This window comes from Haliotis rubra, unplaced genomic scaffold, assembly GCF_003918875.1.
Source record: "Haliotis rubra isolate DU_JTF1 unplaced genomic scaffold, ASM391887v1 Scf113, whole genome shotgun sequence".
In the NCBI taxonomy this organism is placed as follows: Eukaryota; Metazoa; Mollusca; class Gastropoda; order Lepetellida; family Haliotidae; genus Haliotis; species Haliotis rubra.
The window spans coordinates 1,480,051-1,624,229 of NW_025765037.1; the positions used below are offsets into that span (position 1 = coordinate 1,480,051).

Genomic DNA, 144,179 nt, shown 5'->3' on the forward strand with positions numbered 1-144,179 from the left:
ATATGGTCCAATGCCTGTATTCCTGACCAAGGCAAATGAACAGACCTATCTAGGGACTGACAAAGTACACCACCTTAAGTAAAGAGGGACCTGGGATGTTTTCCCAAACCAATTATTCAGTTTCAATTATTACCACATTCTGGATTCGTAATGAATATTTAGCGGAACAAAAAGCCCAAATCAGTCATGAAATGTATTATCACAATGTGGCTGAATATACATCTTGAATAACAAAATTCATTAAGAATCCTTGATTATATTTGACAATCTATAACTGCTAGGATATATACTACTCAAAAATAGTTAAAGAACAACTGATTATTTCATATGACAATAATTAATTTGTCACACCATAACAGATATAATATTGATATGTAAAAATCAGGTGTTCTTTGAGAAGTATATGTTGTGGAATATCCCAGGTTTTCCACCTCCAGGAGGTACAGTGTTCAGTCCGTTCGACTTAGGTTTGTTGTGACAACATTAGTTATCACTGTATAAAAATGTTGCACATTGCCACATCCTAAACTATCCTGAATCAAGGAATACCTTCATGATGGAAATAAATACATTACTACACAGTTGGTTTATCACTTCATAGGTAAAAGCTTTAACATTTAAAATCAGCTCCATGGCACAGAAATTCTTATCATGCCTGAGCATGCTCAAACATATCATTGTATCATTATCATGAGTATTCTATTAACTTAAATTAGTTTTCATTTATTCTCAAAGTAAATTTCAATATGGTTGGATTTCTGGTGCAAACAAATCAAAAGACAAATTATTTTTTTCTTGTTTTGAATTTTCATGGCAAAATTGTTAAAAAAACACACTTAGAAAACACCTTAACTATCACATTGTGACATGATATGATGCATTGCAGACTGATTTGTTAAAAGAACCCTGTGTCCAGTCATCTACATATCTAATCCAAATCTATGTCTAGGTGCTGAGCATGTCTCTCTGTGCCTGAACACATTCACTTTCTACTGGTGACACAGCGGCAAAAACATTCCCAACACTTCTACACACACCCTTCAAGAGTTGTCATGAAATGGGCATACTCCAAGACTATTGATAAAACTACACTAAAACTCTTTGAAGTGTATAAAGAAACATAGCACTGTTCAAACATGTCTGAAGCACTCTGAGTCCTCATAATTGCTGTACCTCGACTTTAGGTGCCTCTGACTCACTTTGCTCCGGAATCTGAGCTTCACTGGACACACTAGCTTTCTTGACATACCCTTCGAGGTAGCTCAGCCTTGGGGGGAGGCTCATACGGTTCCACGACTGCCTGCGGAAGGTGGGAGGGTTGTCATCCTTAACAGTCTGGTTGGAGAAGTTCAGGTTGAGGAACTCTATCTGTTCATCATCAATCATTGGACCAGCACTTGCAATGCTTTCTGTGTCTGAGCTATCTTCATGGTATGACGACATATCACTTGAAGAAGGAACTCTTAGAGCACGTTCACTACCAGGAGTTCCTAATTCTTTGGAACTTGGCACAACCCTAACTGGAGTTCCTTCAGATTGATGCCTGGAAGAGACTGATTTGGTCACCGGTTCTGCAGCAGGTTCAGAGACGTTGTCGGCAGGTGTATCTTGAGTGGTAGGGGGGTAATACTGAGGTGGTGTGCTACTTAGGGAGTTAGGCCGGGAGGAATAAACCCTCTGAAGGGGGTCCATAGAAGGGTCAATACGTAAAATGAGTCCTTGCAGCTTTGGTGATTTCCTAGATGTGGAAGGAGAACCACTTATTGGACTGTTGCCTCCTTCAGGCGTGCCAAGGTCAGAGTTGTAGTTTTTACTGAGTGGGTGGTGTGTCACCCCCTCAACTCGGGATCTTATCCCTGCAATAGCAATTGGTTGAGACCGCTGTCTCTCGGCCTGACCATCAGCATCATCACTCGGGGCCTCTTGAGATTCTTCTCCAGGTGACTGTTCACCAAGGGCAGTAGATGATTGTGCGTCCGGGAATACTTCTTCGTTCTTCTCCTGTTTTACATGAGCTCTCTGGATGACAATCCTCCCTCTTGGAGAATGCGTGTTAGGGAGATTCATATACTCCTCATCAAGACTAGGTGTGTCAAAATTTTCATCATAGTCTGCAGAACACATGCTGTCAGTTGAAGGACTCATCACGTGACTAGAGTCAATGGCTTGACGATAACTGTCTGTCCTGGCCTTGTCAGCAGTGGGGTGTATCACTGATGGAAAGAGAAAGTCTTTTGAAGAATCCTCCATCTGCAGCTCAACTTTTGATTGGCTAAAAGTGTTCATGCTCTGTGTGGCATCACTTGAGCTGACGGTTACCGTGGTGAGAGAGACATTGGAGCAACTGCTGGTGTGGGGGGTCACACTGCCGTCGATGTGAGGGGAGCCGCTGTCCCATGATGGCGGTGGGGATGGGTCTTCAGCTCCCACACCCGCACTACGCACACCCAGCTGCTGTTGTTTTCGCCGTTCAAGACGCTGGCGGTGGATTTCATCACTGATCGCCTCCAGACTATGAAGAGCCTGGGAGTACAAGGCCTTAGCTGATGCAACATCTTCCTCCAGACTACTCAACGTTAATCTTCTGTTCCTGAAACATGACGGTCAACACATTGTTAAATAAGTAAAAAAACAGAGCTCCAGACAGGCAATGTATTTGCCATTTCCCAGTAAATCTTGAGTTGGTTGAGTACCAATAGATACACAGAGACAATTCACAAAAGCCTAAGAGCAAAAGATCATGTTACACAACAACCATTTGTATCCATATTAGACATTAGACAATTTTCAAGGTATTCTTGTCAAATGGTAACCTTTCCATGAGAGTACTTGTAAAGTAATCACACGAAAACATTATTGATACATTGAAACTGTTATCTACTAAGAAATCCCCAAAATATTGTGTATTACACAGACTGTTATTAAAAGAGATGTCTACTCACTTCCATGACTTGATTAAACTTGATTTTCATCTCAAAATAAGGTCTGAAACAGATAAGAATGACAAATAATGATCATTAGAAAATATGAAACAGTGTGTGTCTGTGTGTGGTTGTTGCTGAATGTCATACTCAGCAATATTCCAGCTATATGACAGCCCAGAGGTTGATATTGTAAGCACCGATTCATACAGTCGGGCAGGGGTGGAAATAACTTTAAAACTGATAGTGTACTCCGGTACAGTGGCACATGTAAAATCACTTGCCCTGATAATTTTTCCACTATACTGGACGATTTTCTTGTTGATTTTTTAAATAAACAACATAATTAACATTGGAAAGTCAACTGAACACCGGTACAGTGTGATATACAAATTTGCTTGCCCGACAGAAAAAAAACACTGGCCTGGGGCGTGGGGCAATGGGATATTTCCACCCCTGGTCGGGGTATGTTGACACGCCTCGTCAATGAGCCTGACCATTTCATCCTATCTCTAGACTAATACACGTCACTAGGGAGAAATTCCTTCCCTGGTATCCTCACAGGTGAAATAACGTAACTACAATTCGCAGTAGCTGCATTGGAGATTCCTTCATACAGATTATACAGGACACACAAGCTTACATTGATCCATCCACACCTCATTTTAAAATTAATCTACATTTTCTCATGTTTACTCATCTTCACCATTTGCCTTAATTCAGTCATGGCATCAAAGGGAGGTAACTCTCGTGTGCATTATCCCACTTCCCAGGCAAACCCTCAAACAAAGCAATAGAGTTGAAAACTAAGGATCACACCCTGCAAACTGTGATAACATGTAGACCACAGACAGCATCACAAGGCACAGTGTATATTTGTCCTTAACAAATAAAAATGAGGCATGGAGTTTCCCAAGTGCTAATAAAACAAAGTACCTTCACCATAAGATAGTTAAAAAAAATGATTAAATCTTTCTTCCCATGTACATAAAACATATACAAGAAATATATATATATTTAAATTCGTTTTCAAATTAAACGTGGTTACCATGGTTACATGTAACAACACAGGTACGAGGGTGTTACCAAGATTATATACACAGGGCTCCTGTATCTCAGAGTGACAGAGGGAAACCGGAATATCGGTGAGCAATACAAAGGAAGTGCATCCAGGTCAGTGGAAAAAATAAAAGACAACCAGCATTTCAAGACTTGACTCAACAAAAGATGACAGTACGACTATTTGTACTGTTGTGAAACTGCCAACAGAGACTACAAATGTTCTCTGAACTTAAAAGCATTTACAGAACAATAAAAGTACTGGAGGGGAGGCGAAATGGGGTTTTGTGTTATTTCACTCATATAGCAACATGTATGCATGTGTAGCTGCTTGCATCGGTCCAGCTTTAAGCCATTTTTACTGTTCCATGGATGCCTGTGCAGTTCAAAACGGTTATCTCTCTCAAGATGCATAATACTCTGAGCCGACCAATCCTTGTTTCATCCACAATGCCAAGCATCAGACAGGATAACAACTACCATCTTATAATGCCTTTTGGCAGTGTTTAAAACTCCCAAAATTCCAAGCCAGACAGCCGGAGTGATAACCAGTGGTACCAGTCTGGATACAAACTTGCCTGTCCACTTTTCAACAATAGAATACAAAATGAAAATCAGGTTTCTGAATACTTTACTGCATATATTGTAACGCAAGGCTAAGCTACATGGCCTGGTTTAGAAAATAGAAATATGCTGTATTTTCTGCCTCACAATGAAGATCAGAGAAATATCTACCAGACCACCGGACAGGCTACTTTGAAATTTGACTGTCCGAGATGAAAATAGACCGTTCCGGACAGTCGGGCAGGCGGGAATTTTAAACGCTGCTTTTGGTAAAAACAGTTGCGCTCTTCAGGCACACATCCTATCAACTATACTTCCCTGGACAATGTCAAAGATATCATTCTCTAAGGAACGTTTGTTAAACATGTGTATGATTTTTAATTATGTGATACAAAGTAATTACTGAACTTGCATACAATCATGAAATGACCAGCCAACATTATCTGCTTGGATTAAGACATAACACATATACAGACCAACCCTAAACCACAGCTCACCTTTCACCCACAAAGCAATGCAATCAACTTCATTTCTAGGTGCAAAATAGAGGGGTGGAAATATGGGTCTGGAAGGTTGAAGACAAACAAGCTATAGGGATGATGCAGGGATGTGTTCAGGTATTCAGGAATGATCCTGGTTGTATAGTGTGGAGTCTGTGTGAACAGGCATGAATCTCTGTGTAACCCCATACCTTCATCAGCAGAATATTTACAATGTTTCACTGTTAAACACCTCACTCAGCAATATTCCAGCTACATGATGGCATGTTAATAAAAGTCTGGACCAGACAATCCAGTGGAAGACCACAGGCTACACAGTTTGGGATATGATGATAGCATCAACGAAGTCAGAGAGCCTGACCAGTTGACGACACCAAGCATTGCTTGCTGAAGATAAATTTTGTCAATGAATGTCCACGAATGTCAATGAATGCCAATGAATTACCCAACTGTCTCAGCAGCAGCAGCACAGTTCTCAGAAGTTCATGCAGCATCATATTTCTGCTCAGTAATTGAAGCAATTGCATGCATGGAATATTGATAACACAATTTTGATGCAAAGATTTAAAGTAAAGCATTGCGAGTTGCAACTAGAATGTCTCTATTTTTCTAACAACATTTAAAAGCCCTCAAAGAAATTTGGTGTATTTGTGAAAAATACCTTGACACATTGATGTCAGCACGGAATATGTTTTGATATACACTAATGCAAAGATGTGAATATATAGATAATTTACAATTGATGTTTGCACACATGAAATATGTTTGTAGGTCAGTAGACTGGTGTAGAATCTAGATCTGCATAATGAGAGAAACGGTGCAGGTAGCTGCTGAGAGAGGGGGAATGTATGTCCTGTCCTAAGTTCCATACCCCTGTCACACACTCGCCTCAACACTGACATTAGAATATTGTCAGTCAGGTTCAATTTTCCTTATAAATACAATTACTTCATATTTTTTCCCAAAAAGAAAACAACCAATCTAACTTATTTTTATAAGCAAGGCAGTGGATTAGTTGATGTTGCTCTTCTCAAAGCAGAATGTAAACAAATCAAGTTTAGAACAATGTACAGCATACCTTTAGTTTCTTCAAACAAGAAAAACATTAGACCAAAATCTTTTGATTCTACATGACTAAACCTGCCGTCTAGCATACTTTTCAGTAAACTTTAGTGTTCAATATTTCATATTAGTATCTTTGGTTAATGTAGATGGGTTTGAAATACAATGGGAACAAAATTTCCTAAAGCTCTGATTTTGGAGTACATTATAAGTTGTTCACTGGTCTTGATGGGGACATGGGCTGATGTACCCTTGATGTTAAGATCGAGGGTACATCACCCTATAGGCCCCAAGGGACCAGTGAACAACGTATTTATCTTACTGAACACCTCAATTTTGGACTGTTTGAAGCACGGGTATTGGATCATAGTATGGAGGACAAAACGATAAGACGACAAGAAAAACAAAGTTAGAGTTATCTCCCTTCCATTGATTTGCATTCGCAAAACATCGGTAATTTCCGTACATCATACATGATTCAATGTTATTTGAGATGAGGATTTTCTACTGCGAAGTACCAAATGAGTTCGGCATTCCCAGCGGGGTACATAGAAAATGTTACTCGTTTGTAAGCGGGGTATATTGAAAATAATAGAAGAGCGCTCAGCCAATCAGAAAATGACATTCATGTGTGAGGAAAGATAAATTCTTTTGTAGAATTGTATCCAAGGTGAAAGTAAGGGTATATGCCCCGAAAGAGATTAGGTCTGAAAAGTTGAACCCCATTGTCTCAAACTTCAGGGGTGAAAGAACTTTAGAGCAAAGGTTTATACAAAATGTCAATGGTAATCACTGGATTATCATATGGCTTATGTTGTAATGATTGAGTAAGTCATTTTACCAAAAGTTAAAGTCACTGGACTATATACTGAGTCCAAGATAACCAGGAATTTAAAACATCCGGGTTATAACACATCATAGTTATCAATATTGTAAAAGTTTCTCAGGACCGGACTGCAAGTTGTAAATGGGGATTTGACACATATCATAACACATTTCAACTAATGTTGAAGTGTTAATGTACCTATATGCTATTCTTCAAAAGGAGCAATGAACAATGTGAAGATCTAATGGTGAGGATCACCAATTATGAACTTGGTATTTGTCTGTTTCCCGTTGCATCAAAAGTTCATACTTAAACCTGCCTATTCCGTGAAAGCTATTACCAAGAACACTTGCAACTATCTATTTATGAAACTTAAAGTATTTCTCATGGTTGTTTTGTGCCCCCTATCCTGCAAGTCTCAACATGTTTGATCTTCCTTCTGAAGAACCTACTTCTCCGTACAACCAAAAAGGGGGCGGTGGGGTGGCCTAGTGGTTAAACCATTCATTTGTCATGCCAAAGGCCATGGTTCAATTCTTCACAGAGGTACAATTTGTGAAGCCCATTTCAGATGTTCCTCGCAATTATATTACTGGAATGTTCTTAAAAGCAGTATATAACCCAACTCACTCACTACATCCAAAAGGCATGAGCTGTCAGTGTTATTACATTGCATATATATATAGTTGCTTCCAAATCCAGCAGACACTTTACTTCATGCACCAAGCAACAAACTTACATATTTTCACATTATGCAATACCAAACAAGTTTATTCATAACATTCTCACAATGCAAGTATGATAATACTGCTCTATGCAATCTAACCTACATACATGCAACAGGTGCTTGAATTGTGAAGAGAAACAGGTCAAAGGACACTGACTTATCTCAACTCTCTATTTTAAGTATCAGAGCTACAGATAACGTTTTGGGTCATTGAGTTATGTACTCCCTTGTGTTCATCTCAATTGGGTATCCTAATTTTCCTTTGAGTAACGAAATAAATTGTACTCACCTCAATCAAACTCATTTGGGTATTGTGCCAATTTCCATTAATTTTAAAAATATAATATAGTTTAAATGTTAGTGTTTGTGATTTACCTTTGATCTGTAATATGAGAAACGATAAGAAAGACTGCAGGTTGTCAAGTTCATGTCCTAAAATAGAACCTCTCAATATACGTCAGTTATTTTATCTATCCACCGGTACGCAAGCTACGATTGGACATTTTGTGTGTACGCATGTAAGATCACATTTATTGAGTATTTACAAAACTTCAAGCGTACTTGTACGCAATAGACTTAATAGGAATTGGGTTTTCACATAAATGTTTGTGTAATTTACGCAGATACGCAGCTTATCTGTACCTCTGAAGTATGTAACAAAAAGTCTTTTTTTCAGGACATTGAGACCAATTCCACGACATATTTTTAACACATGTCTGCAAACAAGTGTTCACCTGGCATTTATTAGACTTTTTAGAGAATTTTATTCAATTTCACCTGGATATTTCAAAACAATTTCAGGTATCAAATGTAAAGAGTGAGTGAGTGAGTTTAGTTTTACGCCGCTTTTAGCAATATTCCAGCAATATCACGACGGGGTACACCAGAAATGGGCTTCACATCAAATGTAAAGAGTGTCTTTAGATAAAAGGTGATTGTTTTAATATATTTCTAATACTTTCAACTGTAGCATCTAACATGAGAGGCTATTTGGGAGTCTGCACTGTTTGATTCTAAAACCCAAAGCCGAAAGATTTTTCACACTTTTAGCCTGAACAGAAAGATTTTTTACAGGATTCCCATGACTTTCACCCTGGCAGACAAGGGTATTTACCAATCTGTTATATTGTTTGTTTGGTGTTTAACGTTGAAGTTTCCAGCCATATGGCAGAGGTCTGTAAATAATTGAGTCTCTACCAGATGATCAATGTACATGTCTAATACAATATATCTAGCTTTCCTTGTAATACCATTAACCTTTATATTCTCTGTACATGTGATGTCATTTAACAAGACTGAATACATGTGACCTCATTAAACAAGACAGAATAATTTGTTTTCTACTCCTAAAGGTTTTGATTTTTCCAAACTGAGAGAAATCAAGAAACGTGTTAGAAACACACTGCAGGCAGAAAACATAAAACACAGCTTGTTTTCACTCATAAACATGAACTGACTAGTTTTCCAGCAAAGCATTCCTATTGTAATCCTTAGTATTCACATGTTGCTAGTGTGTGAAAAGGGTATAGATATGTACCGACAACAAGCAAGAGAAACTACTTTCACGGGTGGTATGTACTCACAACAGTGATAGCCAGTGCTGATTGGCTATGCTACTAAGTTGGAGGAAATGCCGGCGTGTAGCGAAACTATACAAGTAAAATAGTTGGAAAAAAATTAAAGTACAATCTTGCATTTACAAACAAACAACAATCCATGACCAAAAAAAGGTTTTTGACCACAGACAATTACACAAAACCATCTACCATCTCAAACAAATGTCCAGTCCATAAATAATTATTAAAATCTGCTCATAAACTTAACATGACCATGCAAAACACAATTAAAACAAGGCATAGTTAATCATATAGAAAACGGTGAACAAGAAAATAATTCAATAAGCAGTCTTATCAGAGTTATCTCCCTTACAACTACATGATATGTGACAAAAGTTGATCTATTACAATAAACAAGCACCATGCATATAGCCTCAGGTATCATCAGTGATAACAAAATATTTTGAACAGTCAGAACCAAAACCAGGTTATGACTGCATACAATGTTCCATCACCAGTAGCCATGTCAACATGTTTAGAACATATTCGGAACAAAATTTGGTTGCTGTGGTAGCGTTTAAAAACATATCAACAAAATTGGTTGCTGTGGAGGCAGCTGTTAAAAAGCGGTAGGGTCAATGAAATATCTAACAATTTTTCTGAAGGTGTTACTAACAATTTTAAACAACAATTATAAGCACAATATGTGACATGACCTGGGCTACATTCAACAACGTGACCTTTGGTCTAACCTGATCATAAGTTCAATATCTAACTGTGATTTCCCACAGTCTGAACGCAAGAGTCAAATTGTGAAACTGGGCCTTGTTTCACAAAGTGATCGTAACACTATGACTGTCGTAACTCCTATAGTTTAACACAGACTAATGACAATCATAGCCCTACAAACGCTTTGTAATAAAATGTAATTTTTGGAGTAAAATTGATATTTTATACTTATCCTGACTCATGCTCTTTTGCTTGTCTTCTTCTTCTTGCGAACATAGTGGAACACTTGTATCTCCTTATTTGAAGCTCCCTTCAAAATAAAATCACTAATTAATTGGTACTCACCACGAGTTGCTTCCCTTTGTCTCCCCTGGCGGGAAAAGGTGTCGCCACCTTCTGCCCATGTGCTTCACTCTCTCCTGATTTTCTTGAGCCCAACACTTGGACTTACAGGGGAAATCCAAAGTGTTATGTGGGGAGGATGGGAGGAGGAACTAAACCTCATGAGTCAGGATAAGTATAAAATATCAATTTTACTCCAAAAATTACATATTTTTCCCTTATCCTGACTCATGCTCTTTACTTGTAGCATCCTACGGAAGGAGGTGGGAGTAACAGAATACTTTGGATTTATAATTAGTGATTTTGTATAGATATACTGTAATATCCCCTACGGAACTTCATGAAGGCTTAGATTTAGGATGTTTCCTGTATAAAAAACCATAGGTTATATAAAGCCATTAAAATGCATAGCCTCAGGTATCATCAGTGATAACAAAATATTTTGAACAGTCAGAACCAAAACCAGGTTATGACTGCATACAATGTTCCATCACCAGTAGCCATGTCAACATGTTTAGAACATATTCGGAACAAAATTTGGTTGCTGTGGAACGCTATCAATGTATTTGTTAAAACGGTAGGGTCACTGAAATATCTAACAATTTTTCTGAAGGTGTTACTAACAATTTTAAACAACAATTATAAGCACAATATGTGACATGACCTGGGCTACATTCAACAACGTGACCTTTGGTCTAACCTGATCATAAGTTCAATATCTAACTGTGATTTCCCACAGTCTGAACGCAAGAGTCAAATTGTGAAACTGGGCCTTGTGAAAGTGATCGTAACACTATGACTGTCGTAACTCCTATAGTTTAACACAGACTAATGACAATCATAGCCCTACAAACGCTTTGTAATAAAATGTAATTTTTGGAGTAAAATTGATATTTTATACTTATCCTGACTCATGCTCTTTTGCTTGTCTTCTTCTTCTTGCGAACATAGTGGAACACTTGTATCTCCTTAATTGAAGCTCCCTTCAAAATAAAATCACTAATTGGTACTCACCACGAGTTGCTTCCCTTTGTCTCCCCTGGCGGGAAAAGGTGTCGCCACCTTCTGCCCATGTGCTTCACTCTCTCCTGATTTTGCGAGCCCAACACTTGGACTTACAGGGAAATCCAAAGTGTTATGTGGGGAGGATGGGAGGGCTAACCTCATGAGTCAGGATAAGTATAAAATATCAATTTTACTCCAAAAATTACATATTTTTCCTTATCCTGACTCATGCTCTTTTGCTTGTAGCATCCTACGGAACGGAGGTGGGAGTAACAGAATACTTTGGATTTATAATTAGTGATTTTGTATAGATATACTGTAATATCCCCTACGGGAACTTCATGAAGGCTTAGATTTAGGATGTTTCCTGTATAAAAACCATAGGTTATATAAAGCCATTAAAGGGGAATTACATTATGAATATATTGAACAATACATATAATATATATATATATATAGGTGACTCTGATAGAGGCACTGAAATTGAATATATCAAAAAGCATATGCTTAAGGTTGAATAACTTAAGCTGAACATATATACATAGCCCTAAAACTCCAGAGTTATAAGCTAGATCAGTATGTATAAAATACATATTAATCTTGTGAGGATAATATTTAACCTACTAGGGACTGTCAGTTGCTGAGCGGGGACCAGTGGTCCCAATGAATGCCAGAGACATCTTCTGTAGTGATGTCTCTCAGGTAGTGATTAGCAAATACCATGTTAGATTTCCAATAGCATCCTTCCATAATCGTGTTCAAGGAACAGTTACCGTGTGCTAGGGGTGGAGGCCAGTGCCCTGATCTCATGTGGATTTGATGCTGTTGGTGGGTCCAAGCCTGCTGCCTTGTAGGCACGGAGAATGACAGTCCTTATCCAAATAGATATTGTGGTCCGTGACACTTCTGTTTGATTAAGAGGCGATAAGGGGATGAATAAACGCTTGAGAAATCTTCTCCTTGTTTTGGATGAAGTCGTAAATACACTTTGAGCTCTTACTGGACACAGTGATAGGTCTTGTGTATCTTGTGATCCGAGAATAGAGGATAGCGCCGGGATGTGGAATAATCTGTCTGGTTGACCTGGCAGTTGATTTTTAGCGATGAAATCCCATCTTAATCCGAGGTGCGCTGTGTTATGATTGTCATCAAACTGTATCCTCTCGTAATCCAGAGCGTGAATTTCAGACATTCTTGCTGCCGTGGCTAGAGATAGCAGAAACAGTGTTTTCTGTGAGAGAAATTCAAAAGTTGTTGATTCAAAAGGTTCATAGACCTCACTCGTGAGGTGTTGTAACACTACATTCAGATCCCAAGCTGGGGCGTGGAACTTCCGCTTTTGGTCCTCCAATCGGAATGCTCCGTAGTAAGGCCAGTAACTCTGGAGATCTTGTCAATTTGACACCCGCTCTCATGGTGATTACAGAACTAAGCTGGCAAGATATGTTGATATCGTTGAACCTTTTAAATGTTTGTTTTGGCGCAGGTAACACAAATAGTCTGCCACTTGAGGTTGTAAGCCTCTCTTGCTGTAAAACCTTTCTTTGCTGCATAATTTTCAAACTGTGCCACTTGTCGCCGTACAAGCCACGAGTTGAGTAACGTAAAGCGTGACTGCTTTTGCCGCCCTGGCAGAATATCCTCTCTTGTTTAAACACATTTGTATACAGTCCATACGTGTAGTTGGAACATTGCTGGGTTTCCGTGCACTTGTTTGGTGTGAGGATGAATTAACAGGTTTGCGCCGCTTGGGTAGCTCCAGTGCTGGTTGACCGATTTCTTGAATTAGTGTGGAAACCACGTTCTGGCCGACCAGTAGGGCGACCAAAGTGAGTTGTAGGCTCTGTGTTTGTCTGATTTTCTGTAATACTTGAGGTATTATTGCTGGCGGCGAAAACGCTGCAGCGCATTGAGGCCTTCCCATGATAGACTTAGAGTCCGTTGCCCAAGCTTGGGGGTCTGGGACTGGTGACACGAATGTCGGTAGTTGATTGTTGAATCGCTGTGGCTTAATAGGTCTATTAGCGGCTCCTAATTGCTTGATTATCTGTGCAAATATTTCCCTGTTGATCATCCACTCTGTCGGTGATGGTAGATGAGGCCAAGAAAGAGCGCCTGCTAGTATATTTCTGGCTCCGAATGTGCACTGCTCTGACATGTAGATTTAGATCTTGTATTAAATCGAACAGTTGAAAGCTTAGGTTCAAAAGGTTCATCGATCTCGTTGAGCCTTGCTTGTTTATGTAGAACGCCACTGTCGAATTGTCTGTATGGATCATTAGATGCGCATTTTGTAGAAATGTGCTCCAATGTAGAATGGCGTTGATTACAGCTTTCATTTCTAGAATGTTTATATGGAGTTTGCATTCTTGCTGATTCCATAATCCTGATATCGCATTGTGGTTGGTGAGATGAGCTCCCCAACTTGGAGTGACGCTACCTACATACAGATGGGTTTTGTATTCCTGCTCTGCTAAACAAATCCCTTCGCAGACATTCGATTTCTTGGTCCACCATAGTAGATGAGGTCTGAGATGTTTCGGTAGACTGAATGGTTGTACATCGTTGAGATGTGCGTTGATGAGGACCTGTAGGGGACGTAACTGTAATCTGCCTGTGACAGTCATGTCTTGGGCTGATGTGAGAAGACCTAGTAGGCTCTGCCATTGTCGGCGTGGTAACGGAGAGAGTAGAGCTGGTGGAATGGTCTGTTGTATCTTGAGCCAACGGTCTTCTGGTACCATAATACGGTTGCGATTTGTGATGAATCGAATACCTAGGAACTGCAGGTCTTGGCGATGGTACTAGGTCCGACTTGCGTAAGTTTACTAACCAACCTAGTTGTGTTAGTAGCTTTATGATGTAATTTTAACTGTAGTTTGAGACGCTGTGGATCTTGATCTACTTGTATCCCGTCGTCGAGGTAAAACGCGACTCGTGTAGCCCTTGACGATGTAGAAATATGATAATCGGTTTCGTTATCCTCGTGAATAGCCAGGGGCTGATGATATTCGAATGGGAATTACTTTCCACTGGTAATGTAGCCCTTCTAGAGTAAATCGTAGGTATTTCCTGGAATCGGGATGAATGAGGATGTGCAGGTAGGCATCCTGTAGATCTATGCTGCCCATGTAGTCCATAGGACGAATCATCTGGCGTAACTGAGGTAAATGTATCATGCGAAACTTCGGTGGTTTGCGTAGATAATTCTTGTTGAAAAAGCTCATGTTGTAGATGAGTCTGTATTTCTCCGTGGAGTTTTTTTTTTTTTTTTTTTTGGGAACTAGGAAAACTGGGGAGTAGAAACCTGGTTCGACGTTTGCTTGATCTATTACTTCTATGGCCTGTTTGGATAGGAGTGATGAAACAGCCTCTCTTATCTTTGGTAGTTGTTGCGCTTGTAAATCGAACTTGGGGGGTTTGATTGTCAGCGGAGGCTTGGCCTGTAGTGGGATTCGAAATCCGTGTTGAAGAATGTTGGAGACGTAGGGTCTTGCAATATTCCCCAGTTTTCCCAGTGTAGTTGGAGCGTCCACCCACTTGTGCTGGCTGTACTGGAACGGCTGGGGTGGAAGACTCCAGTCGTTCGAACCTGTGTTTCAGCCGCCTATAGTTGCGGGAACCTCTGGGTGTCCTGCCTCTTCCTGATCCTCCTCTATAGTTGCCATATGGGCTTACTGAAAAGAATCTTTACCTCTAGAGCTGGCTATCTTCCTGTCTCTTGCTCTTTGTAGGCCCGTGAACTTAGATCTGCCTGAGTATCTTTGTGAAGTCTGACGAATGACGCTGGCTAGTGTGTCCATCGATTTAATCATAAGCACTTCCCTGGAATCCTTAGAGACTTCCTTGGCGACTTTGTCGATTTCTCCGTCAAAGATGGATGTTGTCGACCACGGGGCTGTATAAAGTGGGGCTGTAAAGTTCTCCCCCCAATTACAGGAAGCGAGGAGGCCTTGACGACGAGCTAAGGTCAGTGCTGCTGAAACAGATGTAAGATGATCCGTTAAAAACTGCTGATCTTTCTTTTGCATAAGTAAGGCAGAATAAATCATTCTATCATCTTCCGTCGTGGAATCCCGGAATCTAGTAATAAGAGTCTCATTGATCGTCCTAGATCTATTTAACCCAAAGAACATACGCCTCGTCATGGTTTCTATATGAGCCAACTTGATCATCCATCTTGTAAATCTTGTTCTTTACATCGCTGATGATCTTATAGTTCTCATCGATGTCCTGGGCTTTGTAGAAGGAGTCCATGTTATGCGTGGAGAACTTCTTGGCATGAAAGTTGGGCAGATGTGGTGTCTGAACTTTCGTAGCTTTCTGGAAAGCTGCATCTAGATTCTGTGGCACTGCCGCGAATCGGTCGATCGGGTAGAGTGATTGCATCTGGATCGTCTTCCTTCATCAAATACGTCTGCGCTGTATTGCCACTTTTAGATGGTGATGTGAGATCTAGGTTATTGACCATCCAATACCGTATCTCTGCATCAGAAAATATGATTCCTCCATCATCCTCAATACCATCATCATTAACAAATTGTTGATGCTCTTCGGGACTGCGTGTAGCTGTCTGTATATCTGATGAGGTTTGTGGCGATCTAGTTGACTTGTGCGCCGCTCTATGTGGAGATCTGACGGGTGATCGACCTGGTGATGAACGAAGTGGAGATCGTCTATGGGATGATCTTCTCGGAGACTTGTGAGGTGAACGTTGATAGCTTCGCGAAGCTCTTCTATAGTCCCTCGATGTTCTTCTAGATGATGAGGATCTGAATCATATGTCCTTTGTGCGGAATGCCTTCGCGAAGCTTCATTTGCGTCCGTCCGGGATCGATGATATGACCTTCGCGAAGGCCTCCGTGGATGTCTGATGGTCCGAGTCCATATCTAGAGATGAAATCGAAGATGGTGATGATCTATCCGCCTTCCAAGGCCTTCGCCGAAGGCTGTACATCTAGGTCCTTCGTCAAGGTGGTCCGGACTTCCTTCGCCGAAGGTGACATCGTCTTGGCTGCTACGCTGACGGGGGTGCCTCTGGGGTGTTGTGTCACGTTGGAGCCTTCGCTGGCTGGCTCGGACCCTGCTTCTGCAGTTTGTAGTGGTCCTCCATGATGTTCATAATCTGCGCATCATGTCTTCTGGGATGATCTGTGACGAAGTCGTCGGGCGCCTTCTCTGCGATGGGGTTCACATCAATAACGCCTGACGCCGGTGTAGAGGCATCAGGCTGCATGGTGATCTCTGCAGAAGTCACAGTCGCTGACACCGGGTCGCTTCTTCTGTCGTAAGTCGGGATGATTATCGGCTGATCATCGTAGAGACCCAATTCTGCTGCTGGAACGATCTCGGCTGAGAAAGTTCTCGCTGTCTTCGTAGATTTTCCTTTGAAGTCTGCGCTGCCCTGGGTGTCCTCAATCTGCGTTGAGACGACGATGAGGCCCTCTTAGACTTGGTCTGCAATGACGGGGATGTCTGGGGAGCCCGGTCGCTTCTTCGAGGTAACGGATCTGCCCCACGCCTCCTCTACCGCAGGGTCTCTAGCAGAACACCAGACGGGAGAGGGTCGATCGCTAGCAGCTGACTGGATGGAATATCTGGACTCTTCTCGCCATGTTTTGCCCTTGTTTGCGTGATCTATCTGCAGCACGCCTTAAGACGAAAGATGATATTTATTAAATGCAGAATGAGATAAATTAATGCAGTAACTGCAACGTGAATTAAACGCATTAACGGCGCGAGAACAACTAGGGCATATTACATGTGGATCGGAGGCAGAAAACGTAATCTACAAATCGCATACAGATTTTCATCAACGTAAAGCTAGCTGAACAATCACGAAACACACGGAATAAACAGTAGAAATAATGATAATTAATCAATACAAATAGTAAAGGATACTAGCTATACCTCTATAGTAACCTATGAGAGGTAAAAACTAAGAGATTATCAAAGGATATGGTGTGTAAGGAGACACGAGGCGCTCTCACATCCTGCTCACTGGGCGAAGAAGGAGAGAGTGAAGCACATGGGCAGAAGGTGGCGACACCTTTTCCCGCCAGGGGAGACAAAGGGAAGCAACTCGTGGTGAGTACCAATTAGTGATTTTATTTTGAAGGGAGCTTCAAATAAGGAGATACAAGTGTTCCACTATGTTCGCAAGAAGAAGAAGACAAGCAAAAGAGCATGAGTCAGGATAAGGAAAAATTTGTAGAACTGGGTGCCGTTGTACAAAGCGATCTTAGCGCTAAGGTGACCGTAACTCCGATACCTCCGATAGGCTTAAGGTAGCCTTAGCGCTTAGGTTGTTTTGTACAACGGCACCCTGGACCCACAAAGCATTGGCAATGTCAAGAACAATCTTAACTGTACAGTTTAATATCAGAGGCTTACGAATGATCTAGTGCTACGAACAATTTGTGGTTTACCCTGATCACATTCTTTAGGTAAATTCACTCATTAATAAAAAGGATTAAAAACTCATTTCGAAAGATGACATCCATCGTTTGTTATTCATGTACATATCTCCATCCTGTTCAGATAAATAACCCTGATCCATCCAACAACACAGTTCCATTCTGCATCCAAATCGAAATAAGCCCAGGTAAAGTATCTATCCACTCAGATTACACAATGGATGAGACAAATTCTGATAAGGAAGATAATACTGATAAGCATAAGAGATGGTGATGTTGCTTCAGGAACAAATATTTTGTCACGAAGGATCTGTGGTATTCATCGTGTCAGAATAGAGAACGAATATTTTGGATAATCCAGGATGGCTGATGTCAGAAAGCATGTTTTCAGCTACACAAAATCTAGTGGCTAGAAGATGCAGATATCTCACTTTGATTTGGTAATCGCACGCTTCAGTTCCTTCTGCAGAAGCTGGACCCTTTCCTCAGAGTTCTTGAAGTTGATGGTCGTCCTTTCATGTTCACGCTCACTCTCGTTACGCTCCTTCTCTGCCTCATTCACCTGACAACATCCGAGATAAAAACTAAGAATGGGCAGAAATCGTTCCCTATTAGCCAGTGCTATAGTCTTGCCACACATGGATAGAACTGTAGAACATAAAGGGAAGTAACTCATTTTTCTCCCCACTGGCTCAATAAGTTAATGAGACTGTACAATACTATAGGTGAGCCAAAAATCATAGCAGGCAAGAAAATTGTAACAGGCAACATTCCTTTGTTTGCTTGTTTATGATGTTTTCTGTGGGTTTTCTTTGGTATTTTTAAAGACACTGTAGCTTGGAAAATGTATGCAAATCTTTTAGAAAAGATGCGAACCAAACACACACACACACCCCAAGAATAGTAATATATTAACATGGGACAATGTGCCACATCATATAGACTAATAAGCCTACATAAGTTTAGGTGAGCTAATTTTTACATATATTTAATCAGTTTGATTATAACAGAGTAACTCAGCATCTCATCATTTCAGTTGATATTTCAGCATTATCACCTTCATGGTAGCATGGTTGAGCATCTCCTGCCAGGCGGGGTCCGATGGCTGTTCCCGTCTCATGTAGCCCTGTTCTGCTAGTTGCACCATCTCCTTGGCTGCTTCGTGCATACTGCAAGCTCTCTCATACCTCAACGCTGCCTTTTGGGTCTCCAGGTGGTCCTAGAGGCCATTAGGGACATTGTTGTCATCACTCATTTAACAATGACCTCACATAGGATTAGGTTATTAACATGATTAAGGGTCTTGCTTCAGTAAGCTCCCCTGATCAACTTCTAGGCCAGTCTGTAAGTAATCTTTATAAGTTCCCCTATGACAACAATATAAATGACAGACCAGCTTCAGCTTTTTCACAGAAACAGGCGAGGTAGAAGGAGTAAAGTACTACCTTGGTCAAAATAAAAAATAATATATTATCAACACTGCAGGGGTGGAAATAACTTTAAAATTGCTAGTGTACTCTGGTACAGTGGCACATGTCAAATCACTTGCCCTAATAAATTTTCCACTATACCGGCCGATTTTCTTGTTCATTTTTTAAATAAACAACATAATTAACATTGGAAAGTCAACTGGACACCGGTACAGCGTGATATACAAATTTGCTTGCCCGACAGAAAAAAACACTGGACTGGGGCGTCGGGCAATGGGTTATTTCCATCCCTGCACTGAATATCGTTTGCTTGATATCTGCAAGCATATTAAACTCATGCACTATGAAAACCAAATGCCTTTTAGTAAAATGTTGAATGCAACATGTTATACTTGGAATTACACTTTCTCAGGAAAGTCTGGATTCTAGTACTTTGGGGGGTTTGCGTTCCATCTGGGATTTCAACTAATACCCTCAAAATCTAACAGCAATCTAACTCACTCTGCCAGCAGCCACCATGGTTTCCACAAAACTGAAATCCTGATAACTGGTAGTCTTGATCATACACAGTTAGAGTGGCACATGTAAAATCACTTGCCCTGATAATTTTTCCACTATACTGGACGATTTTCTTGTTGATTTTTTAAATAAACAACATAATTAACATTGGAAAGTCAACTGGACACCGGTACAGCGTGATATACAAATTTGCTTGCCCGACAGAAAAAAACACTGGACTGGGGCGTCGGGCAATGGGTTATTTCCATCCCTGCACTGAATATCGTTTGCTTGATATCTGCAAGCATATTAAACTCATGCACTATGAAAACCAAATGCCTTTTAGTAAAATGTTGAATGCAACATGTTATACTTGGAATTACACTTTCTCAGGAAAGTCTGGATTCTAGTACTTTGGGGGGTTTGCGTTCCATCTGGGATTTCAACTAATACCCTCAAAATCTAACAGCAATCTAACTCACTCTGCCAGCAGCCACCATGGTTTCCACAAAACTGAAATCCTGATAACTGGTAGTCTTGATCATACACAGTTAGAGGGGAACATAAAGAATGTGACTAAAGTGCATGGTCATCAGAATGTGTGAGTGATGTTAGTTATAAAGCCACTTTAAGCAGTACTCAACTTATATCACAGCATTATCAGCTGGAAATTTAGCCTGAGAGAGAAAATATCACTGTATTATGTGTATACATGACAGCACACCCAAACATCAATAACATCAATAATTTTTCCCTTACATCTTTGGCTTTAATCCGAGCATCATAGTAAGGTCGAGCTTTTTCCACACATGCTCCAAGTTTTTTGGCCAGAGCGTTAAGTTTTTGTGTTGAGTCAGATAAAGCTTGACGGAAGGAAGCTCTGGCATCCTGAAATATCAATAACAGAAGCATGGGAGCATATCATGGTTGAAAACAAAACTTCTTACCTTTGAAATTACAAATATAATTGTCAAAGATTCAGATGATCACAAAATATATACCATAATGAAACATCCTACATGGACAGCTCAAGTACCTTACAATGACAACCATTTCACGCTACACGAATCATTGGATGCAATCACTCTCAAAACTCTCTTAACAAAATTTTGCTGGTGATCAACATTCAAATAAATTATACCTCACTTTTTGCGATTTACAGTCATGATTATTATATTATTTTCAAAATGTATATTGTTTGTATCATATTTAGTATGTTTTCACTAAGGGTTTCTCTTTAATGCATACAGCACAGATATAAGGTTGGTTGGCTGGTTTGTTGCTTAGTGATGCTCTCAGAAATATTCCAGCTACATAGCGGCAGTCTGTAAATAATCGAGTCTGGATCAGACAATCCAGTGATCAACAGCATGAGCATCAACCACAGCAATTGGGACACGATGACATGTGTCAACTAGGGCTGTAACGAATACACTATGTTGCGAATATGATACATATCACGAATATTGGGTAACGAATACGAATAATTATTCACGAATACAATACTGTAGTTAAGTGATTGATGTACAATATTGATTGCCTATGGTGATAGTGGTAATTTGTCACAGCAATAACCAGTCATCTCATGACACTCAAATTTGGTATGTAATAGTTATAGTTGACAGTACCATGTGTGGCCTTGGCAAACTAACATGACTTGCGCTACAAGGCTAGTACATAATGCATTCTTGCATATCTCATATTGAAAAAGGACATAAGGGTTCAAGTAAAACATACTCCATAAAGTCTTTTGTAAATATTCATGAATATTCGATTCTGGTGACCACGAATAACGAATTGAATTCATGAAGGGCTACGGTTCGATTCACCGAATATGCGAGTGAATCGTAACAGCCTTAGTGTCAACCAAGTCAGCAAGCCAGACTACCTGATCCCGTTAGTCGCCTCTTACAACAAGTATGGGTTGCTGAAGACCAATTCTAACCCGGATCTTCACAGGTTTAAAGATATAACTAAGGAATACTAAGCCACAGGGTATTTTCAACAACTTCATGTCAAACACAGGCACTGTACTACTTAAATCACAACACAAATATGGAAATAAAGATGAATTCATTAACAGTCAAACATATACATGTACTGTAAATAATCAGCTCACTGCAAAATGTGGCTTTCATTTGAAAAATTTCATATGGGATTTATCAAAATTTCAAAATGTACTCAGAGGCTAACATTAAGCCAAGGTAAAAGTCAGTAGAAATTCTGACATTGCAACAAAGCTTCAGATTAGAAACTTATTTGCATAAAATATCCTCAGGAATTCAAGGTGGGTCGGTTTTATCTTCTTTTTTAAAAACTTTTTTTTTATTTCTTAGTGGCACCAGGTGGGCACCTGAGGTCTTCAAGAGTACCATATCATGTAGTGACAATGCCTTATGATGAAACATTGAAAGATTTCTACATCAAATCATTATTCATCTTATTTATTTGCAGATTTGGTCAGTGAGGACCCATTATTTCAATTTAATGCAATCCATTTTAGCCCTACGTACACTGAAAAACATGAAAATATCTTACTTGATTTGGATGAAAATGATGAGTTGAAAAGCACTCCAGTCATGATATTAACTTGGTTAAAAAAAGATTTAGGGTCGGGGGTTAAGGATAGGGTCGGTCGGGTTACTGGTAACGGACATATTTTTAGGGGGGCCTAATCATATTTGAGATGCTGGAGTACAAATAGTTGCGACATAGATAGAAGAACTGTAAAAAAAAAAACAACTACGGTCTTACAACTGTTAAATGGCATCACTTAACTGGTTTTACCTTCTGTAAAGCCAAAGTTAAATGTACTTATAGACAGTCATGCCCTAATAGATATAGGTATGATTAGATACATATGGAAAGTACATGTAACTCTGATGTATATATCTTTATTTTGTTTTTGTGTTTTGGTTGACTAGTAACAAAATACTAACATTTTCCCTTAAAACATGACAGGTTGGCCAAGTTGCTATGGTTACCAGGAAGACAGGCCAGAGGTAGCTATTAAATTTGCCTCAGATGACACATTTATTTGGCGTAAGGAGTACTTCAGAAAACATCACTTTAAAGACCACTCCCACTTGATACTTGACTGGCCAGTTTCTCCAACAGCTCAAAATCTGAGGGTCACAATGACGCCCAAGCTAACACATCACAAGTCATAAACATGATAAATTAAATATTTCCACATGATAAGCAACTGATTAATATTTCCTATTTAATTCATGTGTTTACTGTTATATGCTGTGTCATAATGAATCATCTTACAGAGACTCATGCACTTCTGTATATTCTGTGTACCAATTCTAATCATCTTTGTTTCAGATTTCAGAGGTATTTTCAACAATTAATTAATATAAAAATGCAGTCAATGCATACGCAATAATTAAAATATGTGCACTAAAGCCTATTCCTCTTTATTGGTCCTCTTATCAATAAAGTCATCTTCACCAAGCCATCACATCCGTTCGCATGAATTCATTTGCAATGCCATGTATATTAACCAATAAACATGAACTGGAAATTTTTAACTTTCATATGGGATATTTAACAGACACCTGTCGCAGAAATGGGTTGAATATTGGCCTCTGGAAAGGCCCAGATAAATCCCTGAATTTATTTCTGACACCCATTTTATTCTTTTCTTTCTATAATTTTACACTGAAACACCGACAAACCTATCTGTAAAATCATTTGTTACTATGGAAACAGGAAATAATTAGATTCTCTATCCAACAGGAAGTGGAGAAATAGGATGCCTTACTGATTAAAGGAAACAGCATCCTTTGAAGAGCGTGTAGAGGCAGCTTAGAATATGACTGTTACAGTTCAAGAAGTAGAATACTCACGTCTAACTCTAGTTCCAACTTGTTGATCTCTTCAGTTGCCTTGTTCAGCTTCTCAAGCTCTATCTGAAAGTGTGACAGAAATGCGTCCAAGTTCACACAATTCCTATTGGCCTTCTTATTCATGGTAATAACAATAAATACCATGTACACAATGATTTCACAAATATTAGACTATAACTTTGATTTGATCATTCTAAAAGTTAGACAAATTCTTACCAGTTCTGAGCACCATTTTTACATATCTAACAGCCTTGTTAAACTTGCACATGAATAATACTAAACTACAGTACTTCTTGGAATTTCAGCACAAAATCTATATTTTATTGTTTTCATGATCTAATAAATCCAAGGATACTCAAATTAGGATGGTGTCAAATTTCACAGAGGGCACAAGCATCTTAAGCAGTATGTTAGCTCTAGAATGGAATGTAAGCACAAAGCCATAGAAAAGTGTATGTTGCATTTATCCAATGACTAATGATAGTTTACCCATCAATGCACCATTGATTATGCATTGTCAGGTGTAGTTTGCTTATCCTCACCAGTGTTACCAACAGCCTACTATTGATGACTAAGCTTGAGATTGCTATTTCTCTGTGGGTCATTCAGCTGTGAAGTTTAATGTTCACTCAGTCTGTGACAGAAATGAGTTCACTACAACTGAACTAGCCTGAACGTGGGTCTATGCATTATTTATGTTAGAGCATTGTGTATTTTGTGGACTTTTAAGTAATATTAGTAGGGCTTATTAGACCAAACAGATTTGTCCATGTCTCCAGATGGGAGGCCTAAGCTGCAGTGTGAACACCTACATCATACAATCCAGAATTCCACATAAGCAAAACAAATCCAAATGACAAAATTAATTTTGGCTTGATAACGTAAAACATGCATGAATAATTTGAAAACCTGAATGTATACCAACACTTTGTCTTTCCCCAAAGCATCAATTTCAACTAGCGTGCCTATCTTTCTCCACAGATGTTTTAGGAACCACACATACCCGAACTCTGCTGCAGTTAATAATACATACACAGGTTACATATCTTGAATATTGTTAATGTACGTCAATATTGAGAGTTTACTTTTATTACACATCTGGGGCAGAATTTTAAGCAGAATTTTCTTTAGATATGTAAACTCACCCTAGAGACATGTAAGACTAAACCAGGAGAGTAAAACATATCATATGTATAATGAACACACAAGATAACTATCAGTTCCAAATGTGAATGAGAAGCTGTACAAAAACATCAAAAAGGTTCAATTCTTCAGTGCATTAATGAATGGGAAAGAGTTCCTTCCGTTCCCCCCAACTCTAAACCAAACTCTAAACCTAACCCTAAACCCAAACCTAACCCTAAACCTAGCCCCAACTTAAAGTTTGGACTTTTAATCATTTTGTGAGTTCTCTTGTAATTGTTGTGTTAAGTTTTGTTTATAATTCTAGAGTATTTATACATATTATTTGGGTTTGGGGAACGGGAGGAACTCTTACCTATCAATGCCTGGAGGGTAGAACTCTACTGATGATGTGAATAACTGGATTTCATACACATATAAATCAGGTAATACAAGTGATCATTTTTAGAAACTTTCCTGAGGAAGAAGCTTGTAGATGAATACAAAATGGCACATGCCGTACCAAAATGTAACATGCAAAGTACCAAACTTGTAAAAAATGTCTTGTCTGTATAATCTGATGTAAGATCTAAAGATGAGTAGTCAACATGGTAAAGGTAATTTATTTACTTGAGCTATTGATCATTTTGTGAATGACGAGTAACATATTATGTTCTATAAAGATTAACCATGATTATACCGGTAGTTAAACCGAATACCCAACATCTTGGAGACTTCAACAGGTTTAGTCTTATAATATGAAATAAATCTACTTGTCACTTCTAGCGAAGAGGGGGTCCAAATACTACATATGATCCTGCTTAATGCTACAATCATACCTGGGCTCTACAAACCAGTGATTGATAACAAGAGCAACAATCCATACCGACACATGAAGTCACAGCATGGCCACCCTATCCATTGAGTCACCTCTATCAAGCATAGGTTAGTCATGTAACTGGCAGCCCTAGAATTAGTACAGGGTGAATGCGATATCTAAAATGGAAGGTGACATAATATCATACTAACTCACTAGGAACTAACTATTCGTGAACGGTGCTGTTATTTGTTTTGGAGATATACAAATAAAACTACACATGACTATGAAATCACATCTATATTCATGGCCCATCATTGCCAGAGTAAGTAAGCCTAGCCCACAATATTTCTGGGGTTTATATAGCAAAAAGTGTTAAGCATTTCAATAATAACAGCCACCTGAATCCGTGGATCCAGTTTTTCATCATGGAACTCTTCGCTGTCAGTTGACAGTTGTCTTCGTATCTGATGCAGAGCCTCTTTTTGATCCGCCATTTTGAATCAAAGACTGAGGAAAGATGTCAGAAATTTCTTTGGCTCAATAATGTCCAGTTCTTCACAACGTTATCCATTTTAACCACTGTCGTCTCTACGTAGCTGAAAATACAACAGACGACAAATCATGACGGGGTTCCATGGTAGTCACAGCCCCGATAATGATTACAGAGCTGCCAAACAGTTCTTGTTGCTACCGGAAGTGGTTAAACGTCACCGGGGTTAACGCGGAAGAAACCGATATACCGGTGTAATCTTTGATATAGACCCTGTGAAATATGTACACCATTGCCGTGATGTGAGAACAGTTTTACCTTTGAGTCTGTTTTATTTATGTTTACTTTCGCCATTCTCCCAGGAAAACTCCCGTAGTAGAAGACAATATTCGTCGTTTATGGAGTTTCCTCGGATCCTCTATATGGATTGCCAAATTTTGTAAGATACACCTTCTGTGATATTGATTGAAAATCATTGATGGCCGGAGAGAAATATGTTCTGAACGAGCACAAAACATTCAAATAAACTAATTTACCAAATTTAACCAACAGAAAAAACATATCTCGCGTGAACAAAATATAACATCCGATAAGAGACATCAATAAATATGACATAAATTTAATATGATAATTATGCAATACATTCAGAAAACGTCTTGCACAACCTGAAAATCAACCTAAATATATACCAAACATTTTACGAGCGCTTCTGATAGCGCCGATTTTCCACGCAAGATTAAAACAAATTCCAAGTGACATAAACAAATGCACCATACATATAAATATTTACATACCCCAGTGAAAAGATCATACCTCCTTGTGTCGATCACAGGTGGGAACTGCCATGTATATATTTGCCTTTATGGCCTGTTAATGAGCACCTGTTACGACACTCCTTGATAGCGTATATTGCCGACAGTTGACAGACAATTAACTGTCCTCGTTAGTGGCCGCAGTTATCTCCATTTGATTACGAACCGTGATTACATGCACCGGTAACATGGATACGGTGTAATGGGCTTATACACATTACAGTGTGGGGCTGATTAGAGGGTGAAGTGTTAGCCCGTGCACTGAAACGTTGAGATTGCAGGAGACATTGCAACGAAGTAAGGTTGCATAACCATTTGCTGCTGTGGGACAGCATTTGTAAGTCATGCTGTCTCCAGGTGCCTTGTTTAACCTCGGTGTTGGTTGTCTTTGGCTCCAGTCATAGGCAAAACTGTAGCGCAAATAGGGTTGCGCAAAACAGAGAAAAATGATCCAGTCTTCCACATAGCGTCGCTCGCATATAGGAAGACTGGTAATTTTTGTCAGTGTTGCGCAACCCTATTTGCGCTACAGTTTGCCTGTGCTCCAGCTGAGCGTAGCATGGGTGTTGCAGTACAATAGGACTGTCTGTATGTGTTGTGTCTTTGTACTGGTAGGAAGTCTCACTCGCTTGCTGCTACCGTGCTGGTTTTGTTCACAGAGATCCTGCAGGTCGTTAACTCGGTGACACTTCCGTGTATGTCAAGAGAAAAGTAACTGTTTCCTAGTGTCGATACTAAAGGAACATATGCACAACACTGAGAGAGTGAGTGAGTGAGGGAGTGAGGGAGGGAGGAGTGAGCGAGTGAGTGAGGTTTAACGTCAAGTTCAAGAATTATTTCCCTTATTCGGTGAATTGCATGCACGTATGCATTGGCGGATCCAGAGGGTTCAGGGGTTCGAACCCCCCTTTTGAAAATGACTTAAAACCACATTGAAGATTTTGTTTTGCGTTGGCGGAGCCAATGGGGGTTCAGGGGGTCGAACCCCTTGAACACACACAACACACACACTTTTCAAAATTCCTGGATCCGCCCTAGCGTATGTGTGCCCTGTGTTATGCTGGTTTATGTAGACGGCCCATTGAGGTACATTGTCTCAGGTTTAACATAAATACGCTACGCACACATATTATACTGAAGCCAAATACATATTTTATCTCCTTAACGCGTAGCACTAGGCAGGGAAACAACAAGTACCATCTCTTAATGGTATGACACAGCAAGGGATCGAACCCTCGACCTTTCGCTCTACAAAAACTCCACCAACAACACCACCGAGACGTCAATAAACTGAGGATCACACTTACGGTCTAGTCTCTGATTCGATGAGTGAGTGAATATGGGTTTACGCCGCTTTCTTTTAGCAAATACTCAAGCAGTATCACGGCAGGGGACACCCGAAATGGGCTTCACACATTGTACAGAGGAATCGAATTCTAGTCTTGTAACGTGACGAGAGAACGTAAAACTAGAATTCGATTCCTCTGTACAATGTGTGAAGCCCATTTCGGATGTCCCCTGCCGTGATACTGCTGGAGTATTTGCTAAAAGCGGCGTAAACCCATATTCACTCACTCTACCTCGCCGCCCTCTAGGATTCAACTCCACGACTAGGATAGGATCTGTCTTAGCTGGGACACTTTCGAGAATAGGCATCCTGGTCAAGCCAAAGGAAACAATTCTACACAGCTAACTGTGGCGCCTGAAAAGTTGCGACTGGGCGCGTGTCTGCTAAAGGAAAAATGTCGATAGTGAAGATCCCCAGCTCCAATTTTAATTGCCGATGAACGTAGTGATGTTCTGTCTGTTCAGCTTGATTGTTCGAGTAAAGAAGACACAGTTATTTATAACATCATGCTATAATGTCGATAAAATAGATACTGCCCAATACACTTGTGAACATCATTTCCAGAGCGTCCTTACCCCTTCCCCCACCTTTATTCACAAAGCACGCATTAATGCACTTCTGCCGGGGGCACCTGTTACAGGACACGAAAAACACGGGGAACAAAATAATTAGACACCGGTAAAAGTGTCTCGAGCTGTCATTCTCCGCGAACAGAGGAGGCGGTGTTTTGATTGTCGCAGCGACACGAAGATAACGGGTAAGATTTCACAGTTACTTTCCGCTGACGGTGAACTTATCTATGTTTATATACTCGGAGAAGCAAATTTATCCACTGTCACTTCACCTTCGTCGCTTTGTTTTCAAATAAACGTGAAATTGCACGAGAATGCACATGTTATTTCACGACTTTGTTTGAAGACAAAAATAGCTTGTATTGCTGTATTTCTTAAGAGTACTAGTTTTGATATTCGGAGTAATATAATAATATGCGCTCGTAAATGCAGAAATCTTTTAAGTGAACAAAGTAAAATACACTTATATCAGTGTTATTTAACAAATTCGACTTTCGTATACTTTGTACACTGCTTTCATGCAAAATATAATTTTGTTCAAATTAATGTATGCTTATATAAAATTCTCATATTATGTTTGTTTGTATATATCAGTGCAATATATAGTGCAACTGAAATATAGTGCAATGGTTCTTATCAGTCACATGAAAGAGGTGATAAAACTCATTATTGTATACAGTAACTACAAACTTCATTGATGGTAAAACCAGCATTTTATGTATATTTCCTTTAAAATCTTGTTTGAAAACAGTCAGTAAAAATGATAATTTTATTCCATGTGATAAGAACAAGGCATTATTTGTTATGCATGTTATGTTTACCATGTTTATATTGTCAGCATTCCATCTTGAAATATTCTTCCCAGGATTTTGGCTGTAAATCATCTTGGTCACATATGGTTTGGTTATAGTGATCATGTTAATCCATGTTTGAAAGACAATGAAACAAGTTTTCTTTAGAAACTTATAGTTGTTGGGGTCATGGTTGGTACAGATATTACAAGAATGTACCCAGTTTTTGTTTTGTATGCATAAATGCTTCCTGGTTTGACTGCAAAAAATTGAAGGGATGATAAGTCTATTTTCACAATCCACAAAACAGGTTTTAGGTTTACCCTGTCACATGTCATAACCTTGGTTGAATATGTGCAATAAGTTCTTCTCTTTTGGGGAGGGTACATGTGTGTATGACAGGATTTCTGATCTACCTGTGTTGCAAAAGACAGGGGCCATATTTGATTTACAAAAGGAGGGAGCGGAGATGCTGGGATCGTACTTTCTTCCCTCCCCCCTCCCCCTCACTCATTTTGATGGGGGGGCGGTGGGGTAGCCTAGTGGTTAAAGCGTTGGCTCGTCACGCCGAAGGCCCGGGTTCGATTCCCCACATGGGCACATTGTGTTAAGCCCATTTCTGGTGTCCCCCGCCGTGATATTGCTGGAATATTGCTAAAAGCGGCGTAAAACTAAACTCAGTCAGTCAGTCAGTCATTTTGATGGGACACCTTATCAGTCATGTGCCTAATTTTGTTAACTCTGCTGTGTATATTCATGTCAGTCATGTGTTAACGAGTTTTGCAAAATTTCTCTCAATGTTATATTACTGGATGCCAAGATGGAGGTATCTTAAACATGTACCTATAAGATGTCAAAGGAGTGTCTAATGATGCATTGCAGTGGGGTAGTAAAGTGGATAAAGTGTTTGCTCATCACACCTAAGGCCCCGGGTTCAATTCCACACATGGGCACTATGTGTAAAGCCCATTTCTGATGTCCCCTGCTGTAATATTGCTGGACTATTGCTAAAGGCGGCGTGAAACTAAACTCACTCACTCTGATGATGCAGGACACAAAACTGACTCGTCATTATGTAATTTTGTAGTGTTTTAATAATGAAATGTAAATTTATTTAAAGATTGAAAAATGCAAAAGTGACTCTTTGCTGTCCTCCAGAAACTGTAATGATTATCTGTAGTTTAGCCTTGCTCTAAGGTTGTACTAATTGTTAAGCCCATGGTTGTATCCTTTAAAGAGGCAAGCCTAGATAAGCAGACAGTACCCCAGTCTGTTATTTATATTTTGTTTAGAAATCATAATTTATACTATTCCTTATTACCTTAGACTAGGGACTTTTGCAAGTCTATCTGTAAGCTAGCTATAGGTGTTACTTATGAGAAATCTTACTAAAACATATCTTGCTGGGTTTATACCTGAGATACCAAGGTACTGAGTTTAGTAGACATGCAGGATACACCCGAGTACAAGGTCCTCCTCGTATGTCGGATGTGAAACGCGTCTCTTAACACATATGTTTATGTACAGCATGTGTGTCAACTTGTGAGTCAACATTCTGGTAGTGTGATGTGTCAAAATTGGCCAGGCCCACTGTTATCCCAGACAGGGGGTACAATTAGATGCCGGACCCCCTTGATCCCAAATCTCATCTTGTTCTCTGTGTTTATTTACCTAGCATATTGAGATGAGAAATGCCGTCCCTCTGTCCACAAAGTTTCCATGGTGTCTTTTCAGGGCAAGTTGAAGAAATGAGAATGAGATTATTTTTTCTTAAACGTTGGAGAGGATGGAAACCTGTTATTATCCTTCGTCAGTTGTAGATGCTGCGTGCATGTGGAAATTCAGAGGTTTATCTAAACCAACTCAGAGGTTTATCTAAACCAACTCAGAGGCCTAAATCAGCAGCAAATGCCTTTAAGAATTCTATATTGGAATTAATGCAAATGTAAGAGGGAGCTTCTTTAATGGCTTTGAAAAAAATAACCTGTAATTTCATTAATAAGCAATGTTAAAATGGACATTCCTGTGAATTTCAGAAAACGGATCTTTCCCGAAAACCAATTTGGACAAAATAATGAATTTTCCTAGTTTGCCTACAGGCTGCGTAGTGGTCAGTACATAGAAACCTGTGGGAAATAGCCTTTTATGATCGAGATGCATTTTAAAATATGCCTTAAAATATAGAACAGAAAGTCCACTGCCCAAAAATGTGGCAAACAAATAAAAATATATGTCAGAGGAATATCTTGGATAGCAAATTCTGCAAATACATGTACAACTTTTGTATTATTTAGTTCAAGAAATAATTGTGATGAATCTAAATTTTAATCATTATGTAAATTCACCACTGTGATGAATGCATCAGGCATGCAAATTTTTTGTTTGGTTTTATGATTTGTTTGTTCTCAATTTCATATAGTACCTGTGATATTCTTTAAAAATTAAAAATTAAATATAAATACATAAGGTTTATTCGGTTCCATGGCTGTCTAAATGGACAGCTGTAGATTGGCATGTAACCCCTACAATACCAATATTTACATTAAAGGGCATCCAGTTCACAATTCGCCAAAAAATATTCAAATGTGTTAGTTCATGGTGGGAATTTTAAAAAAAGAACTCTTAAAACTAATTAAAAAGTTTAAGAGCTAAATGAGAAATATTATCCTTTCACAAGTGACTTCCAGAAAAATGAGAAATAATGGATTTGAAATTGTGAACTTGCACCTCAAATCGTATGACACAAATATTAACATAGCGAGAGTCTGTTTTCACAAGCTGGCTCTGCCATGAGCTTGTTATAACAGCAAAGACCTGTGAGCAAGTTCTGTGATGATGGGAGGCTGGTACCAAATGATGAAGGACAAGGACAGGATCTCGTTCCTAATTAATTGCGTCCTAAGTTTGTCTCAAAGGTTAGCTAGAGTTTAGGTCATGTAGTACTTGAAGTACTTCATTTGAACAATAGATGATGATGATGTCACGTTAATTTTGTTTGTGAAAAAATGTGAGTTGATTTTGTAATATTGTTTCAGTTAGAAAGATGCGTCAAAGAAATTGCTCTAAAACTTAATACAATATCACTGTATAAAATAGTTTTGAAATATGGCTTGTCCAAGAACTGATTGTCCCAAAAAGTGACCAGTCCTAAAGAAAAACAGGGAGTCCCAAAAACTAAAACTCTTCATTGAAACTAAGTTAAGTTTTGTTTTGTTTTTCAAATATTTCTTCCGACCAAAAGACGGCCTTACATATTTAATAGACCATCAAGGATGGTGGGATGGGCTATATTTTATGCACTGACTACATCCATCTTGGAATTTTATTTGTTATTTAGTATTGAGTTATCTCCCCTGTACGTGTCAGGATCATGTAAATTATCCCAGCTGGGGATTATGATGTTGTTACATAGACTGCTTAGAGGTGAAGGTTGTCACCTGGGTGGTAAATGTTGTGTTTGTTTGATGTTAAATGCAACAAAACAAGCAGTATTTCTAACAATATTCCGTAATATTCAAGTCTGGTTCAAAGTGATTCTGACCAGTGAAATCATGAGCATCGATCTATGTAACTGGAAAACAATGACCTGCTTTAACCAAGTCAGTGAACCTGACCACCTGATCTTGTTAATTCCCTCTTACGATAAGCATGGGTTGCTGAAGACTAAATCTAACTCAGCAGTATGGTAGAGATATTGTGTTATTGACCCCCAACAAACTATGAATGGGGCAGTGGAGTAGCCTCGTGGTTAAAGCGTTTGCTCATCACGCCGAGGACCTGGGTTCGATTGCCCACATGGGTACAGTGGTTAAAGCGTTTGCTCATCACGCCGAGGACCCGGGTTCGATTTCCAACATGGGTACAATGCATGAAACCCATTTCTGGTTTTCCCCGCTGTGATGTTGTTGGAATATTGCATAAAACCATACTCACTCACTAGCCTACCGCAAGTGCCCTGAACGCAGTGATTTGTGATACGTAGGCCCTCTAGGGGTGGTAAGGTAGGCTGGGGGTTAAAGTAATAGAAAGTCATTCATAAACCTTGGTTTGTTTCTCCACATTGATGCATTGTGTGAAGCTCATTGGTATTGCAGGAATATTGCTTCTAATGGAATAAAAAGAAGAACTCACTCACAAGACTGAATGACTGACTGAGTTTGGTTTTACGCCGTTTTTAGCAATATTCCAGCAACATCATCGGCGGGGGACACCAGAAATGGGCTTCACACATTGTGCCCATGTGGGGATTCGAACCCGGGTCTTCGGCGTGACGAGCCAACGCTTTAACCATTAGGCTACCCCACCGCCCCTCGCTCACAAGATCACGTGTTAACGGGGATGTGATCTGGTGCTGAAATGGTTGTAGTATGGTTGTAGTATCGCTATGATTTGGTGCTGATATAGTTTGCACATTGATTAGAAGGTGATGTGATTATGGTTGTTGCAATTTGTTGTGATTTGGTGATGATAATTGGTTGCATCTCAATGATTTGATGGAGATATGGTAACATCTCTATGAATTGATATAAATATAGTAGCATTGCTGTTGGTTGGGGATTTGGGTGTTACCATGCTGTATCATACAGTTTTAACATCACTGTATAACATGGTTGTAATATGATTGTGACTGCCTCTACATGGCTGGTCTGGGCTGTGTATGGTTGTATAATGGCATTGAAATGGTTGAAACATTTCCAAACACTGTATAAGCACAAATCCCAAACATGACCACTTGAAAGAAGTTCTATTCAGGAACACTGACCCACCGATTCTTTCAACCCCGTCTACAAACAAAAGGTCACCCTTAGGCCCTGTAACTTCCTTTAAAGATCAGACATGGTTTAATTAAAGGTCAACACACATTATAACTACATACAACACTAGCAATGGAGATAACACCGTGTCAGATTTCACTCTTTGTTCACTAATCTTTGCTACAAGAAAGTCGTGGTGTTGGTTTACATGATAATTGTGTTGTTGTTTTGTTTAAGTGATAAACAGAAGTTTCGTCAGCATGGCCTTGACTTGATTTTTGTTAAGAGTGACTGATTGATTTTGTTTGTGTAAGAAATGTTATGTTTGATTAAAAACAGACCCAAACAATAAAAAAAGAAAGCATACAACTTTATGGATGACAACTTCTTGTTTATTGCATCGAGCGATGTTTCAATGTAGATTCTTATACTTTTATCAAGCAAAAACGATTTCAGAAAGTTGTATACTTTGCTTGGCTCACCAACTGCTAGAATGCTGATCAAACAATTAATAAAAACGAAAAAAGAAAAGAAAAAGAAAACTTAGTTATTTGAGAAACATAACATCTTGTTAAATTGTAGGTTTGTCTTGAGAATGTAAAATATAATTTTTCTGTTTGGCAGATGTGTTTGTTCGAGAAATGTTTTATTTGATTAAAAGAACATGCAAACAAAAAATCAAAAGAAAGAAAATGGAAAAAAGCAAATCCTGGTTATTTGAGAGCCATAACGTCTCGTTACATTGTGATTTGTCTTCAGAATACAAACAATATTTGTTCTATTTGTAATATTGCCTGCCAGATGTATTGCTTTTTATGTAATTGCCATCACATGAACATGTTTCATAATCAGAATATTTATCTCTCAATACATTATATCCTGATAAACAAAACACCATATTCTAGTCAATCTTTTGTCATACATGAAGGAAGTAAGCTGCATCTTTTCCATGACATAGGGTTCCTTTGTCACAGAGGAAGTGCATGATGTCATGCAAAGTTCCACAGTTTCACCCAAATCATGTGACTGGTATATTGTATATATGAACTTATATCATCCGGTAGGCTTTTACTGTTTATATAATACTGTTTGACGGATGCTTTAGTCTATACAGAAGGACATGGATACAGATTCATTGTTAGGCTCAGTGTAAGTTAAATTTAACTTGTAGTCAACCTGATTTTTAAAAGTTAGAATATCCTTTGATTATTAATAATTCCAAGGAATGTGATTTTAGGAGTTTATGTGGACTGTCTTTTATTTTCAGTAGCTGTTCAATAATATCAACATAATTATAATAATCTCACTGTTTTTATGTTAGAGGTTTCACATATCTTTACATATTATTGTGATAACCAGTGTCAATTTGAAATTTAAAGTAACCATTGTAACAAAAAAGTGGGACTTTATTTTTTACATTTTTTCAGGAATGCATGGCTTCTTGTTTGATTGATTAAATTTTGTTTCAAATGTAATGATACGATAAATTTGAAGTCCAACACCTTATGCCACTGACATCATTTTGTATATGAAATTAATTTCCAATTTCATGGACACCAGATGTTTAATTGATAATGGCTGTGTCTAATATTGAACTGTTGGAATAGTCAATAATTATTGTCTGCTATCTAATGTTGGTTACAGACTGTCAGTCACATACAAGAATAATTAGTATGGTCAGACAGACGGAAGTTTTACAAAATACTGTTATAAACCAACCCACTCGTTAAGTCTGTTGAATAAATGGATATACGCACAACAGATCACTTTGAATAATGTCGATTAACAACATCAGTATCAAAATGTATGGTTCTGAACCATTTGACATTTGGATGGTGATTGTTTGCCAGTAAACGGCCTAATTAGCTACAACGCACTTGTTCTACTCCTGGAATTTCTCCATTGGTTGAAGCGTCCGTTCAGGCAGTGTTTTCTATTTTGGATACTTCTATATCCTTGTGTCGATTGTTGTATAACGTCATTGTTACATTGGGAAATCAGAAACCTGCACGTTGTAGATGACATGATAGCATGGCCAGTATGTGGTGGGGAAATACGGATGTTATCGGCCTGTCAGATCATTGTCAGGTGGTGTACAGCGTACAGGAAGTGAAGGAAATTACATACTTCCTGTGTGGAGAGCTTGCTGCTGTTCAATAGCACCAGTGCATTGTCACTGGGTGTTTCATTGACATATAATTCTACATATATTGATCATTCTTGGAACACCCGTGAAGATCCAGGTTAGAATTGATCTTCAGTATGCTGGTCGACTAACCGGATCGGGTGGTCAGGTTCACTGACTCGGTTGACACATATCATTGTGTCCCAAATGCGTGGAATGATGCTCATGCTGTTGATCACTGGATTGTCAAGTCCAGACTCGATTATTTACAAACCACCGCCATATGGCTGGAATATTGCTGAGTATGGAGTTTAACAACAAACCAACCAACCAACCTTCTAGGAAACTATAGAAATTTCTGAGTTTCTTACAACAATTACGCTTCATGTGTAATAATCCTTTCTTGATGTATGTGATCATATTATATCTTCTTGAAATCATTTTCATTGAGAATAATCAATAATTCTTAATGATTATGTTTACATTTAGAAAAACCATTAGCAATACATGTACAAATTGCTGAATAACAAGGCTGATTTGCTTAGATGGGACTTAGCAAAATCATTGGGACTCAGAATCATAGATAATTCCTTATTAACACGATTAACAATAAATACAACTAAAAATTATTAAAACATGTTGTACATTAAATTGAATCGGAGTCATACTTACATAGGATAACTTTATCCCTTTCGAACATGATGTGTCTGTTATCACAGGGACATGGAGTTGTTCCTCCAAGTCCCTCTTCAATTTAAGTCTTTAAACTAATACACAACCAAGGAGAATATTCTGACTATTGACAAGTGTTGTATTATGTTGGAAAAGAACATTTGGGTGAGGCTGTCAGAGAAATTTGACACACCCAACCCTAACACTGTGTTTGGAATGCACCTGATAAATAAGTCTGTTAATTATGATGTTTGGTGTTATCCGAGTTATTGTCGCTATAAACGTGTACAGGATACACCCCGAGTGACACACAGTCAACAATGGCTGTTCTACTGAGCTTGTCATGGCTCAAACGTTTTATGCCGTCAAGCGTGAAAGGCAACACCCAGTTTGTTTACTAACAAGATCAGGTTGTCAGGTTTGCTGACTTGGTTGATGCAAGTCATAGTATGCCAGTTACGTAGATCAATGCTCCTGATGTCAACCACTGGATTGTCTTGTCAGACGGTATGATTTCGTCTCCCAAAAGGGAATGAATATATCTGTTCTGTGTTGATTTTCATGTGTACATTTGAAAATTTCTGAAATGAGTGTAAAAAAATGCGGAGTTACTTTTAGAAAGCTGAAAGGTGTACATGTTTTATTCAATTTATACTGAGTATTATTCAGACATGTAGAAATGGTCTTTTCTTGGTAATAGGAAGGAGGAATATAAATACAAACCAATTAAAATATGTTTTCGTGCACCTTTATATGCATACACAGGGCCCTTCAGACATCAGGATAATAAAAATCTGAAAGCATTATATGGTTGTATGGATTCTGTCAGTTTCGTGCATGTTAAATTCTATGTCCCTTTGCTACATATGACAACTATTGCGGTAAGGCTGATGGAAAGCAGTGTATATATATCTTTATATATGGTCATGACTGGCAGGCCTGACAGACTGCTGTTATAAATGGCACCATTGCATCGAGGTCAAGAGCAGGCGTGAGACAGGGTTGCTGTCTTTCCTGTAATTTTTACAGGTCGTGGAACAAAAAGGTTTTTCGTGCCATCATTTGGGGATGATTATAGCCTGTCGTGACTGGGACTGACCTTAGCATTTGTATGTCGGCTTGAGAGTATAGACATATCCGCCAACACTACGACCGTCACAAACAAGGAGCAGTGGTTCCTCATGCTTTCAACATCGTTTGCTCAACTTGTCGTGGTGAGTTTAACTCTTGTACATATTGGACTTGTGTCTAAATATATTCAGGGCTTTATTGATAAGAGTTTGTGGACATTTTCTGAAAGTAAGTACCATGAATCATGAATTTTTAGATATATTGTGCTTAAAATCTTTGATGTGATGACTGCTATAAATTGTTTGTGGAGTTTGTCTTTTAAAGTAGTTTCTAAAGGAATAATTAGTTTTCATGCATTCTTTATTTTTATTGTGTTAAATTGATTGTTAATGCATCCAGAAGTAACATAGTTATTGATGCCCACTAATCATGTGTAAATCTGTAAATACTGTATACAGACAGTTTCACCATGGTCATTTCTGTTGAGAGTGAGTTGTCAGTATATGTCAATCTTTCAGTGTTGAATATCAACTTGTCAAACAGTTTTTGTTGTTGAAAAGATAATTTTTAGTTTGTAACATTACAGTGTTTTGTGGATGAAAAGGTACAGCTAACCAGCTTTGGTGGCAGAAACAGTAGTGATGTCATTACATTGTGACATCATGGTAACTGATGATGTCATAATTGTCTGCAAAGTACTGTGATGCAAAACCCAGGAGATATCACCTAATCTAACCCAAGAGATTTCTTCCAAGGAAGCATGTGATAGAATGGTGTACAGTAAATTGCAGTTGTAGTAAACTCAAAAGAACAACAAATTTTAGTACATTATAGCTTTAGTTCATTGTACACATTTTGACTAATGTATACAGAAAGTGGTTGGGACCAAAATAACAGTTTGTTATGTCTGTCAGTCTGTTTTAAGTGAGTGAGTTTGGTTTAACGCAGCTTTTAGCAATATTCCAGCAAAATCAAGACGGAGGACACCAGAAATGGGCTTCACGCATTGCACCCATGTGGGGAATTGAAACCAGGTCTTCAACATGATGAGCGAACGCTTTAACCACTTGGCTACCCCACCACCCCTTGTTTAAGCGTATAAGTTACTGGTTACTGGTTTGGAACTGGTTTGTGTACTGGATTTGTACAAAATTCAAGATTTTGAGGTTGGTTTTGTTATATACAGTGAAACCTGCCAACACCTGTCTAATAATCCGGCACACTGTTAAAACCGGCATAAAATTTTGGTCCTGCCAATTTACAACGATATTATGATCATTAAAACATTGTCTAATCTGGCACCTGTCTATTCCATATTCCGGCACGACTTTCCGGTCCCAAAATGCAAATTTAACTGTAATTAACACTGTCTAAACCGGCATGGGTATGAGCAGTCCAATCAAGGACACATAATCCAATACACTAATTAATCCTCATGGCACTCTAGATAATCAGGAAGTAGTGATTGCGTGGTGAATCAATTGCTCTAAGCCGGCATGGGTATGAGAAGTCCAGACAAGGTCCCTTAATCCAATACACTCCTCTCGGCACGCTTAATTATAGAGATAAAGAGATTGATGAGTGTAAATAGCATCCATGTTGGAAAATGATCATCACTGTCTAATCTGGCACCCTGTCTAAACCAGCATTTCATTTCGGTCCCATGGGGTGCCGGTTTACACAGGTTTCACTGTATATGCTAACATCTTCTATAGAAGCTGCCAGAAATCGAACAATGCACATGCTAGTATGGCCATAATTATGAAAACTAATATTTTTATGAAAAGATGAAATTACTGCATATTTGATTACTGTTCACGACTCCTAAAGTGAAAGAATATATTAAAATGTATTTTAAGTGTGAAAAAAGGAAAAATGCACTTACTAAAACACACTACAGTATTGTTATTCCTTTATGTCCTTTCTTACAATGAATGTAGAATATGTTTGTTAATAGAACTGTGCAAGATATTCACCAAGGAGTAATTATAGTTGATGAATGGGTAAAAACTGCCAGGGCTCTTTTGTACTGCAACAAAATATAGGGCAATTTGTAGTTCTGTCTGCTCGTTTCAAGCAAATCCCTGCAATAAATGTTACATGATGACCATAGGGAATAATAAAGACATTGTTCATCTGTGTTCCAATGCTGTGTGTGCACAGCTGTAACAGAGGTTTTCAGAGTGTTCTTTAGAAAATTTCCTATTCTTCTTGTCGGATAGTTTCAGAAAGAATGGTTCAATTTTGCTGAGGAACAGAATATTTCTGTCTCATTCTGTTGATTGATCTACAGAGGTGGGCATTTGTAATAATTCTAGATATTTAAGTAAAACATTCCATAATGCCACTTTAGATATTGAGCTTGAAAATATCCAGAATAATAATTTCTAGGTGGGATGGAGACGGGTGAGGTGAGGTGAGGTGAGGTGAGGTGAGGTGGAATGGGATAAAGTAAAGGGTGGTGTGGAGTAGCATGGGTTTGGGTGAGATTAGGGAACATGAAACTAGTTTTTACACTGCATTCAAGATTATTGCCATTGTATGGAACATATAAGTATTATCTTCCAACATCCTTTGAAAGGATGCAGCATGGGATCTACCTTCATCTCTCTGGACAGACCCTCTACCACTTCTCCATGAAGGTGGTCTTCATATGCAATATTCCTGTCGATATTTATGGGTGTTCCCATCAAGATTTTCAAGATTAACAGGTTTCATGTTAATAAAGTCGAGGCAAATGAGGTCCTGATTAATATAGCCTAAATGAGTGAGGCTTTACTGCAGACGTTGATTTAGTGATTGTCATACTCATAAATTATTGCAGACATTTGATAGGAGGCAAGAAATATGATATGTGGTCTTTTGGTGTTTGTGTCTAGTTGCATGGAAACTGTGATCAATTGTGTCCTTGAACTCAAGTTCTCATTACTGCAATTGCAGAGGATGGATTGGATCAGCTGCTGAAGAAAATGCTCGTTTCTAAATCCATTAATCATTCCCTTTTGAAAGGAAAAAGGTGTTTGTTCAGACTTGTCCATTCTCTCTTGCAATGGATAACGTTATTTGATGCGAGCCGACATTCCGTATGTGGGTCAGTAGCATCTGCTTACAAAGCTAATGAAGAAAAGTCCGTCTCTGATGCATTGGTTTCAGTGGATTTTGGATGGAGTTGTGAGTGAGTTGGGTTTTACGCCACTTTTAGACATATTCCAGCAAATCACGACTGGGGACACCAGAATAGGGTTCCCACATTGTACCCATGTGGAGAATCAAACCCGGGGCTTGGGCTGAATGCTTTAACCACAAGGCTACCCCACCGCCCCTTTGGAAAGAGTAAGTGATTGAGTTGGATTTAACTCGGCTTTGAACAGCTATATTCCTGTTATGTCGTGTCATGTCAGCTTAGCCTGGGGCCAAAGCTGGTTCACAGTTATGGTGAAACAAATGAGCATGGATATGGTGCCCACCATTCTGACAAACATAGAAAAATAATCAGGATTTGAACAGTGATCACAGGTTTCTGGCTTGCCCAAGGGAGGTAACTCTGCATAGTGAGATTTAGGACCTTAGACAATTAGGGTACCTATTTGTATGTTTTGAATTACATTATCCATACTCAAACGTTAATGTCACAGTTTGGATGCAATTACATTTACGCTTGAGTTATGTCCCTTAGCCTTGACAGCATCCGGTGTTCCTGAGTCGGCATTCCAGCTTTGCCCTTGTTATGGTTGAAAGTTGGTCAACACCATACATGCCTATGACCTGTGCCACTTTGGGCGTTGTGGGTCAGGCTGATAAGCACTCATATAACTGACGTACTGCTCAGAGAGATGATGACCGAGGCTCGCTCACTTGAGAATAGATGTACTGTGTGTTTGGGAGGTGAAATGGTACTTTTTGTTGCTTTCAAGATTATTCACAGATGCCAACCCATACGATTTTATTGTAATCGTTACGAAAAACAACACAAAATATGCGACAATGATAGCAGTAGAAATATACAAATTTTTCAACAAATACAATAAATTAAGTTATCAATTAGCATATGTACCATACACAATAAATTTCAAACACATTTTATTCAGTATCAAGCTATATATGGATACTTACTACTGATTTAGGTGAGTACATTGTTAATAACAAGTTCTTAGAATATCTCTCTATATTTTTTCATTAAATATGACCATTCTTTCGAAAAGTTAATTCTAATTTTGACTAAAAAATACTAAGTTTTTACTTCAATTTTTGGCCAAAATTTTAATTGGGCTAAATTATGCTTGGCATCTCTGGATCATTGCACATATTGGGCGTGTGTGTGTTTGCTTGAGTGGGCGTTTGTATGTATACAGATTTGTATGTGTTTATGTATGTATTCATGTGTATGTGTATGTTTGGCTTCCCAGGAGTAGTTCAAGTTTATAGTGACATTCCTACTCAAATCGCAGTCTGACATGGATCCAACCATTTCCACAGTAGATGCTTTATCCATGTTATACCTCGGTGGCGCTTCATTTTATTTTTGGAGGTTGTGAAACCATTTCGCTGTCTTGTTAATGTCGAAATTGATTATTGGCATTACTTGACTATAGGAGTCCTGATGTTTGCTTGATTATATTGTTGGAAGTTATATTCAAAAGGAACTGTGTCTAGTGCTGATACACTTTGTCTAAATACGACACATATCTCGAGAGTTAGGTTTCATTTGTACACTCTTCAAAAAAAGAAATGCATATGGAAAAAAATCAGGTTAAATATTGTGTTTATTCAAACGAGCATTTCTCATAGCAGAATGAACCTAGTGAGCGTACAAAAATTGCGTACACAGATTGACAACTTTATTGTGAATAGTGTCATCGCGTTGTCATGCCAGTCACTGCACAAGGTGTGGCCCCAGGGGGCGTTATAGTCAGTACCTAGTGTGAGCACCACGAGCTGCTATCTCTGCTCGACACCTCCTCTGAACAGACCGGATGAGACGTTGAATTCTTGCCTGGGGAAACCTCCGCCATTCCTCCTGTAACGCCACTGCAAGTTCTCCGAGCGTCTGCGGGACCCGTCGACGTTGACTTACAAGTCGATCCAGCTCATCCCAAAGAAGTTCTATGGGGTTCAAGTCTGGGGACCTGGACGGCCATGGCTAGACATTAATGTTCTCATTGGCTAGGTAGGCCACTGTCAAACGTGTCGTATGGGGTCGGGCGTTATCTTGCTGTAAGATCTCTCGCTGGCGGACGGGACGGACGGACGGACGTGTGGACGAAGAATCTGGTTGATGTACCGGTTTGCAGTCAGATTTCCCTGAACCAGCACTAAGTCGGTCCTACCGGTGTATGATATGGCACCCCACATCACAACACTCCCCCCACTGAAGAGATAGACCTGTAGTACGCAGTTGGGCGCATAACATTCATTCCTACGTCGGTACAGACGTTGTCTTCCATCATGGCGTTGTAGGAGAAAACGTGATTCATCACTGAACCAGATTCTCCTCCAGTTAGCCAGAGGACGTTGACGTTGCTGTAGACGGTGCAACACAGGCCCAACCATAGGGCATCATGCTCGAAGTCCCGCCTCTCTCAGACGGTTGCGGATCGTTTGATCGGATACTCGACGTATACCTGGCACATGTCCTGCTCTATCCGTGGCTGTGGCTTGCCGATGACATAGGTGGAACACCCGGATGTAACTATCCTGAGCAGGGGTGGTCACTCGTGGTCGTCCACTTCTTGGGCGATCTCGCGTCGAATTGAATGCTGTATAAGGGGCCCACAGACGAGATATTGTGCTTTGGTGGACGTTATAATGACGTGCAATGGCAGACTGGCTTTCTCCAGCTTCCAGACGTCCAATACCAATGTTCCGGTCAGCGGCATTCACTCTTGGCATTTTGCGTCGTTCATTCCTCATCAATATTTCTGATACAATGGAGTAAATATATCAGGCTTTTATAGTCATTGTCTCTACTGAAGAATTCCACTCATTTCACGTGTATCAACATATGCGTTGCATGCCAATTTCATCATTTTCTTCACAATTGCTGACAACGTTAATATTAAGATTTTTTGGTTGTGTTTGCGCGACATAACCTTTAAAAATCACATGCATCACATCATTCAAACATAAACATAGTCTTTTGATCGATTGCCGATATGAAAATGCAATAACAAAATCTCAACCCTCTTATGCGTTTCTTTTTTTGAAGAGTGTATGTTTTATATGCAATACTGAGCAATTGTCCAGCTATATGCACCAGACAATGAAGTGATTGACATCATTAGCATACAATTGAGATACAATGACATCAACCAAGTCAGTGAGCCTGACCACTTGGGTACCATTGTACAAAACAACCTTAGCTCTAAAACTGTCACAAGTCTACCCTGATCATGACAAGCATGGGTTGCTGAAGACCAATTCTATCCCGGATCTTCAATGGTTTCAATGCACTACATGCTACAGTACATACTTTAACACAGTGAGTGAGTGAGTGTTTAGTATTACGCCGCACTCAACATTATTCCAGCTATATCGCGGTGGTCTGTAAATAATCGAGTCTGAACCAGATAATCCAGGGATCAATAGTACGAACATCAATCTACACAATTGGGATACGATGACATGTGTCAACCCAGTCAAAGAGCCTGACCACCCGATCCCATTATTTGCCTCTTATGACAAGCATGGGTTACTGAAAATCAATTCTAACCCGGATCTTCACGAGTCTACTTAACGCAGACTGTCATTTAGTACCAGACATAAAAGGGCAGTGGGGTAGCATCGTGGTTAAAGTGTTCCTCATCATGCAGAAGACTAGGGTTCAATTCCCTACATGGGTACCGTACAATATGTGAAGCCCATTTCCGGTGTCCCTCTGCCGTGGTATTGCTGGAATATTGCTAAAGTGGCATAAAACTAAACTCACTAACCCTGACATAAAGGCATCTTATAAAAAAATATATATCTACAAAAATGATAACAGTGGTGTGGAAGCTAAATGATTTAAGACCCTGAACCATGTACACTGCCTAATAATTTTGGCCAAGCTGGTGATGTCTCCCATGTACGACATACCTAAAATAGGGAAGAATGTGACATTTGTCATTGTGGGTCAGCTTCTTCCTCCCTGTAATGTTCTGATTTGTCACACCTGACATGGCATGATGAAGGATAGCAGCCGGCCATCAGGCATTGTCGGGCGTTGTCTCACTCATTGTGTTGAATACCTGTTACCATCTTGCACTGTATTGCCCATTGTGTTGAATACCTGTGTTACCATCCTGCACTGCATTGCCCATTGTTTTGAATACCTGTTACCATCTTGCACGGCATTGCCCATTGTTATGAATACCTATGTTCTCATCATGCACTGTATTGCCAATTGTTTTGATACCTGTGACTATCTTGCACTGTATTGGCCATTGTGTTGAATACCTGTGTTACCATCTTGCACTGTATTGGCCATTGTGTTGAATACCTATATTACCATCTTGCACTGCATTGCCTATTGTTTTGAATACCTATGTTACCATCATGCACTGTATTGCCCATTGTTTTGATACCTGTTACCATCTTGCACTGTATTGCCCATTGTGTTAAATACCTATATTACCATCTTGCACTGTATTGCCCATTGTTTTGAATACCTGTGTTTCCATCCTGCACTGTCTTGCCCATTTTTTTCGAATACCTGTGTTACCATCTTACACTGCATTGCCTATTGCTTTTAATACCTATGTTACCATCCTGCACTGTCTTGCCCATTGTTTTGAATACCTATGTTACCATCCTGCACTGTCTTGCCAATTGTTTTTAATACCTATGTTACCATCTTGCCCTGTATTGCCCATTGTTCTGAATACCTGTGTTTCCATCCTGCACTGTCTTGCCCATTGTTTTGAATACCTGTGTTACATCTTGCACTGTATTTCCCATTGTTTTGAATACCTGTGTTACCATCCTGCACTGTATTGCCCATTGTTTTGAATACCTGTGTTACATCTTGCACTGTATTGCCCATTGTTTTGAATACCTTTGTTACATCTTGCACTGTATTGATACATCTTGCACTGTATTGACCTTTGTTTTGAATACCTGTGTTACCATCCTGCACTGTATTGCTCACTGTCTGGCCAAATGTGTTTGTAAACGGCAACTCGCTCGCTCACTCACTCTCGCTCGCTCTCACTCACTCACTCACTAGTTTACTTTCATGCTACTGCATATGGACTGTCTTCAATTAACCTTCAAAGATGGCTCAGCTTCATCATCTGATGCTCATATCTGGATACTGTGATATGTGTAATGTGTGGAACTGAGAAATTTATGGGTAGGCAGAGGGGTGGTGGGGTAGCCAACTGGTTACAGTGTTTGCTAATCATGCTCGTGACCGGGTTTGATGCAGAACATTCATGAACAAAATGTGGAGCCCATTTAATGACTAATAATAATAATGGACATTTATGAAGTACCTGTATCCATGCAGTTTTGTATGCTCATTATTACCCCTGATAACCCAAGCTGCTTGTGAGGTGCTAGAAGGTTAACCATCATATGACTTATCCCACCGGGTACCCATACACTGCTGGGGTATTTCTACTGTCTGTTATGTTGCTCAAGGCTACGTGAAACCATACCCACTTATTCTCTTTCACTCCAAGTAGGTAGAGTAATCATTAGCTGCTGTTAAATTTGAGCAGAATATAAAAATAAATTTTAAGTGACAGGAATCAAATTTGCTTGGACTGCTGACAAAACCGTTTCCACTTAAGATTTTCTAGTGTAGCGTGCAGCTATTAGTTTTACTGCCCTCTTGTAGCATGCGACTTTTATCGCCTGAAGTTCTGACTTGTATTGATTCGAGTTGCATGCAACATGTTGCTGGAGAGTCGATTGGATTAGAACTTTCCTGGCTCCATTTCACAAAAGGCAATCAATGAATCACACATGCACATATCGTGCTAACTCTGGACCTACGTTCAGTTGTTTGTGTCACAGATTCAGCTTACTTGTGAGCAGTCAGGTCTTGTTGTAAGTTACCTCAAAACTAATATTTGTGCTTGTTTAAGATGCTACTACAAATTGCCTTAAAAGATTTCATCCTATGCTACTCGGAAGTTGCAGAACACCTAACTCTAGATTTCCGAAGCTCCCTTAGCGCTAAGATAGTCTTAAGTGCCATACATTAACATGAACATATGACTATCTTAGCGCTAAGAGAGCTATGAAAATCTAGGCCCTGAATCTTTCATTTCACTATGTTATTCTATCATATGAGGATAGATAAATCATAGCCATAGGTATATATCAGTGGTTTGTAAACTTTTTTGTGATAACATGACAGATGAACAAATATCATATATAAAACTGGGTGTTCTTAAACTTTGGAATATATTGAAATACTCATTGATGGGACGTTTGTTGAGAGGATGAAATTCAAATAACTTCTTAAAGAGTTTTATAAGCTGAAAATATAAAATGACAATATTTGTCAAGATTTTAACACATTTGATAGGAAATTCAAGTAAGCTTTTGAAGTGTTTTTAAGCTGAAAATATACAATGATTTTGTCTAGATGTTAACACATTTGAGATAAAAAATCAAGAAATCCACACAAAGTGGTTTGTTTATGGTGGCTTTTGAAGAATATTATATTACAGAGGCCCAGATAAGCTGCGTATCCGGGTAAAATACGCATAGAAAATTTCCAATTACGCATTGAAAAATAATTCTTGCGTACCAATTACGCATTTAAAATGTTAGATACGCAAAAAGTTTAAAACAAACGCGTACGGAATATATTTATAAAAATCGCTTGGGTTATGAAAAAGACATCGATTGCTATCAAGTTGTACTGTTAGTATAGGACAAGTGTTGTACTGTCAGTAAAGGATGAGTGATTTTTTATGAAGTCATTTCCATTATATTTAAGTTGGTTTTGATTAGGTATGACATAAGGCAGAACATACCTGCTTAGTAAACTTACTCAATGACATAATACTTAGGTGAGTAAAATGACTGAAATACGCACATATTTGAAAGCAGTGGGTAACGGAAAATGAAATATCCACTTAACATTCATAATACCCACTCCAAAAATATACAGTGGGTACAGTACCCACATGAGCTAAATCTTATCTTATGTCGTCACTCTGTGGAATCGCGAAACAGTAATACTTGAACAAGAGCGACATACCGTATGGTATGTCACTGCAATGTGTTTATTACTGTCCAGCCAGCCAGGTATTATTCACGCACATGCTGTTTATAGATTTATCCATGCATAAGCAAGTATTGTATTGTTGCCGCTTGTGTGTAATGGTTTTTCGGGACATAAATGCCAAGGTTAAGAGGCCATTGCTGACATGAGGAAGTGACAGATTTTCAACATAAGATCTGACAGGGGAGCAAGACTTTAGCTTGAAATATTTGTGGCCAATGTGAAGTGTTTAGGTGAGTATTTAGAAGAGTCGAGAAACGAAAAACATGTGACGGAGTTTCTGTGTTTTCATCGTTTAGTGTCACACAAGATCTGTGACACTTTTAACTGAAAATATCTTATGTTTAGACTGTTACTATGGAGACGGGTATATGATTCAATTTAAAGTTCTGAACCCAAATTACACTTCTAAATATTTGTGTTACAGTTATATTCTGATCTTATTTATGATTAATACTGTAAGGAAACAACTTTTAAATTGAAAGGAAATTATGAAAAGTCACATTAGAAATTTGGGATTGGTCCATTATCATAATTAGCAAATGATGAAGAATACCATCTTTGAGAAGTATTTTAGAAGTTGTATAGATGAAGGAAAACCATGTTCTATGGATAGTCAACTTCTTTATTGCAATGAGTGCCATTTTTCGGATGCGACTTGGTTTTCCTTGATGAAGAATACATTCATTATTTAATTAAGTCATTGTTGGAGGTGAGTGAGTGAATATTTATGTACAGCACATCTATAATTTAAAGGTATTCACATTAATATTCCATTTGGGGAGAATTGGTATGATGCTGTGGTGAAATAATGGAAAGGGGTGTTTAATGACCTTTGTTCGTTTGTGTCAGAGAAGGGATGGGTCAGGAGAATGGTGACCCTGGCTGATTTGGGGCTTAAGTAGGGAGGGGGAGTGTCTCCCAGGTTAATTTGTTAGCCCGAGAAATGGGGGACAGAGGAGCTGGAGGTGAAGGAAACATTCAGCATTGCTGACATACTGACATGATGCAGTGGAAAAGCCATCAACTTTGACAGACTGCGTGATATTTCGGGCTACCTGCCTGTCACGGATATATTTGGGGTTAGGCGTTTGTTCAAAAGCTGGACAGAGCTGTAATGGTCATTGGCTTGATGGTGTCAGGATTGTTAGCAAACTCTGCCTTTCGCTGTAGTCGTGGAGAGTTATGTGTCCTGTTGGAAGTTGCTGCTTCAAAGACTAGCTGACATTGGTTGAGGATTATCTTCGTCTTGGAATTATGCTTTTGTGATGAAAGAAGTCAAATTTGCAGATTCTTTTCTGTTGGTTTGTAAGGAGATGTTGTGACTTCCTAAAAACTATCTGTATCGTTCTGCTAATTTCAAAAGTGACTGAATTACTTCTCAGTAAATATTAAAGTTGTTTAAAACTGATGTTTTATAATTTGGTGTTTATGCATCCAGTGTTTGGAGCGAGGCAAAAACACTGAAGATTTGTTAAGGAAGCTTATGCATGAATTTCTTGCATATGACGAAAAGATTAATTTTTTTCAATAACTTTAATGTGCTCTGTGTGCATGTCATTGGCTTAAAGGCCTGTCGTGGAAACAATCCTTGAACTAATTCTAACGCCAGTGTGACAGTAACACTATTGGCTGGCTTTCCATCTTTGAGCAATATAGTTGACAGAGTCAAAGGAGTTTACGTCAAGACTTACGTAACGACAGACAACTCGGACGTGTGCTTGAACCAAGGAACATGCCTGGGAAGTCATACAAGTAAGTTGTGTTGAAATTAAAACATGTGAGTTTTGTATGATTTGATAACTCAGTGACAAGATGAGAGATATTCTGCGACCCATTGCTCAAAGCACTGAGGCTGAGCTCTTAGTTTGAGTTGATCATAACTCGCATACTTTAACACTGTAGTTTTGACCATGGTTGTGCTAAGATCAGTTTGTAGAACTGGCCTGTATGTTGGTTATTTTGTGGTATTGTTTGAAATTTAGTTAATGTGAAGTTTTTGGTTCGTCATATATTCCCATCAAGGGGGCAAGTTTTTAACAGATAAAAAGCTAAAAAGTTTCTCCAAATTCACCATGATACTCTCTGCTTCAGAACTGTTTCTTTTTCTGTGACCAAAGTAACTGTAGGTACAATGATGGGCTGAAATGTTCTAAAATATGGACCCCCATGCTCTTTCGCACTGGATGTGAACATCTATAGGTCAAGGTTAAGATTTTGAACAACCTCGATTTAAATGTATGTTTGGGGAAGTTTTAGCAAAAAAATGTCTGAAGAAAACGTTTGTTAAATTTGGTATATGAATTCTACTAGCTCTAAAATATAGCAGAGCGAAAACAAATATGAAAAGCACAATGGTTTATTTAATGGGAGTGCAAACTTAAGTGAACGGCAACAAAAATATATCCCCAGCAATAGGTTAAACTTCACAAGGACAGACGAGAGGAGCTTAACAACCACTGACATGTGACACCATGTTCTGTAACATTTTAAAGAACAAAGCAATGAGAAAATTCATCTACCAACCAGGACGTGTCATGGAAAAAGTCACATCATAAAAATAAGAACTTGAGAGCTCAAGTTATCCGTTTGAAAACCTCTTGAGGATCAATATTTGTCAAATGAAAATCCTTTTATCATGTTAATGTTTCTTTAGACAAGTCCAGGTTTTGCTGCAGAAGCCTTGTGGATGAGTTGTTTCCTTCTCGCAGGTTCCATTTCTGACACTGATTAATGGTATGAAAACCTGTCTTAGTGTTGCATTGAAGGATGACATCAAACTCACGGTAGCTTTTTGAGGTTAACCAGACTGTTATTAGACTGGTTAAAGGGGTGGTAGGGTGGTGTAGTAGTTAAGGCATTCACTCATCATGCTGAAGGCCCAGGTTTGATTCCCTGCATGTGTACAATGTATTAAGACCATTTCTTTTGTCCACCATTTGTGGTGTGTCATGATGTTGCTAGAATTTTGCTAAAAGTGGCATAAGACTGTACTTACTCACTCAAAATGGTGAAGGGTCATCATTCATGTTTATTAACATGAGTTCTAAGTAGGACTGGTACCAGCAAACCCCGTGCCCTGTAAGAGGAGGAATCCTGTCGTATGACCACTCAGCCTATAGAGTCTGAGTGTGACCAGAGGATAATGAACATGTCAAGGAGTGGAGAAACTCAGTGGGTGGTAATATGGAGTAGATAGACTTGCACAGGTCTCTGAGAATATTGAAATTTATAATCAGATGAAATAAAAAAGGATGTCCCTATAAAAGGCTGGTGTCTCAAGATCTGACTATTATAAGGATAGAATTGTTATATTAAAGACATCATTTCCTTTACTGTTGATTTTATAGCCTTGCTGCAAGTCTCTATGGTCCCTGGATAGTTATTTGTGTGTGTGCGTGGCATATGTGCGTGCGTGCATGCGTGTGTTAATACTGCCGTCACAATTATTACAGGTATATGATGGTATCCTATAAGTAATTGAATCTGGATCAGACAATCAGGTGATTGATATTGTAAACTGGCACCCTCACCCAAGTCCTGGAACCTGATCAGCTAATCCTATGTTATGCCAATTATGGTCATAATGGTGACCAATTATAATCGGAGTCCCCTACACAATGAAATGTATCATTTTGTTGATGAAAAGACCATCCATTTTATTAATTTTAATTAAAAATAACTGTTTCCATTTTCACGTTAATACTTAACTGTAAAACTATAATTGATTTCACTTTAGGATTGCTGCTAAAAAATCTGTTTGGGGATTAGGAATGTATACAATTTGTTAAAATACGCATGTTCATATTTGTGAAAATATCAACTCAGAAATGTGAAAAAAAGGAACATACTGATTATTGTGGATGTGTGTGCTAGTCGATTGTTTCTGTAGTTGCGTCCTCGGACCATGATGTCTGTACTGCTCACGTTAAAGGCCCAGCTGGCATTCCTGCGTGACATTGTTGCTTCCACAAGGTTGTTTCTGACAGCTTAAAACAAATGTGCAGGCACTGCCTTGTAGAACGTCAGAACAAACAAAATACTACATCGTGTTGCTCACGATATATGGGGCCCACCTTCCTTTGCATAAATTCTCTAATACAGGTTCATATGTCACACGTCTGTGACAGTGACGTAAGTCATGTGACCCCCGGTGTGAGGCCGGCGGGGACAGTCCTGAAGGGAAGTTGCATTGTCATGCAAATGTAGGCATCATTGCTCGGTGGGAAAAACAACTGAATATTATGTGTCTTGAATAGATGAATTTTGAACAGAAAAATTTGGTTTTGTTTTGTTCAACTTTCACTGTCTGTGAAGGTTGCAAATGAATCTCAACAGATCACCTAAATAAGTTGCATTTTAAATAAATTGCAATTGTGAATAGATAAAAAATTAATTTTGCTTCAAGCAGTGGTTTCTTGCTTTGCATTTGAGCATCCTTAAAAGAAGAAAAAAGTTTGGCAGGGAAACATAAATACAAATGCATAAACTCACATTTGTATAATTTTGTCTGTTTTTAATTTTTAAGAGGTAGGCAGGTTAAAAAGATATTGTGAGCATTTTTGTTTTATATTCAATAGACATCCATAAAAAGTGATGGGGCATTTAAGTCATCTGGTTTCACGTTTTGAGATACTGAAGACAGAATAAAAGGGTAACAGTATCTGCAGTTAAAAGAATTTTCTGAAAACTCATTTTGATTCCCCCCCAATTTTTTCATGTTGAAAGTGGGGTGCTTCCTTAAACTGTAACCTAATGGATTTTGAGCTGGTGATACAAGTGTTGCAAAAAGGTTCTTTGTTACTGAGTACTGTCCGCATTCAAATGTGCTTTTATATGTAATTGATCATGTGTTTTAGTGAAGCTTTGTTATGCCAACAGCTGTTGTTGCTGTTATGTTGTCTTCAGATACTGTCGATGTTGCTGATTATTGTAGGTGAAATGAAATGGGGTTTAATGTGGTGTTCATAATTATTGAACGCAGAAAGCGATGTGCGTGCATCAGTGTACATGCTTGTTAGTGTAACAGGGCTAATACCAGTTGGAAAAGTCTTGCTCACACTAGGATACCATGCTGCAATATAACATGAATGTTCCACTTTATGCACACTTTCCTGCCTTCGTCCTTGTCCTTGTTTTATCAATGTAATTTACTTTTAATCATTATAAAATGATTTAGTCACGATATGGCTGAAATATTGTCGATATGACTTAAAGGTCACATGCAACGTAAAACACAACTTTGCAGATTCTGATACCTTTTGGTATGGACTTACCGAAACAAATCAACAAAAATGCAAATTCAACTTATAAAGTTGAAAAATAACGCGATAAAAAAACCCGCGCGAAATCGGAGTTCAAACGATTCACTAATTTTCCCCAAGCGCTTGGGGGAAAAGTGGTTTCAACAGCTGGGCTGTGCTCATAGCACATGCGCAGGCACAGTGAAATCTAAGGTTCGCGCAGCTTGGAAGTGGGTTGTCCCGTGCATACTCGGTGAAGGCTTTGGTGTGAGCTATTTTTCTAATGTTTTCTTGATATTTCACAGGCGCGAGCTTTTTATATGTTATGACAGTAGATTACCGATTTAACTGTTTATATAATTTCTTCTTACCGAGTCACTTTCTCAGTTCGATACTTAAAAGCAATGTCATTATTTAGCGTTGACAGAATTTCTAACTGTGATATAGATATGTCGTTGTCACAGACAAAACTCAATGTCTGTTTTATTGACACCTATGTGTCTGCCTGCCTGTCTGCTAATGACCATATTCAATACACAACTTCATCACTGACCACATGCTATTTGAACTTAACACCTATCAGGCTATACACCATAAACAAAACGCATTGATTTATGGCCCGAGTTCGGCCTCTGTCACATTATGTAATTACACAGACAGGCAGGTGTGATACTTGTACACATGACATGTTATGGTGTCTGTTGATTGCAAAATGTTATACACAAAAAATGAGCATGTATTTACAAAACCCAACATCTCTATATATACACACACAATGAGCCGTGAGGGCATCTGCAAATGAACCAGCCGTTACACTTGAGTGCACACCCACCCGCTCTGACTGGGTTCGGTATCCCGCCTGCTTCGTTTCTAGGGAAGTAAACCCAAGTACAAAATATTACACTTTTGATTTGCGTTTGTACGCTCATAATTTTGTTTACATGTTTTTTCATAATCAGCAATGTATATAATGTGTCATGAATAAGTGATAATTGTGTTTTAATTATGTTTGATTTTTGGGTTGCATGTGACCTTTAAAATCTCAACTCACTCACTCACCCTTGTTTTATCCCCTCCATGTTGAGAGCAAGGTAAGGTAACAAGAAGTACCACCACTGCACTGAACCCTGACTTTCCGAGTTCGAGTCCCTTGACAGACCGACCCATGAAGATCCGGGAAGAGTCTTCAGCAACCCATGCTTGCCACAAAAGGTGACTATGTTTTGTTGTAAGAGGCGACCTATGGGATCGGGTGGTCAGCCTTGCTGACTTGGTTGACACATGTCATCGTATCCCAATTGCGCAGATCGATGCTCATGCTGTTGATCACTGGATTGTCTGGTCCAGACTTGATTATTTACAGACCACCGCCATATAGCTGGAATATTGCTGAGTGCGGCGTAAAACTAAACTCACTCACCCTTGACAGACACTCTTGTCCACTGGTCAACATTAATGTAACAAACCTGCCTCAGTAGCTGAGGAATTGTAAAAATCATAAAAATGGGAAACTGTGTTATATATTTTTTACTGGTATCAATGGGACTTAATCATGCATGACCAATTTTTACCTGAATCTTCATGGATGCAATATATTTAAGGGTGAGGTAAGATAATTTTGTTGTGTACCAGTCCCTTGGGTGACGTGGGTTAATGTTCTTGCTAAGTTAGTTATGTTCTAGTCACACTTCAGTCTTAGGGTAACTATATCAACATGGAAGGTTCATGAACCGTTATCTTACCTCACACATAAATGTCATTTTCTGATTGGCTGAGCCAATCACTGTGTACCACGCTTAGAAGCGAGTAACATTTTCTATGTTACCTGCTGGAAATGCTGAACTGTTGGAATTCTTTGATACTTCATGTTAGTAATGTTTGGGCTGTTGCCTAACTCTGGTACTCCTTATACCCGTGCTTCAAACAGTTCCAAATTTACATTGAGGTGTTCGGTTAGATAAATATATTGTTCGCTGGTCACTCGGGGGTCCATGGGTTGATGTACCCTCTATGTTTGTTACATTAACAAACATAGAGAGTACATCAACCCATGTCCCCTTAGTGACCAGTGAGCAACTTATATTGTCCACCTCAATTCCGATGGACAACTTGCAATTGTTATACAACAATGAAGACATGTGGATTGAATAGAAAGTACATACAACCCAGAATAATATTGTATGTTTTCATGGACTAAAAGAGGGATATGTTTTTCCTGCTTTGACCTGATGTGAGGTGGCTCACTCTATCAACCACTTGTTTTCGGCATTAATGGGTACAACAAGGACTGGTCGGCTCGGCGTCAGTATAATGTGTCTGAGTGGGGTATTCATGCTTCACTGCGGCATGGTACCTCAGTGAGCTAGCACTATAAAACCAGCTTAAGTCTGGGCTAGTACAAGCAGCCGCACATACACATACACACGGATGCACGTAGTCATATGAGCGAAATATTCTCCAGTGCGACGTTAAACCCAATTTCACCTCACCTCACTTGTTTTCCTGGTCAGGTGACAACTTTTGTTTTACTGGTAGCTGTGATAAAGAATCGTCTTATATGCTCTCTCACCCATCACAATGCAGAGCATGCCACATTAAGTCTTAAATGGTAAATATATGTCGTATGTCAAGAGGGTAGTATTACGAAGGATTAACTACAATGTAAGACATTACGATCAGTATTACCCTAGGTTTATGATGTAATACAGCTACTTGCTGCAGTCAATCAGTGCTTTATGATGACAGTCGGGTGACATCACAGGAGTTTAACATGGACTCAGAAGGTCAGTTGCCGTGTAGCATAATTTACATAATGTAAGTAAACTAATTTTATATAATAAAAGAATTGGGGGAGAGGGAGGGAGGTGTGTGTGTGTGGGGGGGGGACCAAGCAGTTAAAGCAATCACACGTCATGCTAAAGACCAGGGTTCCATTAAGACATGGGTACAGTGTTCGAAGCCCATGGAGATTAATTTCTTGACTTGGCCATAAGGTAAACATTCAATGGAACAATTTGTATAAAATCTCCAATAAACTAAACATGGCTTACCACAGGGAATGTATGAGTTATATTTCATGTGACATCGGCAGTATTACATTTTTGTTTATTTGTTTGTATTATAACAACACACTCAGTAAATTGTTAGCTATATGCCAGCGGTCTGTAAATAGACAATCTGGACAGTCCAGTGATCAACATCATGAGCATCAATCTATACAGCTGGGATACAACTGCATTTGTCAACCAAGTCAGTGATCCAAACTCTATGACAGACAAAGGTTGCTTGAGATCAATTCTACCCTGTATCTTCACGAGTTGGGCAGTTTTTCAGGCATATAGTTATGAGTGAGTGAGTTTAGTTTTATGCCGCTTTTAGCAATATTCCAGCAATATCATGGTAGGGGACACCAGAAATGGGCTTCACACATTGTACCCATGTGGGGAATCGAACCCGCGTCTTCTTGTATTAAGCTAACGCTAGTAACCATCTGACTACCCCACCACCCCTTATAGTTATGAGAACATGCCCAGTATCACAAGGGCAGTTCATGAAATATGCCATATATAGAGTGAGTGAGTGAGTTTATAGTTTCACGTCGCTTTTAGCAATATTCCAGCAATATCACAGTAGGGGACACCAGAAATGGGCTTCACACACTGTACCCATGATGGGGAATCGAACCCGGGTCTTTGGCATGACGAGCGAACACTTCAACCACTAGGCTACCCCACTGTCCCGCCATGTAAAGATATTCCATAAGCATTGTATAAGAGCAGGAATGTGTGTAATTCATGATTTCATGTCCCGTGACTGTCACAAGTAACCTAGGTATTGCACATCAGGCTGCGTCAATCAACGGACCATGTCTCCATGTTGAGGATGTAGCTCACGGCGGCTGACATGTTCCGGATGGCAGTTAGATTATATATGTTGTAACTGTAGGTTGTGCTATTGTCCTCTCCACATGAAATAACTTTCTGACCTACTTTGATGATTGATACTTGTCAAATAGGTAAAAAAATTCTTGAATTTAAGGTTTGAAAAGAACAACTATTTACTGTAACTGAAGATTTTGAAAGCTTTGTAAAAATGTAGTATGATTACACAGAAAGAGGAAATTTATTGATGTCAATGATATGAGGAACACAGTTTTGGAGTATATTCGTAGCTGATGAAGGCATAAGAATATATTCTAAAACATCGTGTTCTTCATATTACAAAATTTGTCATCAATAAAGTTCCCCTTTAAGCATATCACTTCAAAACGCCATTGAAAGACTTTTACACAGGAATAGACCCCTTCAGTCAATTCTAACTGAAACATTTCATTGTTTTATAGCAGTTCAATTAAAATAGTTTGGTTTGGGAGAAATCAATATGTCCTTGAAGATATTCACTAGTCTCAGTCTCTAATGGATTAGTGGCTGTATCTGTTGATGATTTTATTGTTTGTGTGATTTATGTTTAATTTTTACCAAGTTATATGAGGGTAGTGGGTTGCAATTATTCTGTGACTTAATGTTAGGCTACCATTAGACCTTTGTGCATGTGTGAGATGATATTGAGGGAGGAAGGGATGTTTACGTTAATTTTTTACCAAGTTATATGGGGGTAGTGGGTAGCCCAGTGGTTAAAGCATTCGTCCGTCATGCTGGAAGGTCCGGGTTTGATACACTACATGGGTACAATGTGTGAAGCCTATTTCTGGTGATATTGCTGGAATATTGCTAGTAGCTGCGTAAAACTAAACTCACTCACAACTGATGACGGATAAGATTGATTACACTTGGACCAACTGACCACTACAGTATCAATCACCAGCATACTTAACCACAGATAGGCTAGTAATTATCCTAGATTCCAGAGAACGGATTAAAAGAGGAATCCAACGCAAGTCTCGAATATTTTGGCTGGTCTAGATTGTCTTGCCTCTAACTATGCATTAATCTGGGCCCATTTTGATTTATTTTAAAAGTTATTTTTGAGGAAGAGACAATTATTCTGTGACTTAATGTCTAAGTCTACAGTTTGTGCATGTGTAAGATGATAAAGATGGAGGAAAGGAGGGAGAGAGACGTCTGTCTCACAGTCCCTGAACCACATTATTTCCCCTACTGCCTCGCCTCTCTCTGCAATGCTTAGCAAAGCTCTAAATGAAACAAGTCTAGATTCCCTCAGGTGCAACTTCCCACCTGACTGGGGCTCCTTTTCAATTTACATTGGTTTATTTGTTACTGTCAAAATTATGTATATTCAGAGACTAAGCGTTAGTCTAGGGAGAGAGATACATGCACAGTTTGATTAGGCTGAGCCTAGTTCATCACAGTGGAATTTATCCTCCGATCTACACTGTCAGCTCCACCCATGCATAATCTTGGCTTGCAGGTCTTACTGATAATCAAAATGTAATCAATAACACTAGGAAGCCAGATTAGGTCATCCGATTGGAAGCTATATTGAATATCCACCAGTCTTACTGTCAGCTCCACCCATAATGGGATTTGTCGCAGTTAACCCAAAATATACTCTTTGGCAGAGATATGTGTGTTTTTGTGTTATGAGAATGTTAATTTTAATATAAAAAACCCCTATATTTACGTATTCTAACATATTCAAAGTTAGAATTTTATATTTTAATTGTACATACATGCACTTACTTGATATTGATACTACTTATGAAAAGATCTATGAATAGTAGTACATGTTATTGATGTAAATAAAGTTATATTTTTAAGGAGAGGCTCCCATAAGAGAATTACAATCAGCCAATCGTAATCATTGTGGTTTGCCCAAAAAATATACTAAAACCAAAATTAGAAAATAATGGAAGGTATACTACTCACGAGAAGTTAAAGGACACCTGGGCCCCGTTTCACAAAGCTATCGTAGCGTTTCGACTGTCGTAAGTCTATGTTGAAGTATGGGAGTTACGATCACCTTAGCGCTACGATCACTTCGTGAAATGGGTCCCTGGTTCTTTTGTGATTCCATTGCTAATCTATCATAGCATGACTGATAATCCATAGTAATATGAAAGAATCAATCCTTAACAACTTTTGAGTAGTATAGACAGTTTGAGAAGATATTTTGATATGCCCATGGCATATAATGGGTCATAATATTGGTTTAAATTATCTGACCAAGGAGAGGCTAAGCTTGCTGCTGTAGCCTCAAGTATGCGATGTGCTGTCAGTGTGCAGCTGTGAGCAGCTGTGTGCTCATCAGAGATCTCTTGTCACTGGAGACCCGTGAAGGTCCCGGGTTAGAATTGGTCTTCAGTAACCCATGCATGTCATAAAAGGCGACTATGCTTGTCGTAAGAGGCAACTAACAAGATCGGGTGGTCAGGCTCGCTGACTTGGTTGACACATGTCATTGGTTCCCAATTGTGCAGATCGATGCTCATGCAGTTGATCACTGGATTGTCTGGTCCAGACCTGATTATTTACAGACCGCCGCCATATAGCTGGAATATTGCTGCGTGCGGCGTAAAACTAAACTCACTCACTCTTGTCACTGGTGGAGATTGTGAGAATTGTCTCTTGGTCTATGAGGTTTAAGTAGCCTAAATGTGATGTTTATCTTTGATTATAAGCTCAAGAATTCATGTTGTTTCTTCTGATGAATATCATGACAGATTTATTTGTGATGATTAGACATGACGATTCTAACAAGGACCTTCAGTCCACCCACTTTCTGTGTACCATATAGCCCCTGTATTTAAATGGCATTCTGAAGTGATTCACGTGATGAAGGAAAGCATTCACGTGATGAAGGAGTATGAACATAATCGGAAATGTCATGTTAGTCATATCAAAGGTTGACATACACATATTTCCCCTTCAAAGAGACCTACAATTGTAGAATGGCAATGATCAGTGGTAATTAATTCAGAAGCAACCATTTAATTTTTGGGTTAGTGTAAGATTGGATGTTTTCTAAAAGTATGATTAATGATTTGTTTTTCCTATGCCTTGCAAAATATGGAGAAAATGTCATTTTCTTGTATATAAGTTTCAAAAGAATGCTGTTCCTTTTATGGATTTATTAAAAAATATATTAATATACAGAGTGTCTTGCAAATGTATTCTTTGTAGGGCAGTAGAAAGGTTCTAATAGAGGAACTACAGTATGTCTGTTATATGTATAGTCTGTTTGCAGTGAAAACGTACCGATGAATTTCACTCTAAATAAAAAAGTAAATCGATTAAAGCGAGATTAAGATTGCGAATCCTCATAATTTTACCTTGCCAATTGAACATTCAAATCTCAGAATTTTATTCAACTTAGGATAAAAGTTGTTTAACAAACGATCATTTTAAATCGCTTTTATTGGTTTGTATTACAAGGAGGTATGCACATGAGATGAAACACCGAGAACAAGCAGGGCTGGTCTAAGTAAACGCTCATCACGTACTGCATGTGCCTTTGTTTCACTGTTCCATCTGAGCTATACTTTTTTTACTTGATTTACTTTTTTGTTTAAAGTGAAATTCATCGGTACGTTTTCATTGCAAACACACTATAAGTGATAATGACTGGGTGCTGCAAATGTATTCTTTGTATGAAGGTAGAAAGGGTCTAATAGAGGAACTGTGTTATGTATAATTATAATACCTGTCATGTTTACTAAATATATAGGTTTACATTAAAGCTGAAATGAATCCCAAGTGTGATAAAAACTCTTGAGATATGATACGTTATACAATATCCTTCATTAGGTGTCAGTTAGCACTGGGTCATAAATGTTTGACATTTCAGAAATAAATTATTAATGAACATGTTGCTTATATATTGTTATGATCATGTTCGACTGTTGTCTAAGCAGGAATCTGAGAAGTGAAAAAAGCCATTTTGTACAGCAAATTAACTCAGTGATTTCTTTGGATATGAAGATGTTTTGTCATATCATAAATGTTGGCACGAGTTTGCCAGCTGTCCAATGAATGGCAATAGATTGTTCAGATTCTGTGCCTCAGGACTAACAGGAATCTTAGAATGGTCTGGGTTTGATTTCCAGATTTGCCCTCATTGTGGTTCCAGGGTCTCTTTTCACGAAGCAATCTTTACTAAGGTTAACCTTAATTCCCCTTCTTTAACATTGCACTAAGGTTAGTGACTTAGGATCACCTTAGTGCTTGTGAAATGATGGCCACCATTCTGTACCATTCATATGGGTTTTAGTGAGTGAGTGAGTTTAGTTTAATGCCGCTTTTAGCAATATTCCAGCAAAATCACAGCGGGGGACACCAGAAATGGGCTACACACATTGTACCCAAGTGGGGAATCGAACCCGGTCTTCGGTGTGATGAGCGAATGCTTAACCCACTGGGCCCTCCGCCCTAACATGGGTTTGACCACAGCGGTAAATGTGGAAGACCTGCTGTGTGTCAACTTCCTGTCACGTTTAGCGGACATGACGTAACCGGAATACTGTTCAAAGCTGCATTGTTGAAATTCACTCCCTTATGAGACCCTTAAAGATCCGGGTCAGAATTGGTCATCAGAAGTCGGTGCTTGTTATGGGATTAGTGATCTGTCTTGATCTTCCTTTTTTCCACTGACAGATGCTCATAATATCAATCACTGGATTCTGTGTTGCAGACTGGATTATTTACAGGCTGCCCTCCTACTGTGTAAATAGCAGAGTGCAGAATTAAACAGCAACAAAAACATAATTCAAAAGCTCACTCAAATCAAAAATACATATGGTGTTATTTCTTGGATGTTTGTTTCATACCAGGTTACTGTATCAATTATTCACATTGTCCATAAGGGGCTGTGGGGTAACCTAGTGGTTAAAGCATTCACTTGTCATGCCAAAGACCTGGGTTTTGTTCCCACATGGATACAATGTGTGAAGCCCATTTCTGATGTCCTACACTGTGATATTGCTGGAATATTGCTAAAAGAGGTGTGAAACTAAACTCACTTACATTTCCCATTAAGCGAAAACATTGTCACGATAAATCACTCCACATTTACCTGTTCACCTTTATGAGGGGAGAATTACATGAAATTAAGACATTTAAACTTAACTGTCAACACCACTATAATAAAATGTTAGGTTGTCGTGATCCTTCAAGACAGTCACTGTGCAACTTGTCTACATATATATATCTTGGATTCACGAGCGGATAACCATGACAACAGCCCTTTACCCCAGGGGTAATACGTTCAGGTTGTACAAGTACAGACTCATCAATTACTGCCGACGAGACAGGACATCGCTGTGCTTTAATGTATTTGCCGGAAAACTGTTAAAAGATTACTTGGCTTTGAAATGCATTTTATATAGGTGTAATTCATTTAACTGTTTGTAAATTGGTTCCTTGTCTTACAATGTCTAAACCTCAATAGTCAAAATTGAGAAGTGGCCTTTACTAAATTTACTTAACAACTAAGGTCAAGAGAATTTTTATTATTTTTCTTTGGAATTTTACTCTTAAGAGGTTTATATTTTATATGACAGTTAATGTCAGTGTTTGAGATTAATTACAAACTGACTCTGCTCTGCCTTGTCAAAATGTGTTTGTTGAAATACTGACAAATTTTGAAAAGATTGCTTTAAATAGAAACATAAATATGTATTTTGTTTGTTTTTAATTTATAGCATGATTTTAGTGTATGTATGAGTCATAGAGCTATGTTGAAGTCAAAAAGGAAGTGTGTTAAACAAATAAAGAAGTTGATATCCACAAATACTTTGATTCATGTTCAGCACATCTAAATGCCCTTGAAAGAACTCAGTGTGTTTGCCTTGTATTGGACTGAAATAGTATAGCCTAAAAATACTATATATATAACAGCATCTAGATATAGGTGTTGGGACCAGACAAACCAGTGATTAATATTATGAACATTGTCCTATGCTATACATAGGACATACATATGGTATACACTTTTAATTAAATTCTTTCAGATTATGTTGACAAAAATCATCTCAACAATATTATTATTCCTTGTCAGCATGTTTTATGCAAATATATAGTATTTAAAACCAACCAATCGATCGTGGCGTCATTAAGATGTGTATTGTAAGAAATAAAATAGGTCGTCATGCAGACTTTCAAAATCAGCTGTTATTTAAGAATGTATCAGTAAGTGTTATATCTTGTCAGCATGTTTTACACAAATATATAATATTTAAAACCAACAAATCATGTCATCATTAAGATGCGTATCATAATAAAATAGGTCATCATGTAAACTTTCAAAGGCAGCTGTAATTTAAGAGTTTATCAGTAAGTAGATTCCGGGAATATGGTAATAGGCCACACAATAGCTTATTGAATAATACAACCATCCAAGGTTCATGACCCTTTGTTGTGCTGCTGACAGTGGAAGTGTTAATTAGTCATAGATACATCAACACGACCCTGTTCCTCCGCCACTTGACGAAATGTCTGGGTACATAGTTTATCCTTCCCATGGTGACTCTGCTCGCTGATTTCTGCTCCCGGCAATCTCGTTCAGATCATTCGGAATACTTTGGATAGTTAGTATATACGATTACAAGATGGCGAAGATATTCAGGTAATTAATGTGTTTCGTTTTGTGTAGATTTTTATAGTTTAGTTGTAAGACGGAAAATATAGCTTATTGTCGGTTACCCTTGACAGTTCGATATATACCGATGGTGCAGTGAAAACTTAGTTGAGGTAGTCTGAAATATGATGTGTGGAAGAAATTGTTACTGTTCTTGTCGTGAGTGAATATTTTGTTTGTTTAACTATTCGTTGTTTAACTATCATGATGAATTTGTATTGTTAAATGTTGCGACTGCCGGATTGGACATATTTTCCAAATTTTGACTGTCATTTTATTTTGGAAATGAAATGTTAATGATAATTATGAATATTAATTTGTGAACATGTAGGTTAAACATGTCTATCATCCTAACAACATAAGAAGGAACTTTATTCAAACAAACTGCTTAGAGTAAGGGGAGCTTTTTAAAAAGGGAAGTAACTCTTGCTACTCTTTAAAGTTCTGATCTTTTACCTAATGTCTTGTCGTGCAGAAGATTTGTTCACAGAGACATGTTTGTGGTGTGTCTGTGTTCTGAATAAATGTTTTGATAATGTTATATATGCAGTAAGAACATGACAAAGAAGAAGAAATATTGGGCCAGTGAAAAATTTATGAAAAGTATTAATCATATGTGAGTCATGTTTCAGATCTGTAACACTGACAGTTAGGTTTTTTATTTATAAACACACTATATTTTATGTTTGTAGATTTCATATTGACTGTCTATGTACGGACTTGACATACTTATAATGTAGACTGTGACATACATATAGTGTAGACTGAAAGTGACAACCATTGACTGTACTGTTTTGTGTAGGTAAATAGCCTATTATAAGCGTGACCTTTATCTCAAGCATACAGACTTACATACATCACTGGATGTATTATGAGGCTGGCTGTACAGTTTGTTAGATAAGAGTCCCTTAAGACATATTGTTGTTGTCGGGTCTCACATTGAACTGTGGCTTTTATAGTTCCTTGATAGGTGTTTGCGCATACTTGATGTATGAATTTGGGTTCACTTTTCAACATATTTATCTTTCTCATGTAATGAAAAGTTATGTTTGTTTTGTCAAGAAATTGAAACCGTCTCCTTAAATATGTGTTCAGGTTTTGTTAATATTCAAAGGGATGACTTCATGCTGCTTTATGAGACACAGTGCAATACTAATATTGAGATACATGATTTCTTGAAGAATGAGGACTATTTTTAAGGATATACAACTTCTTTATTCTGTATATGTCGAAACGTCACCTATACAGAATAAGGAAGTTGTATATCCATACAAATAGTCCTCATTCTTCATCTCCTCAACTTCTAGAATGCCAATCAAAGAAGACATAATTTCTTGTAAAATTTGGTAAATGTGATAAATTTTGTAATAACACTGTTCAGCAAAAGTTATTTCTTTCTTTTACCCCATTTTGATGTTATTTTTAGATATAATGGTTTTATCTGTAAAATTGTTTCATCAGGTTAAGGGTGATGTTATTTTAGGCAAATTTGATTCCTTTCCCTCCACAATCTGTATTGGAAGTTAAATGTTTGTTATCTTATAACAGCAATACATAACAAGGTTTGATTATGGACATCTTGTGATAAATAAAAACTGTCTGCGAAACATCTCTTGTGAAGTTGATTGATACAATTTGTGTATTTGAAGGATATATCTTCTTGTATTGAATAGACCAGTTTATGTTTTGTTTTTGTAGACATAGAAATGCATAAATGCAGGATGAAAAATGCAACATTTATTTAATATTTTCTATTGATTTAAGGTTATATTTTCCTGGTAAAGGTATGGAAATAATGACATATAGCCAAACAGTTTAGAATAATTATCTTAAATATTTAGAAAATGATTTTTCACCTCAGCAAATATGTTATCAAGTAGAAACATGTCTCAGAATTGGTCTAACCTTGCCCAGAGTTTACACGTTCTTTTAAAAAAGTTTATAACATAGGAATTTGTCAATGTCACGCAAAACCTTACACAATTAAACATCTTGTTATGTACAGTTGCCAGACCCTCTGAGTTTGTTCGGCCAAACAGTTTGATTCATTTTGTTTACACATTTCTTCACAAATTGTATTTGGGGTTGATTATGAAAAAGTACATAAACATTTGCCAGTTTTCTTTCTTTCTTTTCTAACGACACTGGTGAAAATAATATTTGTTGCTGAATTTTGTTTGAAGCTTGACAGTGTTGTAATGACTGACAAGGGATTGCCCTATTTTTAGTGAGTTCACATTGATGGAAATTTTTGGCTGAGCTGTGGATTTCTGCTGATTTTATTTCAAATTATCAATTCTGTGTATCGTCTAAATCCCCCTGTCATTAAAACCACAGTAACATTTCAGCTGAAATTTGATTTTCCTGTTGCCTTCCCTGAGTTCAGGATATTTCTTTTAAATTATTTCAACAGAAGTTATTATCAAATGGGCAAAGTGAATCAGTTAAAAAATAGATGAAAGGATGACAAAATATTATGAAAAATTTCCAATCTCAAACTCAATATTGCCACACATTTTGTTTGTGTTGTCTATCCAAATATTTACTAGTTCATTTTTATCAAACATATAGCCACAAGGATCGGTTGATGTTTAATGCATTTTATTTTTTTTCCTTCTTCTGTGGATCTAGACCTCAGTGTCTACTTCAAAGATTCCTTGGTCTGTTAGACTAACAACTAGTCTCTGAAATGAACATATTTTACAGATAAAAATGTTCATAGTAAAAAAAATAAAATGTAATGAAAAGGAGCCCTGAGACTTTCTTATTTTCATCAGCTGTGGAAATCTAGACTTGCCACATTTTCTAGACTTGTGTGGTCTTTCTTGGATATATTTGCTTCTGGGTCAGTATGACAGAGTATTGGTCTGTGAAATCACAGAAATCTTGATGAGGCTTTTATGGGTGGAGTTCAAGTTGGTGGTGCATCGTTCACCGTTGACAATACAATACAACAAAGTAGAGTGCTTCAAGAGGTCATTCATTGCTCCAGGCAGAGTGTGTGATTAATATTGTCCTGACATGAAAGGCCCCTGAATGTGCTCTGTGACATGACCTATATGTAAATAACATGATGCTGTCATAGAACACTATAGACTGATTGTGCTCGTCTGTCTCCCCCAACCTAAAGAAAATATTTAGAATGGAATGAAACTCGAGTGCATGAGCTCTTGCTCTTAAATTTAGAATTGTTCTGAGCTTGATTTGAATTTTACTTAAATTAAATTAAATTGTCAGAATTAGTCTTCAGCAACGCATGCTTGTTGTAAAAGGCGACTAACTGGATCGGGTGGTCAAGCTCGCTGACTTGGTTGACACATGTCATCATATCCTAATAGCGTAGATTGATGCTCATGATGTTGATCACTGGATTGTATGGTTCAGACTCGATTATTTACAGACAGCTGCGATAGAGCTGGAATATTGCTGGCATTATTAAACAACAAAGTGGATTTGAAATGAACAATTTTCTTCCCCTATTGTCTGTTACTTGTCATATGTTGCATGTGGATGAGCTAAACCCCTGGTTTCCTATGTAGGTAAATATAGAAAATAGGAAATAGGATTCCGTGTGCACTCATTGTCAAACACTGTAGCTGCAAATATCACAATACGTATCGCAATACAGGTAGCTCAATCGCAATGTATTGCAATACAATTTATTTGCCAGTAAACAGCCCTAGTAGATATAGAAGCGGTGGGGCAGCCAAGTGGTTATGTGTTTGCTCGTCATGCTAAAAACCCGGGTTCAATTCCCCACAAGGGTACAATGTGTGAAGCCTATTTCTGGTGTTCCCCCGCAGTGATATTGCTGGAATATTGCTAAAAGTGGCGTAAAATTAAACTCACTACGTCACCCAAGTAAATATAGTATGAATGCTGGTAAAATGGGCATCAAGTGATATTTGTGATATTTGGGACTAACTTTAACCACAGGGTTGAAAGTCTGACAGTCTGAGACAACTGAGTAAATTTCAGGAAGGACTTTTAGCATTTCCTTGCCTTTAGATGGAGGGAGGCTATGTGCAGATCATTTGTATTGACTCGTGAGAAAGGTTACTACAGCTTGTATTGCCCCTTCCAACTAGCCTTGGGTCCCACCAAACCCCTCCTTAATCTGATCTCACCTGAGGCACACCTGTGCACAACTGTGACAGAGAGGTGTGGGATCCTAATCACATATAGGTACGGCTGGCTAAAAAGATTGACAATTGAAAATATTGTCAATAGGAAAAATCATTATTTACTCGGGACGTTCATAATTTATGGCTAGGGGGGGCATGATGATTTTAAGGGGGTCACCCATTATGTTCTGGGGATGTAGGGGTCATCAATTTTGTATACATGTAATAGGGGGGTCAGTAATTTTGTACATAAAAATATTTTAAAATGATGCTTAAAAATTATAGGAAGGGGTGGTGTGATTGATTTTGTACATGATATGCAGGGGGTCACTTACTTTGTACATAAATTTTAGGGGTAGTACCTTGCATTTGAAAAGTCCGCACAGTCAAGCAGAATATGCTTGATGGTGAACACTTCATGGCAAGAGATACACGTAGGAGGTCCATCTCCATTTGTTTTCTGAGCTTATGAAGCAAGGCTAGGTTCTGAATCTCCCAGCTTACTAACTGAATCCTTTTTTATTTAAATGGAGCAATTCGTTCTATCAAAATTCTGTATTTTCGGTGACTAAGCGTTGGTCTACTTCTGGGTCAGCTCCACAGTGCTGTATCATATACAGTATACCTTGCATACACGATACGTATGCTATAATCTGCTTATATTACCTAGGCTATTGTTGTTGACAGTCAGTGTTGAATAAACACGGGGAGCTTATTTAGACCACCTTCTGTAACTTCCACATACAACACATATCCTGTAATTTTGGCTGTAATTTTCTTACAGAATTATTATTATCACTTGCGCAGGGCTCCAGGTAATTTTTCAACAATAGGAGTACTACTCCTTACTTTTTCAGTATAGGAGTACTGGAAAAACTTAAGGGTACATTTAGAAATTTAATGGAGTATCAGTAATCTTGCGTTGATTTTATAAATGCACCACAACATTGCTACTCTTGTGTAAACAGGTCAATAAACAATAAAACAATACTTTTTTCAGATAAATACATCTGTAAATGATTCTAAGACCGTACACCATTGCTGTGGTGCGTATCTGCTGCTTTTTCTAAATTGTTTCTTACCGTATCATTCATGTTTTTTATCCATACATACGCCGATATGGCCCTTATCTGGTTATCGGGATCCGTGCTTGCATATACAATGAACATACTGTAAATTGTACACAACGCCTATTTTCATATAACACCCATACTATACTTTCATAAAAAACACATTTTCTGTAACTTGTATACAACTGTGCTCTGATTTGATATAACACCGTTTCTATAGCTTGCATATACAACTCATATGCTACAAATGTACAAATGTGCTTCCATATAGTAGTGTCCTGTAACTTTCAAATAATATATCACACATGACTTGTAAATAACATCTGGGCCCACTTGCACAAAGCTATCTTATCCCAAAGGTGATCGCAACTCCCATACTTTAACATAGGCTTAGGATCATTGGAGCGCTAACATCACTTCGTGCAAGTGGATCCTGTTTAGTCACTTGCACATTACATGATGTGGGGCAGTGGGGCAGCCTAGTGGTTAAAGTCTTTGCTTGTCACGGTGAAGTCCCGGGTTTGAATCCCCATATGGGTGCAATGTGTGAAGCCAATTTCTGGTGTGCCCTGCCGTGATAATGCTGGAATATTGCTACAAGCGACGTAAAACCATACTCACATTACACAAGCACTGTACAACACGCAAGGGATATTTATGAAACTTTTGAAATTAGTCTGCACCCAATGACTAGTTTGTTGAGTGATGACATGTAAAATTCCAACAATGATATTGGCAATACTAGCTATGGCTCTGAACCAGCTCTGAATGCTTAAGGTTTGCTCCAATCTGGAACTGAATAAAGCTGACAGACTTGGCAACATGGTATCACTATATATTAGATATTATACATGAAATACTGAATTGATTGATACATATTTTTGTCTCATTTAAGCAGGACTAGCTATGAACTCTGAAGTCTAGTGAAATAAGGTTTATAGGAGCCTTCTAGACTAGTCTTAACATAGACTGGTTTTTAACGTTGCATGAATCCAAACACATCCCATTCGCTTTAAGTCAGCATCTCTCCAGACTCTTGCCTCAGTAATGAAGGACGGCCTTTATCTTATTTACCTGGCTATTACACACAATGAAATATAGCTGAAGAGCAAACATATGTGGTGTTTGATTGCTCTGTTTCGTTATTTGAACATCTGACTATTTGATGTGAAGTTCACTCGGGGGATTGCTTAGGATTGGTCTTCAGCTACCCTTGCTGGTTGAAAAGATGGCTTGACAGTTGGGAAGGTGAGTCTCAAAGACTTGGTTGAGTATGCGTCATCGTATCCTGACAGTGTGGATCTCTGCTGGCGTCATCGTAACCTGACAATGTGGATCTCTGCTGGCGTCATCGTATCCTGACAGTGTGGATCTCTGCTGGCGTCATCGTATCCTGACAGTGCGGATCTCTCCTGGCATCATCGTATCCTGACAATGTGGATCTCTGCTGGCGTCATCGTATCCTGACAATGTGGATCTCTGCTGGTGTCATCGTAACCTGAGAGTGTGGATCTCTGCTGGTGTCATCGTAACCTGACAGTGTGGATTTCTGCTTGCGTCATCGTATCCTGACAATGTGGATGACTGCTGGCATCATCGTATCCTGACAGTGTGGATCTCTGCTGGTGTCATCGTAACCTGACACAGTGGATCTCTGCTGGTGTCATCGTATCCTGACAGTGTGGATCTCTGCTGGTGTGATCGTAACCTGACAGTGTGGATCTCTGCTGGTGTCATCGTAATCTGACAGTGTGGATCTCTGCTGGCATCATCGTATCCTGACAATGTGGATCTCTGCTGGCGTCATTGTATCCTGACAATGTGGATCTCTGCTGGCGTCATCGTAACCTGACAGTGTGGATCTCTGCTGGCGTCATCGTAACCTGACAGTGTGGATCTCTGCTGGTGTCATCGTAATCTGACAGTGTGGATCTCTGCCGGTGTCATCGTAACCTGACAGTGTGGATCTCTGCTGGTGTGATCGTAACCTGACAGTGTGGATCTCTGCTGGTGTCATCGTAACCTGACAGTGTGGATCTCTGCTGGTGTCATCGTAATCTGACAGTGTGGATCTCTGCTTGCGTCATTGTAACCTGACAATGTGGATCTCTGCTGGCGTCATCGTATCCTGACAATGTGGATCTCTCCTGGCATCATTGTATCCTGACAGTTTGGATCTCTGCTGGTGTCATCGTAACCTGACAGTGTGGATCTCTGCTGGTGTCATCGTATCCTGACAGTGTGGATCTCTGCTGGCGTCATCGTAACCTGACAGTGTGGATCTCTGCTGGTGTCATCGTAACCTGACAAAGTGGTTCTCTGCTGATGTCATCGTAACCTGACACAGTGGATCTCTGCTGGTGTCATCGTATCCTGACAGTGTGGATCTCTGCTGGCATCATCGTATCCTGACAGTGTGGATCTCTCCTGGTGTCATCGTAACCTGACAATGTGGATCTCTGCTGGCATCATCGTATCCTGACAATGTGGATCTCTGCTGGCATCATCGTATCCTGACAATGTGGATCTCTGCTGGCATCATCGTAACCCGACAGTGACTGAGTGTGGATCTCTGCTGGCATCATCATATCCTGACAATGTGGATCTTTGCTGGTGTCATCGTATCCTGACAGTGTGGATCTCTGCTGGTGTCATCGTAACCTGACAATGTGGATCTCTGCTGGCATCATCGTATCCTGGGAGTGTGGATCTCTGCTGGCGTTGTCGTATCCTGACAGTGTGGATCTCTGCTGGCATCATCGTAACCTGACAGTGTGGATCTCTGCTGGCATCATCGTATCCTGGGAGTGTGGATCTCTGCTGGCGTCATCGTAACCTGACAATGTGGATCTCTGCTGACAATATCAATCATGTGGTTGTCTGGTCCAGCCTTGAATATTTGCAGATTGTTCTGGCATAGCTAGAATGTTGCCGAATGTTGACATGAACATAAACAGACAATTTGGTATTTAATATCCAACTCCAGATTCCCATAGTCTAATATATAATGATACAATGTGGCCAAATCAGACGCACAGAACTACATCACAGAGATGTTGGGTGATGTAAATGGTTAGGGCATCGGAAATGTCAGGAGTTGGTGTTCAGTTATTTGTGTAATTGTTTGAGAAAATATCACAGATAGAGATAGAAAGGTCACAGGTATGTCTGGCAGTCAGCGCTGACAGGGGCTGGTTAATCTCCCAGAATAACCCTGTGAAGTCCCTTACCAATTACATGTACTGGTTGGCGTGGAATAGTGGCAATAATTGGGCAGTTTGGAAATTCTGTTTATTTTTCACGGCTAAATGTGCTGCTATTACTGATGTCTGTGATATCGAAAAACTATTGAACATTTGTCTTAAAATTGAGGCTTATGTGTAAGATTTGTTGAAAATGTTTTTACTTATTGCCAAAAGCATGATAAATATAATAGATTCATTAAAGCAGGGCAATAAACGTTCCTATATTTTAAATGTCATCAATTCTCCTGGTGTCCTAATTTAGGATATGTTAATGTTTCACTTAATGGAAATTTAAATTTAAATAGTGTACAAGGCTGTACTTCTGGAATTATTGTTTCAGTGAGTGAGTGAGTGAGTGAGTGAGTTTATTTTTACGCTGCTTTTAGCAATATTCCAGCAGTATTATAGCGGGTGACACCAGAAATGGGCTTCACACATTGTACCCATGTGGGGAATCGAACCCAGGTCTTCAGTGTGACGAGCGGACACTTTAACTACTAAGCTACCCCACTGCCCCTTATTGTTTCAGACTGATAGAGGAGATGTTACTGATTGTTTTGATTCTAAGGCTTAAAACTTTAAATTAGGTTTAGCTCTTTCAGAATGACTTCATATGAAGTTTGCTATGTTTTGTCATACATGGAACCAAGTTCAAATGATCAGTTCTGTTTCTCAAAGAACAAATAATGGGGAAAAAACTGTCGCACCGTGTAGCAGTTATCTCACAGATGACATCCTTTTCCTGTCAACTTTTGTGACGAGGTTAACGTCTTTGCTCATGCGAACAAGTTATCAAACCTCGGATCAGAACCTCTGTGGTTTAAATTCCATCATAGGAATGAGATATTTTATGGCAGCTATTTTGTCACCCAACTTGGGATTAAGCATGTTTTAGATTAAATTTGAGCAAAATTTTTCACTACTCCACTGAAACATAATACCTCAGACATGATGATGGGTTAGGCTGGGCCCCTATTCTCGAAAGGATCCTAGCCCTCGGATATCTTAACTTTGATCCTAGGGTCTAGGATAGCTGTCCTACCTTATTCTCGCAAAGTATCCTAGCGTTAGGATATCCTAACTTAGGATAAATACTAGGATAGGTTCTGACTTGTGTGAGAGGTGGTGTAGCTGGTTGTTAAAGCGTTCAGTTGTCATGCGAAGACCTGGCTCTGATTTCTCGAAACAAACTTAAGTTTTTACTCAAATTTCAAACTGAGTTTGACAATTAGTAAACAGCTGAATTTTTAACTCAAGTGCATTTGTAAAATAAAAAAAGCCCAAAGAACTTAAGTAATCTATCCACCAAACTCAAATTGTCTACTAAGTTTGAGTTTAATATCGATTTCAGTTTATTCTGGAAAAAGCATTTCCCTGCATTGTCTCAAATTTGAGTAAAAACTCTTAACTAAAGTCAAAACTCAGACTTAAGTTTGTTTCGAGAAATCGGGGCCTGGGTTCGATTCCCCACATGGGCACATTGTGTGAGGCCCATTTCTGGTGTCCCTGCCGTGATATCGCTGGAATATTGCTAAAAGTTGGCGTAAAACCCAACCCACTTACTCACTAATACTAAGAAATAGTGCATTGGTATCACCCATCCTGGCATGTGGAATTGTTGTGGTGAGTACCGACCAATCTGTTGAACACAGTTGGAGTATTGGCTGCACTGTCCCCATCATTGAAACTGTGAAGGCTGCAACACTTTTATTCATCAGTGAGCACATGATGGTTGTTTAGAAGGTATTTCTAGCCAGACATGGTAGTTTCAAGCTACCAATCAATACTATCTGTCTAACAAGGAGCTGAAGTGTCTCCCAACCTTTGTAACAGCAGGCCTTGTCTTCAAGATGACTGTTTTATTGTGATAAAGTCTAGGGTTTTGGGCGAAGTTTCCTTCCAACGTACAGGTTCTGAAGTAACTTGATGTGTGTGGAGAATATTGGACTAATTTGTTTAGTCACACATCTTGGTGATTAGGTGGAAGATGAGTGGAGTTGGGCTTTACTCACTCACTCACAAACTGGCTCTCTTCGTGAGTGTTGATACAAAAAGATCCCAGCGGTTATTTTATAGTTGAAAGCAGTGTAACAGCAGTCTCGAAATAATTGTCTGAACCAGGAAATCCTGTGATTGTCATCATGGGGATGGATCTCTGCTATTGGGATCCAATAAAAAGCAATTGACCATGCTGTCTATTTAGTCACATAGCTATACTTGGATACACATAGATTGCTGTGGAAGTGTCTTCTTATCCAGGATACCCTCAGCTTAATGCTGAAATTTAACGTTTTACTTGTCAATATTCAATCTATTTGGTGACTGTACAAAATCAAGTATGGACTCAACAATCCACTGATCAACAGCATGAGCATCGATCTACGCAATTGGGATACGATAACAAGTGTCAAACAAGTCAGACAGTCTGACCACCAGGTCCTGTCATGCTATCAACCACCTGTTTATCTGCCAATGCCTAATTTTGAAGAAACTGTGTGGATATAGATGGAATATTTCAGCTGTTGAGTAAAAACAATAAATAAGCAAAATGATTATGGACATTGAAAGAAATTGACAACTATTTTGTCAGGGTTAACATTAGGCAATTCAGGAAAATCATCCTTTTGTCAAAAAGATGATGGACATTGAAAGAAACCGGCAACATTCGTTTCAGGGTTAACATTAGGCAGTTCAGGAACAGCATTGTTTTTATATGCAAGGAGGAAAATTCAACCCATATGAGAAATGATTGGCACTCATGCTCTGTTCCCGGCCTGGTGATAAATCTTGCTGAAGTCACATCATGATATGCTCGTCCTTGTTAGTGGACATATTGACTCAGCCACTACGTAAACATCACTGACTCGCAGAACATCGTCAAGTGCTGATTCCAGCTCCGGAATGAGCAAGCAAGTGTAAAGATTGTTTGCAGTAATGAAGAGGACATGGTAATAAATCTGAGTGAGTGAGTGAGTGAGTGAGTGAGTGGAAGGAACTTGGAGATCAGCTTACTTTTCAAGTAAGTCCAGGTAAAAGACATTCAAACTTCAGTGAAATCAATAAACATCTTAAAAGCAAACAAGAATCATGATTGGTATGAATCTGCAATTGGAATCCATCATTTGCAGATCCTGACATTGGTAAGGGAGGCGACTGTACATTGTTTTCAAACACTTCACTGACAGTATAAATATACATTAGGCTGATCAGCTACTTTAATCATTTCACATTTGTTTAAGAATGCGATGCATACCGAATGTAAACTTTGTCAAGCTACAAGTCAAGTGAAGAGTTGATCATACTTTTAAATGAAAACAATAAACATGAGATAGTGTTCCAAACAAGTTACAGACCACTTGATTCTTACTTTTTCTTTCATATTTGTAATATGAAGGAATCAAGTGGTGATCACTTGATTCTTACTTTTTCTTTCATATTTGTAATATGAAGGAATCAAGTGGTGATGAACATTTGTTTATAAGTATATCTGCAAGACGTCATCTTAATGATAATTATTTGTTCTATATGTCATGTTACATGACAAAATCATGACATCCCAGAAGATGAAAGTAGTATTTACATGTGCCACTAGTACCAAGTGAGTGAGTGAGTGAGTTTGGTTTTACGCCGCTTTTAGCAACATTCCAGCAATATCACGCCGGGGGACACCAGAAATGGGACTAGTACCAAGAAAAAGTTCACTTATAATTCCTGTTATTGCAGTATTTCACAGCTTAGAACAAAAAAAAGTTCATGTATGCTGCAATACCAAGGTCACCAGGGATTAATGTCTAGACTTTTGCAGAGACTGATATTGAGCAATATTGGCAAAATGTCACTTGAAATCTTTTACACTTGGTTTTAAAACTATCCACTATGGATTTATGCTGATCCAGTTATCACTGAACGTGCAGTGGATGCACAGCAAACACTTGTTTGTACTCATTTCCTTTAGGGAATTCAAATAACATACATAGTTTCATGTTTTTTAACCTCCTGGCCTTTAGTGGGTACACTTTGGTGGTTTTGTAATCATTTTTTTGGTATCTTTTTTTAACTATCGCTGTAACTGACTTGAACTATGACATCATCTCTAACTGAGGCAGCGGGGTAGCCCAGTAGATAAAATGTTCGTCGTCATGTTAAAGACCCGGGTTCGATTCCCCACATGGGTACAATGTGTAAATCCCATTTCTGGTGTCCCCACTGTCATATTGCTGGAATATTGCTAAAAGTGGCGTCAAACTAAACTCACTCACACACTCACTCACTTCTAACTATGGCCATTGTTTGTTGTGGCTTCGACAAGCATTGTAACTCCTGTCTCTGTAGGAGCAGTTCTTCACACGCTGAAGAAGTCTGGGATTCTGAAAGTCTGAGACTGTAATTATCATTTTTAACTATTTCAGCAAAGAGTAAAGTTAAGCAATTAAGGTCTGAGAAATACATACTTTTCACATCATCTTTTACACCACACAGAGTGACAGCTGCTTTCGATATGATAGAAACCATATGAAATAAAAAAAGAAGCTTAGCTTACTGTACTTCACAGATTTATATGTTTAAGTGAGAATTCTTTTGTATGATAACAGAAAACTATTAGTCTTCATGCAGGTCAGAGTTCCTGGGTAAACCTCAGATCACTGAATATAATACAGTAACTCTGCAGTTAGTCTGTCTTGCAGTCCCTGATCCATACTAAGCTGTTCTACCCAGTCTTTACCGTAATGTTTACCGTAATGCGTAAGTCTGGATTCTCCTCAGGTTTAGCTTCTCAATCTTCCACCTCGCTTGTTCTCATTTGTAATTTAGATGAAGTTCTTTGTTTCTATCAATATTACATATTTTCAGACACTATGTGTTAGTCTATGGTGCGATATGAGTATAGGAAATATGCTTAGTAAACAGCCCAGACCCTGTATCCGATGTAGCGTTACAGTAGGTATCACTCCAGAGTACAATATGATATGTTTATATACCAGTAGGTAAACACTGATGAAAGCCACTACAACATGTCTTGGTGAGGGCATTGGCTGTAGGCTTCAGTGAGCCAGGCTATAATTAGAAGCGGTGCGACTGTATTTGCAATAGGTTCAGAGACAACGTGGCTTGTACCCTGACACGGTGTCTCAGAACTCACACATATTTTAGAATTAAGTGCGTCTGTTTTGGAATTAACAGCTAATTAAGTGGACTTGGGGCCGTGGAGAATATTGTGAATCGTTGCTTGTCTTCCTGTGGAGGTATTTCAGCTGCTGGACATCCGTGAAGGTCATAGGTTATGTTACACTCGGGTGAGCTGAATAACCAGTTGGGCTGAGATGACAGGTCAGTTTTCAAACTGACCTGTGTTATCCAATGCTGATGAGCACTAACAGACGCACCTTTAACAAGCTAGCTCGTTAGGACCCCAGGTAGATTCTCATTGGGATGTGATTTATTGGTTCGTTGGAGTCAGGTAAAAATAACATAGCTCATTAATGCAGGGAGTCAGATCCAACGACTTTCAAGCTTCTAACCCAACTTTGTTGTTTCAAAGTTTGACAAGGACACAAAAACAGATGTGAGTGCAGTCATGGAAGATTAAACGGATTAAAATCTTCGGTCAAGTGGAAACATCTCAGCTGATCGTTCCCATCACCATATGGTCCTAAGATCTGTTCCACTGAGGCACCAGTTCCAGGAGAGGAATTATTCCACTAAGGACGTTGTTGTGAAATTGCCAATATCACCAGTACGGTGCCTACATTTAAAACTGTTGACTCGTGTATGCAGAAAAACAACCTACCTTGCATATCACAGCTGTGTCCGAGCCCCTTCTAGGATGACAAACCTGTGAACTGTCACAGACATATGAGGCTCTGAGGAAAATAAGGAGTTTATTACCTCTTTGAATAATTCATTCAGGCTGCTGACTTTGATAGTCACAACGGGAGTGCATCGGAATCAGTTTTCAGATTGTGACTTAAGAATGCTAGTTTAGAAGTCAAGGCATCGAGGCAATTTGTGTTTAAGTGTCTACAGTATTAGTTAATTGGTTCCATAATAACCAACAGCATTAATATTGGAAATTATATAGACTGATATTAAATTCTTGATGATAGGCTGAATCACTTGTTATAAGAGGACAAACAGTTTGGTATAACTTCAGTTATATCCTAGTCGGTTATAAAGCTAACATTAATTTTCCTCCAAGGCCAGAGGATATTATTGTTCTTACTGAAATTGCTTCATTTGATTTGTGATCAAATTCTTCACTTGGTAAAGGCTTATGAAGTGCCTTTTGGTGCGACTGGTATTGTGCTTGTTTGTTCTGGGTCTTCAACATTTTGACACTATTTTCTCAACACAGTTATATCCACATAAGCGAGGTGCTGTTGTTTGGATGACAAATATCCAAAAGATGTAGAGAATGTGGTCTGCACATCTCATACTTACACAATAGGTACTTGAGATAGGTCCTATTCAGTTAGTGTAGTCCTTGCCTCTATTCTCCTTGCCTCAGCATATTACAGTGGGCCGTCATCGTGGCAGTCTCAAATTTACATTCTGTGATGTGTAGTGGTATTGTCTGTGATAACACGAGCCACGAATGTGTGATAATTCACAAATGCAGCATCCATCAATACTGACACTTCTGGAGAATTTTTTATGCTGTATAAATACATCTTGGTTGAAGTCTTTTTTTGAGCATCCACGTAGAGTGAATTTGCATTAAGAAGTCTGTGTTTTTTCAACGCATGTGCTTTGAAAAGTGAGTCTTCAAAGACGAAGTACAGTAACCTTGTGCATACAGTGGAATGAAAACATCATCAGTGCTGTGAAAGAAGAAACTTTTGAATACAACCTTGAGAAGCTTGGGACTACCCTCAGATTGAGTTACATGTTGTTTTCCTAAAAACTAGTTGTATCAAATGACATTGTTACACACATCTGGCTGTTGCAGAAGTAGAAATAAGTTGATGCCAATTGTCAAAGGCATTCAAACTGCAGGTGTGTAACTTTTTTGGTGTGTTTTCTAATGTAAATTGATGAATAGACATATTTTTTGTCACATGTGGCGTGACTGACCTTGGCCATTGAGTGACCGGACACTGTGTTCAACCAACTATGAAACTGTCAGGTGAATTATAGGAGACAGAGAACAAGTCTATTGATGCAAATAGATAGGACCAGTCCGTACCTTCCTGTCTGATAAGTGTTGTCATACTTGACTCCAGACATCAAGAGACCACAAAGTGCTTTTTACTGAAATGACGGCTTTCAAGTACAGCAGAGAAAGCCTGTCAAAGTTTTTCTTCTTTTTCTGAAATGTTACACATCTTTTGAAAGATTTATTAGGTGTTGGATTTTAATGTCAGCTCTGTGGCCATTTATATGACATCTTTACTGCTGCTGAAAGATATATCTGACACATTGGTCACACAATCGATGAGTATATGTTTGAAGTTCTGAAAGGAAGCGGACATTGAGTTGGATGAATATTATTCACAGAGAGAGCTTGGACATATTTGGAGTTTTCTGGTTCATCTCAAATTTGGTGGCAGGAGCAGTAAAAGAAATATGTTTTAAAGGATTGTGTTATAACTAACAGGCGATGGATCAATAATATGTTATTGCCTGATAGTGTCTTCCTTAACCTCTGTGCAGACAGCCAGAAACTGAAGAAAAAGTGATGATGATCCTGAACAGCTAGGACAAAGAAACACTTTAAATTGTAGCATTATTCATGGATTGTTTCTGATTGTACAAAGTTGTGATGGTTTTATTAGTTTTGACGGAGGCTTGCGGAAGATGCTGGAATGCATTGATTGCGAAGAGTTGAGAAAACAGTGCATCATTTGTGCAGGGTTTGTTTTAGGCTGCGAGAGTTCGAAGGAGTAACAGGAACCGGTTCCCGTGTGGATTTTCGCGTTTTTACCCCCTTTCTGTGTCGATTGACTGACTTGTGGTGAGATTGTCAAATTTATGGTGAATTTGTAGAATCTTCCTTGACAGAATTTTGATGTGCTGAGAGAATATCTGTCTAAGGCAAGTAAACACAATTGTTATGAAAAGAGGATTGAGTGCTTAAAAAACGAAGGAATTCCGAAGAAAAAACAAGATTTCATTGGAAAAGGAGTCTGTTGAAATTCTGCCAGAAGAGGAATTGTCAGGATCGAATTGCCAAGTGCTCAGAAGATTTGTTTTGTGCCATATTGAAGAATCTGGGCATGCTGGATGGGGAAAAAAGTGAAAATTCTGTAATTGGATGGAAATAATTTCTTGTTGGTGCAGTGGAGAAGTGATGTGGAAATTAATTTGAGCCAAAATCCCAAGGAGATGGAGTGAAAATGAGAATTTCACGTTTTTAAGGTATTATTAAGTCAGTATTATTATGGGGGCTGCTGAGTGTTCATGGCACCAGGAGTAGGTCAAGGAAACTGCGATAGGATGACAATTTTAAATTGAAATGAAGGGAAATTCACTATTGGGTCCTAAAGAATTATAAGATGTGTAAAGTTAGCTATACCAATTTAATATCATGTAACTATTTTGTTTGTGTCATTCTGGTTAAAGGGATGGAGCTTGATAAGTCTGAGCATAGATCAATAGTTAAATAACATTTATATTGAAAATGTGAATCAATTTAAATCAACTGTTATTAATCAAATTAATATTCAAAATATAAATATAAGAAGTAAACAAATCATAATTATACAGATTAATTGACATCTTCCCACACCAGTCAGTAATTATAATCTGTAAAACAATAAGAAATGTTATTTAAAGCTAATCTTGTTCTATAATTGCTTAAGAAGAAATATGAATCTGAAAATATAATTAACAAATGCAAACATCACTTACATGATAACTTGTTACTGAGTGAGTGAGTGACAATTGTTTAATGCTGCATCAGCAATTTTGCAGCTATTCGTGAGAAATACCTGTTTCTGCATGTGTACTAGGAAACTGTTGATGCTATGCATCAGGTAATGAGGAATAACATGCCGGTACAGATAATCAGGCTTACTCTTGATTGGTCAATATCTAGGCTTTATATACTAAACCCCAAAAGTTAAGGATCATAAATTTTTTAGAGGATATATTTTTGAGTAAAGACTAAGCAAACATCATGAAAATAGTTATGTTCCCTAAGTTATTCTCTTCAGTATATGAAGTTTAGATTACTAGTAGGCTCTGGTCTGAGGTAATTATCCGTCTTGTTTAACAAATCTGCTACAGCATCATAAAGTATATATTCATATTCATATATTTTCTTGACTTATCATGCTACCCGTGAAGGTCCGGGTTAGAATATAGATCTTCAGTAACCCATGCTTGTCGTAAGAGGCTACTAACGGGATCGGGTGGTCAGGCTTACTGACTTGGTTGACACATGTCATCGGTTCCCAATTGCGCAGATCGATGCTCATGCTGTTGATCACTGGATTGTCTGGTCCAGACTCGATAATTTACAAACCGCCACCATATAGCTGGAATATTGCTGAGTGCGGCGTAAAACTAAACTCACTCACTCGCTTATCATGCTGACAACATCACTCAATAACCATAGCTGTAAGATCTTCTTTTGAAAAGTATGAGGCTCAGTGTACATTGGTTGAAATTGGAACATACAAATGTTACTGTGTAAACACGACTAAATGACATTAGAATGCTGTAAGCTTGTCATTATCCCAGCATTGATGTCTTGTGATCCCTGTTACGTATTACACATCACTGCTTCTGTAAGATACTTATAGAAATAACCGTGGATGGACCCGAGTGGCGCTGGGTCTGGCAAATATAATTGATGCCAATTCCATGCGGCTAGGTTAGGTCAGCATTGCTGCAATTATGGATCTGTATTTGAGCTGTGAAAGTTAATTACTATGATTACCCTCCGCAGCGATCTTTGACCCACTTTGTCGGTTTCTACAAGTTAGTTAATGTTGTTAGCGTAAACACTGGTGGAGCTAATTGTTTACCACCACATCGCTGGGTTCTGGAACTGGTGGGAGGGAGACAGACCTCTCAACATTTGCATACATCTATGAATTCTTTAGTGATGCTTCACAGGAAAGAGAGCCAAATTGGTGCCATTACTTATTCTGGGAAAAGTCCAAGAGATGACCTTCAAGGATGCTTTCTCAATCTTTGAACCTTGATACAAGGAGATCTGAGATTTGTGTGATCATGTGCTTTGTGTTTTCTTTTATCATTGATAAATTTGTTTGAGTGAATGTGATATCAAGTAGGTAATGGTAGGAGTAGTCACAAAGTTATCTCCCTTGGTATAGTGTTGCAGTGCAGTTTTGATAGTGTGATTTTTAAAATATTATATAGAATATAGATGTAATGAAAGCTTGGCTTAATTTTGCTTGAATTAAGCCATTATTGACCTTTGAATGGGACTTATAATTGAAGACCATCCAGGTCTATATTTACTTCTAACATCCATATATTCAGTCTGTCATTCACGTGTTATTTCTTAACGAGGAGAAATATTTTTATCTGAGTGAGTACGTGAGCACTTTTTGCAATATTCCAGCAATATCAAAAATGGTTTTTTCACATTGTACCCATGTGAGTAATTGAACCCAGGTCTTCAGCGTGATGTGCGAATGCTACTACTGACTTTTTTATGTGAATTGGTTTGAGACATAATAGACATGAAACAAGAAATAAGATTTCTCTTTTGGCTCTGAATATATTTTGGTACACAAATTGGAAAAAGAAAAATTGTTAATTTATGTTAATCATGTTTGTTAAAATGATATTTGTTCATTTTGATCCCCAGATACTTTTTCAAACAAATTCAAGGATCGTATGTTGTAAACCCTCTTCTAAATGTCAGAACTTAAACCAATTCCATCACATCCTTCAATAATATGCCATATTAAATCATATGGTAGGTTACCTCGTCAATATCAGTCAAGTGATGTACTCCCCATCATCAATCTACTTTCAAAATGTGGATATCTCGCCAAGTATTGTCGAAAACAAATATAACCAGATCTGAAGTGTATGGCCCCAGCTTCACAATTACTCAGGGTGAGAGCACCACTTTCTTCTGATGGACAGACCCACAGACCCCATGGGATTGTTCATTTGTCTGAGGTCATAATCAATATTCAATATGACTGGTGCTCAAGGGGAATATTTGTCATAGAACAGTTAGCATCTGTGGACGTGATGTTATCACACGTACTGCACCGCTAGCTCTCCGTGAAATGGGGAGGCTTCAAAAGTTTGCCTCTTCCCCAAAATTACGAAGCATGACAAAACTGAATTTAATGCATTGCTGATGATGCAGTTGGCACGAATATGTCCGTAAGGGTGGTTGTCGATGGTCTTATGTCTTTCTTCATGCTTGAAATTTAGGATTGAAAATCAGGATTTTTTTCAAATTTTATGAATATTTGAAATTACAGATTTAAATTTGAAAGCAGGTGATCTAGATGAAGTGTTGATTATGTACTTGTCTTCCGAAGGAAGGTTATCATGACTGACTGTCATCTTGTTCTGAGTGAAAACTTTTAACCTCATTTGTCGAGGGCTTGGTAGATGTGTTAATGATTTTCGTACTGCAACTGGCAACAGTCACTGTGTGATGTATTTGGAATTATCTTACCGTGACTTGTGTGAAGTTTGGGTACATATGATCTTTACAAGACCATGGTGAATTAGACTTGGAGTTGTTGTGATGTTGTATTTGAATATTTGAACAAATCATTAGAGATTTAACACAATGTGGAATAGCTTTCGTCCAAGTGTAAACATGTTGAGATTCAATGGCTGCTCAGGAAATGTTAAGTTTCAGTGTTTCTTTGAAAAAAGTGAGTGAGTTTTAATGCTACCCTCCAATTACTATTGAACTAATTTCAACCACCTTTACAATTGAAATTTTTTTTCTTGGGACCTACTCTGAACCATAATTTCCATTTTGATAGAATTAGTCTTCAGTACCCATGCATGTCGTAAGAGGTGACTATTAGGATCAGGTGGTTAAGCTCGTTGACTTGGTTAACACGTAATCGTATCCCAGTTATGTAGATCTATGCTCATGATGTTGATCACTGGATTGTTTGATACAGACTCGATTATTAACCGACCCCCGAACATAGCTGGAATATTCCTGAGTGTGGAGTTAACCAACAAGCCAAACCAAACAAACCATTTTGATAGTTCTAACTGCTTACAGAAATTCTGCACTGCAGTTGTCTTTTTATTTGTTACTGTTTGCATGAAACATCCTGTTCTGTGCACAGGGAGGTTAATGTCTGTGGTGTTTGGGCTACCATCACATTTGTACTGACCAATTATTCTGTATGAATGACTGATTAAATGTAACAAATGTTATATTTGGGATTACACTTTCTTAATAAAGTAACGATTCTATACACAAAGTCTGCAGTCTTGACTACCAGTTGTCTGACTTCCATTATTGTGGAAGTCGCGGTGGCTGAGTAGGTTAGGTGGTTGACTTTGTGTGCTGGCGATTAGGTGCCAGACTCTGAGTGTGTGGGTTCGAATCCCGGATAGGACCCCACCCAACAAAGTACTAAAATCTGTTCTTTACTAAGAAAGTGTAATCCCAAATATAACATATGTTACATTTGACTACTTTCTAAATGGCATTGTGTAATCATGACTGATAAAATGTCATTAGATAACATTAGTAAATGACTCATTACACGCTGCACTTCATGTTTACAGAGTACAGAAATAACTTTGCATGCCTGGAGTGTTTCAGTTCCTGCTATCAGGTGTCAGCTACAGATATACATGCCAGCTACGGTGTGTTATGTAATCACACATCCACCAAACAAACGCTACCCACAGGGGTACAATATGTGAAGCCCATTTCTGGTGTGCCCACCGTGATATTGCTGGAATATTGCTAAAAGCAGCGTAAAATACTCACTTACTCTAAATTCTCGACGTGAACAAAGTATCTTGAATAGAACACAAGTAATCAGTTTTAATGTGGCTGTATATCCTAGTGCTTATTTGATACCCCCTATCGTTCACAAGTGCTGTGGCTTCTAGTTATCTTGCAGCCATCCACGCTCAAAGGTTCTATTGAAGGAATGTTTGTGATGTGTGGTTTTCTTTTGTTAAAAGAAAAATATCTGAATCTTGCTAGTGAAGAAATGACACCCAATTGTATTTGAAAGTGGACACATGATTATGACGAAACCCCACACTTCCTACTAAGTTTGCTCAGGGCTCACCTGCCATGACCTCTAAAAAGTATCTTTGGATCTTGTGGATTGGTATCTCAGCAGAATAAAAGATCTCATTTTAATGAGATTGCTTCAGGCCAAACAAAGTCCTTTTTCTTTAGTGCAACAGGCTTGTTTTCAACCCCATGGCAGGGGCAGGTAACTCTGAGCCCACACACTAATTTCATCCATGGTTAAGCTAAAGAGGAAGCATCGCTTTGATTTTCTTAACATTCCTTTGTAGTTGAGTTATGTTAACCAAATTATTCCATGTTTCATTGTAAAATCCATATTTTGTACTCAATCCATTTCTTTTTTCTTGATCCGTACTGACTGATTGTATAATCATCAAGAGAGAACGGTTATAATTAGGAATAATGATTATATAATACTAATCAATGAAATTTGTCGTCTTTAAATTCCTTTAAATCAAATATTTCATCCGCCATTTTCCCCAAGTTGGATTGTTCTACACGGAGTCTCATTTGGAATAATTGGCCAAGAGGAAGATATCGATTTTGCATTTAATACATCATACATCATTTTCATCGGCTCCAGTCCAGGGTTGTAAACCCGAAAAAATTAATTGAAGGTCGGGGACGGGCGACGTTGTTGTTAATCAGAGGTTTGTGGAACTATTGACAAGCGAAGGGGAAATTTATGAGCATTGAATCTCGGGATGTCCGGACTATTTCCTATAAGGAAACAAGCCATGGCCGTCGTGGAGACATTCCTTGATCAAGCCGTTAGCCTGACTGGACCGTTTATGTGATGAAGCGGTCGTAGCATTGATTGAGTTAATTTCGTTTTGCAGTAGGGAATGGCTTTTACTTGTTCTCGGCACCATGGAGGGATAAATGTTGTAGTTTTTAATGATTTGGGGGGTTGAGTTTTAATCACAGACTTTTGTTTTGCTGAGATGATGTTTCGTTTATATGTGGTTAATTTAGTGGGTGACTGAATCGAGTTAAAAGTTAATAATGCTATGATAATTGCTTTTCTAAGATGTAAAAAATTAGAGGCAAGAATGCAAGTTTGAGGTTCTCAAAAATAGCAAGCTATATGACAGCGTTCTGTGAATAATCAAGTCTGGACCAGACAATACAATGATTTACACCATGAGTATTGATATATGCAATTGGGATACAAAGACATACATCCACCTAGTCAGCAAGACTGATCACCCAATAATTTTAGTTGCCTCCTATGACAAGCATGGGTTACTGAAGAATAAATCTGACCTGGATCCTCATGGGACCTTAGGATTCTGACTTTCTAAAGTCTGTGTTGGAGAATAGGAGTTACATTCATCATAGCACTAAGATAGCTTTGTGCATGTGGGCCCCGACCCTTGTTCCTCAATGTGATCTTGGGTTCAGACTTTTGTCAGAGTTACGATAGTCTTGCAGTACGATAATGCATGAAAGAAGGCAAGGTCTAAGCACTTCTGTATAACTTACTCATAGGTATCAGTGTGTCCTTTGAAATGGGTAACAGTTTGGAAGCTATATTCAAACTATTTGTCAATGTTCAGTGAAAGCTGGTTACGGTTATTACATATTTGCCTTTAGGAGTCAAAGTTGAATGAATGTGTTGGATACAGATCATTGAAGATCTTCAGGTCCATGGTTTGTAAATTGTGACAAGTTTCAAAAGCTGATCTGCAGTGCTGGGAATATTCAGAGTGAGTGAGTAATAATGAGCATACACAATTACATGGTACTTCATAAATGTCTTATTATTATTATTATTATTAGTCATGAAATTGGCTCCACATTATTTTCATGAATGTTCTGCTTCAAACCTGGTCATGAGCATCAGATCGTGAAGCTGAGCTATCTTTGAAGGTTAATTGAAGACAGTCCAGATGTAGTAGCATGTCAGTAAACTAGTGAGTGAGTGAGTGAATGAGTTGGGTTTTATATCACAGCGGGAGACCCCAGAAATGGACACATTCTACCTGGGCCTTCAGCGAGACGAGTGAATACCTTAACCATAGGCTAACCCTAAGTACTGAACCCCCTTTTCTGAGACTAAGCTGCATGATCATTTTCTTGGATGTGTTTTTTGGAGCTCAGGAGATGGATTCAATCACTTGTCATTTGGATGTTGAAACTTTTCCCATGCTTGTCATAGGAGGCAACTAAAAGTATTGGGTGATCAGTCTTGCTGACTATGTGGATGTATGTCTTTGTATTCCAATTGCATATATCAATACTCATGATGTAAGTCATTGTATTGTCTGGTCCAGACTTGATTATTCACAGAACGCTGTCATATAGCTTGTATATAAAAAGAATCATTTGCTTATCTGAAGCTATTTTTGAGAACCTCAAACTTGCATTCTTGCCTCTACTTTTTTACATCTTAGAAAAGGAATTATCATAGCATTATCAACTTTTAACCCGATTCAGTCACCCACTAAATTAACCACATATAAACGAAACATCATCTCAGCAAAACAAAAGTCTGTGATTAAAACACAGGAAGTTGAAAAGTATGTGACAGCGTGGTACAATAATGCTGATGTGTGTAAGCACTTGTCAAAGTGGGGATCATTCTTTTACATCTGGACACCATACAGCACATGTGATGCAATGGCTATAACAGTAAACATTAGATATTAGATCATATGTGAAATATTTCTCCAGTTAAGGGTGGCGGTGGGGTAGCCCATTGGTTTAAAGTGTTCGCTTGTCATGCCGAAGACCTGGGTTTGATTCCCCACAATGTGTGAAGCCCATTTCTGGTGTCCCCGGTCATGATATTGCTGGAATATTGCTAAGAGCGGCGAAAAAACATATTCACTCTCTCACTAGACCCATTTAAGCTTTATTTTGGACACTGGCCAAGAAGTCCCTAGGACATGAAGTATAGCTTCCAGGGCAAGTGTATTTATAATATTACATATCCTTATGCTGAAATGCAATCTAATATTTTATCCCTAAATCTGTAACAAGAGGGGTCAGATTGTCTCCTGATGAAGAGTTCATTTTGGATGTCAAACATTATGAATGCTTGGGCTAATCAGATTTTCGTGAGTATTGATCTGTCTGACGAGAGACAGTTTAGTTATAGACCTACAGTAATGTGCCCTGATACAGACTCTCAGGTTCATGAGCGTTTATTCCACGGAGGATAACAGTAACCTTATCTAATGCAGTGTAATATTACACACTTGACTGGTGACTAATTCACTGTTGAATAAGTCTGATAACACCTATCTCTGACTTGGCTGATAAACAGGCATTTTGTGGATTCACAGCTTATTAAAATACATTACCTTCAACTGAAAGGTTAATCTAAGTTAGACTTATCTTAAACTGTTGTCTTATTGGTTGTGTGATTAAAGCTTGTTCGTATATAAGGTACTAAAAGTTTGTGGAATCCAAAAGACAAGTTTTTGTTCTCTTCCATGAATGATGAGCATTTTCTTGTTTTCAAAGCGTTGGTAAGTTTTTAAAAAAGAACAAATTAAGGTATGATTCAAGATCTTTCTGGTTAAGTTGGCAAAATTTGTGATCCAAAAAGTCAGCAGATTCTGGAATAATAAATGTAACCAGCCATCCATCTTGAGAGTGGGAGACTAAATGGAACTACATTCAGTATCTGAAATGATTCTTGCTCCAAAAGTCAGCAGGTTGGGATTAATAAATGTAACGAACCCATCTTGGAAGTTGGACGCTTGTTTTTAAACCACATGTTGGAGTATCTTTTTCTCAGTTTTACATGAACTGAAATTTCTCTTGCTAAGGCTTGTCATAATCATTTTCTCACAATCTCACTATTTCTTTTCTGTTCTTGCTGTGTATGCTTTTAAACTCATTAGCTTTTCTGAAAAACAAACAAACATTGCCATTTTTGTATTGGAATTAATCTACAGTAACCGCTACCAGATGCATTATAAGTTCTTAAACAGTAGGTATTAACCTGGAAATGTTAACATGACTACTGTAGAAATTCAGTTGTGATTTACAGTAAACTAAATATCTTTTTCGACACTAAAGCTACAGAAGTTTTCCAGCAGAGCCATGGGATGGTGGTCGGGCAGCTTTTCAGTCACTAACAATATTGTTTACAGATTATCATTGTCGATGCATCAGTGATGACACAAACTGATCTAAATTCCAGTTTGATCATCAGAATTTTCGATAGAATTATTATATGGATGATGGAATTATTGTTATTATTTTTGGTATTTAAGAGGATGAAAACAGAAGGGATTCTAGTGAAAGTGTGCCCCCAGCAATGAATCAGATGGTTTGATGCAATGACTTGATTGATAGCATGTCCATATGCCCCAAGTGATCTCACCTTAGGCAAGTGAGTTTATTCAAAATTGCCTCTGTTCACCCAGCAGAAATGGGTATCCATGAGATAAGTCATGTGGCTATTAACCTTCTAGCACCTAACAGGCAGCTTGGGTTATCTGGGGTAATAATAATCAGATTCTGAATTCAGCGTCCAGTGAGCAACTAGTCAGATGAATACTAGGTGTTATGTAAATGAATTGTTGTTATTATTATTATTATATGGGTGTGAGACATTGGTCACGTTATGAAACACTGGTTTGTCTGATCCAGACTTGATTATTTATAGGCTGCCATGATATACCACTGAAAGTATTAGATGTCATTTTACAATAGTTCATCTCAAAGTCGCTTCTTGCCTTTGTTTCAATATACTGGATGATTTAATGGAGGAACTGTGGTCAACAATTTCTCAGTCCAAGTGTAGTATAAATCTTTCAAACATGACTTGTAAACTCAAATTGTTTGACATCCGTGGAGCTATTATTGACTTCTCTAATACAACAGGTTGAAATTCCTACACAACATCATGGATTTATATAGACCTGCTCATGTGTCAGTAAAGATTCCCAAATTAAGAAATAAATAAGTTCCAGTTTAGTTTCGTAATTAGGTATATTCTGTAGAGCTAATCTATTGACTCTGTTGAGGTAGGTTGTATTTCACGGATAACAGGGCCATTATGCAATAAAGTCTTAAATGTCATGTTTTTCATTACTGCATCTAATGCAATGTTAATGTACAATGTCAAATCACTTCTGAATTTAAGAAAATAACAGGGGATGAAATCCTTTTCAAAACTCCACTGGACACAGGTCCAGTAAACTTTCAAAATCCACTTGACCAAATATTAATTTCACTTGATCACAATTAATAATTTGGTAGCAATTGCATTTTTATTTTGTAATCAACATACATATATCAAAACATTTCAGTAGTTTGGCACTACTGTACCACGGTAAAGTTTAATGTGGATATTTACTTGACCGACCAGAGAATTCCACTTGACCCGGGCGTCAGGCAATGGTATTTTTCAGCCCCTGAAATAAGAACTTATAATCTGAGGCACTTGGTTTGTACTTCTCGATCAATCCCTGGACACTCATCTGGTGTTGGACAATATTCACAGTAACGAGATGTATCCCAAGGATCAGTATGGAGCCTCTTTGAGGCTGTTCTCAACTAAGGTTATTGGGAGATTAACTTAACGAGCAGCATGGAGTGATGGTTGATCGTTCCTTAGAGACAGATGAATTGTATTTCCCAGTTGGTTATGCGCTTTCTTAATCAGGCATCACTCTTTTAAGCAGTTTTGGTAAATTATTTACTAAAGTTCTTCATGCAAGATCAAGTAGGGTTAGAGATATGTTTAATATGATATCTGATGCTCAGTTCGGATTCAAAGCAGGTTGTAGTACGATAGATGCTATATTTATTTTAGATAGATTGATAGATCATGTGTTCAAGGGAAAGGAGAAACTATTTTGTGCTTTTATTGATTACCAGAAGGCGTTTGATAATGTTTATCGTAACAGACTGTGGCTTAAATTAATCAAGTAAGGTATAGGGGGGAAAGTTTCTCAACATATACAGGGCCATGTATAAGGATGTTAAATCGTGTGTTAGATATAATAATGAGCTTAGCGATGTTTGTACATATGATATGGTCTACGTCAGGGCGAAATTTTCTCTCCATCATTGTTTTCCTTTTCATAGAAGATTTTGAATTAAAGTTACAGGAAAATGTTACTTCTGGAATCGATATACACGATATAATGCTGTTTTTACTTCTTTTCGCAGACGATATGGTTTTCATGAGTAAATCTGGTTTACAGTCTCAACTTAATAGTTTATTAGAATATTGCAATATTTGGGGCCTATCTGTAAATATCGATAAGACTAAAGCAGTTACTTTCCAAAAGTCATATATTTTATCAAAGCAGGTTTTCTATTATGGTAATGTACCCCTTGAAACTGTTGCTGAATTTAATTATTTAGGTTTATTATTTAAATCTAATGGAAACTTGTCGCCAGCTATTAACATATTATCGGATAGGGGCCTGAAGACGTGTAATGCTTTACTCAGAGAAGTTAGGACCAATAAGATAAATGTGAAAGTAGTGTTAGCATTGTTTGGTGAGTGTGTTGTACCTGTTTTGCATTATGGTTGTGAGATTTGGGGATGGAAACAGGCAGAATGTATTGAAAGAGTTCATCGTAGATTTTGTAAAAATGTTCTCGGCGTTAAAAGTAGTACAAGTAATTTATTAGTGTACGGTGAACTCGGAAGATTCCCACTTGGCATACAGCGTGAATTACAGATGGTTAAGTTTTGGTTTAAGGTTGTTCAATCAGAGAATTGTATTATGAGGGAAGTGTATTCTATTTTAGATGAAAGATCTGGCTGGTATTCTAAAGTAAAATATATCTTAATGAGCAACGGTTTTTATTATGCATGGTTGTCTCCCTTAGAGGTAAATGTTCCAGTTTTCATGTCTTTATTAAAACAACGACTACAAGATAAATTCATTACGTACTGGTACCAGGAGATGAGGACATCTACTACTTATATGTTATTCAAACAATTTAAGGTGAAATTTGGCTTCGAAATGTATTTAGTTAATGTTTTAAATTGTAACCACAGATCTGCATTATGTAAATTAAGATTATCATCTCACACATTATTAATTGAAACTGGTAGACATGTTAGTAATAAAATCCAACGGGATGAAAGAATTTGTACTAACTGTAATCTTAATGACATAGAAGACGAATTACACTTTTTACTCAAGTGTCCATCGTACACTAACCTAAGATCTATTCATTTAAAGAAATATTATTGTAAGAATTATTCAGTTAATATATGTATACAGTTATTATCATCAGAAAATATTAATACTTAACACTCTCTAGGCAGATATGTGTATGAAGCATTCCGTGTAAGAAACAACTTTTAACTTATTAATAATGTCATCCTCACCATCCAACATAAATATTATCTATATTGTATTGTATGTATGGCCAGAGGCCCATGTGGCTTGCGTCAATCAAATCTGTCTGTCTTAATCAAAACTATTCCAGATGCTTCTAGAGTCCATCCCTAACCACCTGTGAAACTGTTGGCTGTCGTAACCAAATATGAATGTATCCCTTTGCAACACGTAACCTTTTCATGGACATCAGATTCTGTGAACGAGAAGGCCAATACCATTCAAAATTAGTGTATTTTGATCATGTACACTAATCAAACAGCAATATGCAAAACATGAAAAGTGGCATTCGATTTAATTCATTTACTTTAATAAAATAGTGAAGCTGACAGCTTATTCAACATTCACAAGTGCAAGTTTACAAATTGGTTGCTAGGTGTTCAGTGTTTCTTACTTAACAACAAATAGTGGTGAATGATTTTCAACAGTATCACTTGCATCATGAAATTTGAACATTCTGGTGTTCTGTATGAATAACAAATGACTTCATTATTCTACATGACAAAACATTTATTAACTGTAAGGCAACGAGTAAAATTACATGCATGTTTTATACATATTTCTCATCTTGTCATCTTGAGTATCACATTTAAGCCAGACCAATTTTTTTCCTTGTTTTATGGATCTGCCTGTCGTATTTTTTCAAGAATAAGAAGAAAAAAAAAAATTAATTTTGCCTGCTCAAAAAAGAAAATCCTTATGTTTTTAGTTGGCCAATAATGTAAACTTACAAGTAATTTTGTTTGTAGATTGTTTTTTTGCCCCATATACACTTCATAAATTGCCAAAATTAAAATACATGTACTTTGAGTATTTAGAAGGAATATTACTTTGACAGGTGATTTTAATTTTATTATTTTCCCCTCCTGCCTTTCGGTTTTCTGAGGAAAAAAATCTGTAAAACAAGAAATAAAATTGGCCTGGCCTTAACAACAAACATAATTTTCTTTGATGCTCAATGTTAAGAAAATTGTATAAATACTTATTAATTTGTGTTCATGTGAAGACAAACACACATAATTTTCTTTAATACTAAATATAAGTGAATCATAAAAATTATCTATATATGTAAAACCAAGCAAACATTTATTTAATGCTCAAAATAGTTATTTGTATCATATAACAACAATTATGTTATTTTTTTAAGGGCAATGTTATGAACATCATATTTATTGAAGATCAATTTGTGCTCACAAAAAAGAAAAAGGAAATTCATCAACCAATATTTTTTTAAAAACACAAATATAATTATCTGTATATTTTCCGGTATATAATACTGTGATTGAAATGTATGCCAAGCTCTCTGAGATGAGTTCAGCTTTTGTGAATATGGGCTCAGCAGCAAATGCACTGTGGTCTGCATAGTAATTAGAGAGCTTGGCCTATTGTGGGGTCATGTTACCTCATTTGATAGTGAAGGGCTAACCTGGGAGATATGGACATTTATACACTGTGTTACGGTTACCTACCTGTTATCAGGAAGATAGGCCACTTATCAGCCAGGCTCTAAGTTTCCATTTGCTGTCATTTCAGAGCTGGTCCACGTGGAAAACCTTGCATGTTTTGGGACAGTGATTGGCATATTTTGTGGACTTTTGTCAATTGTTGGACTGTGAATAGTTTTGACCATGATGTGGATTTTGACAATTTGTACCATTTGAACACAGACTCTGATTACCTGTGATCGAGGATCTTATGGGGCAGATTGTCCGAGTATTTTGTCTTTTCTGATATCGATAGCTGCCTCATAGACAATATTAGACAATTGGAACGAGGATCATATGGACTGATTTACTCTCCAAGTATTCTGTCTATCATGATACAGATAACTGCTTGACAGACAATTATAGACAACTGGATATTTTTCAGTGTCTGTGTGAAGAATTGTATTATGTATGTCAGCTTTGACAGGTCAGAAAGTGTAGTCTGACAAATGTGACTGTAGACTTGCAGATAAGGGAGTTGCCTGTAATCATTAGTAAAAGTTTGGGAGAGATTTTGCTTCAGCCTATTTTCAGAAAAATAAGATTACATTGCTGTTTTGTTCCAATTTGACAAGCATAAACATTCATGAACATTTTAAATGCAAATAATTCTTGCATCACTTCTATGACTGTGTACAGTGAATACCATTACTGATAATTGTGGGCAAGTAATTCGCTGTCACCTGTCCTGGACGTTTTATTTACTTCTTGATGGTCATGTGATGGCTGTGAATCGTGACTTAGATACAGTATTTATCAGCGATACAAGAAGTGACTCACAGCTGAGAAGACAAAGTTCATTTATCCAGCATTTTGCCAGGGGATACGTGATTGGCGAATGACATTGCAAAAAAACTGTTGATTATATTTTTTTTTTGACTGTGTTGATATTATTTCAAGATGGATGCTATCAAAGTTGCACGTGATTACTTTGTCAGTAGTCAGAGTAGTTTGCTTATTGAAAACAGGGAGTTTGGACACAGGAAGTTCATCCATCTTGGAAACCAGAAGCCGAGGCAACAGAGTAGTTCCAAGCTGTCGTCTCCATCCACGGAGAAGAGTTCTCCATTAAAAGACAAGGACTTTTCAGTATTGACACCGCAGACAAAGGGCATGAGGTCAGGTAGGTGGCGCTATTGCATGACGTATGATGCGACATGGACACCTGGGGAAAAGGTAGGCTGCAGTTGTTTATTTTTTTCCAAGACTTCCTGGTATGTTACGGAGAATGTAAAGGATTCATGGACATTTGAACTAATTCTGTTCTTGAGGGCTCGATCTCTGACAACAATTTAATGTGTTTATTATGTATTGCACCCCAATTTGTACGTTGCCTGAGCACCCAACACGTATGCCAAATATGGTATTTGTTATTCAGAATTTTTACAACACTGATACACATAAGGGAGATAATCGGAAAGCGTTCCTTCCGTTCCCCCATATTGTCCACTTCTTTCTTCCGCAGATTAACAGAGGTAACGCAGCATGGTTCGACCTTATATACTGTAATTAATTTTGGGGCTTTTAGTTATTTTTGTGAGTTCTCTAGTAATTGTTGTGTTAGGTTTTGTTAATTTTTTTGTTGTATATATTAATTTATAAATATTATTTGGGATGGGGGAACGGGAGGAACTCTAACCAGATAATCTCTTGTAATGTAATTCTTATAACTCATGAACTTAATGACATATTTTCATTCTCACCAGTGAGTATCAGTTGGGTGGAGTACAATGTATAAATGAACTGGCCAATTAAATATTTGCACCAAATGATTTTGTAGCCGCTTTTACTTTGAGAAGGTGTCCAGCATTGAGAGCTCTATTATTACTGTGAATGTTTGTCAATAGACTGGAGCAAGAAGTTATCACAATGACATTCTGTGCCCATATCTGTTGAGGTTATCAGCCCATGCAACTGTTCACTATCTGCATCACTTTAAGTCAATTTTACTGTTATTATATGGAATAGATTTTCTACATTTTCAAGGCTGCCCATATTTGTGTTAGACTTAAAGGCACACTATCACACCACACTTCTCAAAAAATCAATATTACATTAATACTAACTATCAGCACCCAGCGAAGCTACCATATAATTCATTCAGAATTTTTTTTAAAAAGTTCGAATGAATTAATGCAACGTTGCATTACTCCACGCTTGCGCCCTCTACTGACCAAACTTTATTTCAAGCGAACCCCATAGAGTTATGTCCCTTGGAATGCTCTTTACGAATATCCTATAACGCAACTTGTGATTACAAACAACGACAACACTGCGTGCGACAGTTATCGATGTACAGAGCAATCGTTTACATTCCATATATGGCAAGTGTTATCTGCTTGGAAGCTGTTCGCCTCGAAGTTTCAATTATCAGTTTCAGGCAAGTCATAAGGGATAACAGAGACCATATAATAGAGGGACGGCCCTCCCCAACAGTTTATCACTAACCATCAGCGCTACGGCCTGGCATGTAACTGATACACATCGACACCCTGCTGCTAACTTCCCTCTACCGGTACACATGCTCAACAAATGCGCAGACATTCGCAAATGAGCACTCTGGTAACCACGTAAACAATATTGCGTAATATCCGGACCAAGAGTTAATTCCCTTAGCGGGATTTCACCGGCTGCGTTTGACAGTTAAGCATTACATGGACAGCTCCATTAAACTGATTACAATAATCTTAATTTTTATCTTATCTCTCATTTGCACATGTCAACTGACAACATCGCAGAACATGTATCATTCGCGAAATGCGTGTCTATTATATGGTCTCTGGGGATAATAAGTATTTTATTGCATCAATGGGAAGCTAAAGTGAGTGCATATGCCCCAATATATATATTATAGACCAAAATATTGTCGAAAAAAGCGTGACATTGTGCCTTTAAGGTTCAGACTATCAGTCAGAGGCTGCTTCAACATGTAGATATTTCTGACAGTAGTTCCTCTCAGTTGATCTCATTTGCATAATTATCGGACGGTGATACCAATGTTCCCTCAAGAAATTTGTGGTATGGCAGCTTTTTCGTTCATTTGAATGTTGCTTCATGGATCATAAACATCACATAATAGAAGTAAAATATTCCTGCCAAAATCTTACATAATACAATTTGTACTCTTAATGATGCATGATGTTTGGTAATTAAGGTACAGAGTCGGCCAGATATTTCTTACACATGTATATGATATTTATGATACAGGCGTCAACTTGGTCACCCATTTCCCTGTCAGTTTTAATGATACTAGACATCACATCAAGTCTGGCATTCAGGATTTTCAATAAGAAATATGTCAATAGTATTATAGATCAGTGTGTTCGGTAATGGAACGGAAGGTTCAATTCAAGATTTCATTTTGCTGACCTGATTGGATATGGCTTATGTCTGTAATATTTTGATCCATGTTCTGTTGTCACTCCGCCACAAATGCAATTATACCTGGCCAAACCTCATGAATACCTTAAGAAGATTAGGTATCTGCCGATAAAGAATTCATATCTGTATGGATTACTTGTATGCACAGAACGTCCCCATGTTCCCTGGCCTCAGAGCTTTGTTAGGGCGTACCGCATTTCCTCTGCTAGATGCTTCTATTATTTTCATGCAAATTATTGACACAGCTTGCATTAAAGGTCGTGTCTATTGTGTTAAATACTTTCATACTGACAACTTGCTGAATCCACAATTCTACAGTCATACAATACTTGTGAAGATCTGGGTTAGAGTTGGTCTTCAGCAACCCATGCTTGTCATAAGAGGTGGTTAATGGGATTGGGTGGCCAGGCTTGCTGACGAACGAATGAACGAACGAACATATAAAGGGTGCATATGCAGGGAATAGTCAAAATATATTAAAGTGAGTAATCATTACATGCTGTAGATTATTATAATAGGGGATTTAATTTCAGCAAATGGTAGACCCGCCTCTATTTGAGATCTGGATCTTGATCCACAAAGTGGTCGTAGCATGGTGACATTCGTAAGCCTGTGATGAACCATGGAGTTAAGATGGATCATATTGCTAGGAATGGATCAAGACAGTATAGGAAGTACAAATGCTACGAGAAAGGTTACGAGATCTTAGGGTTACTTAGATTTAAGAGAACTTTGTGAAACAGCGCTGACATCTATAGCGTTTATAGCAGAGAAATACGGTAGTTTGACTTGCAATGAGACAGTTACATGTTCATTATAAGGAGAGTAAAATTGTTAATATATCATTTGTGTATTGTACAGGTAACAAACAGTGGATGCACCCCTCCGATGCCCTCTTGAAGGGCCATATCCTGTACAATGTCAAGGTGAGTGTACTTGCAGTGATCATGGTCATGTCTCCAGTTTGTGTGTCATTACTCATGGAAGTGGTGGTACGATGCATGATGTATGTTTTTCTGTATCGATACAAGACAATGCAGCCCATGAAGATGTGGTTTGAATTGATCTTCTGCAAGCCATGCTTGCTGTAAGAGGCGACTAACGGGATCAGGTGGTCAGACTCACTGACTTGGTTGACACATGTCATCATATTCCAATTGCATAGATCAATGCTCATGCTGTTGATCACTGGATTGTCTGGTCCAGACTCGATTATTTACAGACTGCTGCCATATAGCTGGAATATTGCTGAGTGAAGTGTTGAACAGTAAACAAACAAGACAATACACTATCATAGATTACTTACATTTACTGATCACCCATTTTGTTGTCTGCCAACTTTAGAAAAATGCGTTGTTATAGTTTTCACTCAAAAAACTGCTATAACCATGTTCTTCAGCTAACTTTTCCGTTTGAATTTGCTCCGAAACATTTATAGTCAAATTCTTTCCCCATTATTTGACATAGATATATCTATCACAATACATGTGGTATCATGACCTATGTATCATCATGCGTATCATGAGCTTACTGTAACTATTCACAGGCTAAAACTGTTGTTCTGTTCAACACAGACTGTCTGACATTAGGATGGGCCCCAGAGTTAGACTTGTGTACAGCTAGACGCCAAGACATTAGGAGTGATCGACCTTGACATTAGGAGTGATCGACCTTGACATTTGGAGTGATCGACCTTGACATTTGGAGTGACCTTGACATTAGGAGTGACCTTGTCAATGACCCAAGAAATTGTCAAACAATCACTCGTCTTACCTTGAATAAGCTACACAGTCTCAATGAAAATTCAGATAATGACTTTTATCATGAAATTATGTGATTTAACTGAGATCACGAGTGTTCCAAATGTGCTCTATGGTTCTTCAGTGTTGTATTGTACATGAGTGGCCCCTATGTTTCAGTTCCTGGGAGAGTGTACGGTGGATAACCCAAAGGGGACAGAGGTGGTCAAGGAAGCTATCAGGAAAATGAAAGTAAGTAATGTGAAAAGTGAGTGTGTGGACACTAAAAGAAGTATAATAAACCTGGACATTGAGACCAGCAGGCTTCTGTTATTAAACATGTAACAAAGAAATACGCATCCTAAATAGGTTAATATCGGAATGTTCTTGAGTATCACTACCACTGATATGTGCATTCTGTTTATTCTGAAATTCCAACTTCTCTGATGTTGGCACAAGGTAGTATAATAATAAATTTAGAACAATTGTCTCAAATGGCCTTACACTGTCTGAAGGAAAGAAATTGTATATTCGTCAGTAACTGAACTGATTTGTGTATATTGATCTGAGTGAAATTCATACTCGTGAAGATCCAGGTTAGAATTGATCTTTAGTAACCCATTCTTGTTGTAAGAGGCGACTAACGGGTTCAGGTGGTCAGCCTTGCTGACTTGGTTGACAAATGTCATCATATCCCAATTGCATAGATAGATGCTCATGCTGTTGATCACTGGATTGTCTGGTCCAGACTTTAATATTTACAGACCGCCGCCATATAGTGGATATATTGCTGAGTGTGGCGTAAAACTAAATTCACTGACTCGCCATCACGCGCTCACGCGCTCACTCACCAACCCACTCACTCAATCAATCACACACACTTCACTCCACTCACACTCACTCACTCACTCAACTCACACACACTTTCACTCACTCACTCACTCACTCACACTCACTCACTCACTCACTTTCACTCACTCACTCACTCACTCACTCACTCACTCACTCACTCACTCACTCACTCACCCACCCACCCACTCACCCACTCACTCACTCACTCACTCAGGTTTCTAGGTTTCTTATTACCATACTCAAGAGTTTCAACAAAGTGGTAAATATTTGAGGTCTGCGTCACTTTGCATTATTCTCCGAGGTCAAGATGGCATGCTGGGAACGGTGTTCAAACTGGCGTAACCCAACCCAATTCAGAATGTGTCATGGATAATTCTAATTCTATATTGCAGCCTTTCTATCGACATGCATCATATAAAACGCTCACCAATCTGTGTGTATTAAAACTGAGACATTTCTTCATCTTCCAGTTCAACAAGCACATTAAGAGGGCAGAGGGCCAGAAACCTCCCAAGGTAGAGCTGACAATATCGGCTGATGGGGTGACGATTCAAGACCCACGAACCAAGGTATGGATGGAAGTAAAGACCATTATCATAGTAACTATTCGTTGACAAGAGACAACCAAATTAATCGGGTGGTCAAGCTCAGTGAATTTCAATTGATTGATTGTGTGTCATAGTACCCCTACAGCATGGGTTATTGATCATGACATCAATCACTAGATTGTCTGGTCCAGATTTGATCTACCACAGGCTCTTGTCATTAAGCTGGAATAATGCTCATTGACGAATCCACGGTGGGGAAGTAGAGGTTGTTTTTTTATCTCTCTTTCCCTCCCCCCCTCTTTGAAAATGACTAAAGACCACATTGAAGTTAATGTTTTGCATTGGCAGAGCCAAGGGGGGTTCAAAAAAAAAAAAGAAAAAAAAAGAAAATTCCTGAATCTGCCTGTGCTGCTGATGTGGCATCCAACAGGAAGACATGAGCACACATTGCTGGAATTATGGTAATTATGGTGTGGTATGTCATATCCCTAATACCCTCCACACACGACATTCTCTCCATGGTGTGCAGTGCAGATGGGATTACAACTGTGCCAAATATTTATAAGCTACTGCTGCAGGATGTAATTAATAACTCAGCAGTCATAATTTGGTTTCATCACAACAGATAACTCTTTTGGCCAAAATTACAGAGGATCTCTTTCTTGTGAATGAAAGTGGTGGAGATAAGCCCTTGTAGCTTATATGTTGTTGTTGCTGCTGTTATTATGATGTTGGTGAATGTGAGTAAACAGGGCTTATTGCTACATAAGGAACATCTATCCATCTATCAAATCCACCCACCCATCCATCCATCCAATCCACCACCCATCCATCCATCCATCCATCCATCCATCCATCCATCCATCCACCCAATCCATCCAATCCATCCACCCATCCATCCATCCTTCCATCCATCCATCTTATCCACCCACCCATCCATCCACCATCCATCCATCCATCCATCCATCCATCCATCCACCCACCCATCCCATCCATCCATCCATCCATCCATCCATCCATCCATCCATCCAATCCATCCATCCATCCATCCATCCATCCATCCATCCATCCATCCATCCATCCATCCATCCATCCATCCATCCATCCACCCCATCCATCCATCCATCCATCCAATCCATCCATCCATCCATCCATCCATCCATCCAATCCATCCATCCATCCATCCATCCATCCATCCATCCATCCATCCATCCATCCATCCATCCACCCAATCCATCCATCCATCCATCCATCCATCCATCCCATCCATCCATCCATCCATCCATCCATCCCACCCATCCATCCAATCCACCCATCCATCCATCCATCCATCCATCCATCCATCCACCCAATCCATCCATCCATCCAGGAGCCAAGGGATGATGGGGTAGCCTAGTGGTTAGAGCATTGGCTTGTCATGCCGAAGACCAGGTTCGATTCTCCACACGGGTACAATGGAATATTGCTAAAAGCAGTTTAAAACCATTCTCACTCTCTCCAAGAGCCAAGTTACTGGCACTGACGGCAAATATTATACAATCCTCACAGTGATCTGTGTGTCAGGCTTACATGGAGACATCTGGGTCAGGCCCGGCTCGTGTCGCTGACCGACGCTATCACAAGCATCTGGTTCTGCAGGCAAAGTCACAGGAGACGCTCCTTCAATCCACTTGACGTAATCTTTAATAATTCTGGAGCAGTGATTGAGGGTTTGAAAAACAATGATTTACCAAGTCAAGGTCATGTTAGGTCATGTGAGAACCAAACCAACTGATAACAATTTTAGATTTTAAAGCTGAAGTTATGATGAGATGTGATGGGGATGTGATCCTTGACTGCTGGGATGATGACGGATTGTTTTAATAGCAAAGAATTAGGTGTCAACGTCTTGAACGTGTGTTGAGTAGTATAATTGTATATTTATGTAAGTGCTAGAATACAACAATTTACTTGCAACATGAAAATGTTTTTTTATTGATAAGTAACTGTCTTGGGTTAAGCATCTTTAGAATACTTTTATACAATATTTCAGTAATATCGTGACATGCTGGCTACATTAGGAGGAAAACCATGGGGATGGTGTTGTCAGACCATGAATTGTTATCTGAGTGAGTGAGTGAGGTTACTTTTACGTCGCACTCAGCAATATTCTTGCTATATGGCGGCGGTCTGTAAATAATCGAGTCTGGACCAGACAATCCAGTGATCAACAGCATGAGCATTGAGCATTGGGAACCGATGACATGTGTCAACCAAGTCAGGAGTCTGACCACCCGATCCCGTTAGTCGCCTCTTTTGACAAGCATGGGTTACTGAAGACCAAGTCTAACCCGAATCTTATCTGAGCTGATCTCAGATTTCCCCCCATGATTTGAGAGAGATCCTGGTATGAGTAATGGAAGCAACTGTGCATAACAACCATTTGGCCATCTGTGATGTCTAACCTCTAATCGTTAACAGACATTAAGTTTCTAATGTGTTTGTCAGTCCCAGATCTGTAAAACATCACAGTGTGAAATGGCTTGGAGATAATTAACTGTTGCTTCAGAGACTTTGATTTATTTATGGCTCGTTAAAACCCACTTGTTAATGAATACAAGATGCTTCCTATCATATCTCCAATGGAGAGAGGCAGATGGTGTACCACAAACTGCAACTTCAAACTGATCTATTTCTGAACCTTTGCTCTCAGCTTTTGCTGTTCCTCGTAATATTTTTATAAAAAATGTGTAAGCTCCAATCCTGACTGGACCATGTGACTTTCAGCCAATGAAAAGTGCTGATTGCTAAATGAATCACTCAGGGCAACTAAAACAAGAAGTTCATGTTCAATAATTGAAACAGCTGTGTTAGAGATGTAAATTTTTTCCGAGGCAACCAGTGATCCCTTAATTATTTAAAATGAACCTAGCTACAAGAATGCGCCTGATATTCCACAGAGCATAACTATGCACCGATCATGACATTATTCCAAAAATCTGATGAAGCTTGCTAACACAGCAGGATGCTTCATTCTGTGATCTGACATGACCTCAACAGCTTACTGAACTGTGCATTTATGTTTTATGAACATGTGATGAAACTGAACAGGCTTGAGGTCATTGGCAGTATCTATTTCTGTTTGTATAAAAACATATCCTATAGATATATATGCATTGTGAGTCTTCATGCAACAATACAATACCCTATATGTTTTCTGTATTGAAACAGGGTCGGTGGGGTAGCCTAGTGGTTAAAGCGTTTGATCGTCACTCCAAAGACCTGAGTTCGATTCCCCGCATGGATACAATTAGACTAAGGCTTAGTCTCTGAATATATATCATTTTGATAGTAACAAACAAGCCCATTTATATTGAAAAGGAGCCCCAGGGAGACCAGAGATTCAGAACCTGAACCTGAGGAAATCTAGACTTGCTTTATTCAGGGCTTTAGCACTGCAGAGAGGGCTTGGCAGTAGGGAAAATAATGTGGTTCAGGGACTGTGAGACAGACTAGGGTACAATGTGTGAAGCCCATTTCTGGTGTCCCCCGCCATGATATTGCTAAGAGAAAACTAAATTCACTCACTCACTGGCACTCAAACTCACTCACTCACCCATCACTCACTCACTCACTCACTCACTCACTCACTCACTCACTCACTCACTCACTCACTCACTCACTCACTCACTCACTCACTCACTCACTCACTCACTCACTCACTCACTCACTCTATTGAAACAAGATAATACACTTACTACCACTCACTAAGGACATTCCCCATCCCAAATATTGTCAGTCCAATATCACAATATGGCTTGTAATCAGCATTTCATGTTCACTGTAAAAATTGCTTTGACAAACTTAGCATCTAGAGAGCAGCTCTTCCTTTGAGACCTGCTCTGAAATATTTCTAGTTTTCACATGATTTAATGTGAATATGTGTTTCGGGATTTGAATAGTAATGTGACCTACGTATGTGATATGCATCGTATCGGTTCATCCTGAACATCCTCTTAGTCAATCGGGCGTGGGGTAGCCTAGTGGTTAAAGCGCTTGATCGCCACTCCAAAGACCTGAGTTCGATTCCCATGGGATACAATTAACTAAATTCACTCACTCACTCACTCACTCACTCACTCACTCACTCACTCACTCACTCACTCACTCACTCACTCACTCACTCACTCACTCACTCACTCTATTGAAACAAGATAATACACTTACTACCACTCACTAAGGACATTCCCCATCCCAAATATTGTCAGTCCAATATCACAATATGGCTTGTAATCAGCATTTCATGTTCACTGTAAAAAATTGCTTTGACAAACTTGCATCTAGAGAGCAGCTCTTCCTTTGAGACCTGCTCTGAAATATTTCTAGTTTTCACATGATTTAATGTGAATATGTGTTTCGGGATTTGAATAGTAATGTGACCTACGTGCTGTGATATGCATCGTGTATCGGTTCATCCTGAACATCCTCTTAGTCAATCGGGGCGGTGGGGTAGCCTAGTGGTTAAAGCGTTGGCTCGTCACGCCGAAGACCCAGGTTCGAATCCCCACATGGGTACAATTTGTGAAGCACATTTCTGGTGTCCCCCGCCTCGATTCCTGGAATATTGCATAAAGCAACGTAAAACCAAATTCAGCCAGCCAGTCATAGTCAATCACATTCAGGGCACACCTGGATACACCCTGTCCTGTCAACAATTAAGTTTAGTATTTTTAGAAATGCTTTAAAAAGACCATAATTTCTGTTAACCTTTAGGATACATTTAGTCATAGAAAGACAGTGGATGGGAGGTTAGTGGGTATAATAGTTTAATGGATCAGGTGTTCGTTTGTCATGAGCCAGGTTTCATTCTTAAATAGGTCCAAATTATAATAATGGTGAAACGATGCTTTTGGAAGCACCGCTCAGCATGAAGACTCTGGCATACATCCTGCAGTTTCTCTGCAACATAGATATTGGGTAATAAATCATGGCTTACCTGGTATTACGTATGATCTGTAATAGACGATTAATGATGTAGGATTTATTGCTCACTGTCTTGCAGATGATCATGCATCAGTATCCTCTCCATCGGATATCCTACTGCGCTGACGACAAATCGGACAAAAGGATGTTTACCTTTATTGCCAAGTCACCAAATACTAGTCAACACTTCTGCTATGTCTTTGACAGTGATAAGTGTGTAAGTATACCAAATATTTAGTCATCGTATCCCTATCTGAAGGTGCAGCTGCACATCTTTCAAATTTTATTAGTTAATTTATTGCCGTCATACTGATAGTAAAATACTGTAAAACATTTCTTTAGTAATATTTTTCAATGATAAAATCGATTGTAGATATTAGTGATTAATGAAAAAATTCAGACAAAGGGATAATTGCTAGGTGTGTGGTTTCTTTCAGGCGGAGGAAATCACTCTGACCGTGGGACAGGCGTTTGACCTGGCTTATAAGCGCTTTCTCGAGTCTTCCAGCAAAGACATGGATGTCAAGAAACAGTTTTTGCTTTTGCAGAAAAAGGTATACCTGATGTCAAGTACTGCATGATGTCACAATATTAGTTTTCTATGAACTTCATTCATATATGGGGGTGGTGGGGTAGGCTAGCGTTTGATCGTCACTCTGATGAACAGCGTTTGATTTCCCACATTGGTACAATGTGTGAAGCCCATTTCTGTTGTCCCCATATTGCTGGAATATTGCTAAAAGTGGTGTAAAACTAAACTCACTCATTCATTGATGTCTTATTAAACAAAATCATAGTTGTGTTTGAGCAATGGTACATGTTAAATCAGCAGTATTTCTGACTGGTTTTGTATGTACTTAATGATGCATCTAGACATCTGATGTATGTCTAATAATGATTCATTAATCATTGTGAGGTCTTCATGGTAATGCTGTTTCCAGGTCCAGACGCTTACATTTGAAAATCAAGAGTTGAAGAAAAGGATTTCAGAACTGGAATCAATCAAAGACCGATCGGATGTCCAGGACTACATGAAAAGTAACCAGGTAGGTTACAGTCACATGTCATCGTGTGTCACCTTGTCTCACTGGACAGTCACATGACCTTCACATTGTGTCTGTGTCATTGGGCAATCATACGACCTTCACTTTGTGTCATTATATGGTCTAAAGTCATGTCACCATTTTTCATTGGACAATGATGCCAGGGAAAGACACCTTTCAAAATTTCCCACTAGACCACAGGACCAGTGAATGGACCGGCATAAATTTCACACACTGTGACCTTGTGTCACCTTGACCTCTCACCTTATGTCATTGGAGAGTCACGCGATCTATAACTTTGTCACATGACGCTGCTGTATTACAACACAATGTTAAAATGTTGGTCTCTACTTGAACAACAAAACACCTTTTGCTATGTTCACCCTATCTGACTGGATAGTAACAAATATGCACACCATCCAATCAGTTCCATTCTTGTGAACCCCGCCTTGCAGCAATCTTCTCCCGCTGTGCAGTCATTGTTGATTCTATGGATAGAACTTCTAGACTTGTCTTTCTGCATTAGTAAAGGATTATGTTTCTGTTTAGCATGCGCATGATACTGAAGTAATTTCTGCTGTCATATTTATGTATGCCTTGTATACTGATGGAAAGAAGTAAGGGAACAGTTTTGTTGAAACTAAATTCACATGACCTCAGAGGAAAACCAGCTAATGTTTGGAAAAGTAAACATTTGTTTATGGAACGCTTCATTAATATGAAATTTATTAATCATAGCAGTATTCTAGATATTTCCCAATTAACTAATCAATCAATGCATATTGAATTTTCATTGGCCAGTATGAGAGCCAATAAGCATAAGCATGTTTTTGTTCAATATCAGTACCAGGAAGTAATATTTCTAGATAATAATCTCACAAACATAAATTAAACAGTCATGTCGGTAAAACACAGAGTGATCGCATGACCTAATGTTATTTTGATGACATTATACATTGGGAATTTCACTGAAAGTAGAGCAAATGAAGTATTCTGTTATAAAATTCTTAAAAGAATTTTGAAAATACCTTATTGTATCATATTACAATAGTTTCATGACTCAGGTGTTGGCTTTTCGTGACTAATGTGTTCCTTTACTTTTTCCCATCAGTATATTCTGTTTCTGCGTGAGAGTCATTTCCAACTTTTAGTTTTATAAATTAAGAAGTTTTGTCTCTATTTGTCGTGCTGCATGAAGTTATCTTATATTGTTATGAATGTAATTCACATTGTTTTCTTGTAAAGTAAAGGGTCAGGTGAAGTTCACAATAAATTATATTTTTCGGTTTCAGTTTAACATTTTTCTGTTCTTTATGTGCACTGCAGTTATGGCCCTTGAGCAGGCATGGCTGGTTTTATTTTTTGATATTACATCATTTTGATGTCATATTTTATAACTGTCTCATATTTATGAAATATTTATACTTGTTTAAAATGAACAGTATTCATTTGTATGTCAAGTTTATGTTGATGTTTAAAACTGTATTAGTAACGGAAACATAATCATTTGCAGAAAGAAAGCCCAAAAAGTGAAACTAGCCATATTCCTGCATTTGTTATGCAACAATGCATCACATGTGATCCAATGCTTATGACATTCCGCATGACCTTTGCACCTGTGTGACCTCTCTGCAGATATCTGACCTTTCAACTGTGACCTATAACCTCCAGGAAAGTTCAACAGATGATGATTTTTCTTCCCCATCTGAACAAGAGGTAGATTGAGAACTAAACTGTCTGCATGTGTTTTATGTCTGGTGTTCCATTCTTGTAGTGAGAATTTCAGATGATGTAAGATCAGAGTGGTTACTTGGAATTTTCAACAGGGAGAACCAACTACCAAAATATGATTCTGATGACCACACAAGATAGGCAAAAGGGCCTTTCCATATGTACTTTCGAAAGATTCCTTATTCACAAGAATAATCATAAAGATGGGGCTGCCTCATTGGTCTAGTGGACTGAGTCTCTACCTAAGCATTCACTCGTTATGCCAAAGACGTGGGTATAGTGCGTCAAGGCCACTTCTGGTGTCCCTGGATATGATATTGCAGGAATATTGCAAAAGTTGCATAAAACTTTACTAACTCACTCACTCTACCTAGAAAAAGTTAGTTATTCTATCCCCTTCTGACTACTGTTAAAAATTGGTACTTGGAGCCCTACATTGATGGCATTAACCAAGGACTGGTTTGGAGTCAGTAAACCATGTCTGCGTTGGGTACATGCTGTCGTAAGAGGCGACTAATGGGATCGGGTGGTCAGGCTTGCTGACTTGGATGACACATGTCATTGTATTCCAGTTGCGTGGATTGATGCTCATGCTGTTGATCACTGGATTGTCTGGTCCAGACTCGATTATTTATAGACCGCCACCATATAGCTGGAATATAGCTGAGTGCGGCGTAAAACTAAACTCACTCACTCACTGTGTTGGGTGACCGTGTTATACTGGAACATAGTGCTAGATGGTGCTAGATACTATCTGGCATTATAAAACTGGCAGGGGTGGAAATAACTTTAAAATTGCCAGTGTACTCCGGTACAGTGGCACATGTAAAATCACTTGCCCTGATAATTTTTCCATTTTTAAATAAACAACATAATTAATATTGGAAAGTCAACTGGACACCGGTACAGTGTGATATACAAATTTGCTTGCCCAACAGAAAAAAACATTGGACTCGGGCAATGGGTTATTTCCACCCCTGACTGGCATTAGTATACTCATATGTATACAAAACTGAACCAGATGCTAGATTTCACAGACTTTGTGTGTATAGAGATGAGGACAGAACTGACAGCGTTGGTCAGAATTAGGATTCATATTACAGTAAATAAGAAGTAAAGCTGACATGAATCATCTCCCTCTTTAAGCTGTCACGCCTGGCTATGACTGGAATACTGTATACAGAACAGTCAAGTGACCATTGTCATGGCCTGCTCGTTCAGCATCTGTAGCCATCGTAACCATGGCAACTGTGGCAGTAGTATTGCCAAATTAATTCTAAACTTCTTTAAGTTGCTGGTATGATGAAGAGTGAAGAAGAAAAGGTTTTATGGATTGCCAGCTTCTTTATGGCAATAGGTGTGACATTTTGGTGCAGATACATGCTAACACATCACTTGCTTGATAACAGTGTTTGCATTACAGAAAGGTTGTATTCATTGCAGTGAAGAAGTTGTCAATCCATAACATTTGATCTTCAAATTAATTTATGACCTGATATTTCTGTTCAAAATATACACTGTAAGCCATTAAAAAAACACAATTTGACATTCATACTTACTTTACTCACACTAAATTAAACAGATATAAACCTAACTGGCAGATATGTTCTGAGTGAACATCTGTGAATAATTTCATCTGAAAATGTCCAGTCAACAACAACATCAGTGACGCAGCAACGACATCAAACAAAGGAGGGGTCACTTGCAGTCAATATCGTGTGTGTCCACCGTGCGCTGCAAATCATGCTCGCAGTCTTTGGGGCATTGAAAGACACACATTTCTCAGGTACAGCTGATGGATGGTCTGCAGCCTCTGATGGTCTGTGGTCTGATCATGACACCACCCCCCTCCAAAACGATCATGTTCAAGGATACGGATTGGCGCAAGTCTTTCTCCTTTACGTCGATAAATCTGTTGACGTCCATCTGCAAAGGATAAGTTAAACCTGGATTCATCTGAAAAAATGACATCTGGCCACGTCCTGTTGCCAAGATTGGCCCCATTTGCTGCCCATCGCTGTCTGGCAAGTCTGTGGCGATGCAATAAGGTTGGACCACGGTAGGGGTGACGACACCGGATGTTAAAGGCAGCAAGGCGTCCTTGCACCTTTTGGGCGTTGGAATGACGTTGACTTGTCCCAATTGTCCTCCTTGCCTAATTATCAGCTGTTTGGAACCGATTTCGCAAGTGTGAAACTCGGATATTGCGGTGTTGTTGAGCTGTTATCACAGGTGGTGCACCAGGTCGCGGACGATCAGCAACACTTCCGGTAGCCCGAAAACGTTGTCTGAGTCGACTTACAGTGGATGGATGCACATTAAAGTGCCTGACAATCATCACATCTGAAGCACCTTGGCTGACCATACCGATAACCTGATTCCTTTCGTCTTGTGTCAAGTGTGGCATTTTCTCAAAGTGATTGAGTTCCACAATTCCTTGTGCTTTTACAGGGCCTTGGTGCAGGTAATGCATGTGCACAACGTGTTTCATGAATGTGGCTGTGTTTACGAGAAATGTCAAAGGTTCAGTTTTCAGTATCAAAGTTCATGTGAGAGGAATGCTCCGGGACCTGAACTCGAAATTGGCCAGAATAACAGCCTTTTATCCCTACATCCTCTGTATCACAGTTAAAAATCTTCAATAGAACTTTTGTAAGTTTCAGGACAACAAATACCAATTGCGTTTTTAATGGCTTACAGTATATATTAAATTCTTTCAAAATGGACATGACACAGAGCTTCTATCTATCTATCTGATGTTTCTCATGTGTTCATGTGTTTCTGTGGAATAGGTATTTTTAACATTTTATACATTACAGAAGAAACTATGATATGCACTTAAAAAGATTGCTTTTCTAAGACAAATGCAACAATGAAATGAAAGTTTTGTCAGTTTTGTATTTAGAAGAACGGTGTATATAATTACAACATAGCAGTTTTTAGGTGAAGTTTATTTTTCACAAGATGACTTTGTAAAGAGTCAATTAGAAATCAGTAAAAATACTAATTGATGTTGTTATTATCAGTTCGTCCATATTTATGAATATGTTGTTGGCAGTCTCAGTCAGCAGTTGGCAGACGTCTGGAGAATCTTGTGTTCGATGACTTCCCTCCAGCATCACAGACCAACGGCACCAATGGAACCAATGGCAACTCAACACCAGGTGGCGCTCAACGACAAAACTCTGCTCAACCAACTCCCCTATGTATGTTGTCATGCTTGAATTTCTCAAGTAAAAGAACACATAAAATAAATTTGGCCTTCATCGAAGCAAAATAATCAAAAACTTGGTTTGATTAATGGATGTTCTGATTATCTTTTGTAATACCTCAAATTTCATGTCAAGTGTGTAATATATGAAATAAACAAAATCTTAAAATTTTTAGTTTGATTCATTTGGAGAAATACAACATGGGAAGAGTTTCTATGTCTATTGAACCTATGTTTCTTGCATTTTAATCTTTCTGTTTCACCTGTGTGTAATCCTGAAACTTTGACTTAATTGCCTAAATCAGAGTGACGTGTGTATTTTAGTGTCTCCCCTTCCCCCATCAACGAGGACGCGAAGTCACACCCAGCCTGCTGCTCAGGGTGTAGCAGCTGCAACAGCCTCACAGAAACAGAAAGGTTCGTATAAGCCTTATACCTGAGCACCCGTGAAGTTTCGGGTTTGAATTGGTCTTCAGTAACCCATGCTTGTCGTAAGAGGCGACTAACGGGATCGGGTGGTCAGACTCACTGACTTGGTTGACACATGTCATCGTATCCCAATTGCGTAGATCGATGCTCATGATGTTGATCACTGGCTTGCCTGGTCCAGACTTTAATATTAACAGACCGCTGCCATATAGCTGGAATATTGCTGAGTGCGGTGTTAAACAACAAACCAACCAACCAACCTACCTGAGGAATGGTGTATTGGATACTTCAATTGTTTCTAGCTATGAGCAGGGCGGTGGGGTAGCCTAGTGGTTAAAGCGTTGGCTCGTCACGCCAAAGACCCGGGTTCGATTCCCCACATGGGCACAATGTGTTAAGCCCATTGCTGGTGTCCCCCGCCGTGATATTGCTGGAATATTGCTAAAAGCGGCATAAAACTAAACTCAGTCAGTCAGTCAGTCTAGCTATGAGCAACCTGTGGTTATGTTCTGAAGTATTGAAAAATGTATGAAATATGTGTGTGTATTTCATTATTTATTTCTAAAATAAATGTCTTTTCACCCTTATGAATTACTTGAACATGAGATCAAATTGCCATCTATCACTGGTCATAAAACCCAAGTCTGACTAGATATAATCCTGGGCTTTGATCCACAATTGATCTCGGTGCAAGGTTGATCATAACTTGTGTTCCTAAAAGCTCAATCAGTCAAAATACACATTTCTTTAACACTGACTAATGAGAGTTGGGGAGTCTAAGATCACTTTGTGGAAGCTATGATCACTTTGTGGGGCTAAGATCACTTTGTGTATGCTAAGATCACTTTGTGGATGCTAAGATCACTTTGGGGAGGCAAAGATCACTTTGTGGATGCTAAGATTACTTTGTGGGGGCTAAGATCACTTTGTGGAAGCTGTGATCACTTTGTGGGGGCTAAAATCCCTTTGTGGAAGCTATGATCACTTTGTGGGGGCTAAGATCACTGATTGTGTTTCTCCAAGATAGGAAATGTCCCTCCCCTGTGTCCCTTAATCCTACCCTCACATTAAGCTAAAATATTGCTCACAGAGCTTTAAAACCCACTCAATGTTTACCTGCAGGATTCAGTGGTAACCCATTCTCCCCGACCTCCATGGGAGCTGCCTCGTCATCGGATCCTTTTGGCATGGGAGTATTCAATCCATCGACTTCAGAGCTGGACCGGGCTATCCAGAACGTGGACCAGGAACTATTAGATTTACAGGTATACATGCAAGTGGGATTGTTGGCTAACACAGAATACTAATGTACTTGTTCATACTATGAGATGTTTTCTATAAAAGAAGAGCCACACAAGTTCTTTCTTGAAATCTCTATATTGTTTATATGTTTTTTTTCAATTTATTCTTTTTTGTGATAAACGAAGTTTTAAACCATGTCGCTACTTAGCTGCTGGGATGGTAGAAGGGTGGTAATATCGATAGTTTTGTTTCAGCATAAATGTCATGTAAAACTGGTATTTCTTTGAAGACTGGCAGGAAAAAACTGGCCACTTGAGGTATTATTTGTCATTGTTGGTCAGTATAATCAAATAAGAATGTATGTACAGGTAAATAGTATTGTACTATTGACTCTTATTTTGTTTCAGACTGGCTTCAGTCGAGGGCTTTCAATAGGAACAGATGATTTCTCATTAGATGACCTTGACCCCTTAAACCAGAGGCCATGAAGTGATGGCCGCTGGGTCAAGTTGAAGGATATGTGATGATTGAAAAAAATACTCCTTTGGGAGACAAGAGAGTCTCATGCTATTTTGTTTACAGATATTTTGTACATACACCCACTTGATGTTTGTATTTTAAGCATGAAATACATGCACTCCTTGTCATTCTTTTGCCGTAAAGATATTTTTGCAGTTAATTTGTACATTATGAAGGACACTGATTGAATTACCGGATTATTGATGGCTGAAAACTAAACAAAAAGCATCACTAGACAGAACCAAGTTTCCAAATGGCTTTCCGCATGCAGGAACTAGTCATAAAGATGCAGTATGATTATGTTTAAGGAATGTGATGACCTTTTGCTGACCTTTCCTTGTAGCCTATAACCTGTGTGCTGATTGGTCTGTCAATAACGAGATCGTTTATTGTCCTCCGCGATGCAACGAACATGCTTTGCCTAGAAGTTTGATATTGATCAGAATATCTATTATATGTATAACAACAAATATCAGATTTACAGAATTATAGAATAGAGGAACTCATTGATCAAGGAGCAATCTGTTTGGTTTTTTTTGTATGAAATATGCACACAGTTTTCATTTGCCGTAGAAATGTAAGAAATATGCAAATGTTGTAGCTTTAGGAATATATCGTAATACATGTGGGAAAACACCTCAGCTTAGTGACCATACCAGGCCCATGGTTGGTGACCGGAAAGATTTATTTTTACACTTTCTATATTTGTATTTTATAATTAGTTAGTGGAATTTACATGTTTTTCACCAAATCATACAGTAAGGTTATTCGCAGGAGCAGAGAGAGAAAAAGCTTTTTGAAACTTTTCGTGTTTTATACTGCATACTGTTTATGTAATGTGTTTATTTGTGGAGCATATCCTGTTGTCATGGCAATGCAAGTTGTTTTATGTCGACCACCACACCTTCATTCCAACAAAAAAATATTTTTTTTCGGGACCAGCTTTTATCACATCAGTGATTCAGGCTGCCAGGGTTGTTGTTGACTTTTAATTCTATATGACCGGTATTTGTAAGAAATATGACATCCTACCCTTGCATTTGCAGAGTAGGGCCAAAAAATAACAATTTGCATATTTATACTGCACAGTTTCTATTACTGAATGTAATGCTAAAAGCAGTATAATATGAGGGGCGGTGGGGTAGCCTAATGGTTAGAGTGTTCGCTTGTCATGCCAAAGACCCGGGTTTGATTCCCCACATTGGTACAAAGTGTGAAGCCCATTTTTGGTGTCCCCAACTGTGATATTGCTGGATTATTGCTAAAAGTGGGGTAAAACTAAACTCACTCAATACTCTATGACCCCAGTCAGGATAGTATGCACTTGAGTCATTCTCAACTCCTTGGGGAGTATGCAAGATATCAATGCCTATATTTGAAATAAATGAAACTCAAGATGCAAATGAAGCGTGAACTAGAGCATATATTCAATGTTGTTTTGTTTTAAATTTTAAAATATACACTCAAATTGCAAGTATATCTATATGGTGGTTTGGTTACTAAGGATTCCAGTTAGCCTGAAGCTGTGTCTTTTTTACAGTGTATTGCTATGCATTAAGTGATATTCTTCCCTTATCATTCCACTGGGACAAAGAATAGGGGTGTTTATACTAAACGATTCCTCCTTCCTCTGGTGAATCATATTTAGATGCTGTGTTGGCATGGTAACATTCCTGTGTTTTCTTTGTGATGTGTGGATTGGTTTATCTGATTATGCAACAAGCTTTGATGAAAATATTTATTCACATTTGTTACATTCCCTATATAATAAAATAGTGCTGTAATGATCTATTACATTCATGAATTGTCATGTCAAGGGGAGGTAACTCCTTATCTAAGGTTATCTGCTTGTGTGTTAACTTGCTCAAGAAATGAAGCTTTTTACTCTGAATGAAGTTAGCATGTCAAAGGGAAGTAACTCCTAGTCTAAGGAGGTAATATGTACTGCAGAGTTATGACCCTTAGCTATTGCATGTTTCCATGTCAAATACTGGACCGTCTGGTCTGGTCCAAAATTGATTGTTTTACAGACTGAGTGAGTGAGTTAATATTTAACGTCACATAGGCAATATTTCAGCCATATCGTGACGAGGTTTACAGACTGAAATCATGTAGCTGGAATATTGCTGAGAGTGGAATTATACATACAAACAAACAAACATTCTGCATATCATATTGAACATGTGCAACAGCGGCTATTTAGATCAGAATAATCTAGTCAAGTTCATAGAGCTGTGTAGTAGAGTGTAGACTCTGGTTAAATGAAGTCAGGTCTGCTTCCCATAACTTAATCCATACCTAAATTCAGTAATCATTTGTTTGTGATATATGCAAATTAAGTTTGTGCTGCATTGCACTGAGCAACAAAAAAAATGACCCTTGAAGTCTAGTGATTAAAGTGAACCAACTGCGTCAAATTATTCTGAATGTTGAACCAAACCAGTAATAAAGACTTAAGACAAGAGGCAAGAAAATAACTGTGTTCCATTTTAAGTATGGAATAAAAATTTTCAACAGGAATGCAATTTGGCTAAGCCCATGTCAAATAGTCTTCTGTATAGGGCGGAGGGGTAATCCAGTGGTTAGAGTGTTCACTCGTACCATGCCTCCCGGGTTCGATTCCCCATATGGGTATGATCTGTGAAGCCCATTTCTGGTGTCCCCAACCATGATATTGCTAAAAGTGGAGTAAGACTAGACTCACAAACTCACTTACTAGTCCACTGTAAGAAGTATTCAAGGGCAAGTGGAATATATTGTATCTTGTAAAGATCAATTGTGATAACTTGTTGGGATAGTAAACATTTCTCATTAATTACATCACTGATTCAGTGATTACCTGGAGAACAAGCAGATTTCCTTTAAGTGTGTATTTTTATACTAATTTAATGTGTCACTTTAATACTCAGATTTTGAATTTATTAGAACCAAGTACCCACCTCAGCTTGGCAATGTTGTATGAGTTGATTCCCCTGTGCCATCTTCCCTCTATGCAGAAAGGTCCAGATTGTGAAGATCAACATTCATCTAATGAGTTGAAGTAGTGATGTTCTCCAGTCTAGATTGTGGCAAGTGAGACTGGCTCTTTATATGCACAAGGTCCACAAGTGACTTCCAGATTAATGTCACCAGCATTACTACAGCCATACTACAACTGCAATGTTATGGTTAGAAATGGTTAGAAATCGTCTGTCCAGTCTTGAAAGCTACATTCACCCTTCTAAATTGGTCTTTTTTTCACTGATTGGATTGGACTAGATCGTTACATTTCTGCACATAGCAAATAAGTTGTACGTTGATTATTTTTATTTGATACATTGTTGTATATACCTGCTATTATGCATCCCATTTTGCACTTTCATCAGATCTTACGTAGATTTTGTTTAGTTGGTTGATAAATAACAGCATAATCATGAACCGTGTTTTGTGGATTTTCATGCAATACTTTATGTAGTTTGCACAGGCCCTGCAACAAATATATATACTGAGGGAAAAAAAAAGATCACATGAAAGGACAAGTGTTCCTTTATTTTTTTCCAGGTTTCTTCACAAGCTTTGCATCACATAGCTTGTGGAGAAACCTGGAAAAAAATAAGGGGACACTTGTGCTTTCATGGGATCCCTTATTTTTTTCCCTCAATATAGTTATCTACAGTTAGAAAGCCAAAAGGGACCACCAAGTTTAGTTCGTTATAGCCATGTTTTGTTTTACAGATTTCGACTTAAATATACTGCAAGTGTGTGGGACCAAAAATATAGTTCGTAATATCCATCACTGCGTAGTTTACTGTTTCCAATCCAGCCCATGCAAGTAAATAATAGTCGGCAAGTCTAGATTACAGGGCTTCTTTTGGTATATTTTATAGAAACTTTTTTCTGTAAAATGTTTTTATTTCAGAGGACATATACCTGTCTATACTTCATGGAGCCATATTGTTGATGCAACTGTGGATGGCTCTAACGATATATTTTGATGTGATATCATACGCAGGATGATTCTTAAATAAGTTCTCATTAAAATCTGACTCGTTCCACAAGGCGATCTTATTACTGTAATTTTTAATCTGTGCTGTGGAGGTTATGATTGTCTTAGTGCTATTATTGCTTTGATGAATAGGGCCTGCATCTATTGCTCTGATGTGATTCCTCTCTGTAATAAGGACACCTTTAAAACTGGAAGTCTGGGGTCACAGTACCGTAGTAAGATCTTGAGACAGAGAGGTGTCGCATTGGAATAAAAGATCGGAGTTTAATGAGATTACACGAAGATGTGTCTTGTATGGTCTTTGGGAATACTATAAAGACAGATAAAACTAACCATTATTCTATTATCTTGAGTCAGGTATACTAACATTGGTTTAGAAACAATTCCACAATTCATTTACATGTCAATTTTTATGCTTACATGTACATATATCATTTTGTATAGTTTCTTATTCTTGTATCCATGGAGATTCCAGGGGAGAAACATTCCCAGCAATGTACGTTTACCGTAAGGGGATACTCGGTACCTTATTGTGCATCATTAAACTGCACTTGATGGTGATTACAACTGGATGGTGTTTCTTGGTAAGTTCAAATAGCCGGAAAACTCACTATCTGGACGATTTTCAGACGTTACGAAAACATCCGTGTAAACGGGGCTCGACTGTATGTCAGTTCCTTGTCCGTTTGGTCCAGACTTGCTCACCTCCATGCATACAGATGGAATATTGCTGAGTGTGATGTTAGAAACAAACAAATCTGATACTTGTTTTTTAAATAATTATTATGAAATCGTACTATTGTTCTTGCAGTAGAGTCTGAGCCAGAAATTCATTATATGTTTTCTGTATGTGCTGTTTAACAAGTAAAACTAACGTAACTGTAAGTCATTATGCAAACTATATATAAATTATACATCAACCATTACATGGTTTAAGTGGCAGTAGAAATACTTGGATCGGTTGATTGTTGAAATATCTTATCCCTTTGGCATCATTGCTTTTACTAATGACAGTGTATGAAATAAGGCCCATCTGACCGCCCGAGATGGGCTAGATTTCTGCCGGACGGTCTGATTTTACAGCTAGCCAGCCCGATGGACGGGTGAAAAAAAATATTCAGATAACGTGTCCACTGGCCTATTTAGGATTTAAGAAGGACTGGTTAAATCTCCTCTGGCCTGGTAAGTTTTTGAAGTTACCAGCCCAGATGTCTGGCTGGGTTTTTGGCCTATTTCATACACTGCTAATGGACATAACATAACCAGAATAAAGAAGACTCATGCAGATGAATTGTTACAGTTTTTGAACTGTCAGGAACGGCTAGGAGAGAAGCTGATAAGGTCTCTGCTACAGCTCTCAACCTATGAAGCTACAAGATGTAGTCACTATGGCACCAACCTGTAAGATTTTGAGTCCAGGACAGTTGTCTTTTTCTGAAGAAATATGCAAGGACAGGTGAATTCTTTTGTATGTCTTTCCAACATTATTGATTATCATACTGATTTCTCTTTATATTTTGTGATGATGGAAAATCGTTCTATTTCATACCAGATCAGTTTCTTTATAGTTCGAGATTTTCATATCTCGAAGTAACATGTTTGATCTTTTTGGTGAAAGTTTTTTCATTCTTTATCAAAGTAAACAATATAGCATCATTCTAGATCTAATCAAATACATCTGCTTCCATAGGTAGGATGTTTTTTTGTTTCTAATAAATAATTTTATGGAAACGGAATATGTGATCTGAAATCTGATATTTTCAGAGAAAGGATATTAATTTACAATTTCATGCATGAATGTATGTAAGAACGAGTTCTTTTTCTCCATGGCTTATATTCTTTTTAGCGGAGTTACGTACATGTGCACACATTATTTTGCTTTTGTGTAGTTAAAACTAAAATATTTGTATTAACTTAAAAAGGTGACATATGTCTTTTGTCTGTCATGCTGATGGTGTCGAGACCAGCGCTGCCTGACGAGAAAAACTAACTATTGTGTGTTATTTGTATGGGGAGACCACTGAAGTATTTTAGCATGCTATGTACAGATATATGTATTTTATGCTATTTCCAGTTACTGATTGCTACAGTAATTGTCTGATTGAGTCACAAACATTGTGATTAAATTGTATCAAGCAATATTTGCCTTTGTCCTTCTTTTCACTGCTTGCTTGAACTTTGGAGCCCTAGCCACCTGTGCTTGTTGTAAGAGTGGGTGAGTTTAGTTTTATGCCGCTATTAGCAATATTCACATATTGTACCCATGTGGGGAATTGTGTATCTCATAGCTTTCGTGGGAAAGCCGCGAGAGCTGTGCCAATTTACACTTATCAGAGGGGTACACAAACTCCATGGTCTAGACTACTAGTTGTCCGACTTACATTTTTATGTAAGTTGCGGTGACTGAGCGGGTTAGGCAGCTGACTTTGTGTGCTAGCGATTAGGTGCCTGACTCTGAGTTTGTGGGTTCAAATCTCGGATGGGAGTCAACACGACAAAAGTACTAGAATCTGTACTTCACTGAGATAGTGTAATCCCAAATATAACGTGTTACATTTGACCACTTTCTAAATGGCACTTTCCAAATAGCATTGTGTATTTTTATTAAAGTAGTTTTGGCATAAGAATTCATTACTGCAAAATGGGCTCAACACACATTATAGTCTGGTGGGGCGATATAAGGTGGTACAATGTGCCGTGCAGAGTTGTGTCCCTTTGGCTATCCTGTAAAGTATCTGCAGGTATTTGCAAATACCATGTGCGCTTGCAGTCACTATGGACAAACAAAACTTTTGACAAATATCTGAAATGAGTGAGTAAATGTTCTTTCATACATGGTTCAATAATCAAGGTGACCAGACAGTACTTAATAGCATCTCAACTGCTCTGGTATTGCTTGAACATATGTTCATGATGGCTATATATCTATATGTATGACACTTTCCACACTGAACCGACTACCAAGAGGTAGGTAAAGTATTCAATTTAGTCATGGAACCTGCACATTTTCAGTTTACTTCAAGTCAAACAACTACCCCCATGTTTTCTTAACCTGTTTTTCTTTTAGTATCAAATATTTTCATCATGGCAAGAAATTTATAACAATTAGTTTATAAGAGGGATTTTACTCATATTCCATATATTGACTGAGTTTGGTTTTAACGCCGCTTTTAGCAATATTCCAGCAACATCACGGCAGGGGACACCAGAAATGGGCTTCACACATTGTACCCATGTGGGGATTCGAACTTGGGTCTTCGGCGTGACGAGCCAACGCTTTAACCACTAGGCTACCCCACCGCCCCCATATATTGACAGCCAATCATAATACATGTATATGCAATTCATAATACATGTATATGCAATGGATTGTTATACTGTAAATCATGAAATTAATGCGTCACAAATTTCATGCGAGTGTGAGGGTCTAGTCTAAAATGCGTCACGAAATTAATGCGAGCTCAGGAATCTGTGTTGATGATAAAATGTGACACCCTGAATCTTTGATGTTCATTTTCTGTTCACACTTGTTATTTACAAAAAAAACTGAATTGAGCTTGTTAAGCAATGAATGGAAATGAGCTGACGATGTTTTGATTACGCTGCCCTGTTTGATCACGTGATTGCTTGCTACTACTTGTCTAATGACAACATTTATAAACCTAATCCAACTTGAAAGAAACAAAAGTAGACAGACTGAAATGCGTCATTATAATAATGCGAGAAGAGTACAGACACATTTTTCGCATAAATAAAATGCTCACATTAATTTCATGATTTACAGTATTCTTCAGTGGATGATGTATCCAAGTGTCACTTCAAATCTATAACTTTCTTCAAATAGACAACACGAGCAAATATAAACAGTTCATAAATATTCTTTAATGCATATACATTCACCAAACACAAAGACGGCATTGGGGCAATAATAATGTTTGTCACTTGATCTCAAAATTGTACCAAAATTGATCTCTAAAAAATGTACCCTACGTACAATGCACCAGTACATGTTTCAGGGTTCGAACCCACATTTCTCATCAAAGCACTACCCACTGAGCCACTCACCAGTGTTATATATCAACATGACTGAATGGCAGTTTCCATAACTAAGACACACCATCATTAACATGGGTCACATGTTGGACTTTCCTGTACAGTTAAAGGGGCACTCTGCCAGGCAAAGGAGCAGGCCCAGCATGTTGATGCAAGTCCTAATCGCTGTATTGTTAACGACAAGTTGAGTCAAGTTCTGCTTGAAAGGCGCAAAGTGTTAACCATGTTTACAGTTTCCATCGCTTTTATTCAGTTCCGATTTGTAGCAAAACTAAAGCACTGAGAACTGTTTCAGACTAAAAACCCTCAAAGGCTGCAAGCCAACAAGAACCTACATCTTTGGATATTTACCTGTTCTCAGTGCAAGTCTTGGGTTAGCATGAATTTCGAGGACTGACAAGTACATGCTCGTCACTCAGCAAAATATGGCGCCCCATTTTTCTCTTTGATCTGAACTCGAAATGGACACCAGGGCGCCGTTTCGCAAAGCTATCGTAGTGCTACGACTCTCGTAACTCCTATACTGTAACATCGACTTATGACAGTCGTAGCGCTATGATAGCTTTGTGAAATGGGGCCCAGATCATTTACGGTAAACGCAAAACAAAACAAGCTGATCTCCAGTGAACTTACAGCACACAGTGGTGCAGTGATCTTCCCCTCTATAATAAATTACCAGTCTCTTATATACATTATACTTTTGCAAATTGTGAGGATGATATCCAGGCAAATGTTCCTAATCAGTCTGCTACCCACTTTAAAACATGGGGCACAAAGTTCAGTGATCAGTTGTGTAATGTAAGTGACATATCCTCCATTCTGAGAACCACGACAATCAACAACATGGGCAGTCATCTGAATAGGCAGTGAATAATTAAATATGTTCCATTCAAAATAATTGCTGTCCTCAATGCTATTCAAAAGTTTCTGCATAATTTCTTGATAGTAACATAAATAATTTGAGTGAGTGAGTGGTGAGTGAGTGAGAGTTTGGTTTTATGCCACTTATAGCAATATTCCAGCAATATCACAATGGGGGACACCACAAATGGGCTTCATACATTGTACCCATGTGGGGAATAATTTGAACAAAACATGCGGGAATCAAAAGGAGAACCATGCCAGAATACTGCTTCCTCAGTTTGTTGGTGTCAAAGAAATTTACATGCCAATAGTTTCAGCTTCACTGATCCAGCGGTTTCTGAAGGATGTTTATGACAGACAAACAGGCCATGACAAAGGCTCACTTTTCTTTCAGTAGGGTGAGCGAGATGGGTTTGTAATGCAAAAAACTGGCATCAAGATACATACGGTCACTGATGGGTTCTCAACATGATATAAATGGAGCCTTTTATATAGACCTAAGACCCTATCAGTGGTACCTTATGTCAGTAATTTTTTCGTTATAAGACCATGATGAGACCATGGCTTGGACTCTTCCACTATAACAAAATAGGTCAACCATTCAGGACTGAGAACCAATGGATTATGTCATATTCCTTCAGCATGACATCTCAACTTATATTGACCAATGCTGTCCATCCCTCAGACTGTCTGTATCTCTATGTTGCGCCCACTGCCTCCTTGAGCCTCGACTGCAGGTACTGTACATCCCTCAGACTGTCTATATCTCTATGATGCGCCCACTGCCTCCTTGAGCCTCGACTGCAGGTACTGTACAGTCTTCACCACTGTGTTCTTGTCTGCCAGGTCCGTGTAGGAAACCTAAAGTCACATTCAATAACAAGTTTTGTGAAAAAGTCAGTAAAAAACATTTGTGTGTATTTTAAGATATCCCTTGTTTTACTATTTCTTTGTAGTACAGTCACATTCTTGGTTTTGAAAAATGAGTGAGTGGGAGAGTTTAGTTTATGCCGCTTGTAGCCATATTCCAGCAATATCACACTGGGGGGCGTCAGAAATGGGCTTCACACATTGTACCCATGTGGGGAATGGAACCTGGCGTGATGAGCAAATGCTTTAACAACTAAGCCCCTTTTGAGAAATTCCGGAGAGCGGAAGGTCGCGGGTTCGATCCCCGACCGCGTCATACCAAAAGATGTTAAAATATGGCACTTGTTGGTCCCTGCCTGGCGCTCGGTATTAATTGGTACAATAAGGACAGGTGTCTTGAGTGGGGTATTCATGCTTCACTGCGGCATGGTATCTCAGTGGGCTAGCACTATAAAACCAGCTTAAGTCTGGGCTAGTACAAGCAGCCGCACATACACATACATACACATACACACGCATGCACGTCGTCATATGAGCGAAATATTCTCAAGTACGACGTTAAACCCAATTTCACCTCACCTCACCTTTTGAGAAATTAAGTGTATAAACCTATACAATGTCTCAACTAACATATTTTCATAGATTCTAAATACGCAAATGTTTGTGGGTCCTTGCAAGTTTTTACATCAGCATCTAAATGCAGCAGTACCCTCAATACTTCACATTTAATACTGGGACTATAACATGGGCGTTAATTCCTAAATGGGACACTCATGAGTGAGAATATTTTTCACCCTTTAAGCAATATCTCAGCCCCACAGGGGAACACAAGAAATGGGTGTAACAGTATTGGTTGAGTGAGTATGATTTTACGCTGCTCTTAGCTATATTCCAGCAATATCACGGCAGTGGACACCAAAAATGAGCTTCACACATTGTACCCTTGTGGGGAATCGAACCCGGGTCTTCTGCATGATGAACGAACGCTTTAACCGCTGGGCTACCCCACCGCCCCTAACAGTTTTGATAACTACAAGATTGTCCAATATGAAATGATATATGGGTGCATTGTGTGTTGTTTGATGGGATGCCCCACACAGCAATACTTGACCTACATGATGGGGTGAGTGAGTTGGGTTTACGCTGCTGTTAGCAATATTCCAGCAATATCACGGCGGGGAACACCAGAAATGAGCTTCACACATTGTACCCATGCAAGGAATCCAACCTTGGTCTTCGGTGTGATGAGCAAACGCTTTAATCACTTGACTACCCCACAGCCCAAACCTACATGATGGAGAACAGCCTGGACCAGACAATCCAGTCATGACTTTTGCGAGCAACAAACCACATCGTCTGGGTGAGATGACATGCAATCATCCAGGTCACCATGCCCTAATCGATCCATTCAGTCGCCTCATACAGTCAGTACAGGTTACTGGGGACCAGATCTAACCTGGTATCCCCACAGGCGACCTTCATGGACATACCTGCACCACCTTGTAGCCGAGGAGAGACAGGTGCCGTGCCTTCATAGCCTGGAGCCCCCGTGGGGGCGATGTCGTGAAGTGTCATGTCTAGGTAGTCCTGTACTAGGATACACACCCTGCCAACATACAAACTCATGCAGTACTGGGCCCAGTTTTTTCGAAGCTCTCTTAGCGCTAAGATAGTCTTAAGTGCCATACGTTAACATTAACTTACGACTATCTTAGCGATAAGAGAGCTTCGAAAATCTAAGCCCTGGACTTGAACAAATCTGATTTGAAACTCTTGAACAAATTGGATTTAATACCTCTTAGACAAACTCAGGTGTCTTGTTTGTTGTTGTTTAAAGCCACACTCGGCAATATTCCAGCTGTATGGTGACAGTCTGTAAATAACCAAATCTGGACCATACAATCCAGTGATCAATATCATGAGCACCAATCTACGAAATTGGGATACGGTGACATATGTCAACCAAGTCAGCGAGCCTGATCACCTGATACCATTAATCAACTCTTACGACAACCACGGGTTGCTTGAGACCAATTATAATTCAAACTCATTCAGCATATAAATTCCCTAAAGATTTAGGATGTTATCCTTCATCCAAACTGCATCCCATTTTGATGTAGTGTTATAAGACAGGGTGTATATCTCTAAATTATCAACTGCTGGATAAACATGCGTATACCATAATGGTTTATGTAAAATATCATCCTTGTATCAGTGCTACAGATTGACAAGGGCTGTAACGCTAGATCTGTACAACATAATTTGTTTATAAAGGTTTTCAAACTTGTTCAACATATTTATCACTTAACGATCTCTGCAACGTCACCATTGTGTCAGTCACATTTTCTGACAGATGGAGTGAGCCCAAACCTGTATTCCTGTTTCAAATCACTACGGGGATAACAATACATTACCTATGAAGTTCTGGGTCATCAACTGACGTGTCGTACGGCTTTGGGGTTCCACTTTTGTCGACAAACAATTCAGCATCTGAAAATTAGGCAATCAGTTACAGAACTCTGTTGTAAATGAATAAATATATTGTATAATATACATAAGTTAGGGCTTTATGCAGCATTTATCAAAATTTGATAATCAGAATATTCTATAATTGTTTGTTATAAACATGATACTGTAACATAACAGATGGGTAAATGTTGACACATTGCAAGTAACTAAGTAATACCTTGTAGGATCATCAACTGTTTGTTAATTTGATAATTTTGTAAACAAAAACGGAATTCAACTACAATTCTTTCTCTTATGGATTTTATAATGTTTTATACAATGTCAAACTATGATTGTGTATTCATGACTGTTCAAGCTTCCCAATTTAGGTTATTTCCTTCTTGTGTTGGGCGGTGGGGTAGCCTAGTTGTTAAAGCGTTCGCTCGTCATGCTGAAGACCCAGGTTTGATTCCCCACATTGGTACAATGTGTGAAGCCCATTTCTGGTGTCCCCTGCCGTGATATTGCTGGAATATTGCTAAAAGCGGCGTAAAAATCATTCACTCCTTCTTGAGTTGTCTTGGTAACCTAATTCCAATCAGGATCTGAGTAGTTAAATTCATCAAAATGGATAGTTATCAAAGATGTGCAATAGGAAATGTTCATCAAATGGGCAACATACGAACCTATGTGATATCCGGAGCTGCTGAAAATATTGGACTTAACATATTTCTCCAAAGGAACCATTGTTGAGAGCGCCTTTTCAATTAGTTTGGCACTTGATCTGTTTTTCTTCATAAACTGTAACACACAAGACAAAAACTTATACAACCATGAACACAAATGCATATCAGTCAATTCTCATGAAAAAATGTATCAACAGCTTCGGACTGCTCATTAACATTCACACAGACTGTAGACAACAATAAGAAATCAGTAACTTTGTAGAGCTCAATAATGCATCCTGTTCTCGCTTTTCTTTCATCAGCCAATCTGGAGACAGTTGTCCCGTTAGCAGACGTGACCCTTTTTGTTTCGGTTTATGGAAACGATGATCACCTAATCAAATACCATGGAATCACATGCACTTTGTTTACATTTCTATGAGTGTCGTGAAAGACTGTATGGTGTTGAGGAACTGAGAATGATAGTTTGGATGGATATTAGACTTGAACCTGAGGATTACAATAATAGGATTTTGGCATGACCTACGGCACTTACAATACAACAGCATGAACAGACCAGGAATGTACATATGCCACAACAGCAAGACCCGTGAAGATCCAGGGTAGAATTAATCTTCAGTAACCCATGCTTGTCGTAAAAGGCAACTAATGGGATTGGATGGTCAGGCTAATTTCATCATATCCCTATTATGCAGATCAACGCTCATGCTGTTGGTCACTGGATTGTCTGGTCCACACTTGATTATTTACAGATCACCTCCATATAGCTGGAATATTGCTGAGTGTGGCGTAATATTAAACTCACTCATAACAGCAACAAGAAGCAGCTTTTGGACAGAATGTGCATTAATCATGTTAAACGTGACCACATTTGGACATCATGAAGCCATATAGATCCCAAACACAATAACATCATTTTTAGGTATCAACCATTTAAATATTTCAACTCTGATGCCTCAAAAAAGTAACTTTCAATCTTATCTGGCCAAATCTGTGCCAAGAAGCTGATAACCTTTTGTTTTATACATAATTCATTATGAATGTTTGTGAAAGATCATTACACTGGCAATCTGTCTTACAAATACAGTGTAGCTCCTGCTATCAGATGACGACTTGAACAGAAATGTCGGAGAGGACTAGCCCCAAGTTTCATCATTTTAAAAGAACCCCCGCCATTCAGTGAAGCAACAATTAACACAATAAATACAAATAATATTAAACGATCTGCTCGACTGTACTGTTTATTAATACCATTTAGTTTTGAATGTGATAATGCGTGAGTGAGTATGATTTTACGCTGCTCTTAGAAATATTTCAGCAATATCACGGCAGTGGACACCAGCAATTGGCTTCACACATTGTACCCATGTGGGGAATCGAACCTGGGTCTTCGGCGGGACAAGTGAATGCTATAACCACCAGGCTATCTCACCGCCCCATGTGATAATGAACTAAACCTAGGAGTATATGATCGGTTTACTGTGGCGTGTACACTTCTTGGTACAAGTGGACATTTCTCTTCAGGGTTACTGATTTGGGCACGTTAAGACTTTGTGGGTTTGAGGTTTTGCCAGTTATAATTAATATTTCTTGTCCTCCTGACCCATATTGTTTGGTTGGTATGAGAATTGAAATGAATTGAATGTTTTACATTCCAGGGCCTAGATTTTCGAAGCTCTCTTAGCGCTAAGTTAGTCGTAAGTTAATGTTAATGTATGGCACTTACGACTATGTTAGCGCTAAGAGAGCTTCGAAAATCTAGGCCCTGATGGGCAGTGGCGTAGCCTTGTGATTAAAGCGTTCCCTCATCATGCTGTAGACCCTGGTTCGATTCCCCACGTGGGTACAATGTGTGAAGATCATTTCTGGTGTTCCCTGCTGTCAAATTGCTGGAATATTGCCAAAAGCGGCGTAAAACAAAACTCACTCACTCACTTACATTCCTGACACAATTTTTGTGGTTTGGTTCAGTATGGTTTTTTGTAACCATTCGACATTGTAAGACAAAGTCAATGAAAATGGTTTCATCAAGAATACAGCCCTTGACATATCAACGCTTATTGGACAAACAATCTAGACGCCTACTGTGCGAGCAATGATGATTTGTGGCAGTCAAGACCAATTCTGTATCAGTGAGTGAGTAAGTGAGTTTAGTTTTACACCGCACTCAGCAATATTCCAGCTATATGGCGGCGGTCTGTAAATAATCGAGTCTGGACCAGACAATCTAGTGATCAACAACATGAGCATCGATCTGCGCAATTGGGAACCGATGACATGTGTCAACCAAGTCAGCGAGCCGTTAGTCGCCTCTTAAGACAAGCATAGTCGCCTTTTGTGGTAAGCATTGGTTGCTGAAGACCTATTCTACCCCGGATCTTCACGGGTACAATTCTGTACTAAACTTGAGTGAGAATGAGTGAATGTTGCTACAGCTGCATCATGATGAATATTCCGACTAATCACAGAGCCATGAAACACAACCAGCCAGAGAAACTAGTGACTGAAATAGGGCTGGGACGATTCACCGATGCATCGCGATACATTTAAGTTTGATACAGCTATTGTATCGTGGAATGGTGTATCGATACAAAACGATACACAACTTTTTCTTCAAAACATTATTATCTTAAACATGTTACAGTTCTTATTTAGAGAAAAATACGCAAGTATGATGGAGTTACTTGTTTGTTTATTACAATAGTGTTATTGTTAAACACAAATACCTTGAAATAAATCATTTTAAATCTTGATACCGTGTCATTCTTTCAAGGTGTATGTATCGTGATACATATTGCAGGTAAAATATCGCGAGATGTAATGTATTGTGACATAGTGTATTGTCCCAGCCCTAGACTGTAAACAATAGCACCGATACATGAACATGCATGGCATGTCAAGTCACGGAGCCTGACCACCCAATCCTCTTGTAATAAACATAGAATACTGAGAACCTATTCTTCCCTGAGTCCAAGGAGTCAGCAGGATGATTATTATTAATATTATTGTTCATGATGATGATTATCATTATTATTATTCATAATGGTGGGGATGAATCATGATGATGGTGGTGTTTGATGATAATGATGATGATAATGATGATGATGATGATGATGTGTTGAACTTTCCATGTAAGTTATCCAGACCTAGCTATGAAGGTATGTATGAACCCAATGGGAATACCAGGTTAGTTCAGGTCCCCAATAACTAAGCAGGTGTGGAAATAACTTTAATATTGCTAGTGTACTCCGGAACAGTGGCAAATGTAAAATCACTTGCCCTGATAATTTTTCCACTATACCCGGACATTTTCTTGTTGATTTTTAAATAAACAACATAATTAACACTGGAAAGCCAACTGGACACTGGTACAGTGTGATATACAAATTTGCTTGCCCAACAGAAAAAATCACTGGACTCGGACGTTGGGCAATGGGTTATTTCCACCCCTGCTAAGGCTGTAATGATGCATCAAACTATCGATGGATTGCAATTGTTGAGTCTCCGATAGCAATTAATCGATGGTGGAGACGAAAACCTATCTATGCATCGATAGTATGTGTGACTATCGATTGTTTAGTAACTGACTTCCGTCTTGTATTGCAATAGTTGATCGCAATAGTATGTTGCAATAGACTATCGCTATCGAAATAGTTGTTTCCCCTCAATAGTCACCCCTACCAACAACCCATGCTTGTCACAAGAGGCGATTTTTTTGTATCCCAGCAGTGTGGATCATTGCTCATTATATCTATCAGTGGATTATCTGGTCCAGACAGCAGGAATAATGTCTAGGGTGGTGTTACACAAACAAACAGCTTGCAGAATATTCTCCATGTACCTCTGTGGTCTTGGGCTGATCTTGAGCAGGCAGCAGAGGACCGTCATAGCCAGGTAGCTCAAGCTGAGCCGTTGTGTTGATGTTCATCAGTTTCATGTCAGTCCACCACTTGCGGTATGTGTCTTCCACTGAAACCAGAATCGGGAAAGGATTCATGAAATACTCATTTCACATTTCAGAATCCCCTTTTTAAGAAAAGAATATGATGAGTGAAACAGTTCCTTAATGCTTGTAGGTTTGGTTCCTTAGGACCAGTTCTACCATGGAATCATCATGGGGTAGACATACATCTTACTCTTCATCAGGGGTGGAAATAACTTTAAAATTGATAGTGTACTCCGGTACAGTGGCACATGTAAAATCACTTGCCCTGATAATTTTTCCACTATACCGGCCGTTTTCTTGTTGATTTTTTAAATAAACAACATAATTAATATTGGAAAGTCAACTGGATACCGGTACAGTTTGATATACAAATTTGCTTGCCCGACAGAAAAAAACACTGGACTCGGGCGTCGGGTAATGGGTTATTTCCACCCCTGTTCATCCCAATAAAGTTTAACAAAATTAATTTTTTATCATAACTCAAATAGCATCTTGGAAAATAGATTAATGCTTAGTCTCTGAAAATAAATAAGTTACATGGAAACTCTGTTCAATATAAACAGGAGCCCTGGTGAAATGGGAGATTCAGAACCTGAGGAAGATCTACACTTGCTTTATTTAGAGCTCTTGCATTTGAGACAGAGCTGGGTGGGAGCTAGTCTGTCTCACAGTCCCTGAACCACCTTATTTTCCCAACCACCTAGCCCTCTCTGCAATGCTAAAGCTCTAAGTGAAGCAAGTCCAAATGTCCTCAGGTTCTGAACCTCTGGTCTCCCTGGGGCTCTTTTTCAATCTCAATGGGTTTGTTTGTTACTATCAAAATTATATATACAGTCGAGCACAATTGTCTCGATATTCGTGGGACCAAGAAAAAATATCGAGTTATCTGAACTTCGAGACATCCGACCAGGGCATATCATCGCATATCATTTAGAAACAACTCAACAATCACAGGCTAGTCAAGTGATTACACAAAACCCTCATTGGATTCTCAGTATGTTTTGATTCGAAATTATAATCCGTTATCAGTAGTGTTTAGTCGTAACAGTGAGTACTTCCTAATTAATTCCTCCTAATTAAATAACAAAAATATGTGACACCTTCAACTCAATTAGCCCTAATTAGTTAACGCCACCACATCTTTTTGATTCATGCTGCACCGTGTGTAAATGTGGGTAAACTACCTCAGTTCAGAGGGATACTTGCCCATGAAAGGTAGGTGAATATCGAGTTTCTTTGAAAAATATCGAGTTAAAAGGGTAATTTTGCTTGTTGGGACCATGAACTTGTATCAAGATATCCAAAATATCGAGACATCTGTATCAAGTTAAAAGAGTTTGAATAATGATAAATTATGAAGGAATTTTCTGGGACCGAGATGTTATATCGAGACAACCGAGATATCGAGTTATCAGAGTTCGACACAACGGTGCTCGACTGTATTCAGAGACTAAGCGTTAGTCCAGGTGGGAGGGACAAAATTATGGTTCTGGGGCTGTGAGACAGACTAATTGGAAGGGCTGTTAACCCACCTGGAAAATACTCCATGAAGCTTGAGTCAAGGACGGTGACAATCATGGCACTATCAGCCTTGTTGAGGATCGCTAGAGACCAGACAAGGTCAAGCCACTGTGCGGGATCTTCATCTCGAACAGACGCAAGGTCAGATGACAAGATGACCTTCACCAAGCTGTCCGTCTGCGGACTGACATAGTTCAGTCTGGCAATAGATATGACTACCTTCGCTTTGTCCATTGCAGACAGTTCCCCCAGCCCTTTCTCCAAGAGTCCAGTGAGTCCCTCTAGGAGTGTCTCATCTTTCCACTGAAGCTCGGACAGTGACCGCAAGATTGACAACAAAGTGAAGGGGTCTGGCTGTAGATTACTGGTCGTGTTGTCAGTAATACTCCTTAACAACTCAGTGTCATAAACATTCAGCCGGCTACAAGCATAGAAAAGTTTGGCAAAGTCTTTAAGACTCAATGTATTCATATCTTGTGTCTGTTTATTCAAATGTTTCACTACAGCTCGAATCAAGGGCTCATTTCGTCGTTGTTTCTTTGCCAAAACAAAGAGGACCCGACTGAGGTGTTTTGCACTCATGTTTTGCACAAGTGTTAGAGCCAGGTCATCGGTTGCCTTGACAGAGTACCCAGCATACATCAACGACAGGAGGAGAGACGGCTTTGTAATGTCCTCCCACTGCTCGCCGAGTCTGGTCGAGGCGTGCTGGATGATCTTCGTACGAAGCGGGCTCTGCTGATGATTCTGAAGATGTGACACAAGTTTGATGAGAGACGAGAGAGGACATATCTGTATACTCTCAAGAACCTTCTGTCCCAGTGCTTCTATCACAGCAGTATCAGTCTCATACATTTCTATGAGAGGAAGTAGACAGCTGACAGTGTCTGTAATACTTAAATACGGAATCCCATTTAGGAGTCGATCTTCAAACAGACTGAAGTTTCCCGAGCCCAGAGATTCCACTTGAACACAGCCCTGTCTTCTGAGTTCGTTGAGTCGAGCTAAAACTTGTGACATTTCATGTGAGAACAATACCTTAGTGAACATTAGTTCCAGGTCTTCAATTGTACTGTCCTTAATATGGGGTGTCAGATCCCATGATGACTTCCTTGCTGTTATACTGAAGCTGGCTCTCTTGGTTTGGGAATCACCTAACAATTCATTTGGATATTTGCTGTCATGGGAAGAAGTGTCTGTGGTTGTAGAGAACGAGCACTGAGATGATGTAACTTGTGGAAGTATGGCTGCTGCTCTGTGACTTCTGTGCAGGCAGAGTTGGCGCCACAGAGGTGTAAAAATCTGTTTTGAATACATTCCTGTACAAAAAAGAATGACAAGGGTTACCTTTAGTTTTTGAATAGACTTCTTAATTTCCTCAAATTGAAGCCATTGAAGAGCTGATTCAAGGTGTCAAAAATGATTTCACAGTCGGACTAAAAACCTTTCAAATTTTCCAGCTCAAACATGTATTTTGGCATTTTGGGGGTATATTTCAGTCTATCTATTTAGAGTACTGGTAGTATAATGTGATCTTACATGACCAGAAATTCTGGATGAGTACCAGTATACACACTGTTACATCTGGCAGATATCATTGTAATGATGTATGGCAATCAAGCAATTAATGATTTGCCTGTGGAAAATGCCTTAGTTTCACACATTACACACTTTTGAACATAGTTGCAACAAATCAAATTGGAACTAAATTCAAATGACGGCCAAAATGACAAGTTGACTATGTTTGTCGACTTCAAGCAGGACTAGCTATTCTGGATATTTTCTAGTTCAGCCAGCTAAACGTCGTGTTCCTAGATATTTTAAGAAAAACTAATTTTAAGGCTGTAAACTCTTCCACAACAAGGCAGCTTCATTAAATAACATGATGCTTTCTTTGGCTTGATCAAACTATGAGTTAAATAAACATGATAAATTCATGACTGGAAATGGTTGAGATTCCTTGTTATCATTTCTAAAATTAGCCTGAATTGGGCTTAATTTAGCATTCATGTTTGGTTCCAAATTTATTTTAGCTTTCATAAATCCATAGTTTACCTAGCTCTACAATGAAAAGACAGTAAGTCTAAAGGTATGGTCGATTTTCAAAATAATTGGCGATGTGCACTGGCAGTCCACAGATCAAGAGTTACCTCCCTTGGAACAGATGTCACACCTCCAGTTTCACGATCATTCAAGCAAATGTTTTGTAACTGTTATGTTCTCAGGGTAACATGGATGTGCTTTATGAAACAGTGGTTTCTCATAGCATTAGCATTTAAATTACTTTACTTTTCATCACTATCACGTTCTTGGCAGACGCAGCCTCGATTCTCGAACTTTGAGTGTGACACTGACACAAGACGCCCTTGGTGAAAGAGAGCAAAATGGATATACAGTTCATAGAGTAACTGGTTCAAATGTAAGGAAACACACTTACTGAGGTATGACAGAGCACAGTTTAATGACACGCCTTGCTCGAGGGCATTGCTCCCAAATTTTGTCCCTACAAATGACACAAACACTGGCACTGGTCCTGTAGGGTAAACATGCTTATGGAAACTCTAAACAGCGACGTCATCATCTTTATCAACACTAGAGGGTAGTCGCAACATGTAGCAGGCGCTGCTACGAGCCAGATATGCGCGACGCACCGGTAAAGGGAGGTAAGTGTGATTGATCGGTGTGACTCGACTCCTGTACACTCAATAACCAGTATTGTGGTGTGGCAGGCTGATTATGGCCTATTAGGAAGTGCATACATCAATCAGTAAAATACACAGGATATATTATATGAGTGCCCATGTCATACTACGGGGGCGTAGGAAAGTGTGGGGGGAAGAAGCTCACAGGCCCTCGTGTCTTTGCGAGGATTAAAGATTAAAAAAAATTGAGATGACCCCGATTCGATATGACTCACAGTACAATACTTGTCATAATGTATTGTACTGTGAAGCATTTCGAGTCGGGGGTCATCTAAATTTTTTTATTTTTCTTGATCTATAATTTTCGCAAAGACACGAAGGCCTGTGGGGAGGCTTAGCCCTCCCACTTTTTTCGAGACGAAACCATATCTACCTTACCATAACTACAATTTCATTTTGATTTTCTATACTTTTCATAAATTACACCCACCCCCCGCTCTGAAACCCCTTCCTACGCCCCTGTACTATATGTTTATGACACGAGTGCCTTTAGTAGAAATGGTATTTCCTGAGCGAGAGCGAGGGATATACCGATATTTAGGCACGAGTGTCGTAAACATAGTATGACATGGGCACTCATATAATATTCTATTTATTACCGAAGTCGTCAAATTGAGGAAAATACACCCAAAATCTACTTTCAAACCTGTAGAACGCAACGTCACAAAAGAAGCTTTTGACGCCATAGCATTGTTCATGACGTCACGTCACCATGATAAAGTGATATTTTGCCCTAGGGCATCGTATGAAAAATATGAACCCCGATATTTGCGCCATCGTAGGTAATAAATAACTTAAGCGTATGCCTGGCATTTTTCACGAAATATATACAAAGATGTTGTAAAACAGAGGTGAAATATCAAAAACAAACTTCATCCCATCAAAATTATCATTCAGATGCTTTTGTGCTTTGAGCATGTTGGATAAAGCGCATGTCAATTGCTTTACTACCACCCACGACTCATGCTCATTTATATGCAAGAATGTATCTATAATACATTTAGGAGTCTATATGATTTAAACCCCTCTGACTTGTGAGTGAATTTAATTTTACGCCGCACTCAGGAATATTCCCGCTATATATGGCGGCGGTCTGTAAATAATCGAGTCTGGTCCAGACAATCCAGTGATCAATAGCACTCTTTTACAGATTATTTTTTTGTACATCAAAGTATTGATATAACACTCTTTTGAGTGTCATATACCCTCACCGTAGTCCTGGAACCCAGGGCACAGTCATAGGCTGCCTGGAAGCCTATAAACCGAAGGCAAATTGTGCAATACCTAATGATAATAAACGAACAAAAGATTTAATTAGAAAAAAAGATTGCATTTAATCCCCATGACTCCAAAAAAACCTGAAGATGTCATGAATATGATGTAAATTTCACGTGCAATTTCTGGACGGTCAACTGAATTTAATAATACAACTATTGTATATTAATAGTTAAACTGAACAAAACAGTTGATTTGCATATACAGATATGTCTAAACATATTTATAAAGTTTAGTTCAGAACATTATGTACAGATGCTACAATTTTGAACAGAGAAACTTTGTTTAAAAAAAAGCCATGAAAATATTTGGTCAAACGAAGCAGAAAAGATAATATACTCATGCCAATAATGGTTGTCACCCCTTCAATTTATTTTTATTGGAGAGGGGTGTGGGTGTGGGTGTGGGGTTGGGGTGGGGAGGGTGACAACCATTATTGGCATGAGTATAGTTTATACAAAATTGAAGATTACATAAATGGAGTCATTTTACCTACAGAAAGCAGGAAATTGTATCTGAGAGTATCTAATTTTAAAACTTTCACGGGGGAGAATGTCCCCGGACTTCCCTAGATCCTCCACCGCTTCGCGGCCTCGAACGTGGATAGTGCACCTCCTATTAAGACAAATTAACTACGGCCCTGGTTATGGCATACTCGGAATCGTACAAAGGACAATGCATTTAGCTGAGATAGGCTTACCTTTAATAGGATTTAATCGCCTTTGTTAATGCACACTAACAAAATACATTAAATATATGTATAACAGCAGACAAGTTATTATCAGAACCTCCTGATATTGCACATAACTTTTAATTCTGTTATATGATACATCAACTACTAATAACCAAATGTATCCTTTCAATTACTGACGCAGATCATGCATTATTAAACAATCACTACGTTCTAATAGTTATGACCTTCAGTAACCCATGCTTGTCGTAACAGGTGACTAAATGATTGGGTGATCACTCTTGCTGACTTGGTGGATGTGTGTCTTCGTATCCCAAATGTGTAGATCGATGCTCATGCTGTTGATCACTGGGTTGTCTGGTCCAGACTTGATTATTTACAGACCGCCACCACACAGCTGGAATATTGCTGAGTGCGGCATAAAACTAAACTCACTCACATTCTGACGATGTAGTTCATAATAGTCACTCTATTGACATCTTCAGATTTCCGTTTCATTACAAACAAATGGCAACATTCGGTTCGTTAATGAGACATAATCCTGTTCAGTTTCCAACGCGTGGGCAAACGTCTATAATGTTGCAGAGAAACCCGATTTACAAATATTTATGATATTTAAGAACTTGATTTCCTGGAATATGTCAAGGCTACAAGCGGTTTACCATAGCACCAAACTGTCTGGGCCTGACTGGATTATATACAATCCGTTTTATAAAAAACATGAATATTGAGTGTGGCTTTTAATATATAAATCAATCAAACGAACAAACAAACGAATCCAATTCTGAGGAACCTCCTCCTTCGTGCAGAATATGAAATTGTAAAAAACCCATAATTTCCGATAAGTAAAAGGATATCCGATATTTGGTGACATCTTGTATAAGTGTAACTAGCAAAGAGATCAGTCACATATTGTCGTCAGCATTCATCAGTTTATGAATTATTACCAGTTGCCAAGAGGAATGATCGATTTTTCTATATTTGTTTCCCTGCCCTTTCAGGAATATATTAACAAGAATCTCGAATTCCCTAATATTAACGTCTGAAAATGTCCCCCAAAGAATAACTCAAGAACGGTTTCTATATGGTACATTGTAACATATACATATACGTAATGCATTGAAAGCTATGTCATGATTTCCAATGCATAATAGTCTGATTACATTTCAGTCAAATGAGACAGGCTCGTCATATCAACTGACGTATTAAAGAAACTACACACCTGGTTTTTCTTTTCTTTTTTGTAGGGAGGGGTATTTCGCCCAAAACAACGGTAATATTTTTGAAAAGCGTTTTAATTATGACTTACAAGTCACAAACACCCCGTGCATGCGCGTTGCCAAAACACGCCTGGATAGTGCCTGGACCAGACAATCCAGTGAGTTTTGCTTCACGCCATTTTTAGCAATACTAACACCAAAAATGAGCTTCACACATTGTACCCATGTGGGGAATAGAACCTGGGTCTTCTGCGTGACGAACGAACGCTTTAACCACTAAGCTACCCCACCATTCCTCGCAATTGGCTACGGGTATCTGCGGTGTATCGGCTAACACCTGCACAACATTTGTAGGTTGTAGGTCACAATTAATAAACTTCTCATTATATTGTTGTGATATTTAAAGAATAAGCACAAAGAAGGGTGTGTACTTTCTTTTTTACGTCAGTTCATATTTAACATAGGGTTAATGGCGTGATTGTGTCTTAATCTACTTATGCGAATTATGAGACAGTTTTTTCATATACACCTAAATTTCTAAGGTCAGTATGTTTAAACTATACAAGAGTAGCTCAGTGCTCAAAGACTCCGTCAGGTTGCTGGCCGGGGTTTCTAATCCCAGATTCACACTGAACATAAACTTAGGATTGTCACTTACTCTGCTCGTCTTTGCACGTTTCACCACTGAAGTTTGTGTCTAAACCTGCGAAGATGGCATGGGACAACCAAGTCAGCGAGCTTGACCATACGAACCTGTTAGTCGCCTTTAACGACAAGTATATGTTGCTGAAGTTTAATTCTTACCCAGCCCTTCACAGGACTGGATTGCTGGACGACCATTCCAGGATACGGCCTAGCCTTGTCGTGCTGCAAGAGTGCTCCCTGTTGCGTTTGGCGAAGGAATGGTAACACAACGGCTTCAAGAACTTAATCCCATCTGATCTGGTCATTGTCGACGTTGCTACGAATGAAGACCACTCCTGTTCTTTGGCTGCTGCCATATGATCATCCGACCGCAAGGATGCACTTTCTGAATGCACCCTGATGTGAATCGTTTCTCCATGCGTCGAGGACGACCATAATTATTGGAAAAGCTGATCATCTTTCGTCAGTCAAGTCCTGCCACTGTTGTGCTGTTCTTGACCAGTGTCCTCTTCGACGTTGATGTTTTTGGGGCCAAGGCCATTTCACAAAAGGTACGGCCCGGGATCCAGAGACGCCGAAGCACAGTCTGTCTGATACTTCGTCCTAACGCTGTTGCCGCGTCCGTCAATATGACTACCGGTACCGGTCTTTCTGGGGATTTGCCACTGGTTGTGTACTGCCAGTCTGTCTGTAACGTTCAAACAGTTTGACGGTGGTTGCAAGAACCTCTTTTGCTTGGCAACAATGTGCCTCATCTCTCTCTCTCTCTCTCTTGCTCTCTCTCTCTCTTGAGGTCTCATTTCTTTTGTTAGTGTGTTTCAGAAGAAGGATCTCTCTGTTTTGCAGTGGTAAACGTGACAGCGTTTGTTCGTGTATTTTACCTTCGGTATTTTGGCAACAAACCGTTGCATTTTATATCATTTCTGCTCATGCACTTTACGTATACCCCAAAAAGGTGGTCAGCGTTTTCCACTGCTGCACGTGCTTTTTCCAAACCGTTTCCCATCTTCCATTTTATCAGTGATCACACCAGGCGTTTGTGAGAGAAACAAAACATGACGCGTTACTCGTCATCCTAAAAGAGGTCACGGTTATTGTTAATAGATGATAACACGAGGCTCAGTGGCGTACATTTCCACGGTGTTCCTGTTTTCAACCAAACCCTTCACCAAATGTACTGAAAGCCTAGGTGAGGTGAGGTGAAATTGGGTTTAACGTCGTGCTTGAGAAATTTTCGCTCATATGACGACGTGCATGCGTGTGTATGTGTATGTGCGGCTGCTTGTACTAGCCCAGACTAGCTGGTTTTAATAGTGCTAACCCACTGAGATACCATGCCGCAGTGAAGCATGAATACCCCACTCAGACACATCATACTGACTCCGAGCCGACCAGTCCTTGTTGTACCCATTAATGCCGAGCGCCATGCAGGGACCAACAAGTACAATATTTTAACGTCTTGACGCGGTCGGGGATCGAACCCGCGACCTTCCGCTCTCCGGGCGGACGCCCTGAAAGCCTAGGCTTTGGATGAGAGGCACCTACTGTATCGGAATAGATCACATCCATGTAAATATGGTTTGGATTTGAACAGTAATGACACATTACATGTAGAAAATATGTTGTTGGGTGGTCTGGTCACTGAAGCGTTCGCTCGTATGGAAGCCCCAGGATGGATTCTTCACATGAGTTCACTTAACTGGAATCCTCATTCAAAGTTCACTTTCGGTGAAATAAAGCTTAGGTATTTACAGTAAAGTTAGTAAGGTAGATACAAGTTAAAAAATATTTGGTGATTTTTAATTTTCAGGCACTTTTGAATGCGCTGTAAACCCTATAGCGTAAACTCGCTGGTTTTTTCTTTCGGGAACGGGATGCTACCGGTGGGATAGTATACCGTTACCTTTTCGTGAACACCTTATATGGTTCCCTGTAAAACGTGATTCATAGATATATGATAAAGATATAGATCGGAGGTGGGTGAGGTGAAATTGGGTTTAACGTCGTGCTTGAGAATATTTCGCTCAAATGACGACGTGCATGCGTGTGTATGTGTATGTGCGGCTGCTTGTACTAGCCCAGACTTAAGCTGGTTTTATAGTGCTAGCCCACTGAGATACCATGCCGCAGTGAAGCATGAATTCCCCACTACAGACATATTATACTGACTCCGAGCCGACCAGTCCTTGTTGTACCCATTAATGCCGAGCGCCAGGCAGGGACCAACAAGTACCATATTTTAACGTCTTTTGGTATGACGCGGTCGGGGATCGAACCCGCGACCTTCCGCTCACCGGGCGGACGCTCTAACCACTACACCACGGAGGCGGTGATATAAATCGGAACCTGCTGTGAACACAAAGCACCTTTGATAATGGAAATGGTTTTAGTCCTTATATCTTAAGACGAACTTGAGCCCTAGTTATGAAGTATTAAAACAGACTGACATTAATTTAGAAACAGACAAGAGGACATGGTTATCTCAGCTGCCATCCGCTCACTCAGATAGATTCATCCAGCATCCACGAAGGTTGCACTGTGAAGAATGCCATGACATTAAATTTTCATCAAATATATAATCAATCAACTCAAACTCGGAGCAGGTACAATCAACCGATATTCCTATATTACCTTAATCGTCAGCGGACCGAACGAACTCCATCGACCAGACTGATCACAACAGTGTGTCCAGCTCTTAGAACGCGTGACAAGAGACAGGGATTCATTAGGGGTGGCATCTGATCTGTTCAATACCAACAATTAGTACAATCAGCCATCTGTACTGTTTTACAACTCTGAAACACAATATCAATTCAATTCATTATTACAGAAGTGAAGGCCATAGGCCCATAACCTACATAGGTTACATTGTGCATGGCAAACATGGTGTGTACACTACAAATTAATAATTTTAACATCTTAGATACATTGCATGATAGGTAAAGCTAGCTAAATTATTGATAAGTTTACAATCTGATGATGACATGAGGAATTTGAATTTAGCTTTACTTGTATTGGTACAATAGGTTTTAGGTAAATGGTTCAAGCGGAGCTGTTTAAATTTGGAACATACGAGAAGAAAATTGTATTCATCCTCAATATATCCTTCTTCGCATTGTAAAATGATCTATGATTTACACAACTATACAAGATAAAGCGGAATGATTTTTGAATATTTATTCTTTTATAATACATAAAGCGTCAACGAAGGAGAATAATTAATCAATGTAAATAGTTTGAAAAATATTCAATTAGGCAAATGTATTCCTGCTTCCTCATAATACAAGAAGCAATGTAATGTGTTAAGATGAGAAACATTCCTGGCCATAGCCGTGTTGCAATGTACAGGTTGTATCCTTGAAAAGGAACATACCCATTAAGTATTGATGTTGGTGCAGATCACAATGAGATGCAAAACAAACCCTCAACAAACAAAAAACAAAACAATCCATAACGAAATACAAATACACAGACCTAATTCCTAGTTTGCTCCAGGATATTTATATATATCATTACACGGAAACGTTCACTTTATGCAAATAACACTCCACGTTGAGGGGGAGGTATGTGAATGTTCACTATGTGAATATGTTTATATTATTCAGATTGTATCGTTGGCCTTTTTTCAATCGGAAAATCAGAAATGATTATAAAACATGAACAAAAACATTGAACGGATCATCAGAAATGTGAGTGAATGTGGTTTTACGCCGCTTTTAGCAATATTTCAGCAATAACACGGCGGGGGACACCAGAAATAGGCTTCATCGATTGTACCCATGGGGGCAATCGAACCCGGGTCTTCGGTGTGATGAGAACAGTTAAGCCTGGACCAGATAATCCAGTGATGAATTTTGCGAGCAACAAACCACATCGTCTGGCTGAGATGACATGTAGTCAACCAGGTCACCATCCCAGAATCGATCCATTCAGTCGCCTCATGCAGTCAGTACAGGTTGCTAGTGCTGGTATTGGCATGCAACCTGATATACCATACATCACGATACTAAAATTTTATTCAAAATCATTATATTGCCAAAGTATTGTGCACTGAAGCTGCGATACGATAAGAATCCCGATATAAGGGTGTCAATACGATGCGTATCACGATACTAAAATCTTTAATTCTAACACCAACTAATAATAGCAATTATACACACCTTAAAATCAAAACAAAAACAATGTTTAAACGAAAGAAACGTTAATTTAAAAAAAAGTCACATTAGGCAATTTTTTAAAACCTAGTACAAAATAAATAAATGAGTGAGTGAGTGAGTGAGTTAAGATTTTAAGTCACATCGGCAATATTTCAGCCATATCGTGGCTAACAACAAGTTACGATTTCATAATAAATAAAGGTAAATTATAAAGCCCTGTCAACGAAGGACAGTAAAATAACTAGCGTATCATAGATTTCACAAAATAAATACTGTTATAAACAGAAAACATAGATCAAAAACATCTTAAATATCCGCATGTTGCTGGATGCTGCCACTGCAGTCACATAATAGAATGTAATTTGTGCTGATTCTAAAAACGGTGTCAGCGAGCCAGATATCGCGATTCGACAATATTGAAAGTTTAAACATCGATGTATCATGGCCCATTTACAATGTAATACTTGTACAGTTTTGTATCAATTCACTGTATCGGCGGCCCATGGATCGATGCGTATCGATGAATCGTGACACCATTACAGATTACTGGGGACCAGATCTAACCTGGTACTCCCACAGACAATACCCATGGACATACCTGCACCAGCGAAGGCTCTAACCACAAATCTACCCCACCGCCCCTCTTCTTCTTCGAGGGCGGTGGGGTAGCCTTGTGGTTAAAGCGTTGGCTCGTCACGCCGAAGACCCGGGTTCGATTCCCCACATGGGTGCAATATGTGAAGCCCATTTATGGTGTCCCCGCCGTGATATTGCTGGAATATTGCTAAAAGCGGCGTAAAACTAAACTCACTCACTCACTCTTCTTCTTCGAACTGTTATTGATATTTGTATCGAATTATTACGATTTTCTTGCATGCATAAGCTTCACACTCTTTCGAATAGGCTCGGCATGCCTTCATGGGATCAAACCTCTTCAAAACTATGACAT

The 144,179-nt window shown here is 38.8% G+C and overlaps 3 protein-coding genes and 1 long non-coding RNA gene across 9 annotated transcripts; 2 read left to right on the top strand and 2 right to left on the bottom strand.

Moving 5' to 3' along the window:
• Positions 1-155: 155 nt before the first annotated feature.
• Positions 156-26,154, bottom strand: LOC124291460. Its single transcript, XM_046728450.1, is given in 7 exon segments — positions 156-2,581; positions 2,917-2,985; positions 18,139-18,269; positions 18,765-18,926; positions 20,395-20,523; positions 23,490-23,552; positions 25,830-26,154. Coding segments are annotated over 7 exon segments (2,073 nt in total). The 5' UTR covers positions 25,926-26,154; the 3' UTR covers positions 156-1,158.
• A 2,610-nt stretch (positions 26,155-28,764) lies between these two features.
• LOC124291418 (PTB domain-containing engulfment adapter protein 1-like) lies at positions 28,765-114,489 on the top strand. 6 transcript variants are annotated; one of them, XM_046728443.1, is made up of 13 exons: positions 28,765-28,838; positions 95,479-95,633; positions 98,753-98,817; positions 99,811-99,882; positions 100,953-101,051; positions 106,072-106,209; positions 106,430-106,546; positions 106,934-107,038; positions 108,671-108,751; positions 111,825-111,972; positions 112,302-112,394; positions 113,529-113,671; positions 114,056-114,489. In XM_046728443.1, exons 2-13 carry the CDS (start codon positions 95,624-95,626, stop codon positions 114,134-114,136), a joined length of 1,152 nt encoding a protein of 383 aa, XP_046584399.1. In that variant the 5' UTR covers positions 28,765-28,838; positions 95,479-95,623; the 3' UTR covers positions 114,137-114,489. The 6 variants fall into 6 exon arrangements, with proteins under 6 accessions (XP_046584399.1, XP_046584372.1, XP_046584379.1 ...); XM_046728416.1 differs by lacking the exon at positions 28,765-28,838 and adding an exon at positions 50,006-50,040; XM_046728423.1 differs by lacking the exon at positions 28,765-28,838 and adding an exon at positions 63,934-64,067.
• Positions 114,490-114,550: 61 nt separating this feature from the next.
• Positions 114,551-118,768, top strand: LOC124291469. Its single transcript, XR_006902219.1, has 2 exons — positions 114,551-116,188; positions 116,260-118,768. It is a non-coding gene; the product is annotated as an uncharacterized LOC124291469 (long non-coding RNA).
• A 4,521-nt stretch (positions 118,769-123,289) lies between these two features.
• On the bottom strand, positions 123,290-135,141 carry LOC124291409 (FAST kinase domain-containing protein 4-like). Its single transcript, XM_046728398.1, has 7 exons — positions 134,978-135,141; positions 132,552-133,859; positions 130,915-131,042; positions 127,074-127,188; positions 126,354-126,429; positions 125,430-125,545; positions 123,290-123,930 (listed from the first exon to the last, which is right to left on the bottom strand). The coding sequence occupies exons 2-7, from the start codon at positions 133,855-133,857 to the stop codon at positions 123,830-123,832; spliced, it is 1,842 nt and encodes a 613-aa protein (XP_046584354.1). The 5' UTR covers positions 133,858-133,859; positions 134,978-135,141; the 3' UTR covers positions 123,290-123,829.
• Positions 135,142-144,179: the final 9,038 nt, after the last annotated feature.

Coding starts and splice junctions, on each gene's coding strand:
- LOC124291418 (XM_046728409.1), top strand. CDS start 95,411: ATGGATGCTATCAAAGTTGCACGTGATTACTTTGTCAGTAGTCAGAGT. Junction 108,752..111,824: donor CTTCCCCATCTGAACAAGAG/GTAGATTGAGAA, acceptor TGTTGTTGGCAG/TCTCAGTCAGCAGTTGGCAG. Junction 111,973..112,301: donor TGCTCAACCAACTCCCCTAT/GTATGTTGTCAT, acceptor TGTGTATTTTAG/TGTCTCCCCTTCCCCCATCA.
- LOC124291409 (XM_046728398.1), bottom strand. CDS start 133,857: ATGTATTCAAAACAGATTTTTACACCTCTGTGGCGCCAACTCTGCCTG. Junction 125,546..126,353: donor GATGACCCAGAACTTCATAG/GTAATGTATTGT, acceptor GTATGTTGGCAG/GGTGTGTATCCTAGTACAGG. Junction 123,931..125,429: donor TCGGCTACAAGGTGGTGCAG/GTATGTCCATGA, acceptor ATGTGACTTTAG/GTTTCCTACACGGACCTGGC.